This window comes from Phascolarctos cinereus, unplaced genomic scaffold, assembly GCF_003287225.1.
Source record: "Phascolarctos cinereus isolate Bilbo 61053 unplaced genomic scaffold, phaCin_HiC Scaffold_2;HRSCAF=192, whole genome shotgun sequence".
In the NCBI taxonomy this organism is placed as follows: Eukaryota; Metazoa; Chordata; class Mammalia; order Diprotodontia; family Phascolarctidae; genus Phascolarctos; species Phascolarctos cinereus.
This window is the reverse complement of record NW_027555625.1, coordinates 201,962,625-202,106,803: the sequence shown is the minus strand read 5'-3', so window position 1 is coordinate 202,106,803 and position 144,179 is coordinate 201,962,625. Positions and strand designations below refer to the sequence as shown.

At 40.7% G+C, this 144,179-nt stretch overlaps 2 protein-coding genes across 2 annotated transcripts; one reads left to right on the top strand and one right to left on the bottom strand.

Moving 5' to 3' along the window:
- Positions 1–57,356: 57,356 nt before the first annotated feature.
- Positions 57,357–92,522, top strand: CYS1 (cystin 1). The gene is made up of 3 exons (XM_020992682.2): positions 57,357–57,878; positions 82,070–82,119; positions 85,670–92,522. Exons 1-3 carry the CDS (start codon positions 57,477–57,479, stop codon positions 85,773–85,775), a joined length of 558 nt encoding a protein of 185 aa, XP_020848341.2. The 5' UTR covers positions 57,357–57,476; the 3' UTR covers positions 85,776–92,522.
- Positions 92,523–113,400: 20,878 nt separating this feature from the next.
- On the bottom strand, positions 113,401–129,466 carry KLF11 (KLF transcription factor 11). Its single transcript, XM_020992703.2, is given in 5 exon segments — positions 113,401–116,037; positions 116,040–116,104; positions 119,805–120,786; positions 123,979–124,245; positions 129,239–129,466. Coding segments are annotated over 4 exon segments (1,542 nt in total). The 5' UTR covers positions 124,237–124,245; positions 129,239–129,466; the 3' UTR covers positions 113,401–115,800.
- Positions 129,467–144,179: the final 14,713 nt, after the last annotated feature.

The window sequence follows — 144,179 nt, the reverse complement described above, 5'->3', positions numbered from 1 at the left end:
CATGACATAAGGGGGACCCCTGCATACCAATATAGCACAAGAAGGTCCTACCAAAATGGAAGGGCTTTCAGAATGGGCCTAGCAACAGACTGTGTCCCTGTCATCAAAGGACTACCTTAAATCTCTAGAGAGATTCATCACCAGAAGGCTGGCTGGTACAGGTTGAACTGATTTTAACCACAGTAACTCATTAAGTCATTTTTCTAAACATGATGTTTTTAACCTGGGGTCTATGAACTTTTTTTTTAAGTATCTTTATAATTCTATTTCAACATAACTGGTTTCTTTTGTGATTTTACATGTTTCATTATTTAAAAACAATATTCTAAGAAAGGTTTTACCGGACTGCCCAAGGGTTCCATGACACAGCCAAGGTGAAGAACCCCTCTTCCAAAGTGTAGAAGAACTGTGGCCTGCTATGCTACCCACATGGGTGAAACCGTGCGTCTTTAAGCTAGAGCTAAAGGTTAAAGATGGATGAGGAAACTGAAGCTCAGAAAGATAAACTGATCTTCCCATAGTTATCCAGGTCATTAGCGGCAGGATAGGAATCTGAATCTGGTCTTCCAACTCATCTAGTTTGTATTGCTTGTCCTTCAGAGCTGGATAGCTTCCAGAGTCTAGATCTCCAAGGCATAGCACCATCGGTACTCCCATATCTACTTCAGGATGATTATAGATTACTTGTTTTTAAAAAATCAGGTAGGGCTGCAGCTGGGGCAATAATCTTCCTGCCCAGAGTCATTTCTTCATACTACCATACTCTGGCTAGAGATCTGCTACAATGGAGAGCATAAAATAGAGGGTTAGAAGGAAGAAAGTTCCCTAGGTAAATTAAGGGATGATTAAATAGCTTGGTTCAATAAGGCCTCTGATACTTTTCTGCTTAATTACATGTGGTGCTGAAGCTTCTTCTTGTCTGACAGTTGTATTTTGGGTTGATCTAAAGCCTTAACTAATGAGACTAATTTGAAATCAATTTTTTTCCTCCTGATTTGATGACTACCAAGCACCCCATGGTGAAAATGACTTACTAAAGAACATAATCTTATAGAAAAGTGAGGATTCACATTTGCCCAGAAGACACTAGCAAGCCAAATAAAAACCTGTCTGGGAGATTTATATCTTCCTCACTTCTATGCCGTAATAACTTAAAGCTAGATATATTGGCTTGTTCATCAAGATTAGCAGGGTAGCTTCATTACACGAGATGAAGTATCTCACATCTATATGAATATAGCCATCATAGTTTTCCCTTGAAAATCAGGACTAGAAAAAAAGATTTTTTTTAAATAAAAAACAAAAAAAGAAAAAAGAAAAGCAGGACCAGCACCAAGAATAAGAAGGGCATATAGTACTATAAGTGCTCAAAGTTTAGTATTTGCTGTTGTTCAGTTGTTTCCGTTGCATCTGACTCTGTGACCCCATTTGGGGTTTTCTTAGCAAAGATACTGGAGTGGTTTGCCATTTCCTCTTCCAGCCCATTTTACAGAAGAGGAAAATAAAGCAAATAGGGTAAAGTAAGTTGTCAACAGTCACATAACAAGTAAGCGTCAGGGCAAGTAAGTGAGGGTAGCTTAGAGAAGAGTATTAGAGTATTAAACCCAGGTCTTCTGAAATTCAATGATTCAGGGTCTCGCATCTGGCTTATACTTACTGTATGATCTGGAACAGATCACTTAAACCCACTAAGTCTTTGTTCCTTATCTACAAAATGGGGGTGAGAAGGTGAAGAGGTGTTTATGTTTCATTTTTTTAACTTTTTAACTTAATGCATCTCTAATTCCATTGCTGTGGATACTCTCGCAGCTGATGCAGATGGCAACTGCTCCCCATCTTAGCAGATAGTTTAATGAGTTGCCATGATCCCCAAATTCAGCAACCAACCCTGATAAACCTTTCCAAACTTAGTTAGACTGGTCCTGGGATAATGGACACATTTTGTTCACATGTGATCATGGTCCAAGGGCTCCCTTTCCTCAAGGATCTCTAGATTCATCCTAGGGAGGCTTGATCCCAAAGAAGAAGTGGTCAGGCTTTTCTCTCTTAGCCTTATTGAATCCCCCATGGAGTAAAAGTCTGGGGAGAGAAATACCTATTGGAAGTTTCTCTCATCCCAGCAAACACATGTCCCTCAGCTCAAAGAGAGTGTGAATATCCATCTCTGCAAGAAATGTCCCTTTCTGACAAAGGTCCAACCCTATGATTTTATCAAGTGGACTGTGGAACTCACTTGATTAAGAGTCCTCATAACCAACCCACCTCTACCCAGGAACTTGAGGGCAATTAGGGGTAGTCCAGGTGCTGGTCTTAGAATCAGGAAGACCTAAGTTCAAATTCTGACTCAGACACTTACTAACTGTGTGACCCTGAGCAATCGCTTAACCTCTCTCGGCCTTAGTTCCTCACCTGTGAAATGGGGATAATGATGGTACCTAATTCACAGGGATCTTGGGAGGATCAAATGAGATAACATGTAAAGTGTTGCATAAATCTTAAAGCTCAATATAAATATTAACCATAATCATCTCTTAGTGCCTAGCATAGTGCTTTACAAAGAGTAGAATCAGAATAAAATAGTAACCTGGGAGAAACCTTAGAGATTATATAACCCAGTCCTCTCATTTTACAGAAGAAGAAATGTAGGGAAAAAAGAAGTGAAGTAATTTGCCAAGGTTTCCCAGCTAGTTAGGGCCAGATCCAGAGCTAGAACCTTATCCAACTGACTCTCTGGTCATGCTTCCTCTTGACAAATGTTTGCTTAAAGAAAAAATTTTGTTGACTGACTAAATGACTGCATGGCAGTGAGGGATTTTTCTCACTGAGAGGGTGAGTAGATAGAGCACCATCTTTGGCATCAGAAAGACTTGGGTTCAGATTTTGCCTCTGACACTTAATAGCTGCGTGGAGTACAGGCTACTCAACTTTGATGAGCTTCAGTTTCTTCACCTGTAATGTGGGGATAATTATAAACTTACTTAACTGCTTAGCAGGCATGTCAAATGAGATTTAAAATGCTTTTTAAAAACTTAAAGACCGTATGTCATTGTGAGCTATTATTATCTTGCACCCCTCAAAGATTTCAGGGCACATCGCCTGGTTCTCTCTTCAGAACCTACTTCATGGTTGTTTGTAGACACACCATTTTTCCCACAATTTGTTTGTGAGCTCAGCGAGAATATTTAATAATAATAGCAACAACCATCATAAAACAGCCAGCATTATAGAGAACTTATTATATTCCTGGCAGTATGTTAAGGGATTTACAGATTTGTCTCATTTGAACCTCATAAAATACCTTGGGAGGTAGGTGTTTTTATTATCCTCATTTTATAGATGAGGAAACTGAGGCAAACAGAGGTTAAGTGAATTGCCCAGAATCACAGAGCTAGGAAGTGTCTGAGGCCAGATTTGAACTCAGGGCTTCCTAACTCCAGGCCCAGTACTCTATCCACTACATTGCTACTACTACTACTACTACTACTACTAATAATAATAATAATAATAATAATAATAATATTTATATAATTCTTTAAGGTTTGTAGAACACTCTAAATGTATTATCATTTGTTGCTGAATCAAAGAATGAATGAATAAATATGGTATAAAAAAATGATCTCAGGACAGTTCATCTTTTTTGGGTGTCTCCATCCAACATTGATGGTCCATTTTTAAATATTTGTTTCCATATGTATATAAATGAAATTAAGTACTTCAGCTCATGGCTGAACATTTGCTGAGAATACTGCCCAACATTCCTATTCCAACACGACCGAAGGTCTGGGTCCATGATTTTTATTTGTTTGTTTGTTTTTTCGCTAGGCAATGGTGTTAAGTGACTTGCCCAGGGTCACACAGCTAGTGAGTGTTATGTGTTTGAGGCTGGATTTGAACTCAGGTCCTCCTGACTCCAGGGTTGGTGTTCTATCCACTGCACCACCTAGATGCCCCTGGGTACATGCTTTTTAAACCCTCATTGCCAGACCACATCATAGGAATTCTCCTAAATCGGCCCTGCCACTGTTACTTTAAAAAGCTGGTTTTGGAGAGACTCCAGCATGAAAATGACTCAGGCCGATGAGAGCACAATCATGTTCACTAACAGACCTCCTAGTCCAGCTGGGAGCAAGAGAAAGATCACAGGCCTAATTGGGAGGTCTAGGTTCGAGTCCCAGCTCTGCTGAGTGTCCTTGGGTGAGTCACTAAACTCTATGAGACTCAGTTTCCTTAACCAAAATGGGTGGGGGTGAGGGAGATAGGACTGGATGGTATATAAAGTTCTAGAAATCCAAGAATCTTTCTCCCATGTAATGAAGAGAGAAAAATTCTTTGACAGTATTTGTTCTTTGACACATTCATTGTTCTACAAGTATTATTAAGCTTCTTGAGAACTTTTTTTTCTCTTAATACGTTAAACATGTGCCTTAAACATTGTTACCCTAATAAGAGCAAAATAGATCAGGCCTGAAGGAACATTTCAAAAGATGAAAACAGGTAACTCCTTGTAACTGGACAGAGAAGAGGATTGCAGCCTTGATGCACTCTCTGATCAACATAAGGACCCAGATATGAACAAAGGAACAGAAAGATTTTTTGTTTGTTTGTGAGGTGATCAGGGTTAAGTGACTTGCCCAGGGTCATACAGCTAATAAGTGTCAAGTGTCTGAGTCTGGATTTGAGCTCAGGTCCTCCTGACTCCAAGGCTGGAGCTCTATCCACTGTGCCACCTAGCTGCCCCAAAAGAACAAAACATTTGAGGGAATGTGGTAGAGGGATGACTATGCATGAGGGAAGAAGAATGAGGCTTAATGAAATAAAGTTCTAGATCAGGGATGGAGTCAACCTCTTCTGTGTCATGGACCCCTTTGGCAGTCTGAGGAAGCCTATGGATACCTTCTCAGAATAGAATTTTAAATGCATAAATTAAATACATAGGATGACAAGGGAAATCAATTATTGAAATATATATAAAAACATAATTGTTTTTAATCAAACTATATGTGTGTATGAGTAGTTGTTGTTGTTCAGTTGTTCAGTCACGTCTAGTTTTTCATGACCCTATAGAGCATATTGTCTGTGGGGTTTTCCTGGCAAAGGTACTGGAGTGGTTTGCCATTTCCTTCTCCAGAAGATTAAGGCCAACAGAGGTTAAGTGACTTGCCCAGGGTCACACAGCTAGTAAGTGTCTGAGGCTAGATTTGAATTCAGGTCTTCCTGACTCCAGGCCACTGAGGCACCTAACTGCCATCTATATTTATATCTATATCTATATATTATGTGTATGTGTATTACACATACATATATATCTTTAACATTCACAAAGCACTTTCTTTATGACCTTTCCATGAGGTAGGTAGTTTGAGTATTCTAATCCCTATTTTATGGATGAGAAAGCTGAGATTCAGAGACACTAAGTGACTTACCCATTGTCACACAGTCAGCAAGTAGTATAGTCTGGACACAAATCTTGGCTTTTAGCCCAGTGCCCTTACCAATATGCCCAACCATACTTACCCATGATTGATCCCTCACTCAAGGCTTATTCATTAAAATTACCAGCCAGCCAATCTGTCAATAAATATGATTAAATGTCTTATATGTGTCAGGCACTGTGCTAGGTAGTCACCAGGGATGCAAATATAAAAGTGAGACAGTCCCTGCCCACCAGAAGCATGTCTTCTACTAGGACTTGAACAAGAAGACCAATCAGAGCATTTAGAGTTATATAACTTCTTGTACCTGGTTGGCAGTAGTATTTTACTGTCAAGGAGTTATCAGTATGCTAGGAATGAACAGAGGATTTGTAGGGATGGGGACCCAAAGAGCCTGTAGAAGCCACAGATCTTGGAGGAGTCCAAAAGAAATAGCAATAACCCACATCGATGTAACTCTATAGTGACAAAATGCTTTCTCCCCATTATTTCTTTTGATTTTTACAATTCCATGAGGTAGGTAGCAAAAGTATTATTATTTATATTTTACAGATGAGAAAACTGAGGCACAGAAAGGTGAAGTGATTCATACAGAGTCACACAGGCAATAACTCTCAGTGTCTGAACTCAAACCCAGGCTTGGGTGGTATCTTCTGATACCACGTCTAGTAGGCGCTTTCCACTACACCAAGCCTTGACTTCTGGGCCATGAAATTGCTGCAAACACCATGGTTAATCTGAGAAATCTGAAAGTTTACGAATGACCCACTTGTACCAAATGACCTGCTTCATCATTGTGCTTGACAATTATCACTTTGGCTGTAATATATGAACCTCAAAAAATGTTTTACAAAGTTCCTGATCGTTACCTGACATATGTAATATATATGTATGTATGTATGTATGTATGTATGTATGTATGTATGTATGTGTGCATGTATACACACATGTGTATACATATATACATGTAATTTCTACTCTCCTTCAAGGATATTGTAAGTTCTCTGAGGGTTGAAACTATGTCTAATTTTTGTGTGTATCTAACACTGGGCTTTCTACCAAGAAGATATTTAGTAAAAGTTCATTGAATGAATAAGCCAGTTGCTCTTTACTTAAGTACAGCACCATACCATGATGCTTCCCTTACTCTATCCTCCATGATGTGATATTTCCCCAAATAAATAGAGAATGAGTATCCTGGACAAGCAAACAAAAGTTTCATGTGTTCTTCCATATCTACAGCCTGAGAAGCGAGTTTCTGAGAGAGGACTTTTCTAATTCATGAGAAAATAACAATTGGGATGATGGTGGAATAATCCTGGAAAAGCACATATGACTACCTACATGATGAATGGGGAGCTCATGGGCAATGTTCCTGGGGCCCAATCTTCTTTAGAGGAGAGGATACCTTGAAGAGGCAGTATGACATAGCTGATAGATTGCTAGATGAATACAGCAGTATACCTGGAACATCAGGTAGTGACTGATGGCAGCGTCTATATGTGGAGTGAAAGAAAAGTAGCTTCAGGACAACACAAGCAGCCCAGCAGAATATCTAAGGGGTGCTTCATGAAGACCATTTGAAGGGGAAAAACAGACTTAAAACAATCAGAAGTTGGGAATAAGATTTTTGCCATGTGATTTCTAAGCTAAGCCCACTATTTCCTGAACTCCATATATACTTATAAGAGAGATGTCTCCCCAGTTTGGAAGGATAACTTGTGCTAACTATTCTTAGTATACCATCTAAGTAAATACCAGTTTCTAAGGACTAATTCATGCTGGCTAGCTAATTGATATCAACTAATAATTAAAGGGAGAAGCACATTGGTGGGGATTTATGAGCTATAGTGCTAGAGAAGCCACTGCCAAGTCCCTCAAGGTTACCCCTAGAGGTAGAGGAGAAGTAACTACCCATTCTAAGGAACTATAGTGGTAGTCCAGAGTAAAAGGGGTTTGGGGATAGTAACCCCAGAGAAAGAAAGAGAGAAAGGGAGGAAGGAAGGAAGGAAGGATTTATTAAGCCATTACCATATGCTAAGTACTGGAGGATACAACAACAAAAAAAAATGATACAGTTCCAGCTCTGAAGAAGCTCATCCTGTGACTGGGGGAGACAACACATAAAAAGAGTGTGACTGAAATGCAGATAAAAAGGCCCAGAAGTCCTATGGTGCATGGACAGGGCAAAGGGTGAGGTCCTTTGGGTAAATCAACAGGCCAGATGACTGCTCAGTGGGTCTTGAGGGTGTAGAGAGAGGTCAAGTGGTAAAGCTTGGTAGTCCTCCATTTCACCAGAAGCATTAGAGTTGGGGACTTCCAGTTCATCCAAGCAGTGTGAGCAGCTATTTTGCTCTTCCCAACTGGCCTCAGGTGGGCCAGGAGGGAAGGCAGGGAGACTAAGGGAAAACAAAAGGGAAAAGCAGCCCCGGTGTCCATCTCTTTGTGGAGTCAACAGGTAACTAGAAGTGTGATACATTTTTATTTTTATTCAACAATAAATTTTCTCTTGTTAACATCTTGGGAACAAAAAAAGTTTGTTTGTTAAATTTTAAAAAAAAAGGATCTGGATCCATTTATGCTTACCCCTAAGAGTCTGAAAGGCCATGATTTCAAAGCCATCATCTTTTCACCTAGTAGTGCCCCAAGGAAATGTTACTGGTTAGAGTGGTCCTAGATAGACGCTTCCCAAAAGGCCTATCTCAGCTCCTCTGAACACTGGTGGCAGAAGGGGCTAGAGAGATTAGCCACTTTTGGAAGAGTTCCAACGATACTCATCTTAGTCACTCAATACTTTTTTAAATTAAAGAATCCAGCTCCTTAGACCACACCTACAAGAACCAAAGAGGATCATAGGGCCATAGGATTTAGAGACCACATTTTATAGAGAAGGAAGTTGAAAGAAAATGAATTGTCCAAGGTCACACAACTAAGTAGTAGCAGACCTGGGACTAGAACCCTTAACTCCCTAACTCCCAATTTAACCCACTTTTCTCTACTCAGGGGTGGAGAACCTGTGACCTTGGGGCCACATGTGGCCCAAACTTCACAGAACAGATACCCTTATTTCTTCAGTAAAGTTTAAATTCAGTCAAAGGGCCACACTTGAGGACCTAGAGGGCCACACGTGGCCTTGAGGCCACAGGTTCCCCACCTCTGCAAGTCTATACCATGACTTGTTCAAGGTCACACAAGTAGTAAGTGGAAATGTCAGAACACAAACTCAGGTCTTCAGATTTCATGTTTGGTGCTTTTTGCAACTGTAATTTTCCAGTAAATAAGGGGTCAGTGTAATATAGTAGAAAAAGCCCAAGTGCTATGAACTTGCTATGTGGACTTAGGAAATGTCACTAAGCCTCTGGGCCTCAGTTTCCTTATCTCAAGAATGAGTAAGATGGGCTACCTAATCTATAAGGCCAATTCCCATTCTATATATTATTATAGGTAGCTATATTGGATAAATAAAGCCCCAAAATAAAAAAATGGGGAAGGAAAGAGGAGTTCCATGGAATATAGCTTATTGGGATCTTGAACCTTGGGCCTGGATACAGGTTTTCAATGCCTCCTTCAAATTCACAAAAATGTTCAGCTATAGGATCTTTGTAATGATGAATATAGACCAAATATAGCAGTCTCCTTCCCAGCTGGGTTCACTCCAAATTTATGTCATCTAATGGCAGCTGGGTGGCACAGTAGGTAGAGCACCAGGCCTGAAGTCAGGAAGACTCATCAGTTCAAATCTGAGCTCAAACACTTATTAGCTGTGTGATCCTGGGTAAGTCACTTCACCCTGTTTGCCTCAGTTTCTTCATCTGTAAAATGAGCTGGAGAAGGAAATTGTAAACCACTCCAGTATCTCTGCCAAAAAAATTCCAAATGGGGTCACAAAGAGTCAGACACAAAAAAAAATCAGTTTTTTTAGTCCAATTAGTCCAATTTAGTCCAAAATAGTTGGACTAAAAAAAAAATCTCCACTGAACCTTCATTTGGCAATACCTCCCCCCACCCTTTCACTGACCACCCTGCTCCAATCAATAACCATTTCAAATCTCTTCTCTCCTCCTTAAGTCCCCAGTGTTCCCCACCCCCATACTGTATTCACCCTTTTTCTTACCAAAAAAAAAATGGCCTTCCATTATGAGCTCCATCTTCCCTCCTACATGAAAACTTAAAACCCCACTATATCTTTGCCCAATTTCTCCTCCTTTACTGTCCTATCTGTGTTCTCTCTCTTTCTCTCTCTGCTCACTCTCATTGTCTACCTTTCATTTTTAGTCTCTCCCTCTCACTATCCAACTCCTATTTTTTAAAAGTCTCCAATTCCTGACTCCGCCTCCTCCCCATTCACTTATTTCTTAACCCTTACAATCTCCCTCCATTTTACTGAAATGGCTCTAACATTGCCAGATGACCTTTTCTTAGTCCTCAATCCCTTCACCCTTTCTGTTACTTCTGATATTGATCATCCCTGTATTGGGGCCTATTCTAACACCCCAATCATTTATTAAATGCTGGCCCATTTTATAGATATAAAACAGCCCAAAATGTTAAATTTTGAATAATGGGCCCTGGATGAATGGATGGTCGTTGTCTCTATAGCCTACTTTAGAGAGTAGTTCAGGAGAGTTGAGTTAAATCACATCAGACCATGAACACACTGCACCTTTGTTCTGTTTTACCATTGCCTCCCCCACTGCACTCCCCACACCTTATGAGCTCATGAGTACCTGTGTGAAGGACAAGCTCCTGGCCACTGAGAAAGGTTTTTAGAGCTGAGCCAAACCATAATGAACAGGCTCCTATCTCTATGAGAAAAGGCCCAAAGGCAGCTATGGGATGAGTAAGATAGGTAGGGGTAGACCCAAAAGGGAACAACAGCTACATAAAATATGAGGGATTCACTCCTCCCTTTTCTCTGTCAATTAATTATAATGCCCAAAGAATCAAAAGCCTAGATCTGGGAGTACAGACAATAGATAACATGAAGCTTCCCCAGAAGTCAATTCCCTGGGATGCCAGGAAAGCTCACCAGAGTATGTTAGTGATGGGAATCTTTCCTGTGCAAAACAGGAAAGCTGGAAAGACATGTCTGTGAACTGCTGTCCTGATCAACACTCTCCCCCACAATAATTACACTGGAGATTAGCAGCACTCCTATCTCTAGCCATTAGAGACTTCAATTAGCTATAAAATACATCCTTCAATAAATCTTATTTGGATTTATAAGTTTAGTTAGATGAGTTCCCTCCCAAGTGTGAATGCCAATTTATCATAGAATCATTCATTTGGACAGACATTTATCAGCAAATGTAGGGTATGAGAGCTAAATCAATTCTCCATCTCATTTTAAGGAAGCATCCTACAAACCTAGAGAAATAGCACTAACTCAGATTGGTGTCATGAGTGGCACTAATTCAACCCCACACCCTTCTCCTATACACTCACTTACCCCCTTAGTTTCCATGACATTATTCTTTCTTGATTCTCTATTTTCCTATCTTTCTGACTGATTTTTTTTTTTGGCTAGGCAATGGGGTTAAATGACTTGTCCAGGGTCACACAGCTAGTAAGTGTTATATGTCTGAGGCCTGATTTGAACTCAGGTTCTCCTGAATCCAGGGCTGGTACTCTATCTACTGCACCACCTAGCTGCCCCTGACTGCTCCTTCTCAATCTTTGCCATTAGTGTGAGTCTCCCCAGCCTTAATCCTAGGCCTTCTTTCTTGACACTTCTCCTCAAGTCTCTGTACAAATGACTCCTAAATCTATATCCAGCCATTATCTTTTTCTTGAACTGAATCTGTTGTTATTTAGTCATGTCTGACTCTGTGACCCCATTTGGGGTTTTCTTGGCAAAAAATACTGGAGTAATTTGTCATTTCCTTCTTTAGTTAATTTTACAGATGAGAAAACTGAGGCAAATTGGGTGAAATGACTTGCCCAGAGTCACATAGCTAGTAAGTTTCTGAAGCCAGATTTGAACATAGAAAGATGAGTCTTCCTGACTTCAGACCCAGCACTCTGTCCACTGCATCACTTAGCCATCCCTGTACTCAGTCACCCACCATCAATTTCATGATGGATATTTCTTCCTTGACTATAAAACACTCATCATTGTCATCTTCCCTCTAATTCTACTCCTCCTCCACACTTCCCTTCTTCTGTTGAGGGTATCACCATCCACATATATATTCACATTCACATCCTAGGTGTCATTTTCTCCCCCACATTATCTTTTCTGTCTGTGCTCTTTTCTCTCAAACAGCCATTACCCATGTTCAAATACTATCATTTCTTACCTAGATGGTAATAGCCTCCTAATCTGTCTCTCTGTTTCCAGTCTCTCTCCTCTCCAATCAATCTTTCATTTCAGCACTTCTTAAACTGTGGGTAGCAACCCCACACTGAATGTGGAGGTCAAAAAGAATTTGGCAACACTAAAAGTTTTCTGAATACACAACGACAAAAGATTAGTTACAAATCAAACACATCATGAATACAAGGTGTTTCTGGCAGCACTTGCCCATGTTGCATCACACGACTTCACTGCAGCTTTGGTTTTGAACACACAACACGCTCACTTTGCTGTGCATGCCGTCACACCTGCAAATGCTGCCAGAAACACCTCAGCTCTGATTCCACACTCTTGTCTTTAATAAATGATAAAATTATATGTACACCAAAGAATTGTTTTCAAATAAATTTCTTTATGATTTGTTATCAGTAAATGTTCGGTTTATATACCTGTTTTATATACCTATATATCTGGGGCTGCATAAAAATTTCTCAGGCAAAAAGGAAGTGGAAAAAAGTTTAAGAAGCACTGTTCTACACAACTACCAAGATAATCTTAAGATGTAGGTCTATGTAACGTCCTCTGCTCAAAAAACTTGCAGTGCCTATGCAATAAAACAGACTCAATAAAATAAAATAAGTAGATAGATAGATAAATAAAACAAATCAATAAAATAGTTCTCAGCTTTGCATTTAAGGCCTTCAGTCTCCCCCCTATCTTTCCAGCATTATTTCAGACCCATTCCCTTCATGAGCTCTACAATTCTACCAAAATCGAGTACTAACCACTTCTTGAACTTGATGGCCCATCTCTGGCCTCCACATGTACACCCCGGGTGTTGATCCCTCATGCCTCAAATTCACTTGTTCCTCATCTCTGTCTGTCTGAATCTATGCCTTCCTTCAAAATTAAGCTCAAGTGCCCACACCTACAGGAAACTTTCCCTAATTCCTTCCATTTGTTAGTATCCTCATCCTTCTCAATTTTCCTCGTACTAAATACAAATGGTCCTATTCTGATGTCTTATTATAATGTAAAGGGAACCCAAGGATCTCAAAGGTTATAACCGCTAAGCACAAGCTCTACCAGATTCTACTGGAAATGTCTTGAATGTGATCTCAGCAATAGATCTAAGAACCTAAATACATGGAGGCTCACTGCCAGACAGGATAAATGTATAGGTTAGCTTCATAAAACTGTTTTTCCTCCTTTTTCTGTCTTCTTTTTTTAAAGGATGGCTTGATGGGGAATGGAGGAAGAAAGGAGATATTTAGAAATAAAAGTGATGCAAACAAAAGATATCCATAAAGATATTTTTAAAAGACGAAATACTGAATTCGATTAAATTGAGATGGGTTCAAGTCCCAGCTCTGACACTTACTCTTGACACTTACCTCTTGAGTTCCTACCTTTCTGAGCCTCAGTTTCCTCATCTGTACCATAAGAATAATACTACTGACACTACCTACCTTATAGGTAGCACTTTGTAAATCTTATAGAAAGTGAGCCATTATGATTTCAGTTATGTTTCAAATACAGGATAAATAGACCTATATTCCTAACATTTGTATGCCCTCTACACCATAAATGGATAGCTCAAAAGATAACATTTTCTTTTGCATCTATATTCATTAGGGAAATTGGTCTGTAATTTTCTTTTTCTGTTTTGACTCTTCCCAGTTTAGGTGTCAGTACCACATTTGTATCATAAAAAGAATTTGGTAAGACTCCTTCTTTACCTATTTTCTCAAATGGTCTGTATATTATTGGAATTAATTGTTCTTTAAATGTTTGATAGAATTCACTTGTTAATCCATCTGGCCCTGGAGATTTTTTCTTAGGGAGTTCATCAATGGCTTATTCAATTTCTTTTTCTGAGATGGGGTTATTTAAGTATTTTACTTCTTCTGTTAATCTGGGCAATTTATATTTTTGTAAATATTTATCCATTTCACTAAGATTGTTAAATTTAATATAACATTTTCTTACAAGTTATTTAGGTACTGAGAGGAAAGATGATATAATGTCTAAAGACTAGTCTTGCAGCTAAGAAGACCTGGGTTCATTTTGCCTAGCCAGAGAGTTCCTTAAAACCAAAAGTGAACTAATAAATGTTTAACAACTGTCCCCCCCAAAAAAATTTCTTTGTGTCATACTTTTAAGTTTAATCTACATGATTAACTTTGCTCCATCACCTTCTTAAGTTTAAATAATCAACAAAACACTAAATCATTGTTTACTGATTTCCATTTAAATATTCACATTGAAAATTTAACAGTCAGGGGCAGCTAGGTGGTGCAGTGGATAGAGCACCAGCCCTGAAGTCAGGAGGAGCTGAGTTCAAATCCAGCCTCAGACCAAACACTTGAAACTTACTAGCTGTGTGACCCTGGGCAAGTCACTTAACCCCAATTACCTAAAAGCAAACAAAAAGAAAGAAAATTTAAGAGTCAATTCTCAGGAGGCCCAAGGAGCTTGCTCTATCATACCCCAGATTAACACCAATGAAATCACAAATTCAGTGCCTATTCTCCATATTCAGATCTTTTTTTCCAGTGAAGAATGGTAGGGTGTAATGGAAAACATACAGGGATTGGAGCTGGGTTCAAATCCTAGCTTTCCTAACTTTTCTATCTGTGTAACCTTGAGCAATTAAGTCCTTTCCCAATGCTGAGCCTGTTTCCTCATCTATCAAAAGAAGGGGCTGGACTAAAATGATTTCTAAAGTCACTCTGAGAGGCTGTTGTGATTGTGCATTGCTAGTGCCATTGCCACTGAGATCAAGCTTTCAGCTCTTGTCCCAGGTATTTCTGAGCTAGAGCTACTGAGGCTACATTTAGCAGGAAACTAACATTCTGCATCCTTTGTGAAAACTGAAAATTGTTCAAAATCTCTTTTTCTGCAGAAATAGAAGAAGAAGAAGAAGAAGAAGAAGAAGAAGAAGAAGAAGAAGAAGAAGAAGAAGAAGAAGAAGAAGAAGAAGAAGAAGAAGAAGAAGAAGAAGAAGGCAGCTAGGTGGCACAGTGGATAGAGTACTGGCTCTGGAGTCAGGAGGACCTGAGTTCAAATCCAGTCTTAAACCAGACACTTGACAGTTACTAGCTGTGTGACTCCGGGCACTTTGCCCCAGTCTCGCAAAAAAAAAAAAAAAGCAAAAAAGAAGAGAGAAGGAGGAGGATCTGAGCCCATCCAAAATTATTTTATCTTAACCCCGTGTTTCTTTTAAAGGCCATGATTTGAAAGTTATTACCCTATCACATAGTGTTACCTCAAGTCAAGGTTACTAGCCACAATTTCAGGGTGACCCAGATAGACTGTCTCCTAGAAAAGCTTATCTTACCTCTTCCCCAACACTGCTGGTATAAGGGTTAGAGAGATTAGGTACATTTAATAAGAGTTACATTAATATTTATCTTAGTCACCTTTTAAAAACTGAAGAATCATGTTCCCCGGTCTGCGTTCACAAGATACACAGTGGAACTTATGAGTCACAGAACTTGGAGTTGGGAGGACCTAGGAGATTATCTTATTCCACTGCTACATTTCACAGAGGGGGAAAATTAAAACTAAGGGGAAGAAAGTGATTTGTCCAAGATCACACATTTAGGAAATGGAAGACCCAGGACTAGAACTTTAATATCTTGACTACTTAGTAGATAGTCTCCTCTGTCCACTTCTAATAGATAGAGCGCCAGGCCTAGAATCAGGAAGGCCTGAGTTCAAATATGGCCTCAAATGCTTATTAGCTGTGTGACCCTAGGCAAGTGACTCATCCTCTGTTTGCCTCAGTTTTTTGATTTGTAAAAAAAAAAAATGAGGATAATTAATAGCACCTAACTTACAAGGCTTATAAGGATCAAATGAGATAATAATTATAAAGCACTTAGCATAGTGCCTGGCACATAGTAAGTGCTATATAAATGTTAGATAGCTAGCTAGCTACCTAGCCAGGTGCTTCTCTATCTACTTCTAGCAAATAAAGTCTTCTCTATCTACTGCTGATAGATAGTCTTCTTTTATAACATGATTTGTTCCAAGTCCCACTAGTAAGTGGCAGAGTCAGAGATTCCATCTCAGATCCCCTGACACAAAGTTCAGTGTTCTTTGAATTCAGGTTAATTCAACAAGCATTTATAAAACACCTTATTGTGTGTCAAAAATTGTGGTAGCTAGATATTGGGGATACAGAGACAAAAACCAAACAGCCCCTACCCACAGGGAGCTTACAATCTACTGTGAGATTACCATACCTTGAGAGATAGAGACAAAATATGCGTAAAGTAATACAAAGTAATCTCAAGAGAGAGAAAATGCTAACAGCTAAGGAGATCACAAAAGGCCTCACAAATGAGGTGGTATTTGAACTGCGCTTTGAAGAAAGCCAAGAATTGCAAAAGGCAGATATGGGGAGAGAGTACCTTCTGGACACGGGAGCAGGAAGTAGAATGAGTACAGACCACAACCCCCAGTACAGTTTGTCTGGACACGGGAGCAGGAAGTAGAATGAGTACAGACCACAACCCCCAGTACAGTTTGACTGAAACAGACAGTGCTTGAAGGAGAATAATAAAAAACAAGCCTTGAAGGGAACATGGGAACCTAATCTGCAGAGCTTTAAGTGTCAGGCTGAGGACTTTTCTTTTTATCCTAGAGGCAATAAAAAGATTTTTGAGTAGATTGGAAGCATGGTTAGACTTATGTTTTAGAAATGTCACCTTAGCCGCTCTATGAAGGATAGAGTGGAGAGGAGATAAGCTGGAAGCAGGTGAACTATTTAAGAGTCTCTTACAGGTCCAGGTAAAAAGCCAGATGGCTAGACATTGAGAAACGTGTGGGAAAGTGAGACTATGGAGCCAACACATGTTGTAGTCGTTGTTCAGTTGTTTTCGGTCGTTTCCAACTCTTCGTGACCCCATTTGGAGTTTTCTTGGCAAAGATACTGGAGTGGTTTGCCATTTCCTTCTCCAGCTCATTTTACAGATGAGGAAACTGAGGCAAACAAGATCCTTGCATTGCTGAGAAGAGCTAAGGCTATCAAACTAAGTGACTTGCCCAGGGTCCCACAACTGGTAAGTGTCTCAGGCCAGATTCAAATTCAGGAAGATGAGTCTTCTTGACTTCAGGCCTGGTACTCTATCCACTGTGCTGCCTAGCTGCGCTTCAATGAATGTAGATGACCCTTTCTAAGATCATGGTTATAAAAGGGAGCAGAGCTATAGGGCAGTAGCCTTAGGGGATTGCAGGGTCAGGTAAAGGGTTTTGTTTGTTTGTTTGTTTTGTCACAATGGTCAGGGTTTATTGATATTGAACACTGCATTATCAGTCAAACACTGAACATGTCAAAATTCTTCAATACAGACAGTTCTTGCTAATTTTTTTCCTTTTCAATAGTTTTTTTAATTCTTTATTTAATTTATTTTTAGTTTTCAACATTCACTTTCATAAGCTTTTGAGTTTTAAATTTTCTCCTCCCTCCCCATGACAGTATGCAATTTGATATAGGCTCTATATATACATTCCTATTAAACATATTTTCACATTAGTCATATTGTAAAGAAGAATTGGAACCAATAGGAGGAACCACAAGAAAGAAGAAACAAAACAAAACGGAAAAAAAAAGAGCAAATAGTATGCTTCAATCTGCATTCAGACTCTACAATTCTTTCTCTGGATGTGGATAGCATTTTCTATCTTGAGACTTTTGGAGATGTCTTAGATCCTTGCATTGATGAGAAGAGCTAAGTCTATCAAAGTTAGTCTTCGCACAATGCGGCTGTTACTGTGTACAACGTTCTCCTGGTTCTGCTCACTTCGCTCAGCATCAGTCCATACTTTTGTTCGTTTTTTAAAGGATATAAAAGATCTGGTCTTATTTGTAGGGAGGTGGGACGAAGCCAGTGGATAAGAAGAGACTGAAGATGAAAAGAAAGAAAATTATATAAGGGACAAGCCTTCCCTTGGAAAGGGAGGGGATCAAGAACACAAATGGGGGAGTTGTTCTAGAAGATCCACTTCTTCATGAGAGACTACAGGGAAAGAAGAAAGAATGAGGGCTAATGAATGAAGGCCTTTGAGGTGTATATAGGTGTACATAGAAGGCCTTTGAGATGTACATGGAAGAGGGAGCTCTAGGTGAGTGGCCTAGGTTTTCTCAGTAAACTGGGAAGAGATGTTCTCTGCATAGGGAATGGAGAGTATTTACTGTAGGGAAATGGAGAAGAAAGCAGAAGGTTTGTAATAGCTATGGTACAGTGTGTGATAAGACACACTCAAGAAAAAATAAAAGGCAGTGATGGTCTAGTTTGGCTTAGATAAATTAGTGACAAACTTGGCTTAATTAAATAAATTGACAGACAATGGGATATTATGGAAAGAATGATGAGTATAATTTATTTGCTGTATGATTTTAGGAGTCTTTAAGTCCTCAGTTTCTTTATCTGTAAAATAAACAGACTTGGCTAGCTGATCCCTAAGGATCTTTCCCATTCTCCAGATTGCTATAGAAAGCTTTATCGAGTAAATAAAGTTCCCCATCTCCACTTCAAAATAAAGAGAACGGGTTGGATTTGGAAGGTGTTCAATGCTTTTAATGAACCCAAACTCAATTTTTTTTAATATTGCTATCACTCCCTGCCTACGCCCCCCCATCCTACTCTCATACCCCAACCACCAATAGAACCGTTCCTTGTCACAAAATTTTGTTAGGTAAAACAAAACAATACATTGGTCACATATGATAGCATATAACTCATTCCACAACTATACTCCACCACCTCTCTGCCAAGAGGAGGAAGTCCTCCAGAATCAAGATAGGCCAGTAGTATTCTGATGTGTTTCAGTTTTTCTTTCCTTAACATCACTGTGGTTATTGAAAGATTAATAATATTCTTATAGTGATATCATATGGAGAGAAACCATGAAACACCAGAACCACTAACATTGAAGGCAATGGAGAGCTGTATGGTGAGCACAATATAGTGCAGCTTGTTGGCCACAAGGACTTATGTGTGCCAAGAGCAACATCAAAGACATCACCCAGTCCATACATAACACAATATTTCCTGGTAGTACTTTATGTGGCAGCAAAGAGCTAGAAACAATGTGGGTGCCCACCAGCTGGTAAATGGCTGAACAAGCTGTGGCACATGAATGTAATGGAATATCATTGTGCTGTAAAAATAAAAGAAAATGAAGAATTCAGAGAAACATGGGCAGATTTGTATGAATTGATGTAAAATAAATAGAACCAGGAAAACAATATAGACAATGACTACAACAATCTAAACAAAAAGACCAATAGAATGAAGCTGAATTCTGTTAATTGCATTGACCAATTTAGACTCCAGAGAAGAGATGAGGAAATGTACTTCCTTCCTTTTGTTAGAAAGGTGGAAGACTATGGGTGTGGAATAGTGTTCTCATTGTCAGATGTAGTCAATAAGTCAATATGTCCATTGGTTTTACATAACTTTCTTTGTGCAGAAGGGGGAAGGGGCATAGAGAGCGGGGTGGGGAGGGGAGAGCGGGGAGGTTAAGAGCATGTACAGTGTACATCAATGATATAATCTCCACAAGGAAACTGGAGAGCCTACTTCCAGAAAGTCTTGATGATATGTAATGGAAGGGCCCTGCTCCCTAATCTCAAGTGTGGGCAAGGCATTCTGTAACTGGTTCTGATCTATTCACTACATACACAGTAAGTAGGAGTCTTTTGGATTGGCTGTGGAGCCAGAATTGGGGTACATTCCAAAGGTACTAACCCGTCAAAGTGAATTCTTGGTCTTCATTTTCTACCAACTGCTATTCCTATGAGAGAGACATTCCATAAGCCCTCAGTGGGAAAAGAAACTGTAGGCCCTTATCTCCCCACTAGGACCCTGCTGTTGCTATCTCTGTTATATCTAGTCTTTCCTGTTTTTGCATGAAGAAACACTGAAAATTACTATAACCCAGTTAACTTTGAAACACCAGAAGAGGGAGTCACCAGTAGCATGGAAGCTGGTGTCCCTGCTAGGACTGGCCAGACTGTGAGCAACAACCTGTTCCACCCAACGTAAATTGAAAGCAGCCAAAAGGGAGAGTTACTGCTGTTCATCCATCCACTGACAATGGCAAATTTGTACGTGAATCTAGTGGGGTAAATGCTATGTAGAAACTGCTTTAAGTTTGAGGCCATTCTCCCCAGGGACCAAGATGGTATAGAGAAGAGTGTGCCCCAGATGTTGGGGAGAAATACTTAGTAATTTCTATTCTGGTTATATCATCAATCAACAAATAAACATTTATTCAGTACCTACTATGTGCCAGGCACAGTGAGCAGCCCTTTATAAAAGCTCATTTATGTTAATTGGTTAGAACACACCAGAATGTGGCCTAGAAAGGACAGCATTAGAAAATTATCCTAACCCCTAAAAACCCTCGGGAGGAGTCTCTCTCTCTCTGGAAAAGTGAGTTCAGAGTCTAGCTATGTTTGTTTGTTTTCAAACAAGTTTTTTGATATCTTCTGTTTCTTACATTGTCTTCATTATCCCCAGCATCTCTCCCTGTCCCCTCCCAGACAGGCATCCCATATAACAAGTAGTATTTTTTAAAGAAGAAAAAAGTCGGTATTCTTGATTGCTACATTTAAAAAGTTGGAAAACATGTGCAATATGTAACACTTGTGGACTTCCCACCTTAACAAAGAGGTGGGTTGGGGGTGTCTTCTCATATCTCTTCATTAAAGTCATGCTTGATCTATAATTTATTTATAATTTTGACCATAATTATAATAGTCATTAATTATAACATAACTATATTAATTATAATTCATAATTATACTTTTATTTATAATCTTGATATATCATTTTGGTATATCATTGGTTTTTTCCTTTTACGTTGTAGTTACTGTGTACTTCATTTTCTTGTCTCTGCTTACTTCACTCTGTGTCGGTTCCCATGGAGCTTTCCATGCTTCTCTGCATTTGGCACATATACTATTTCTTACAGCACAATAACATTCCATTACATTCATATATTACAATTTACTCAGCCATTTCCCAATTGATGGGCATCTACTTGGTTTGCAATTCTTTGCTATCACAAAAAGTGCTGCTATAAATATTTTGGTGGGTATGGAGATTTTCTTCTTATTCTTGGCTTCCTCAGAGTAGCTTTCTTTATGTTTGTTACAAAGATGTGCTCACTTCAGGGGAAGGTGAACAGAAGAAGGCATGTATTCAGAAATGACTGTGATGTAAAAACAAAGGCATCAATAAAACTTCAAAAAGAAAAGAAAACTACCACCTAGAAAACGTATGATCAGAAAAACACATGGAGGAGCACACAGAGGGTGAGTGATTAGAAGGTCGTCTTTAGAAAAGGAAACTCTCCCCACAAACTTCCTGTGGTCTGCCTCTAAAATTTACGACCCAAAGTATTGTTTTAAATCATCTTTAAGATGTATTTACCACTAATGGTCACTAGAGAGAGCTGTTGAACCTTTAAATACACATGTCACTGAGAAAGTCTAAAAGTACTTTCCCAGAACGTGAAGCCAAAAATGAAAACAAAAAAAAAAAAAAGGAAAAGGAAAATAAATATCTCAGCTTGTTTTGTGGAAACTGGGAAAGAATGAAACTAGGAAAGAATCAATATTCTTTGAAAATTGAAAAGTATAGGGGCAGCTAGGTGGCGCAGTGGATAGAGCGCCAGCCCTGGAGTCAGGAGGACCTAAATTCAAATCTGGCCTCAGACCAAACACTTAACACATACTAGCTGTGTGACCTTGGGCAAGTCACTTAATCCCGATTGCCTCACTAAAAGAAAAAAAGGTATCAATAAAATAAAGAAAAATTCCAAAGAAGACTTTTCTGTTGTTGTTCAGTCATTTTAGTCATGTTTGACTCCTCCTGACCTTATTTGGAGTCTTCTAACAAAGATACTGGAGTGGTTTGCCATTTCCTTCTCCAGCTCTTTTTACAGATGAGGAAAATGAGGCACACAGGGTTAAGTGACTTACCCAGGATTACATTGCTAGTATGCATCTGATGCTGGATTTCAACTCAAGTCCTTCTGACTCAAGTTGGCACTCTAACCTAGCTGCCCCACAAAGAACGCTAGAAACTATATTCTCAGAGATCACAAACCATGACCTTTTTGATTTATAAAAACTCCTCATGCTTTTTCTCCACCCTTTCACAAGCAGAAGACTACTTCTAGAGTCAGAAGGACTTAGGTTCAAATCCTTATTATGTTCCTTGTTGCCTATATGACCCTACACAAGTTATATCATCTCTCTGGGCATCTGCAAAAGAGATAATAATATTCATGCTGTTTACTTCAAGAAATTGTTGGGAGTGAAGTGTTTCATAAATCTTAAAATGCTATAAAAATGAAAGTTGACAAAGATAATAGAGAAAAAGTGACCTCCCTCTTTCCACACCCTGACCAGGCGAGCCTTTTGTGGATTTTTCCCTCTTCACCCTCCTTGATCTCTCTGCAGTATGAGACAGAGATAGAAACAGAGGAACAGAGACAGAGACAAAAAGAGGAGAAAAAGAAGGGGAGGGGAGGGGAGAGAGACAGAGACAGAGAGACAGAGAACTTATTAAGAGCTTACTATGTGCTAGGCCCTGAACTAAGGGCAGGAAATACAAATACAAACAAGTAAGATAGTCCCTGCCCTCAAAGACCTTCCATCCTAATGGTGGAAGACGACAAAGGAGAGGAGATGGAAAGGCACATGAGAATGTGGAAAGGTTACGGTGAGACTAACGCCATTAATATCCACTTTTGAATGGTCCCTCCTCTTGTGGCTTCAAAAATAGGACATTCTCCTAGTTTTCTCTCTCTCTGTCTCCAAGTACAAGTCAAATCCCTTGGCCCTGCCCACCATCTGGTGTCACCCTACCTAATGGTTTAATCACATGTTTTTCTTTTCTATTCACCATATTCCGGCCAACGACTACTCTCTGACTCCTAGGCATGTCCTCAAAACCAGGTGGTAGCAGATGTCTACAACAGGCTTCTTTACCTTCTTCAACTGTTGGATTTCTTCCTATTCCATTATCTTCCAGCCTAACTCAAATACCACATGCTCCAGGAAGGTCAATAGTGACCTTTTGTTTTTTCATTTGGCATAACTACTTTATTCAACTCCTAATAAGCTACTTTTTTTATACATTGTTATCAATTATTTTTTGTTTTTACAACACCTAGACTTCTCCCTTCATCCTTCTTCCCTTTCAGAGTGCTGTCTTGTATAATAAAGAACTATTTTTAAAAAGAAAAAAGGAAGAAGAGTTTAAAAAATCAGCAAAAATCATCCATATTTTTTTTTTTGAAAAAGACATCATAAGCAATGCTCCACAAACATGGACCTCTTCCCCATCACTTCTGCAAAGGAGTGGGAGGGGGAAATCTTCTTATATCTCTTCTTTGGGACCATCTTATTCATTGTCATTTTACAACATTCCTTTTTTGTTTGTTTTGTTTGGGGTTGTTCTTTCCACCCACATTATTGGATTCACATTGTTTTCTAAGTCCTGTTTACTTTTTATCAGTTCATGAAAGAATGACTTTTTTTCAGCTTCAACTTCATATAGCATTTTATTTGCATCTCCCACTTACCATGCAATATTTCATATTATAGTTACGGGTGTTGATGTTTCTTTCCCCTCCACTGGACCTATGAGGGTGGGGGCTGGGTTTTACCTAAACTTTGTACCTCTCCCCTAGTGATATAGCACATAGCATAGTGCCCTGCATACAACAAGGTACAGAGGAAACCATGCTGGTTTGGGAGTCAGAGGACCCAGGTTTGAATCCCATCTGTGACACTACCTATGTGACTGACTTAGTGACTTTGTTACCTTGTAAAGTGATGCGGTTGGAAGAGATGGTCTCTGAGAGCCTTTCAGGTCTAGTGCTATGATCCTATAATAAATGATTGAGTTGGGAAGCATGGTAGGGAAAGATAGATAGATAGATTAATTGATAAGTAAATAAATATTTGTTGAGCTGGGAGGAGAGGGGCAGGAAGTATCTCTCTTTTCTTTCCAAGTATGCTATGTTACTATGAAAGATCACAGTAATCTCACCAGTGCAGCCATTTTCTTGCTGGATGCAAATCTACATTTCATGCATTGTCCATTGACCAGAAATTCGTCACTAAGTGGTCAGTTTCTGGTGATGAACCCTTCTGTGTTTGTCTAGGCTGGGCCTTGACTGGTTCCATCTATACAGCCTTTTCATATTGATCAGATGTCCCAGAACTTGCCCTCTTCTATATTGGCATAACCTTTTAGAAACTAGGAAGGACTCTACTCCCACTCCCGAAACACACGCGCATGTGCACATGCACACACACAAACACATCTTCAAGAGAAAACTTTTGGCAGAGGATTTTATATCAGAAATGGTGAGAAATGTAATTACCAGAATGGTGAGAGATCTGGGAAATATATGTTAAAGAAACTAGTGGGTAGATGGTACAATGAAGAAAGCATTGGACTTGGAGTCAGGAAGAGCTGAGTCCAAATCTTGCATCAAACACTTAATAGAGCTGTGACCCTGGGCAAGTCACCTAACCTTTATTGGTCTCAATTGCATCTGTAAAATAATAGCACCTACATCCCAGTGTTCCTCACATATTTTACATATGTAAAATGCTTTGCAAACCTTAAAACACTATATAAATGCTAGCTATTATTATTATTAATTGATAAAGTTTAGCCTGGAGAAGGCCTATCACTGCTTTCAAATATCTGCAGCCCTATAATATAGAAGAGGGATTAGGTTTATTTCTTTGAGAACAGAACTAAAACTGAAGTATGAAGTTTTAGGGGATGGTGGGTTAGCAGGAGATTTCAGTTCAATACAAGTGCAGGGGATTGGTCAGATGATAGTGACCCTCTGGGATTTTGATTCTATGGAAGGTGTGTGTACAGAGGATTAGACATCTCCTCAGGCATGCCCACAACATCTCACTGAAGAGAAAGCAATCTCTTAAGTCTCATGAATTTCAGATAAATTGAGAGGCTCATACTCTTGTGTTAGAACCACTCCTTTGCACTGGACCTATAAAAAAAAAAGGTGGAGGGAAGGTGTAGTGGCAGAGTTGGCATTTTTGCAGGGATCCTGAGAGAGGTAAGCATAAATCAGGAAGCAGCATAGAGAAGAGAGGGCCTGAGTTATATAGGCAAAGGAGGGAGGGTCTGCCTATGCACGTAACTGTTAGTGGTTGCCTTGGGGGAGAAGAACATCAAAGTTGCATGGGCTCTCACCTATGTGTCAGGAGAAGATGGCACATGGTCCCAGATGTGGAGAGGTAGGGGTATAACCTCCAGCTGCAGAAATACATAAAGAGACCATATAGCAAATGGTGGAAGTTTTGGGTGACTTATGTAGAGGAAATGGGACTTCCTGGACAGCATGGGGTCCCAGACTTCTAGAGAAAGGAGAAGCACCTGGACAGTGTTGACCTCTTAGAGAAAAGCAAATGCCAGAATCAAGCCTTTTTAGCAAGAGAAGTTTTTGAGTAGTGACAGTCTTGGCGAGAGGGCTATCATGGATGTAGCCCCTTGCAACTGCAGAACCTGAAAGATTTCTAAGCTATGATATGGGGGAGTAAAAGACCTGGACTTTGCCCATCACATTGCAGTGAGGTATTTGGGTAATGCAGGTATAATGGGAAAGGTGGGTTACTGAAGATGGTAGTGATATAAATTGGGTGGGTACATGAGGAAGGGTCATTCATGGGGTTAGGAGAGGGGCTTAGAGTCAGAAGGGAAGGATATCAAGAGTTAAACTTTGAAATGTTGCTAAGGACTAGCTTTTTTTTTCTAAATCTTAACTCCCCAAAGGTCTACAATGAATCTTCTACTTTTTCTGTACTTTCTTTGTACCTGATGTAATATTGCAACCTCAGGTTTATTTTCCTTCTGCCCCATGGTAGGAAGTAGGAGAGGGGAGAGGAGTTAAATTCTTAGTGTAATGCCAAAGGTCTGTGCAGATCCCTGAATAGTTGAAGAGACTCACCAGAATATGGGGGGGGGGAGGATGGAGAGGGTGGGTATCTCACTAGCAACTGAAGTTTGTCTTCCAGATAAAGTGCAAGCCCTCAGGGCAGTATCATGAGAATAAAGACCTTTATTGCTTCTGAGTGAAAATGAGACTCACTGAAATCTCAGGAGATTTCTTTCTAGATTTTACCTTTTATTGGGTATCCAAACCACACAATGGTAATATGAGTGAGGGATAATGCAAGGCATTGGGGGTCATTTCATTATAAAATACTGTGAGCTCTGTGTGTGTGTGTGTGTGTGTGTGTGTGTGTGTGTGTGTGTGGACAGAAAGAGAGAGAGAGAGAGAGAGAGAGAGAGAGAGAGAGAGGAGAGAGAGAGAGATTTGAAGAGATGTTTTATTTTTGGGGGGTGGGGAGATTTCCGTGGGGTGAAACAATGACTTCTCTGTATCCAGTAAACATTGTTATATTGTTACTTTGAGCTGGGTGCCATTTTACCTGTATCTATAGAGATTTAGACATGAATTATATTCAATCAATATCTTGAAGTTTCCAGAGAAAACTTTGGACAACAACAGAATAAGCCAAGATATGATTTGAGAAAGTCCAAGGAGGGGCTGCTACCAAAACTGAACCTGGTCCATGTCAGCCAAGAGCTTGGGTCATGAGTTACACAAGAATAAATTTTATAACTCCTGGAGATATCCAGCAATGGGATGGGCTGCCCCCATGAAATAAAAGCTGCCTTTTAATATTAGAACAGTACAGGGGCAATTATGGGGGGCAGTAGATAAAGCACCAGCCCTAAAGTCAGGAGGACTCAAAATCTGACCTCAGACACTTACTAGCTGTGTGACCCTGGGCAAGTCATTTAATCACTTAACCCCAATTGACTCCATACATACATACATACACACACACACACACACACACACACACACACACACACACACACACACACACGGGCACATGCATATGTATATTTGTGTATACGTATATATAAATATACATATACATATATACATATATGTATACATATATGTATATTTGTGTATACGTATATATAAATATATACATATATGTATACATACATATATTGCAACAGTAGAGAAATTTGAGCTGAGATTGGTATGACCATCTATCTGGAATGTTGTAGAGGAAACTACTGAAATGAAGTGAGAGGTTAGGATAGATGAGTGCTAAGGTCCCTTTTACCTTATAGAGTTGTTGTACACAAAGCACTCTGTAAAGTGTGATATAAATATAAAATGATGAGGATGACCATCATCTCTATTGATCAGGTCCCTGGAAATCAAAAGCACCAATGACCATTATTTCCTTTGTTATGTATAACATGAAGATTCAGGCTCTCATCCCTCATGGTTGGAATGTGTTCCATCTCTGTCTCCCCCTTCTGAAATCCTTTTCTTCTTTCAAGGCCCAGCTAGCTACCACCTCTTTTCTGAAACCTCCCTGTATTCCTCTAGTTAAAAATGAGCTCTCCCTCACATTTTCCTAGAACACTTTGCCTAACTCATGTTTGCCCTATCATGTTCAGTCTTACATCATCCATATTTGTGTATATATGAACTTTCCCCCACTATAATGCAAGTCCTTTAAAAGCAAGGACTGTTTCATTTTACATCTTTATAACTCCTCTCCTCCCTCTCCTAGCAATGAGCGAAGTTGTTTGGTCTTTTTTTTTAAACGAAGTAGGTGCTTAGTAAATGTTTGTTGAATGGAATTCCACTTTAAAAATGACTACATACTTTAAAAACTCAACCAAGAAAGAAAAGAGCTATTTATTATTCAGTAATGAACTTTTGACCTCGGATCATGTTTGAGATATTCCCCTGGAACTTTTTCCCAACATTAAGCCGGAAATAGTCTATTTTGCCACCAAATAATAATTAATAAATCTTAGGAAGAGGCAGATCACAGTCCTTTTATCCCTGGTGTTACTATTACTAACAATGTAGGAAGCCTGATATGGAGAATGGGGTTATAGATGTAAAGCTAAAAGGGATCTTAGAGGTCATGGGGTCCAATGAGAGAGTTCAAATAATCATAGAGTCATTTTATAACAGAAGCCCAGTGAAGTGAAAAGACTTGCCCCCAAATCACACAGGTATGGTGTCAGAATCAGGATTTGAACAGAAATCCTCTGAAACAAAATGCCTTACTCCCTCTCACAGAACCATGTTGTGAAGACAAGGCAACAAGCATTTATTAAGCACTTATTTTGTGCCAGGAACTGTGCTAAGTGCTGGGGACTCTAATACCAGCAACAAGACATTTCCTGCCTTCAAGGAGCTTACATTTTAACACACAAAAATAAAAAGAGCTAAAAAGGATGGGGGTGAAGGGAAGGTGTGAGGACATAGTGGCGAAATCTGGAAAGTCAGAAGCAGAGTACAGAGAGGAATGAAGGTGGGCCAGCCTGGGCTACTCTCCCAAATAGAGACCCTAGGAGGAAGTCACTAATAGAAGAAGGGGGTTGGAATGACAGAGGAATGTTCCAAAGTGAGAAAGCTGCAGAAGAAGACAGATATTACTGGATGAAGAGACAGGCCTTAGGCTCTCAGGGAAGATCCAGCGTAAGACGGCAGCTGAGGCATAGAGAGGCCACTGGACTTAGAGTCAGGAAGACCTGAGTTCAAATCCCACCTCAAATACTCACTAGCTATGAGATCATGGATGAGTCTCCTCAGTTTTCTCATCTGTAAAATGAGAGGGTTAGACAGGCTCAGGGTTCCTCTTGCCTCTAAATCTACAATGATCCTATGATCATTAGTCTTGCTTTGTTAGAACACTATAGACACTTTCAACAAATCCCTTCATTCTTCTGGGCCTCAGCTGTCTCATCTGTAAAGTGGAACAATAATGCTAGCAATAACAGTCTCACAGGGTTATTGGCAGGAAATCCCTTTGTAGACTGTAAAAACCGCTAGAAATGTAAGCAATTATTTCTCTCTGCTCCAAAATCTTCCTCGGATGTTAGTTCTTTCTTCCCAGAGAAAATCACAGCTAATATTTACATAATGTTTGAAAGTCCACAGAATGCTTTATGTCCATTAACTCCTTCAGTCCTCACAGTAACCCTTTGAAGTAAGTGTTAGTATCTCCATGTCACAGATGAAGAAACTGAGGGTCAGAGAAGTTGAGAGACACAGCTAGTGTCAGAGGCAGATTTTGAATCCAGTTCTTTTCTGACTGTAAAATAAAACACTTTCCTCTAAACTGGCCTTCCTCCCTTTAAAATTAGGCTAATGTAGAGGCCCAGGAAAGGCTTTTAGAGTCAGTCTAGATTCTAAGTGTTGGGTGAGTAGGAGGTCAAGAAAAGGGGGAGTATCCAACACTGGGCAGGAAAGGTTTGTTCTCCCGTCAGCTGTGGTCAGAGATCTCCAGGAGATCAAACTCAACTTTCTCATGAACTGAAAAGCTGGAACCTCTGGAGTCTCAGGTCCTGGCTCTTTCACTTAGTAACTAGGGTCAAGTTGCTTCAATTCTCTCAGTCTGTTTCCTCATCTGTAAAATGAAGGTAATAATACCTGCCCTTCTTACCTTAAAGGGTTGTTATAACAACAAGACAAGTGGGTGAAAGCTTTTGTAAATCATAAATAGCCATGCAAATACCAGTGATTGTTTAGTACAGGTAATGGAAAGGTGTCCCTCTGACGAACTCAGCATTACTCCAGGTAAAAAGTGGGTATAGAAGAAGAAGGCTTGGTCCAGACCTTTGAGCAGTTTATACAGCAAGTGAGGAGTTCACTTATAGGCACATCAACATGGCCAGTACTCAGCAACATTTCAAAGATGATCTCTTGCTCTCCTATGTTTCCTACTCTGAGCCCCTCTCCCAACTCACATGAAAGACTCCCTCCCCTATTCACCCACCCGATATCACCATCATCTTCAACATGCTGCCTTCTGGTAGACCCAGGATCTCACTGTGATTCTTCATCTTCCAAGACTCTCTACCCAATCAAAACTCCTATTCCCTCTTACTCCCTGAGCAGCCAGACCTCAGGGGTTAGGAGGAAAATAATTGATTCAACTAATTCATGCTAAGATGAGATGACTTGCTTAAGAGAGCCTTGATACATCCAAGGGTCAATTGTCTTTTTTAAAAGTTTCCTATTTGGTAGGATTTCAGTCATGATAGGAGTGTTATTGGAGGCAGAGAGAGGAGGACAATGAGACTTTCTCTGTAATTTGATCTTAGATCTTAGTACTAGTCAGCACCCAGTTAGTTTTAAGTTTCATGAGACAACCCTGGAGTATGGCAAATAGGGGTGACTGCCCTGAGTCCCGTGTTTTAGTCTGTTGGATTTGTCTAGAGGCTGGCAGTGACCCAGGGAATAGTGTGTGTCTGAGGAGAAGGTAACTGTAAAATAGACCTGAGCTTCATATACATACATACATTCAGGACAGAAACTGTACCTGTGCTTTCATGTGTGCTTAGCGCAATGCCTAGCACATAGCAGGCACCTAGCAAGTGCTTTTTGACTGACAGATTGATAGAAGGACATTACAGAAAAGCTAACTCCTTCTACCCATACAAGTTGGCATCTTCTGAAACTTATAGTCCTAGAGAGCTGCCCAGAGCAGTGACAGTTAAGTGACTTTTCCATGATCATAGAATCAGTGTGTATCAGAGGCAGGACCTGAATCCAAGTCTTCCTGGTTTTGAGACCCAGTTTTCTATCCACTATACTAGAGTATCTGCATACACGCATATAGTAATAATTCCCACTTCTATAGTACTTTAAGATTTACAAAGCACTTTCATAATACTCCTATAGGGTAAGTACACAGTTATGTTATCCCAATTTTATAGATGAGAAAACTGAGGCTCAGAAATGTCTAAGGAATTGCCCATGGTGATACAGCTAATATGCATTAGAATCAGAATTGGAGCCTACATCTCCCCAGGTCTGCATTCTTTCTACTGGACCAATCTGCTATCTATTTATTCACTGGAGTTGGGGTCAGAACGCCTGGATTCAAATCCTGATTTTTCTGCTTGTCACCTATGTGCTATAGATCAAATCACAACCTCTTGTGCTCCAGTTTCCTTATCTGTAAGAGAATTGGACTTGATTTTAAAAGTCTCCTTCAGTAATCAACCCTGTAATACCAGTCATGGGATCCTTGCTTCAGGTCCTGTGTCTAGTATTAGAACCAGAGCTTGACTCTGAATCTTCTGCCTCTAAGGCCAGTGAACATTCTATTTGTCCATACTGCAGTGGCAGCATTGCTAAACAGAACTACCCAGCCAGTCAGTTCCCTAGGCTTCAAGCCAGCTTGGCCTTGTCCCTAAGCAATAACTCTACCCCCTTCTTCCACTGTCCTCCATGCTCCCTGCCCTGCTGACTCTCTCTGAGACAACTCAAGTTTCTGCCAATGCCAGCTGCCTTCTCTTTGTCTGGGAGGGGGATGGGAATCTGGCTTTCAGACTGTCTGGTGGAGACCCTGCCAAATCATAGCCTTTGATCTCTAACCAGACTTTGGCCTCAGTATGCCCAGCCTACTCTAGTTCTCCTGCTAGGGGTAAGTCCATCCCACTGACCTGGATTTCTGATCTCTTAGGACCAACTAGCTTTAGAGGAAAGAAAAGTAATAGGGCTTCCTAGGTAAAGACCTGACTTCCCTCCTCCTCTCCCCATCCCCGCACATCTAGAAGAAGCTGCCCATATGAAATTGGTCCCCAGCCCTGGTCTTCTTAATCGTCTGTCCCAACCCCCATAAGCAAGCGATACCTCAAGGGACATCTGGGAGTTTCCTGGAGGGACTCTGGACCTCTTTCTCCATCTTTTCAATGCAGACTCCAGAACAGATCTGTGGTATGCAATCAGTGACTGTAAATTAGCTGTAGGCAAGGCTGTCTCTTATCAACAGAATGTGAACATCGCAACCTCCACAACCTTTCTGGCTGTTTTGTTCATCCAAGAGAACTCTGACCACTTATTAGAAGGAGAATCAAAGGGCAGGAGGAGAGAGACTTAGAGCTGGAAGGACCTGAAAGGGTTCTAACTAATCCAATGTTCATATTTTGTAGGTAACATGGATTCAGTGTTAAACAGTACCTTTGGTCTTAGGGAAAGCATGTAGAAGAGGGATTTACAGATAGGTCTAGAATGTCTCTCTCTATGTCTTGGGGAGGCTGGAGTTCTATCATTGGTAAGATTAGGAGGATGGCTATGATAGTGTGATCATGCTCCTGATCACCTATCTTTAAAGAAGATATAGGAAGGGATGAAAGAAGCATTTAGTTAGTGCCTATGTGCCAGGTACTATGCTGAACACTTTACCAATCTCTCATTTGATCCTCAAATGGGATAGGTGGTATTATTTATCCTCATTTTACAGATGAGGAAACTGAGGGTGAGAAAGGTTAAGTGACTTGCCCAGGGTCACCCAGTTGAGGTAAAATTTGATCCTAGGTCTTCCCGACTCTAGGTACAGTGTTCTATCCGCTGTACCAGCCAGCTGTTTCTAAGGTTTAGAATTGTTTACAGTATAGGGATATGATTCTTTTTGTGTGTGTCATTCATTTTCCCTGGCTGTTCAGAGAGAAAATAGTTTGAGTCTGAGCAAAAAGGTAACCATTAACTTAATCTTGATCAATTTGATTTCTCCACTTCACTACACACTTATTACACAAGTTTAGGTAATAGAATATACAGTATTAAAGTAGGCTCTGCAACCTGGAGATGAGATAAAATCTCAGCTCAAACAAGGAGAAAGTCATCTCACCCAACAAGTCTGCCCTCACCAGTCACTAGAGAAGTAGATACTGGGAATATAGGAGCACATTGGGCTGTTGACTTTCCTCACATGGCTGAGGCTATAAGACAGTCTTCCTTGAAAGTTCTTGCTTCCTCTCCTCTTCTTGCCAGATCTCTCCCTCCTCAGCCTCTCCCTTCTATCTCAGAAGTCTCTCAGATAATCTAGAGCAGGGGCAGGAACCTGCAGCCCCAAGGCCATATGTGGTCTTCTAGGTCCTTGGGTACAGCCTTTTGACTGAATCCAAGTTTTACAGAACAAATCCTTTCATTAAGAGGATTTGTTCTGTGAAGTTTGGATTCAGCCAAAGGGGTGTACCTGAGGACGTAGAGGGCTGCACTTGAGGACCTAGAGGGCCACGTGTCCTTGGGGCCACAGCTTTCCCACCCCTGATCTAGAGTCACATCTCCCTGCAGGTATGAAGCATCACAGAACTGTCCTTCTGGGACCCATCAAACCCACCTAAGGGTAAGGCTACATTTAGATGCAGAAACTGAGGCTAAGAGAGCAGAAGAGACACTTGCCTTGCCAAAAGTAACACAGTAATTGGTAGAGCCTAAGCTTTGTTCCTATGGTAGAAGAATAAAGAAAATTAAAAGTGACACCCACAAGTCTACGAGCTCTTTGGAGGCTCATCTCTTCCCAAACATCATTCCCACTCAGTGACTAACTCAGGACTCTGTGTTTGGTTGATGCTAAATAAATATTTGCTGATAGATTGATGTGATAAGGTTGTTGTATGTCCTTTGTTTTCAAGGAGGACCAGTGACATTTTGGGGTGATGTCGTGACTTGCTTCTGATTTGGATTTCAGTGAAGCAGAGCTGCACGGTCTTGCGCTTCACTGTCTCTTCCAGAGTCATTGAAGTCCAGCGGCAAGATATGAGTCAAGACAACTGGTGATGGCTGGGAGTGGAGTGGATGACCTCGGCATCTTGGATGTTTGACCAAGAGCTGAGTGCTCCACAGTGCCTGCTTAGCCACCTTCAAGGCTTTTTGGAACAAATTGCTCTCGGTTGCCAGGGAAAGTCTTCACATGCTTAGGGTAGACATCCCCCTAACTCATGAGGCTTGTCAGTTACCTTGTCTACAATGACGGTTTTACCAGGGTGTGGCCACTGTGCATGCTATAGCTTCTTGGAGCCAAAGTGAGAGCTGTTGATGTAATATTACTATTATAACATAAAGAGAGAGTTAGATCAAAAATTAAGTCAGAAGAAATGTGAGTTCTAATTCTCCTGACACTTTCTATGTGACCATAGACATTGAACTTTGTAAACCTTAAGGTACTATATAAACATTTGATTCATTTGTTTCAGTTATGTCTGACTCTTTGTGACCACAGTTGGGGTTTTCTTGGCAAAGATATGGGAGTGGTTTACCATTTCCTTCTCCAGCTCATTTTACAGATGAGGAAACTGAGGCAAATAGGGTGAAGTCATTTGCCCAGGGTCACACAGCTAATAAGGTATCTGAGGTCAGATTTGAATTCAGGTCCTCCTGACTCCAGGCCCAGTGCTCTATCCATTGAGCCATCTAGCCATTAGCTTTTGTTATTGTTATGGTGCCTTACTCAGCCAAGTTCCACTTGATGTAATAGGAAGAGCACTGGATTTAGAATTTGTGATCATAAGAAAATCATTTCGCCTCTCTCTGTCTCAGTTTCCTCTCCTTTAAAATGAGAATAAAAACAATGACAACCAGTGATGATAGTGGTAGGTAACATTTATATAAGTCTTTACTTATCTCATCTGATTTCCACACCATCCCTGTAAGGTAGGTAGAGTATTATTTCCGTTTTTCAGATTTAGAACCTGAGTCAAAAGAGGCATGAGATTCCTAGCCTAAAGTCACAAAGCTTATTAATGACAAAGTCAGAATTCAGAACCAGATCTTCAAACTCCAGGAGTCTACCACCATTGCCTGTACACTTGTAGTAAGTGCCCTCACATAGGTGCTATAAGGAAAGCATTCTGTGGATGTAACCTGTGGCCTAGCACAAACCACACCCCCAGGACTCCAGACTCACATGGATTAGACCAAATATCCCAGGAGCTAATCCCAAAGGGGCTATTTCCTATCTTTGACCTATTATACCCATCTGGAGTTATTCCTGGAAATTTCCAAATACAACTTTAGGTATAGCTTGTGTTTAGGTTTCCTCAAACATGAGAAATAGGGTTCACAGTTTCCATTTAAGCACTCAATATTGGGAATCAAAATTGAATGTTGGACCACCTTTATTTCTCCCCACAGAAATTTCAGAAAGTGTAAAAACCTGATAAGAGCCCATGAACACATACAAAAACATATAAATACTTCACATTGCAGGCAGATAGACAATACAGTAGATAGAATGTTAGACCCATAGTCAGGAAGATCTGGGATCAAATCCCTGCCTCAGATATTAGCTGTGTGACTCTGGGTAAGTCACTTAACTTCTCTCAGCCTCAGTTTCCTCATTTGTGAAATGGGAACAATCATCTACCTCCCAAGGTTGTTTTGAAGATAAAATAATATTTGTAAGGAGCTTTTTTAAAAATTTAAAGCACAATATAAATGCCAGCAATTATTATTATTTATTTCATAAGCTCCCCTCAAGGAAACTAAACTTGAGATTGCCATCTGATCAACCCTTTGACATTTTAATGAATCCCTCTTTCCCACAGAGGTCTTCATAGTCCTTCCACAACTCATAGCCTTGCCTTGTGGTTTAGACTACTCTCCACTGAAGTAAATAGGAAAAACTAAAGAAAGCAATCACCTTCACATGGGAGCTGCACTGTCCAAATAACTCCCTTTAACTGTGGGGGGTGGCAAGATCTATACAGATTACAAGAATGATGTTGCTCAAGAACTATGTGAGCAACTAATCCCCTTCTTCCTCTAAAAGATCTAATGTCCTAACTATTTTTTTTAAAAAATTTATTTCATTAAATATTTTCTAATTACATGTAAAAAAATCTTTTTTTAACTTTGACTTCCAAAATCTCTCCATCCCTTTCACCCTTCGAGAAGGCAAGCAGTATGATATTGATTATACATATATATATGCAAAATGTATTTCCATATTAGCCATGCTGCAAAAGAAAACATACCAAAAAAATCCCAAGAAAAATAAAGCAAAAAAGTATGCTTCAATCTGTATTCAGAGTTCATCAGTTCTCTCTCTGGAGGTGGATAGCATTTTTCATTATAGGTCCTTTGGAATTGTCTTAGATCATTGAATTGATCAGAATAGCTAAGTCTTTCACATCTGATCATCATTACCATGTTACTGTGTACAATCTTCTCCTTGTTCTGTTCTTTTCACTGTACATCCATTCATATAGGTCTTCCCACATTTTTCTGGAACCATCTTGCTCATCATTTCTTATAGCACAATAGCATTCCATCACAATCATACACCATAACTTGTTCAGCCATTTTTCAATTGATGCAATGCCCTAATTCTTGAACTTGAGAACTCCCAAACTTGGGGTGCCCCTGAGGCAAATCCCATGGCTGTCACTGCCTGGGAAATCTACTGTCTGAAGAATCAGAGCACTTGGATTCAAATCCTACCACTGATATCAAGGTCATTATGTGACCTTGGGCAAGTCACTTAATTTTCCTGGGACTAGGTTTCCTCCTCTACAAAGTTAAGGAGACTAAGATAGATAGACTTTGAGGTATCTTCTAACTTTATATCTGTGATCCTATGATCTCTTCTCTTACTAGAAGGCTCAGTTCTAGGATCACATTACTTCGGGTGTCAAAATCTTGCCCCACCCCTGCCTAGTTCCCTATCTAGGAGGCTAAGGTTCGTGAACATTGTTCACGCACTACCTTGTTGAGCCAAATGGGTGAACGCATATTGACTCTTGTCATGTGCTTCTGTATCAATACCCTGGCTGTGCCATCTCTTCAGTTGGGAAAGTTGAATCTCAGGAACATAGTCTCAGACTCATGCTGACACATATAACTCCCAAGTGCCCCTGAATTATAATTTTCTCAGAGGAGGACACAGTATAAACATACTCACCTCTTTCCCTACCCCGCCTCCTTGTAGAAGACAGGTCTGCTCTGCTGCTGGTATGACTTCTAGGTGGGAAAAAAAATGACCATACTAGCCTAAGAGATCATTTCTTGAGTGCCAGCCAGCCAAGCATGCTGGAGGCATTTCTGGTCCAGAGAAACCAATGAAGAATTGTCGATTGTCTTCTTAGCAAGGCACCAATTCATGTCCATTCTCCACAGAAGAAAATTGTGCTGAAAGCAATCAGTTCCCTTCTCTAAACCACTGTGATTGTGGCCATTTAAAAATAGTCTCTGATTTTGAAGGTTTAGGCTTTCTTGCCACCAGCTACTTTCTACACTAAAGATGCCTCTTCCTCCTGTCCCACCCCTTTTCTGAAGCCCAATGGCACCATGGAGCTAAAGGACCTGAATTCTATTCCTGACTCAGCCTGCCAATTGCTACCTGTGTGATCTTGGACAAATCATTTAACTGCTCTGGGCCTTGGCTTCCTCATCTCTAAAATAAAGGGGCTGGCGTAGGTGACCTCTAGTTTCTCCTCCAGCTCTAAATCTATGCTCCTATTATACTATGACCCATGGGACAGGAGGGACCATGCAAGCCAATCTCTAGAACAAACTTGCCTGTGACATCAAAGGTGGGAAATAAAATCAGGGAGATCATCCCTATAAAATCCTTGTTGTTCCCCCTTATTGTTGAACTTGAGTTCAAATCCAGCCTCAGACACTAGCTATGTGATACTGTGCAAGTCACTTAATCTCTGTCTTTCTCAATTTCTCCATCTGTAAAATGAAGATAATAATAGCACTTGCCTCCTATGGTTGTTGTGAAGATAAAACAAGATAATATTTTTAAAGTAAAATATTTTGTTAAATTTCATATTAAAGTAAAATTAATATTTTTAATAAATGCTTAATTTAAGTGCTAGCTATCATCACTCTCGCTGCTCAGTCATATCAGTCGCGTCCAGCTCTTTGTGACTTCGGATTTTCTCGGCAAAGATACTGGAGTGGTTTGTCATTTCCTTCTGCAGCTCATTTTACAGATGAAGAAACTGAGGCAGACAGGGTTAGGTGACTTGCCTAGGGTCATACAGCTGGAAAGTGTCTGAGGCCAGATTTGACCGCAGGAATATGAGGCTTCCTGACTCTGTGCCATCTAGCTGCATCATCATCATCATCATCATCAAGCTTTATCTTCATTTATAAAGTCATAGTGAACTGAGGTATTCACCTGTGAAGACTGAGAGTACAATGTAACCTTGATATTCCAAGGTCAGAGGGTGACCTCTAACAGCACCCTTATGGATTCGATCCTTTTTCCTTGAGTGAGTTAAAAAGTTCCCCAATAAAATTTTCTTGCTTTTTTTTTTCTTTAGCCAATCTGATTCATTTGCGAAGTCCCCTTTGAGTGCCAGAACAGCTCCAAGGACCGATATGATTATATAGCCCCACAGAAATGTGGGCTGTTGGGCTGTCCAGTTGTAATGTCTGCAGCAAAACAAGCAGCCCTTTCTTCCAGAATCTTAGAGTACTGAGCTTGATGTTGTTATTGTAACATTGCAAGTGGGATCAGTCACCATGGCAACCAAAACTCGGTCTTCTGGCCAGAGAGGTTTAGCAGCTGCTGGAAATGCATGGAGCTTTTCTGAACTCAGAGGAGGAGGTCAGCAATTGCTGGACCTAGGAGAAAGTGTTCCAGTCAAGGAAGCAACTGAGGTAGCCAGGGTTTAAAACCAGACCTTTGCCTGACTCCAGAGCCCCTCCCCTCGCGAAAAGACTGGAAGTGCCGAAGAGGGTTCGGTTCTGGGAATGCGCCATGAGGAAGCATTGGGTTTGTTTTGTTTATCTGCAGTTCTTCAATAGGTAACTCAGGTAACCACGTACTTCATGAATTCCACAGGGTTCATTCACTCGTTTATGCACACAAATATTTATTGAACACCAGTCAACGTCGTGTGGCAGAAAGCACCCTGCTCTGGGGGTCAGGAGGCCTGAGTTCTCTAGTCTTGTTTCTGTCACCAACTTGCTGTATAACCTTGGACAAGTCACTTCCTCTCTCTGGGTCTGTTTTCTTTTTCAGTGGAAGAGCAAGGGCACTAGACTAGTCTCAGAATCATAGAATTTTAATGCTAGAAGTTATGTTAGAGAAAATCAAATAAGTTCCCTTATTTGTAAGAAGAGAAACTAAAGCCAGATCATAGAAATGCATAATCCTAGAACTATAGATGGTTAAAGCTGTAAAGGATCTTGGAACATAGAACAGAAGACATGAAAGAAGGGATTTTATTTTAATATTTGCTTATTTGTTTAACTAGTATTTATTTTGTCTCCCTCCCGCTTCCCATCAACCAAATAAGAAAGAAACAAAAACAAAAATTTAGTCCTCATTTTTGCATAGTCCAACAAAATGAATTCCCATCTGAGCCACATCAAAAATATATGCCTTACTCTACATTTTAAGTCCATCACCTCTCTGGAAGGAAGGGAGTGGAATTATTCATCTTCAGTCCTCTGGAATCAGACTTTATCATTGTATTAATTAGAATTCTAAAGTTAGAAATGACTTTAGCACACAGACTGTGAAAGCTAGAAAGACTTACAGTGTAGAATGTTGATGCGGGAAGAAACTTCGACTGTAGAATACCAGAGCTTTAAGGGGAGTTAGGAATCTCCTCCAACCTTCTCATTAAACAAGAGGAGGGATTTTAGTTGAATAAAGACATACAACTATCTTCACCCTCCCATCCTTTGCCCTCTCCACTTCCCTTCAGCTATAGGGCCTTCATTTACTTTTTGGTTTATTTCATTTTTTTATGTACTTAATAAGACACGCTGGAATTTCCTTTTTGAACATTTTTTGTAACACCTTTATTTCTCAGCATATTCCTCTACCTTCCCTTTCTGAGAGAGCCAGAGGATTTTTGGTTTTGTTCCTTTCTTATATGTGTTGTGTTGTTTCATGTAGCAATGCAGATAATAAGCTGAATCCCCGGAGACTGGAGATATCCTTCTCCTCCCTGACAGAAAGGCAAATATGGCCAAAACATCATGAACAATGCCTTTTCTCCTCTGCTGGCAAATCTTCTATTTTTAGTTGTCTGGCTCACTCAACTGCTCAGTATGAATGAACACAGGTGAGATAATATTCCTCTGTGAGATTAACTGAAAATAGGATACACTGAAGGCTGAAATTAGTACAAGTAATTTCCAAGTTTTAGGAGGTTGTTTTTTTAAATTGACCTATCTACTAAAATGTAAATATAGATACATACATTTCCTCCACAAAAGTTCTCTGGTGCCAGTGTAGTCCCATACTGGCCAACAGAATAAAGGAAAGTGTAATTTTCGCAGCTGGAAGGAAAGACTTAAGGACAAGAGGAGAGAATGAAAGACTTAAGGAGGGGAGGGGTGGAGTGGAAGCCTAGCTGAACTGGGGAAGCCTGGGAACTTTGGAGCCCTGGGGGCCGACTGCAAGGGAAAGGCTACTCCTAACTGAATAGAATCATGGGCATCTGGAATCTTGTCTGACTCACTCAAAGCACCTTTCTGGACAGAATTTGCTATAGCACTTGTCCCCTCTTCACTTCCTCCCTATCCTCTGCCTTACTGCTACAAGGTAAACTGGTATCACTTACCCTTAAGTCTTTAATTATTTACAGTATATAATTACAATGAATTTTTTGTTTCCAGATAAACCGATGTTCATTGCATTCCAAGCTTATGTTTAATATATAGGAGTTAACCAAATAATTTTGGAAAAACAAAAGAAAATTGGCAGACTCACAGTCCTAGATCTATGAACCTACACTGAAACTGTCTCTCTCTCTCTCTCTCTCTCTCTCTCTCTCTCTCTCTCTCTCTCTCTCTCTCTCTCTCTCTCTCTCTCTCTCTCCCCCCCCCTCAATAAACAGGGGGACTCCATTACAGAATGGAAGTGACTTGGTTTGCTGGAAGCTATTAATGTCAATAGCCCTATCTGGTCCCACCAAGGTGGAAGGGCTGTGGTAGGACCTAATGATACCCAGGACTAGTTGAGCTAAGTTTGGACAGGTTCAACACAAGAAAGTTGGCCACAAGGTTATGATTTTTTTTACTATTTAAATTCATGAAGACCATTTTATTAAGGCAAAGAGTTATGTCTTTTTAATGTAATTTTATTTTACCTTTTTCAATTAATAAACATCTGTTTCTCACTCTTACCACCCTACATTGAAGAAAAAAAAGAAAACCCTTGTAATGAATATGAATACTCAAGCAAAACAAATTCCCACTTTGGCCATATTTTTTAAAAATGTATGCTTAATTCTTTTAAAAATTTTTTTCAATAATATGTAAAAAATTTTTAACATTCTTTTTTTACAATTTTGAGTTCCAAATTTTCTCCTTCACTTTCTCCCCTCCACCCTCCTTGAGAAGACAAGCAATTTAATATAAATTCTGAATGTTCAGTCATACAAAACATTTCCATACTGGCCATGTTGCAAAAGAAAATACAGACAAAAAAAAAACCAAGAAAAAGGAACTTTTAAAAATATGTTTCAGGGGGCAGCTAGGTGGCACAGTGGATAGAACACTGGTCCTGGATTCAAGAGGACCTGAGTTCAAATCCAGCTTCAGATACATCACACTTACTAGCTGTGTGACCCCGGGCAAATCACTTAACCCCATTGCCTAGCAAAAAAAAAAAATATTTTTTTAAAAAAAAAGTATACTTCAATCTGCATTCAGACTCTATCAGTTCTTTCTCTAGATGTGGATAGCATTTTTCGTCATGACCACTTTGGAATTATCTAGGATCAATGCATTGCTGAGAATAGCTAATTTATTCACAATTAATCATTGTACAATATTGCTGGTACTGTGTACAATCTTCTCCTGGTTCTGCTCATTTCAATTTGTATCAGTTCATGTAAGTTTTCCCAGGTTTTTTCTGAAAGCATCCTGCTCATGATTTCTTATAGCACAATAGTATTCCATCACAATCATATACCACAACTTGTTCAGCCATTCCCCAATTGACGAGCATTCCCTCAATTTCCAATTCTTTGCTACCACAAAAAATAGTGGCTATAATTTTTTTTTCCTTTTTCTTTAATTTCTTTGGGATAAAGACCTAGTAACAATATTGCTGCGTCAAAGGGTATACATAAATTTATAGTCCTTTGGGCATAGCTCCAAATTGCTCTCCAGAATGCTTGGATCAGTTCACAATTGTACCAACAGTGCATTAGTATCCCAATTTTTCCACTTCCCCTCCAACCTTTATCATTTTCCTTTTCTGTCATATTAGCCAACCTGATAGGTATGGGCTAATACCTCAGAGTTGTTTTAATTTGCATTTCTCTAACCAAAAGTGATTTTTTAAAAAATTTATTAATTTATTTTGATTTATCAACAATCACTTCCATATGCTTTTGAGTTGAAAATTTTTCTCCCCCTTCCTCCCCCCCACCCTCCCCAAGACAGCGCACAATCTGATATAGGCTTTACATTTACATACCCATGAAACATTTTCACATTAGTGAAGTTGTAATGAAAAATTAAAACCAGTAGGAGGAACCATCAGAAAGACGAAACAAAACTCCACAGAAGGTAAAAATAAGTGATAGTGATTCGACTTCCATAGTTTTTTTTGGATGTGGACAGCATTTTCCATTCCAAGGCCTCTGGAGATGTCTTAGATCCTCGTAATGCTGAGAAGGGTTCCGTTTAACAATATTAGTCATTGTATAACATGGCTGTTATTGTGTACAAAGTCCTCTTGGTTCTGGTCACTTCACTCAGCATCAGACCATACAAGTCTTTCCAGGTTTTCCTGAAGTCAGCCTGTTCATCATTTCTTATAGCACAATAGTATTCCATTACATTCATATACCACAACTTGCTCAGCCATTCACCAATTGATGGGCATCCTCTCAATTTCCAATTCTTTGCCACCACAAAAAGAGCTGCTATGAATATTTTTGTACATGTGGGTCCTTTTCCCATTTGTTTGATCTCTTTGGGATATAGCCCTAGAAGTGCTATTGCTGGATCAAAGGGTATGCACATTTTTGTAGCCCTTTGGGCATAGTTCCAAATTGTTCTCCAAAATGGTTGGATCATTTCGCAACTCCACCAACAATGTATTAGTGTAATTTTCCCACATCTTCTCCACACATTTCATTTTCCTGTTTTGTCATGTTGGCCAATCTGATAGGTGTGATGTGGTACCTCAGAGTTGTTTTGATTTGCATTTCTCTAATCAATAACGATTTAGAGCATTTTTTCATATGACTATAGATGGCTTTAATTTCTTCATCTGAGAACTGTCTGTTCATATCCTTTGACCATTTATCAATTGGGGAATGGCTTGTGTTCTTATAAATTTGTCTTAATTCTCTATATATTTTAGAAATGAGGCCTTTATCAGAGAGACTGGTTGTAAAAATTCTTTCCCAGTTTTCTACCTTCCTTCTAATCTTAGTTGCATTGGCTTTGTTTGTGCAAAAACTTTTCAATTTAATGTAATCAAAATTATCCATTTTGCTTTTCACAATATTCTCTGTCTCCTGTTTGGTCATGAATTCTTCTGTTCTCCATAGATCCGATAGGTAAACTATTCCTTGTTCTCCCAGTTTACTTATGGTATCAGCCTTTATATCTAAGTCATGAACCCATTTTGACTTTATTTTGGTATATGGTGTGAGATTTGGGTCTATGCCTAGTTTCTGCCATACTCTTTTTCCAGTTTTCCCAGCAGTTTTTTTCAAAGAGTGGGTTCTTATCCCAGTAGCTGGGGTCTTTGGGTTTATCAAATAATAAATTACTATAGTCATTGACTACTGTGTCTTGCATATTTAACTTATTCCACTGATCCACCTCCCTATTTCTTATCCAGTACCAAGCAGTTTTCATGAATGCTGCTTTATGATTTAGAGCATTTCTTCATGTGACTGTACATAGAAACCAGATGATTTCTTCACCTGAAAATCATATCCCTTTACCATCTATTAACTGGGGAATGACTCATATTCTTACAAATTTGACTCAGTTCTCTATATATTTGACAAATGAGGCCTTTATCAGAGAAACAATGTAAAATTTTCTTCCAGTTTTCTGCTTTCCTTCTAATCCTGGCAGCATTCATTTTGTCTGTGCAAAACCTTTTTAATTTAATGTAATCAAAATTATTCATTTTATATCCTGTAATGCTCTCCATCTCTTGTTTGGTCATAAATTTTTCCCTTATCCAGAGATCTGACAGGCACATTTTTCTGTGCTCCCCTGATTTGCTTATGATACCATCCTTCATATCTAAATCATGTATTCATTTTGGAGGTGGAGCCAAGATTTCAGAGTGAAAGCAGGGACTCTCCTGAGCTGTCCCCCAAACCTCTCAAATGCCTCTAAAACGTGACTCTGAACAAATTCTAGACTGGCAGAACACACAAAGACACAGAGTGAGGCAGATTTCCAGCCCAAGACACTCTGGAGGGTCAACAGAAAAGTCTGTTGCTCAGGCTTAAGAGAGGAGCATCTGGCCGAAGGGTGCAGGCACAGACCCTGGACTGAATCAGGGGCAGCAGTGGCATGCTGCAGTCTTCTCAGCCCACAGAAGCCAGAGACAACTTAGAAGGTCAAGGAGAGGCATCTGTTGGAACTCGGTGAGATAGAAGTACAATCCAGGGCCAGGCTGCAGAGCATGCAACACAGCCCCTGCACCAGCAAACCTGGACCAGTCTTTGGAAGTGGCTGAATCAGCAGGAGTACACTGCTCCTGGAGCTATTAGCCCACAGACTGAATGTTTGAAAGTCACCTATTTAAACTTCCAAGAGCCAACATGGCCGAGTGAGCAGTAAGTTGCTCTTAACCTCCCTTATTGACCTTGGAAAAACCCAGAGAATATTGCCCCAGGAAAAATCCTGAGGATTTTTAATATGTCAATGGAAGAGTCAGCAGAAAGACTAGATACAGCAGTCTTTTAGCTTGTGAGGGATTAACGGGGAAAGACCCCTCTTGCTGTGGCTGAAGGGGACCAGTACAGGAAAGAAGGCTTCCCAGCAAGCCAGTGGCAAGCCCCGCTCAGCAAACCAGTAACCAGGCCCCTAGCCTCCAGTACAAGAAGCCTGGGACAGCGCCCCCTGTGCCCCAGAAGCAGAGATCAACTTTAAAAGCCAGAAAAAAGGCAAACAACATGAACAAGAAGCAACATAGAAAAACAATGACCACAGAAAAGCATCTTAGTGACAGGGAAGATCAAAACACAAATTCAGGAGAGGATAGCATTGTCAATATAACCACACCTGAAGCCTCAATGGGGGAATATGAACTGGTCTTGAGATCAAAAAGCCTTCTTGGAAGAGCTCAAGAAGGATTTTAAAGATCAAACAAGAGAGGTAGAAGAAAAATTGTGAGAAGAAATGAGAGGTATGCAGGAGAGATTCAATAGCTTGGAAAAGGAAGGACAAAAATTAACTGTAAAAAACAAGTCCTTAAAAAGTAGAATTGGCCAAATGGAAAAGGAGGCACAAAAACTAACTGAAGAAAACAACTCATTAAAAATTAAAATTGGAGGGATCACTAGGTGGTGCAGTGGGTAAAGCACTCACCCTGAAGTCAGAAGGACCTGAGTTCAAATCCAGCCTCAGACCAACCACTTGACACTTACTAGCTGTGTGATCCTGGGTGAGTCACTTAACCCCAGTTGCCTACAAATTTAAAAAAAAAAAAAAGAATATAAAAAAAAATTTAAATTGGGCAATCAGAAGCTAATGACTCTATGCATTCATTTTGACCTTAGCTTGGTATATGGTATGAGATGTTTCTGCCAAACTGCTTTCTCGTTTTCCCAGCAATTTTTGTTAGATGGTGAGTTTTGTTCCTTCATCCTAAGTTGATCATCTGTGTCAGGAGATGGGTAACATGCTTCATCATTAGTCCTCTGGAATCATGCTTAGTTCACTGCATTGACCACAATTCTTAAATCTTCAAAGTTGTTTGTCTTTGCAATGTTAACATTAGTGCTAAATCCTCCTGTTTATGTTCACTTCACTCTGAATCAGTTAATGTAAGTCTTCCTAGGTGGGTGTTTCTTTTTTAAAAGGGACACTGACGAGCTTGAGCATGTCCAAAGCAGGGCAACCAGGATGGGAAAGGTCGAGAGCCAATGCCACAAGGATCAAAGCCAGGAGTCTGATGGGACCCCAACAACAATACCTGGAAAAAGGAGATTATGCTGGAATCTGAACATGGTGCTGGGATGAGGGGGAAGGGTCCCTGGGCAATGCCTCTGCTCTCTGTTAGACAGGTGAATGAAGGCATCCTGTACCAGAATGATCTCCATTCTCCAGTGCCAGTGGAAAGAAGCTGGGTGGGCAGGGGCTCACCTGGAGTTCTCGATGGCATATTTCCTATATGGTTCTCACCCTATGTGTTACTTGGTCATCCATGTTTTCAGTATGTGTGCATTTTCTGAGGAGATTTAAGTGGAACAGCAGATAGAGAACCTGCCCCAGTCAGGGGGACCTGAGTTCAAATCTGCCCTCAGACACCTGCTAGCTGGGTAACTCTGGGCAAATCACTTAACCCTGTTTGCCTCAGTTTCCTCATCTGTAAAATGAGCTGGAGAAGGAAATGGCAAACCACTCCAATATCTTTGCCAAGAAGACCCCAAATGGATTCATGAACAGTTAGGTGCAACTGAAATGACTCAACAAAAGCATTTTCTGAATGGTGCTGTGGTGCTGTGGGAATAGGAGAACTATTTCTTTTAACTTAGCTTACTATGTTCTTGATACTGTACTTTATTGTGAATTAATGTGGCCTATCTGGTTGCGTAATAAAAGTCAATATGTCAATGGAAGCTTTCACACTATGGTTTTGAGAGGATGCTGACCCACAGAATGCCTTGAATCTGGTTAGGCTCTTTCATTCTGAAGCCCATATGCCAGGGGCAAAGGGAGGGGGCAGGGTGTTATGAACAATAAGGATTTATATTTGTGTTTACTATATTTGGCTTATTATTTTACTTCATAATTTTTTGCTTCAATGAATTTCTGTAGTTATTATGAATCAGAAAATCATCAACAAACATGAACATTTCTCTATGCAAAGAAGGCAAAATGGAATTTCAAATCTATTATATATAGTTTTTCTTTTTTATACATTAAATTTAGTGTGGTAGTACCAATATGACCCTGCTTATTTGTGTTACTCTCTGAGCTCCCCTTTTGTTTCTCTATTTTTTTTAAACATCATTGGCATTCTTTTCTTCTTTTTTTAAATCATTACTGATACTATCTCATTATTCCCTCCTTCCCCCAAATATATTATCCTTTAATGAAAGGATAATCAAGAAAAACAAATTTATGTTGTAATAGTCATGTCTAGAAATGCTCATGCTACTCCTATAGTCCATCACCTCTGCTGTACAAGGTAGGGAGCATGCTTCATTGGCAGTCTTCCAAGTTGTGATTGGTTATTTCATTAATGAGAGTTCTGAAGTCTTTCAATTGTTTCCCCCTTTATAATGTTATACTCATTATACATAGTTTTCCCAGTTCTGTTCACTTCACTCTGCTCCAACTTATATGTCTTTCCAGGTTTCTCTGAATCTGCCCATTACATTCATATATTATAATTTATTGAGGCATTCTCTAGTCAATGTGTGCTCACTTTGTAGTTCTTTGCTATAACAAAAAGTATGTTTTGAACTTTTTGTCTTTATGAGTTTTTATTTCCTCTTTCTCGAATCTCTTTGGGATATATACCTAGTAGTGGTTTCACTGGGTCGAAGGGTAAATCGAGTTTAGTGACTTTGGGGAAATAGTCCCAAATTTTTTTCCAGAATGATTGAACCATTTCTTAATTCCACCAATGTGCATAGACCCTTCAAAATTGTCTTTTTCCTTATTTGTCACCTTTTCCAATCTATTGGGTGTAAGGTAGAATCCCAGAGATGTTTTAATTTGCATTCTCTTGCTATTACTGATTTGAAACATTTTTAAAATGTTGATGGCTTGGATTTCTTCTCTTGAAAACAGCCTGTTGTTATCCTTTCAACATTTATATAGTGGGGAATTGTTTATGTTTTCATATATTTATATTGATTCCCTGTATGCCTTAGATATCAAACCTCTGTCAAAGAAATTTGCTGCAAATGCTTTTCCTATTTAAATGTTTCCCTTCTAATTTTAACCATATTGCTTTTGTTTGTACAAAACTTTTTGAATTTTATTTAATCAAGATCATCCATTTTATCTCCTGTGATCCTATTTATCCTTTGATCAAGAACTCTTCCCCTCTGTGATTGTAGAAGGTACTTCCTCCAGTTTCAGCAAATTCTTCTAGGCCAATGACGAGCTGGGGGCAATAAGGTGGCACAGTGGATAGAGTGCAAGCCTTGGAGTCAGGAAGCCTTGAGTTCCAGCCTTAGACCCTGGCTATGTGACCCTGAGCAAGCCATTTAACCTTGTTTGCCTCAGTTTCCTCATCTGCAAAATGAGCTGGAAAAGGAATTGGCAAACCACTCCAGAATCTTTGCCAAAAAAACCTCAGAATGGGGGTCACAGTCAGACACAACTGAAACAATTAAACAACAATGGCATGCTCCTGGTTAATTATTCAAAGTATAGAATCATAGCATTTCAGAGTTGGAAGGAACCTCAAAAGTCTAACCTTTTCCCACTCCACTTTTACAGATGAGAAAATTAAGGCTGAATAGAAAAGGCAGCTGCTTAAATTCACACAAAGCAAATCAGTGGCAAAATAATCATTATAACCCAGGCCTCCTGACTGACTATTGATCCAGGTTTTTTCCATTGTTCTGTTTCACCTTCTATCAAAATATTATACATACAGCACATATGCACACATATATGTACACACCTGTGTCATCTATACATGCATATACATATATACATTAATGTTATATAATTACTATTTAGTTCCATCAAAAGAGGGATTCTGAAAACTTTTTTGATACTTTGTCCCAAAGACCTTAAAATTGAAAATTTTCCCATTTTCAAGTATTATTTAAAGTATTTAAAAGTATCATAAGGAGCAACACGCAATAGATATGCCAGGAAATAATATTTTTTGTTACTTTTTTTTTTAGTTCTTTCTTTCCGTCTCCACATAAACAGGAATTTTAAAAAGCCAGGGTATTGAATTATGCATTAGAACCCTTTCACCTTGGGATTCACAATCTCTCCTGGGGTCCCTCTTGGGAAAATACTTCATGTGTGGTAGAGGCTAAGAATAAGTTACTGAAAAACTTGGATGGTTAATATTAACTGACATTTCTTTCATGAATAAACAGCATTTAACCAATTCCTTGAATGTATCTCACAAGACCATCAGCTAAACAGGCCATTCTGGGAGACATCTGCTAGGCATATGCATTCCATTTCCCTAATAATGAGGTGAATCATAAAATTTCAGAGTTGGGTGGGACCTTAGATCTTCTAATACAAGCCCTTAAGTTTATGGAAGAATTAACTGAGTCCCAGAGAAGTGATTTGCCAGGATCTCATAATGTCAAGATTCCCTGGTATAGACATGGCTTAATGAATGAATGAGCATTGATTAAGTGCCTACTGTATGGCAGATAGTATGTTAGGAACTGGAGATTGAAGTACAAAAGTGCAAAGTCCCTGGCCTAAGGGAGTTTACATTCTAATAGGGGGAAGCAACATGTAGAGGGCAGTGGAGACTAGAGAAGGAAGATTTTGTCTGGGGAATCACAGGGCTTGTAAGCAGAACCATGAGGCAGTCAATTCCCTAGCTTCCTTCAAGTCCCAGGTAAAATTCCACCTTCTACAAAAAGCCTTACCTAATCTTCCTTAATGCTGATGCCTTCTCTTTGTTGATTATTTCCAATTGTCCTGTGTTTAGCTTGTATATATTGTATATATTTGCATGTTGTCTCCCCCATTAGATTGTAAGCTCCTCAAGGGCAGGGATTGTCTTTTGCCTTTCTCTGTAGCTCCAGAACTCAGCACGGTGTCCGGCTAATAGTCAGCACTTAATAAACACTTATGGATTGACTGACTGAATTGTTGCATCCTATTAAATAGCAATGATGAGACTGACTTGAATACTGTCCTGGGAGGAAGATAGAAAGTCTGAGCAGGGAGCAAGGGGGTAAGAGGTATCCACAGTGGCAAAGGATATAGCAAGATGCCTAGATTTCCTGATCGATAACTGACTGAACAGAAGGTGAATGATGGTTTGGAGACTTCTAATTATAGTGGGTTTGCACTCATTCATGAATCAGGACAGCTCAATCCACAACTGAGTGGATCAACTTCCCCAGGGAGTGGAGATATGGTCTTTGGAGGTGTGGAGAACAAACAATAATGTCAGGACAGATTGCAAAATGCCCAGCTAGGCAAATGTTTGCTAGCGGATACCTAGATGGGATGACATACCTGTTAGAATAGGGAAAGGCTCAGAAAGTATTACCAAGGAAGCAGCTTTCTCTGACCTTTAGGTCATTATGACCCAAAAGTTTTCATTATTTTCTCTATCCAAAACCTTAAGCAGCTCACAGCACAGCCCACTACACGACATCCCCAGGGAAACATGTGACATAGGAAAATACACACGCACAAAGGGAAAGCCACCCATCTGTTTTATGTCTTTTGTACCCATACATGCACATCTTTGTATCCCTTGCATGTTAAGCATTTTCTGTGGTGGAGAAAATAAAAAGGTGTCCCTTACAGATAACTAGACTGATATTGTACATGGAAGGGACCTTATTACCCACTTTTGAGGAAACCCAACACATGAGCCATACCTAAGTTTTATTCTAGAGATTTCTCTGGGATTAGGAGAATAATAAAAAAGAACTTGATTCTCCTTTGGTAGTGGGGTCCTTGGGCCATGGCTAATACATGGATGAATCATGAGTTCAAGACCACACATTTCAAACTAACAATCTTCTACGAGTACTAAGGACCTACTACGCACTGAGTGATGGATGAATAAGACATAATCCTTGAAGAACTTATAGTTTCGGAGGAGAGAAAAGAAATGAAGCCAAGAGAGGCAGCATGGTATAGCAGAACACCTTAGTACTTCAATAACTTTGAGTGAGTTCCTTCACTTTCCTTGGCCAAAGTTTTCCTGTAAAATGAAGAGTTATACTAGGTAATATTTCAGTTCCTTTCCAAGCCTAAAACTATGAGCTTTTAATTCCATGAACAAATATGGTATCTAGAGCTAGAGGTACCTGGGTGTGAGAATATGTGTGTGACCTCAGGGTTTTCATGTCACCTCTCTAAGCCTCAGTTTACTCATCTGAAAAATGGGGCAATAATACCAGCGTTACCTACCTTATAGTAAGGACAGACTTAAATAATGCATTTAAAGAAAGGATTTTATGATATGTCCATATATGATCCAACATTATTATAATGCAAGGCAGAATATAAGTGGTTTTAGAAATTATACAAAAATTTATGGGGGTACAGAGAAGAGAGAGAGAGCTCACTTCCAGTTGAGTGAAGCAGAGAAGGCTTTATGGAAGAGATGGCATTTCAAACTGGTCTTTGAAGGACAGATGGATGAGGATAAGCAGTAGTAGTGGTGAGGGGCAGACAGGGGGAGGTAAGAAGAAAGGCTGAAGGATAACATTACAGAAGTAGGAAATAGCTTGATCAAAGTATAGAGGAAGGAAAGCAAGGAGTGGGTCTGTTAGGAAGATGGACTGTATAGCTGCAGCAAGAGCTGAAAAGGATGAATAACCCACAGTAGTGGAGAGAGAGAGAGAGAGAGAGAGAGAGAGAGAGAGAGAGAGAGAGAGAGAGAGAGATAGATCAACTTTCACTTCCACATGGATAGGGTGAGCGCCAGCTGCCAAGAAAAATACTTCTCTCCAGACTTTGGGTTGGAAAATTGTTTAGGAGTACGTCTCAAGAATCTCAGGCAACTGCAAAAATTCACCAACTTCTTAGGCCTGGATGCTATTGTATTTCAAATTTTAATTTGCTTGTTGAAAAATCAGTTCTGATTTTCCAAGTTTCAGGTGGACAGTTTTCTAGTTGTGCCTTGACAACAAAAAGTCTCACTCACCCTTTACTCATTACAAATGCATGATGATATTTTTCAAGTAATGTTGTAGTTATGTAAGGCAACATGGGGTAGTGGTAAGAATACTGCCCTTGGAGTAGGTGGTGCAATGGATAGAGTGCTGGGCCTGAAGCCAGGAAGACTCATCTTCTTTAGCTTGAATCTGGCCTCAGACACTTCCTAGCTGTGACCCTGGGCAAGTCACTTAATCCTGTTTGCCTCAGTTCCTCATCTGTAAAATGAGCTGAAAAAGGAAATGACAAACTACTCTGGTATTTTTACCAAGAAAACCCCAAATGGGGTCACAAAGAACTGGACACAACTGGAATGACTGAACAATAAGCCACAACAAGCCAGAACACCTGGGTTCTAGTCCCTTTTGTGCAACCCACTAGATAGGTAACCTTCAGCAATTTACTCTATCTCTTTGAGCCTCAGTTTCCTCCTCTGTAAAATAATTCAGCAGATCAGGCTGGATTATATTTAGGAAATTACATGGTACTTTCACTGTTCCCTGCTGCAAAAGCTCATCTTTCACTTTTAACAAATTATGATATTTTTTCCATCATTTACATTTCAACCATGTAATTATTTGTTTAAGTCTTCACACGCTTTTCTTTATTCATCATAGTTATCATTTCCTGAAGTTCAGCAATATCTCACCACATCCAACTTGCTTAGTCATTTCTTAATCGATAAAAAAACCCATTTTTTAACACCAGTATGGTGATGCTATACACCACAGAAACATGGAAAACCACAAGATTTCAGGTGGTGACCCATAGGGCCGTGGAAAGATGAATGGCAGGTATAAATGAGCTGAATAACGTTAGCATTGATAACTTGTGTGAAAGAAGTGGAGTAAAAACACTGCCAAGTAAATTCATGATCAGAAAAGGAGGTTGGCCAGTCATTCAGCAAGAATGAAGAACAGATGACGGTAAGAGGGTTGTATTGCTACCCAAAAAACGTTAAAAGAGCCAGAGGAAAATTTCCAGCCCATTGGGTGGACCCCCTATGGAAACCCACAGCAAGAATGGCGCAGGATGAAAAGAAATGGATGGTATGCAATCTGCACAGGTGAAGGGAGGACCCACCTTAAGAAGATCATATTCATAATACCAACACAAAATGAGGCAATAATACTTGTGCTAACATCCTCACAGGATTGGTGTTGCTGTGAAGGGATGGGCTTTTGTTATATATGGCAGGCAGCATAGCACGGTAGAAAGAGAACTGGATTTGTAGTAGGAAGAGCTGGGTGAGAATCCCAGCTTTGCCACTGACTAAAGGCAGCTAGGTGGCATAGTAGGTGGTGCTGGACCCTGGAGGCGGGGAACCGAATTCAAATTCTGCCTCAGACACTTCCTAGCTTTGTGACGCTAGGCAAAACAAACTGTCTCATCCTCAGCTTCCTCAACTATAAAATGGAAATAACAATAGCATCTACCTCCCAGAGTTGTTGTGAAAATCAAATAACATGACATATGTCTTATGTAAAATATTCTGTAAACCTTAGGCTACTATGAAAATGCTAGCTGCTATTCTTGTTGTTATGTAGGTGACTCCAACCAAATCTCTTCACTTCTCTTCCTCATCTATAAAATGAGAAGAACTGGATTAGATGAACTCCAAGGGCCCCTACAGCTCTTAATCTATGATCCTATGATATTTGTGTTATTATTATTTTCATGAGAAGGGGTTTGGTTCCTATTTCCAAATGCCAAACATTTCTAGGCCTCAGCTAATACTCTTGGATCAGTCAACTTGCTTATCTCCAGAGAGGCAACCAGTAGATATTAGTCATATTGAAAAAGCTTAGATCATTTGTCCATTATGGAAAATTTCTAATGAAATTAAATTTGGAGCTACAGCATGTCTCCATCCTTTCCCAATATTACAAAGGTAGCTCATTTTAAAAGCAAGCTTATGTCCAGAAGGAACATAGACTTCTGGGTCTTATTCCCATTGGCACACAGGAGAAAATAGTTTCCCCCTCAGTCTTCTAGGCTTGTGATAGAAGAAAAGGCATCAGACCAGAGGTAACAATGAGGTGATCTTGAAGGCTTTTCCCTTCCATAAATCTTATAAACTGTGAAACCACACAGCAATATAATCATGCTCAAACAATCAGTCAACAAGCATTTTAATTAGGTGCCTACTATGTGTCGGGTGCTTGATGTGAAAACACAAAAAGTAAGACAGTTCTTGCCCTCATGTATCTTCCATTCTACTGGGGGATCTGATGTTTATATAGAAGTAAATAGAGGATAAATATAAAACAAATGCTCAGTGGTTGGGGGTGGGAAGTTCACTAATAATTGAGGGGAATTCTTTGTGAAGGAATTGACCCTTCAGCTAAGCCTTGAAGGGAGTTAGGGGTTCCCTTAGGCAGAGGGAAAGCATTCTAGGTATGGCAGACAACAACCTATGTGAAGGCTCAGAGAGGCAAAAGATGGGGCTATAAGTAGGCCAGTTTGTCTGGAATGTGAGAGTGCATGAAGGAGTTGTGTGGGAAAAGTAGGCTAGAACCTGTATTAAGATCACATGCCAAAAAAGAAGAGTTAAGGTTTTATCCTAATGTCAATAGTAACCAATGAAATTTCATTACCATGAAATAATATGGTCATATCTGTATTTCAGGAAAAGCAATTAGGTAATTATGGGGAGGGGAGAGAAATTGGATATAGGGAGATCAGTTAGAAAACTTTTAATAATTGGATTGAGATATGATGAGGTCTGGACTAAGGTGGTAGTCATATGAGTAGAAAAAAGGAGATGAATTTGAGAGATATTAAGGAGGTAGAATTGACAATTCTTGGCAGCAAACTGTCTATGGGAAGCAAAGGAGAGTAAAGAATTTGGAGGGATTCCTAGGCTTCGAAACTACTTGAATGAAAAAAATGATGATGCCCTTAACAGAAATAGGGGAGTTTTTAAAAAGGGATCGATTTAGGGGAAATGCTAAGATCCATTTTGAACATGTTGAATTTGAGATACCTATGGGACCTCCAAATGTAGAGATTTAGTACACAGCTAGTAATGTGGGACTAGCACTCAGGAGAGAAATGAGAGGATAAAGGAGATTTAGGAAGTATCCGCATGGATGATGGTTGGATCCTTGGATCCTTGGAGCTGGTGCTATCAAGAGAGAGAATATATATAACTTTGGTTTTCTTTGATGATTCACAAGGCATTCAGGGCCTAAATTCTAGTTGGGGGCAACTAGGAGGCACAATGGAAAGTATGAGACCTGAGTTCCAATCTGACCTCAGACACTTACTAGCTGTGTGCTACTGGACAAGACACTTAGACTATGTCTACCTTGGTTTCCTCATCTGTAAAATAGGAATGATAAAAATACCTCTCAGGGTTGTTGTGAAGATCAAATAAAATCATAATTGTAAAGTGCTTAGCATAGTGCCTGGCACATAGTAGGTGCTATGTAAATGTTAGCTATTATTATTAATTCAAACTCTGCCACTAACCAGCTAAATGACTTTGAGCAAGTCACTTTTTTCTCTCTGAGACTCAGTTTTCCAATCTGTAGAATGAAGGGGTTTGGATGAATAAATGAGTGAAAAACCATTTATTAATCACTTACTATGTGGCAAGCAACATGCTAAGCCCTGGGAATAGAAATACAAAAGCAAAGACAATTCCTGCCTTTGCACACAACACAGACAGGGAAATGGTGGCCAGAGAGAGGTACTATGGTCCAGAAAAGTGGGGGGGGGGGAAACAGAGGCAGAAACATGGGGGAAGAGAGATAGAGTGTAAGATATATATACAGAGAGAGAGAGAGAGAGAGAGAGAGAGAGAGAGAGAGAGAGAGAGAGAGAGAGAGAGAGAGAGAGAGAGAGAGAGAGAGAGAGAGAGAGAGAGAGAGAGAGAGAGAGAGAGAGAGAGAGAGAGAGAGAGAGAGATGGGTGTGGGTAAGGCTTTCCTGAAATAGTAATGTGAGAGAGGAAGTCACTAATCAAAAGAGGAGGGCCCCAGGGCAGACCATGAGAAGGCTTAGTCTATGGGAAATTTGGTTATGTGAGTTTGGGAGGGAGATGCAAGTTACTGAGGATATTTTTAAACTCCAAATCACATGACTAGATATTCTTTGGGCAAGACTAAAAACATGTTTTAAATGATTAACAGGTTGATCTCAGTTCAAGAATGATTTCCCCCTTTTTTTTGATAAGTTTTTTTTCTCCCTCAGTCTTAAAAAGTTTCAAGATGATGATTTTCCCTAAGAGAACTAACAAAACCTACACCAGTATCACCCAAATGAGATACATCTGTAGACTTAGTTTGCCCAAATGAGGCCAAAGTATGCATTTCTTTGGCCCCATCTCATCCATCTGGCTGGTTAACCACAGTACACCATAAGAAGGGCGGAAAGGATGTAATTAAGTAATGCCTTGTTCCCTTGACAATTAAACACAAATGCATTTTAATCATAACATTATACTGCATCCTGAGTCTCTGATTTTCCTACCTTACCTAGTGGGTTAACATGGTAAATATTCAATTCACTCCCAGGCCAGGAAAGTCCACAAACATTAGCTATTCTGCAGTCTAATCTGGACCAAAGTCAATGCCAACTCAAAATGTGTCAGTTACAGCTGCAGGCATCTGAGTTGTCCTGCCCTGAAAAGGCTGAATTTGAAAGGGAGTGGGGAAAGGAAACACATATACACATACACACATGCACACCCCAAAACCCACTAAGTAAAATATAGAAGCTGTGTTTCTTGAATCCCAGCTTGATTCTGAGACAAATAGTTACAGATCTATCTTCTCTTGTTTCACTTATTTGGGCATTTGTCTGATTTTTTTAATTGAATGTTTATTTTCATTCTAGTCCAATGTCCAGAACCAAGAGCATATTTGTGATCACTACATATTGGTATTTCCTTTCTTCATTTTTGTTCTCTCCCACTCTCCCTCTCTCCATTCTTTCTTCTTTTTAAAAAGTCATTATGTACTATTTTTGAACTGGGCCCACTTTCACACACTAAAATTCAGATGAAGGGGGGGAAAGAGGGGAGGAAATCCAGGGAAGTCCTGCCAACTGAAAGCTGCTCTGCTTTGGGAAGGAGAGAGGCACAGAGGAAAACACAGGCTGGGTTCTGATGGAGTGAAAACTTCTCTTCTCTCTCCCTTTCCTTAGACATCCCTGAGACTTCATACAGCCCAGGTTGAAGACTGGTTTTTTAAGTTAAAGTTAAATATTGAAGTTAAAATGAAAGAGGATATAGAGAGAAAAGAAGGGGAGAGGGAAAGAAAACAAAGGGAAGGGGAAGGAGGAATGATGGAGATGAAGGAAAAAGCCAGGAGGGAATTGGGAGAGGACAAATAAAGGAAAGAAAGAGAAAAAGGAAAGGAGAGGATGATGTTGGGGGGGGAACAGGGGAATGAGGAAGATGAAGGAAAAGGAAGGGAGGAAATGAAAGAAATGGAGTGGGAAAGAAGAGTAAGGAGAGAGGAAATAATAATGATCGAAGGTAAAGAGTGGGAAGGACTAAAAGAAGGAGATGAGTGAGGGAAAGAGAGGAGGGGATGAGGAGAAAGAAAGAGAAGGGAAAGAAGGACGGATGGGAAGGGACAAGAGAAGGGGAAAGAAAGTAGAGAAAACAAGAAGAGGGAGGTAATGAGTGAATACATAAGGGTGGAAATAGGGAGGGCCAGAGACTGAGGGAATGGAGAGCAGGGAGGGCCTGAGAATGGGCTCATCGCCCGCCAGCCCGCCCTCCCAGTCCCACCCTCTCTCTCCCTCCCTCTCTCCCTTCCTCGTCCCCTCCCTCCCTTGCCGGGATGCCCGGAGCCCTCGATTGAGGCGGGAGGTTCGGTAGCCCTCTCCCACCAGTGCAGCCAAGGCAGGGTCATGGGCAGCGGGAGCAGCAGGAGCAGGAGAGTGCGGAGGCAGTTGTGCAGCCCTGCTAAGAACCCAGGGGTCCCTGGTGTCCAGGAGTTGAGCGATGGGCAGCAGGGCACTGAGGCCTGCCAGGAGGAGAAGGACGCGAAGGATGGACAGGAGGAAGGCTCAAAGAAAGGGGCCCAAGGAGACTGCGCTGTCCAAGACTCTGAGTCTCCCCGAAAGGGGGAGGAGAATGAGTCGGAGTCAGAATCACTGCTACTGGACCAGGTATTGGCCGAGTCGGAAGCCTGGGACCCAGCATTCAAACCCTGGCCAAGTCGGGCCTCCAGCTCTCGGCCGGGGCCGAATCCACACCTGGGTGGGGCTCCCCACTCCCAGGCGAACCTCAGCAGCAGCGGAGAGCGCAAGGTGAGTGATGAGAGTCCGCCCCGTCCAGCCCCCATCCTGTCCAGTCCCCGGCCTCAGCCTGCGCCTCCCTTCTTAGTCTCTCTCCGCCTTCTGTAGACACTGCCCGGCTCCCCGCAACCTCCTTTCCGCTGACCTGCCAGCCAGTGCCTGGCTTATCCTTGCCGGGGCTTCTCCCTCACTCTACCTGGGCTTCCGATCTCTCTGATTCCCTTATGTCGCAAAACAGACCCTCCCACGCCTTGGACTCAAACATCTTCCCCAGAGGGAGGAGGGGGTCGGGGACAAGCTGAAGATTTCCCTTCCTGGGAACTTTCCTCAGAGCCTCTTCTCCCACCTCCGCCCCCGCCCCCGTCCCACTTCTCTTTCTCCTCCCTGAAATTTCACTCACTCCCCTCTCCCTCTCTTCCTTCCTTTCTTCCTCTCCCTCGTCTTCTCTATCTTTTCTCCCTCCACTTCGCCCCTGCATTTTTCTCTTCCTCCCTTTCTTCTTCCCTCTAAATCTCCCCCACCTCTCTCCATGGCTTCTCTTCTGACACAGAGTCATAGTTAGAATCCTAAATGATCTTGGCAGACTAGAACATTAGGCTGAAGCTAATAAAAGGAAATTTAATAAGAATGCATAGAAACTCTTACACTTCGGTTCAAAAAATTGATTTCAAGAATACAGAGGAGGCAACAGTTAGATAGCAGTTCATCCTGAAAAAAGATCTGAGGTGGACTGCAATCTTTTTTTTTTTAAGGCAGTTGGGGTTAAGTGACTTGCCCAGGGTCACGCAGCTGGCAAGTATAAGTGTTTGGTCTGAAGTCGGTTTGAACTCAGATCCTCCTAATTTCAGTGCCAGTGCTCTCTCCACTGCGCCACCTAGCTGCCCCGGACTGCAATCTTAATAAGTCAACCCTGGTATATGACAGCCAAAACCAAAGCAAAACAAACAAACAAAAAATGTTAATGCTTAAGACAATAGGGGGCTTATGGGAACTGATAGCCCCATTGTATTCTGTCCTGATTGGCCCACATTTGGAAGTGTATGTTCATTTCTTGGCATCACCTTTTAGAAAGGACATGGATAACTTAGATAGCTACCCAAGATAGGTGGCACAGTAGATCAAAAGGCTTCCTGCTTCAAAAAGCTGTGTGTCCCTGAACAAGTCACTTAACCTCTCTCAGCCTCAGTTTCCTCATCTGTAATATGGAAATAATTAATAATAGTACCTTCCCTCCAGAGGATAAAATGAAATAATATTTATAAAGTTCATTGCTATATAAATGCTAGTTATTATCATTGTTATCAAAAGAAGAGCAATCCAAATTGTAGAGGATTTTAGTTTAATGTCAAATGAGAATCCATTGAAGGAATTAGAGTGGAGAAGAAGGGAGGTGCGTAGTAGTGATGATAATTGCCCACTATCTTCAGGCATTTGAAAGGCTGTCATATGGTATGGAGATTAGATTTGTTCTGTTTGGCCTCAGAGGGCAGAACCAGGTGCCATGTATGGATGGTGCAAAGAGGCAATTTTGGGCTTGCTATCAGGAAAACTTCCCAAACTTCCCAAAAAATCCCAAAAATGAATGGGATCACTAGTTGTGTGACTCTGGGCAAGTCACAACCCCAATTGCCTCATGTTAAAAAAAATGAATAGGATGTCATGGGAGGTGTAGTGGGTCCCCCCCTTTGGAGGATATCAAGTGAAATCTGGATGAATACCTGTTAAGGAGGCTGTAGAAGGAATGCTTTGGGGTATAGGTTGGACTGGATTGCTGCTGACATCCCTTCCAACTCAGAAATTCTGTGATTCTATCTTCTCATTGTTCTGTGTGTGTGTGTCTCTGTCTCTGTCTCTCTGTCTCTCTCAATCTCTATCTCTTTCTGGCTTTGTCTATATCCCTGTCTGTGTGTCTCTGTCCCTATCTCTCTGTCTTTGTCTCTGTCTTTAGCACTGTTTCTCTCTCTGAATCTCTGCCTCTGTCTCCCTCCCTCTCTCTGCCTCTCTTCCATTCCCTATCTTCCTTTTCCTCTCTCTCTCTCCCTTTCTCTTTCCTTTCTAATAAACAGTTTAGGAGCTAAATGGTAGCAAGGACTTCAGTATACTAAAGTCAAAAGGGGTTTTCCTGTACAGTGAAGTTCTAGGCTGAGGCCAAAAGGCAAAGGAAGTTGGAATATTATGGTGCAATCTTAGAATCCACTACAGAACCTCAGAGGTGAAAGAAACCTTAGAGAACATCTAGGCTTTACAAGAAGAGAAGAAAACTGAGGCTTTCGACTAATCCAAGGAAGGTCACAAAGCAAATTAGTGGCAGAACTGGGTTTGGAACCTTCCTTTCCTTCTAAAGTAGCTACAATATTCCTTTATTTTGTTTTTCTTAAAAAAATGCTGTGAAGCCTATCTTTATGTTCCTTATTTCCTTTCCCAGCCACAATGATAATTCTAAAATAAAATGAAATAACACTTGGATTTGACAGTCTTTGCTTCCCTTTCCGTCTGAATGAACAGGGAATTAAGGTCTTTAACACTGTGGAGACTCACTTGATCTGGGAGTGTTGTCAAATGTAGCTAACATCTTCCCTCCAGAAGCATCAGCAGTGGGGTCTAGGGACAGAGGGAAAGTGAGCCATAAATATTTATTTGTAACTCAAAAGTTTTTCTCCACAATTATTTTTAAATGAAGTCAACTAAATCAGGACTATAAGGAGCTAGGTATCGCAATGAATAAAGTGCTGGATCTGGAATCAGGAAGACTTTAGTTCAAATCCAGACTCCAACACATAGAAGCTGTGTGACCCTGGGCAAACCACCTAACTCTGGCTCAGTTCCTTCAGCTGTATATGTGGTAGTAGTAATAATAATAATAATAATATTATCATTTAACTCCTTGGGTTATTGGGATGAATAAATGAGAATATTTGTAAAGCACTTTCTAAATCTTGAAGCATTATATAAATGATTATATTAATTATTCATCATTATAACAATGAACCTTTAAGACTGCATCAATATTCAATTACATAAAGTTTTTTTTAAGGGGTAACAGTTGTGGGAGGGAGAAAAAAGAAACCTCTCTCCTGAAGTGAATTTGATCTCCAAGTGGGGAGCCAGGTTTTAATGTTCTTTTGTTTCCTAAGGCCTCTGGACAACTCAGATGGTAACTGAGGGAAGACAAAAGAGAGAATGGTGCGTGTGTGTGTGTGTGTGTGTGTGTGTGTGTGTGTGTGTGTGTGTGTATTTTTCTGCAGTCTGATTAGATAAAGAGGATTAAGTATTGAAATTTGTTCTTGAAGTCCCTGGTGGAAGGACAGGGGAGAGACACTTAAAGAAAGATAATGCTCTCCTGAGGAAATGATGAATCTTTACAGACTACACCTTTAAACAGTGTATCCTTAGCAACAGCAGCCCCATCCACATGACACAATGTTCACCCTGGAAAAGACCTTAGAGATAACCTAAGTCTGAGCTGCTCATTTTACAGGTAAAGAAGCCATGATCCCTAGAGAGGTAAAGCAACTTACCTGAGATTACACAGGTAGTGAGTGATGGAGGCGAGGCTCAAACTCAGGTGTCTGGTCAGGGTTCTTTCCAGGGCATCATATGTCTCCCAGGACAGGATGATAATTATAACGATAACAGTAATAACACCAAAGTCTTAGATCTATAACTGGAAAAGACCTTAGAGGGCATCTAGTCCAACACCCTCATTCTATAGATGAAGAAACAGGTCCAGAAAAGTGGAAACTTGCCCACTTGGGTAAGTGACTTACCCAGGGTCACCCAGGTGGTAAAGATTTGAACTCAGTTCCTCTGACTGCTAAAGTCAGACCTCTTTTCACTGTAACACACTTGCCAAATCAACAAGCATTTATTGAATACCTACTATATACCAGGTGCTGTACTAAGCACTGGGGATATAAAAGAGAGGCAAAAGACAGTCCCTGCTCTCACAGTCTACTGGGGGAGATGCATACAAGTAGGTTTGTTATTGTTCAATCATGTCCAATTCTTTGTGACCGAATTTGGGGTTTTCTTGGCAAAGGTACTGGAATGGTTTGCCATTCCCTCCTCCAGATCATTTTACAGATGAGGAAACTGAGGCAAACAGAGTTAAGTGACTTACCCAGAGTCACATAGCTATGAAGTATCTTAAGCAGGATTTGAACTTAGTTCTTCCTAACTCCAGGCAGGGCACTCTATCTACTACACCATAGCATACAAGTAGGTACAAATATAAATACAGGATAAAATAGAGAAAATTACCAGAGGGAAGGCAATAAGATTGAAGAGGACCAAGAAAGGCTTCTTACAGAAGGTGATACTTTAGCTGATATTTGAAGGAAGCTGCTGACTCAATAATAGTAGTAATACTAATGATGCATTTATTTAGTATTTTCATTTACAGAGAACCTCTCAGCAGCCCTCTGAGGCAGGTGTTACAGGTGTTACAGGTGTTAGCATCCCCATTGTATAGTTAAGTGGTCACACAGTGCTTCAGTGTCCAAGGTTATACGTGGATGACTGGAACACAAAGATATGTGCTAATATGGCCCATGAGTGGAAACTGGTCTGTCTATAGTAGCCAAGACTTATCAATGCACGGAGAAAACTTGCTGTAGGTCTCATATGGTAATGACCAATATTTTAAAATCTACTTATAATGATACTTCATTTATCCATCATCATTGGAGAATTTGCTGTGCTTTATAGGTAAATTTTGCAAATGACTGAAACTGCTCACTTTAAATGTCCAACCTGTTATTTTCATGGAAATCTTTAAAATATATCATTGGCCTCCTTTCATTCTTCAACAGCCTGTACTTCCACCTCTTGATTCCAAGGATGGGGAGTGTTTCATCTGTGTGGGCATTTCCACAGGCCTAGATCTCACTTGCCCCTTACCCCCACCCCACCACACACACACACACACACACACACACACACACACACACACCCCTTAGTTGTGGCCAGAAATACTCCCATCCCTTTGGCCAGGCTTCTCCAAAGTTAACCATACCGGCCCTCTGATAATAGTCACATCATCTATTTCTGAACCTGAATCTGAAACCTTTCCACCTTAATAGAGCCAGAGACAGCTTGAGCTTCACTGGGACAGGCTTGGAGAAGAAGGGTCACTTGCATTTTCTTATGTATCCTAGGACTTTGAATAGTACCTGACATATAGTCAGTGCTAAAAAAAAAAAAGTTTGTTGATTAAGAGGATTTTTGTGGAAGAAAAAACCTATACTGAATACAATTCAATCTTATTTTTTGGTTTGCTCAGTATCACCCTTACGAACATCTGTTATTATGATCTGTTGTAACACAGAGATAGCTAAAAGTGCAACTATTGTGTGGGGACAATTTGCCCTTAACACAAGACCCAATCTTTTGTGGACTTTGAATTCTGGTGTCAGCTTTTTATAGTTTTTCTGTCTCTTCATCACTGTCCAGGTATCAGCTTTCGCTTTTGACTGCTTTAGTACATTAGAATCCAGCTACCCTTTTCTACTTCATTCCCAAACATCTTATCTAACTTGCTTTTTCTAAGCTGCTACAAAGAAACATGATAGCCAAGCTTATTAGAAGTATATGTTAACTGAGAGTAAAAAGACTCTGAGTGGGGCAGCTAAGTGGCACAGTGGATAGAGCACCAGTCATGGAGTCAGGAGGACCTGAATTCAAATCTAGCCTCAGACACTTGACACTAGCTGTGTGACACAGTCACTTAACCTTTTTATCAGTTGTCTTAACTGCAAAATGGGAACAATAACACTACCTATTTCTCAGGGTTGTTGGGAGGCTCAAATAAGTTATATTTTTAAAACTTCAAAACTATACTCATGACACCTTCAACATGAAGCTTTTCCTAGTTACTCCCCTCCCCCAATTGTGAGTTCCTCCCAATTTATCAGGATAAATGTATTTTGTACATTCATATATATGTATATGTATACATTATAAGTATATGTGTATAAATATGTATATTTGTATGTGTGTATGTGTGTGTGTGTATAAAATTGTCCCTAGTAGAATGTAAGGAACTTGCCAGAGTACTCAGCACATAGTTGGTGCTTAATAAATGCTTGTCAGGGGCAGCTAGCTGGCACAGTGGATAGAGCACTGGTCCTGAAGTCAGGAGGACCTGAGTTCAAATCTAGCCTTGGACCAATCACTTGACACTTACTAGCTGTGTGACCCTGGGCAAGTCACTTAACCCCAATTGCCTAAAAAAAAAAGAAAAAATTAATAAATGCTTCTCGTCTTCCTTTTCTTTTGCTTCCTTCCTGGTTTTTGACTATGTCTCAGATATCTAAGGCTTCTACCTCTGGATTAATGATTTTAAAATTCAATCAATTTTGTCCTAGAAAACATTTTTCTTTATTTCCAGGCTTAAAATTCTACTGATATATTTTGTCTTCAGGTATAACAAACACTTCTTGGCAAACAAGCAAAGTGCATTCCTTAAAATACAGTTTCTTTATTGAAAATTAATAGAAAGAATGGGTAGGTCATTTAACCTGACAGTTTGATACCAGCATTTTATTTGCGCAGAGTTTTGGCTACCTTTCATATTGATTTCATGTGTTGTAGTCATTGTGTATATGTATAAATATGTGTGTGCACAAATACATATATACATATACATACATATACAAACATACATATATGGTTTTCTTGGTTTGCTTTCTCCCTTTCAATTCACACAAATGTTTCCAAATTCATTTCCCATGTCTCTCTGAATTCTTTATAGTCATCATTTCTTACTGTGCAATACCATTCCATTGTGTTCACTTCCACAGTGTGTTAGGCCATTCATTCCTTTATTGTCTGACGTAGATCTGAAAATGCATTTTTATGAATGCTTTTTGTCTTTACTAATCAACTAAACTCATTATCTCTTTCCCCATCCCCAACCCACCTTCTTCCTAAAAGTCTCTAGTGGAAAAAGTTTAAGAAGCCCTGGATAGAACCAAATTGAGACCCCTCCAAATCATGATCTGGAGGATACTAGTCTTGGAGGCCAAATACCCAAGCTCTGCTCCAGGCTTTGCCACCGATTAGGTGTGGCCCTGGAAAAGTCTGCCTCTCACACTGGGCCTCAGCTTCCTTATCCATAAAGCTAGAAGGAATGTAATTATAATCTGATCTCTTTTATATGGCGTCTATGGGCTTTTTCTGTGACTGTGAGAAGAAGCAGAAACAGGATGGTTGCCAACAAGAGGATGGACCTTAGACACCATGTTAACTCAGACTCTTCAAAGGCTCAGCTCTACAAGGCAGAATTCCTTCACCAAATTTGGTTATGCTACTAGGTAATTCATTAGGATCTTCTGGGAGATTTGCGCTGGAGATGTGTTTAGGACAGAAAAACATATAAGATAGGCTAAAGATCCTGGAGTTGGGCTTCTTAAAATGCTCAGGCCTGTTGTGTTTGGTTGGTTTTGTTTCGTTTTGTTTTAATTTAAGAAAAGCCTTTGTTCTCTGGCTATTCATGTCCCTGGAAATCTCTTTCGATCAACACTTTAGCAATTGCCTGGTATAATAATTCTAACAGATTAGATTTAAAGTTGGAAATAAACCCTAAAAATACCTGGTCACCTCCCCCATTTTACAGAGAAGGAAACTGAGGCCTCTTCATAATGATGACTCTATTGAGCAGAAAGTCTGAGGTTACCTGAGGACAGAGGAAAGAACCCTGGACTTGGGGCTAGTTGGAGTTCCAACTCTTATTTTTCATGTTGTGACATGGTGAGTCACTTCTCACCAATTAAACAACAATGAAACAGCAGATGCATGAAGTGCCTACTACATGCCAGGCATTAGAGTAGAATCTCAGGATACAAAGATGGCAAAAAGAAGCTGCCCCAGCCTTCAAAGAGCTTACATTGTATTGGGAGAATGTAGATACTTGCATCACTAAGTAAATACAAAATGCACAAAGCAATTTTAGGAAAAGGGCAGCTAGATGGCACTGTGGATAGAGAATTGAGCCTGGAGTCAGGAAGACCAGAGTTCAAATCCAGTCTCAAATATTTATTAGGTCTATGACCCTAGACAAGTCACTTAACCCTGTTTGCCTCAATTTCCTTCTGTCAAATGAGCCAGAGAAGGAAATGGCAAACCACTCCAGTACCTTTGCCAAGAAAACCCCGAATAAAGTCACAAAGAGTCAGCCGTGACTGAAAACGACTGAACAAACAACAACAATAAATTTTGGAAGGAGAAAAAGCATTAACATTTTGAAATTCAGGCAATGCTCCATGTAGAAGGTGGTACCTGAGGAGCAAATGGATTAATGGTATGAAGCACTTTCCATTAAGGTATTTTACAGGGTGTCCCAAAAGTCTGAGTGTTGTTTTAGGCTTTAACAGCTCAAAACTACACTCAGACTTTTGGGACCCCTTGTATAAAATCATTGGAAACTCAAAAAGCTTTCTGGGTGTGAGAACCACCTCCATTTATAGATCAGCACCAGACTAAAACTTACTAAGTGAGTTCTGGAGACACAAAAGGCTATGCAACTTAGCCACGTTCACAGAGCTAGCGTCAGAGGTAGGATTTGAACTCAGGCCTTTTTGACTTCAGGCCTAGCACTACATCTGCTGGGTCAGGCAGAAGACCTGAGATCAAATCCCTCCTTTGATACTCACTAGCTATGTGGCCTTAAGAAAATCAGTCAGTCAGTTAATAAACATATATTAAGTGCCTACTGTGTTGCAGGCACCGTGCTGAGCACTGGGGATACAAAGAAAGACAAAAAATAGTCCTTGCCCTCAAGGGGCTCACAGTCTGGTGGGGAAGATGACACACATGTAAACAGCTATGTACAAACAAGTTCTACACAAGGTAAATGGGATATAATCAACAGAGGGAAAAGACCAGCATTAAAGGGGAGTCAGGGAGGAAGAGCTCTCCAGGCATGGAGAAAATGCCAGGAGTCAAGTGAACAGAAACAGCAAGGAATCCAGGGTCACCGGATCAAAGAGAACACAGTGTGGTATAAGATATAAGAAGGCTAGAAGGGGGTGGGGGAGGGGAAATCAGGTTGTAAAGGACTTTGACCATCAGAGAAAGGATTTCATATTTCATCCTGGAGATGATAAGGAGCCACGACGGAGTTTACTGAGTAAGGGGTGAGAGTGGAGGGGTTAGACTTATGCCTTAGCAAGATCATTTTGACAGCTGAATAGAAGATGGAGGTTACCTGAGGACAGAAGATGGACTGGAGCGGTGATATAGATAAAAAAAAAAAAGCCAGCATTTATATGGCATTTTAAGGTTTGCAAAGCACTTTACAAATTTTGTTCTTGTCTTTCAGTCATGTCCAACTCTTCATGACCTCATTTGGGGTTTTCTTGACAAAGATACTGCAGTAGTTTGCCATTTCCTTCTCCGGCTCACTTTACAGATGAGGAAACTGAGGCAAACAGGATTAAGTGACTTACCCAAAGTCACACAGTATCTTAAGCAGTATTTGAACTCAGGTCTTCCTGAATCCAGGCCCAGTGCTGTATCCACTGTGCCACCTAACTCATTTTATCTTCACAATAACCCTAAGATGTAGGTGCTATTATTATCCCCATTTTATGGGTGGAGAAACTGAGGCACAGGTCAAGTGACTTAGGGTCACACAACTAATAAGTGTCTAAAGCAGGATTTGAACTCAGGTCTTCCTGACTCCAGATCCAATACTGTAACTACTTGGCTACCAGCTGCCTGTTTTCATGCCCTTAGTGGCATGTGATACATTTATGGGTTCCATCAAAATACTTAAATCCCCAAAGCTAGGACTAGGTTGGCTCACTGGGAAGCCCACTGGACTTGGCATCAGAAGAGTCCTAACCCTTCCATTTACTATGTGACTTTGGGAAAGACACTTCATTACTCTAGATCTCAGTTTCCTCATCTGCACAATGGGGACAACTATACCTTGTATTACCCATCCCAGAATTGCTGTGAGGAAAGCCAATGTGAGTTGTTGTTACTCCCTCATCTACAAATTGGAGATAACAGTAATTAAACTATCTGCCTTTCAAAGTGGTTGTGAGGAAAGCACTTTGCAAACTCTAAAGCTTAAAATAGAAATGGAAATTCTTTTTAATCTCCCAGGGCCTCAGTTTAGTAATCTGTAAAACCAAAGGGCTAATGAAAGACCTTTTTCAAGGATGAATTTCCATGACTAATCTGCTTATTAAGATGCAGTGTAATATAGTGGAAAGTGACCTGGCCATAGAGTTAGGAAGACCTGGGTTCAAGTCCCATCCATGACATATACTAGCTGTGTGACGCTGGACAAGTCACTTACCCTCAGTACCCTGGGCAGTTGTTTAAGATTCTACAAGAGTGAAGATCTGCTTTGGCAGGGAAAGTTCTTCACCCAGAGATCCATAGGCCACTTAAATCACAGATCCAGTAAAAGGGGGGAAAAAAAATCCAAAACATTAAATCTGTGACCTGATTAGTGTGGGAAGCTCCTAGGGAACCTGCTGCTTCCCCTTAGGTAAAGCAGACCCTTCTCCAACATTTTGAAGAAGATTAAATTGTGCTCTGGCAGATGATATTGGGACCTCCAATAGGAAGTAACCTTACCTTTATATTCTTTAAAGGGTAGGATTTTATTCCTTTCCTCCCTCCCTTGGTGGCCCCATTTCTAAACTGGAATGTGGAGAATCTGAAGATGGCCCAGCAATGAGGATGATTACATGTCTAGAAAGTCAACTCTACAAAGCCAAGCTAAAGTCCTAAGGTAATTTAATAGAAGGCTTTCAGTCTACAAGGTCACTCCAAGGAAACTAGTTACCAACACTTGCATAGAGAGGCAGCATAGGCTGTAGTGGAAAGACCTTAGGGCCAACAAGAAGGCAGCTAATGAAGTAACTGGCAAGCAATGTGAATGTGATGGTTTGGACTCAGCTAAGATCTATCCATCCTTTATAAATGCCATGCTTCTTCTCAAGAGCCCAAACTTGGTTTCTGATTTTCCTTTTGCCTTCTCCACTAGGGAGGAAATATCTGTGGCTTTGAAAATATTCTCCTCATGGGAAGGATGAGTGGACAGTTGGCATGGCAACAGGGGGGGCTTTGGCTGGGTCAATCCCCCTATTTTCCTTATGTAAGGCTGCCTTTCTGATGGGCGAGAAGGTGTATTTGCTGAACAGCTCCTAAGAGGTTCTACTTTTACTCAGAAGAGGAATCGAACCATAAAATATCAGAGCTGGAGGAGACCTCAGAATATAGACTGTCAGGTCTAGAAGGAACCTTAAACTGTAGAAGGTTAGAGCTGGATGTTAAAGACCATTCAGGTTTTACAGAGAGCTGGGACCCCGAAAGGGGAATCAGCTTGACCAAAGATACAAGGTAAGCTTAATATCAGAGTCAGCACGAGAAAGAATGTGTGCTGATTCTAAGCTCGGTGTTCTTTCAACTATTCTGTGAGTCATGGACTTGTAGAGGTCAAATAAACTCCATGAAATTCTTGTCAGTCTCAGCAGCAAATCAGCCTGCAGACCCTATAGCTCTAGGGGCACACCCACAGTCTGGGGAGTTTTAGTTCCTGATGATTACCTATTGTGAAATATTGCCCTCTTGTGGCAGAGACAGATTATGGTAGAATCAGAGAGAGCAGAAATAAAATTTATATCTGAAAGGGGACCTTTGGCAACATATCTAAACATCTCTTTTTCCAGATAAACTTGGACTCACAGTAGGAGAAAGTATTTGCCCAAGGTCATGCAACAAATAAGTGACTGAGCATCCACATCCAGGTCCTTTGATTCTGATTCAGTGTCTGGTCTTTCCACTACATACACTAAGCTGATGGATAGGATTTTTTTTTTCCCTTGTCTTTTCCAGTTCTTTACTACAAGTGAAATTCATTAGACTTGGATTAATGGCAATTTTGCATGTAGAATGGATACCCCCTAAACTCCAGAATTACATTAGTTCTTGAGTTCAGGAAGGGAAGGAAGACAACATTCATCTAGTGCCCTCACCCAGTACATTCTCTACCAACAGGCCAGGAACCATAAATTAAAGCAAAGTATTTAACTGGACAGGATAGCGGAGTAAATAGGGCAAATCAAGCAACATATCTGCATCGATTCTCCACCCCACTCCCAGACATGCAAACAGATATAATCTCCCACATACTCATGCTTCATGGGAAAGGGAATAAATCTCCTGACCTCAAAAGGGAACAGAGGTTTGGACCAAAGTGCTTTGCATTGCACCCAGGAAATTCCTCCTATGTGCATCTGTTCAGTTTTGCCTTCAGCTACTTGGTGTGGTCCAGGGACTCCTCTGCAGGCTGGGGAACTCCCTACCATACTATTGCAGCTAAGATCTGCTGAGTTCACCCTTTGCTATACCTCTCTACTTGTTGGCTTCTCCACTGCCACCCTGTTTTCTTCTCTGTAGCTTCAGGACCCACCCCGATCCAGTTTCCTATTGCCCCTATTGGGAGCACTTATCTCTGTTTCAGAGTAAGCTTCCTGGGCCACATGCCTCAGTCTAGTCAACATACCTTCAGTTTTATTGTTAAATAGTCTCTGGTCAACTGATGCCCAAAAGGGCCACTAAGGCCAACTGTCAGATTACAGAAACTCGTTCTTCTCACGGAAGGTCTCCAGCTCTTAAGAGTTAGGGTGACTGAATTGTACTTAGTCAGTCAGTAAGCATTTATTAAGTGCCAACTCAGGCACTGTGCAAAGTGCCAGGGATGCAAAGAAAGGCAAAAACATGGTTCCTGCCCTCAGAGTGCCAATGGATGAGACAACAGCAAGCAACTCTGCATGTATGAGATATACAGAGCAAATGAAAGGGAATGCCAGAAGGAAGGCACTCTAGCAGAAAATGGGATTTAAGCTGAGTCTTAAAGGAAGGGTGGAGGGTGGAAGTGAGGAGGAAGAACATTCCAAACCAGGAGGACATGCAGTGAAAAGGCACTGAATGGAGAGAAAAAATGTTGAATATGAGGAACAGCAAGAAGGCCTGCATTGCTGGACTGTAGATTATGTGAAAGAGGATAAAGTGTAAAAGACTAGAAAAATAGAAAAGGGCCAGGCCGTGAGGAGCTTTAAAAGCCAAAACGGAGGATTTTCTATTTCATCCGGGAGATAATAAGGAATGATGGAGTTTATTGAGTAATGGGTTGACATCAGGAGACCGCTGCTTTAGAAAAATCACCTTGACAGCTTAGTGGATGATTTGGAGTGGGTGGGGAGAAATTTGAGGTAGGGGGACCAAAGAGGAAGCTATTGCAATTGTCCAGGTGAAAGGTGATAATAGCCTGAACTAGAGTGGTATGCTATAAAAGTAGAAAAGGGAAGAGAGAGAGAAAGGGAGAGAGAGAGAGACAGAGAGAGAAGAAGAAGAAGAGAAGAAGAAGAGAGAAAGAGGAGGCTAACATTTATAGAGTACCAGGAACTGTGCTAAGTGCTTTTTATAATTATCTAATTTGATCTTCACAACAAGATGGGAAATAGGTGCTATTATTATCTCCATTTTACAGTTGAGGAAGCTGAGGCAAACAGAAGTTAGGTGACTTGCCCAGGGTCACACAGCTAGTAAATGTGATTTGAACCCAGGTCTTGCTGACTCCAGGTCCAACTTTCTATCTACTGTGTCACCTAGCTGCCCCAAGTTGTCAACAAATTGGATATGTGGGGTGAGTACAAGTGAGGAGTTGAGGATGAAACCAGGATTGTCATTTAAAGCCTAATGGCAGGCAGTACCCACACCAACATAAACATGGCTCTTTTGAAATATTAAATGAAGTCACTTTGTTACATAGGTTATGGCCCATATATAGAAACCACAGATCAATTGATTGGACCAACCTCATGCTTAAAAAAAAAAGCTCTGTATTTTAACAACAGTCACAAACAGCAACAGTTTTTAGGGGTTTTTAGCTTAAAAACTTCTGAACTGAATCCCCAATTTCTTGAAGTGAATAAAAGTTTTCAATCTTGATTTAATAAATATTTGTTTAATTTAGCTCATTTTTCCTAAATACAAATATTCCCTTGTCTAAAAGAATCCATTTATGCTGTTGTTTTTGTTGTTTTGGGTTTGTTTGTTTGTTTGTTTTTTAAGTCTTAAATGAAGCTTTTCTCTGGGCTTGGGCAGAATCTATTTGAGAGTTTGACGATGGGTCTGTGTGTGTGTGTGTGTGTGTGTGTGTGTGTGTGTGTGTGTGTTTCCTCGGTCTGAGGAACCTAAACATACCTGATCAGAGATCTTTTCCACATCATTGTCTACATCATTACCTGCTCAGTACACTCAGGCAGGTAAGCATTTGGTCCCTGCAGATTTTCTCACACAATCCAGTACATGCCCCAGTGACAACACACATCCTGAGCCTTGCTGTATCAAGAACAGGTCCAGCCAAGTTCCAGACAATCTCTGCCATCTTGACTCTGACTCAGGATCACCCTCTCTGAAACTGGCAACCACCAGCTCAGAGGGGAAGAGCTGTGGCCACAAGGGGGAGACATTGTCCACAGGTCCACTACCCACTTCTGTTAGCCAAGGGCATAATAATGCTGGAAGAAACTTCAGCAGCTATGTAGACCAAACCCCTCTTTTTACAAAGAAGGAAACTGAGGTCCTCAGAATTGAAGCAATTCACTCAAGATTATACAGGTACTACATACACATCAGAGGTGCTGTCTTCTCATACCACTGCCAGGACTTTTCCCACTATGCCATATGGAATTTAACATGCATGCAGACCAGATATCTTAAGAATATCAGCTCCTATTTCTGTGTGTCAGGAAGACCTGAGTTCAGATCTGGTCTCAGACATTACTAGCTGCATGACCCCAGGCAAGTCACTTGATTCTGTTTACCTCATCTGTAAAATGAGTTGGAGAAGGAAATGGCAAACCACTCCATTATCTTTGCCAAGAAAACCTCATGGACAGTATGGTCCACTGGGTCATAAAGAGTCAGATATGACTAAATCAACTGAACAATAACAAAAGCCCCATCTTAAAGATAGCAAAATAGTCTCTTAAGTGGAGAAGGAGATGTGAAGGGACACATGGTTAGTGAGCATAGGAGCATAGGTTTTAGGCTGAAAGGGACTTTAGAGACCATTTAGTTAGCAAGATTAATTCTTTAAAATAGGAAACTACCAGGTGGTGGGCTAAGGTGGGCTTCTTCCTACTCCTCTCTCCCTTCAATTTGCAGATCAAGAAAATGATGCACAGAAATAAGGAAGGGACAATTAGCAAACAGTAAAGGCAAGATCTGAGCCCAGGTCACTGAGTTGCAGAATTGCAAAGAACTTCAGAGTAAAACCTCTAAAATACATTCAATAGGTGACCATCCAGCCTCCACTTGAGCACCTATAGCAGTTGGAAAGCCACTACTTTCCACCAGGAAGACAAGAAAAAAAGAATGACCAAAGGCTGCCCATTAAAAAGTATCAGAAAGAAATATAGATTTACATACTCTGCCACCAAATGATGAATTTTTTGGACATAACAACTCATGAAGATCTGTCTAATAACAGATAATAATAATAATAATAATAATAGCTATTCTTAGCTAGTATTTACATACTACTTTAAGGAATACAAAGCACTTTATGCATATCACCTCATTTTAACCTCACCCTAACCCAGAGAGGTAGGGGATATTATCAACCCAATTTTACAGATGAGGAAACTGAGATAGACAAGGTTAAGTGACTTGCCCAGTGTCACAAAGTAAAAGTCTGAAGGCAGATTTTAGCTCAGGTCTTCCTGACAACAGGTCCAGTGAGTGCCCTATTCACTTCCCTAACTAGCTGCTACTAAGGCGTGGGGTTGTTATGGCCTGGTGCCCTAGAAGGAAAACACACACAGAAGAAATTAGAGGACCTGCGGACCTGACCTTGAAACAACCATGAGCCCTGAGAAGTTACCTGAAGGGTGTGCATGGCTTTTGGAGGCAAGGATGTAATTGAATAAAACACCTCTTCAGGTGGGAAAGCAACAACTTCCAAGTGTTTTAACTGGACTTGTTTGAGGTTCCTCAAAGTCCAGGCCTTTGTTTGCATAAAACTTCCTCTAAACTTTTCCTGTGCATCTGAAGAGTCCTTTGTTGCAAGATATACATTTGCCATGTTCTTATCACTCAGCTGTAAATATGCTTTAAACAAAAACCTCTCATCTTTTTCCTGCTCTCAACACAAGGAAATGCAGCCCATTTAGGACTCAGCCTCTGGAGGCAGAATTTGCACAAGATCCTGTTTCAATAAGTCAATTGATCTAACATTTATCAAACACTTGCTATTTGCAGGGTCCCTGACTTCATGGAGTTCATTGTCCAATAAGGGAATCAGACACCAACACAAATAACTATAATAAAACAAAATATTTTGTGAGCAAACTGGGGTGTTGGAGGGGATGACAACTGGGTCTTTGTCCCAGGGCCGTGACTGTAAAACAGAACAGCACTGGCAGTCTTCAAGCAGGGTAGAAACCATACAGTTTAGCATCTGGTTAGCAAGAATAATTAGTTAAAATGGGGAGCTACCAAACAGTGGGCTGGGGTGAGCTCCTCACTACTCTCCTGAATGTCCCCCTTCTCTCCCACCCCATAGACATGTGCAGTAGCGTCCTCTAGCAGTAGTCTACTACTGACAGTGCCCAAGACCTCCATTTACCCATTGTGGGGCAGTGTCCCATCCATCCCCCGCCCCCAGCACATAACAGAGGGTCTATGCCATGCTCTAAATCCATGGTCTTATGAATGCAAGAAGATAAGATGACATAATCTTATTGCATTTATATCCAACATCATGGAATGTCAGGGTTGGAAGGTTCCTTAGCAGTAATCTAGTCCTGCCCCTCATTTTACATTTCATCATATTATTCTATACTATCTGGTTTGTAATATTCACTAATTGTCTCATGTCTTATCTCTACAACTAGATTGTAAAGTGTCCTGATGCTATGGTCTGTGGTCACCTCTTTCCCCAACAGTACTGGGTACGTCATAGGTAAGACAGGGAAAAGAATCCTGGTTCCAGAATCAGGAAACCTACATTTGAATCCTGGCTCTGACAGTTACTAACCTAGTGACTTTGGGCAAATTACTTCATCTCTCTGAGACTCAGTCTCCACATCTGAAAAAGGAGGACAATAATCCCTGTGCTCTCCTTTCATGAGGTAGTTGTGAGAAAAGTCCTTTGTAAACCTTAAAGTCCCAATGGAAAGAAATGTGAGGTATTATTAAAGCTGCTGAATAAATAGAACGTAAGCTCCTTGAAGGCAGGAACTGTTTCATTTTTTTATCTTGGTGTCCCTAGTGCCTAGCACAGAGTAGATGCCTAATAAATGCTTGTTGATTGATTGAATGAGTTGATGAATGTTAGAATCAGTGTGATATAGACAATAAAGACTAAAGGATGAAGTGATAAGGGGGCAGCTAGGTGGTGCAGTGGATAGCACACCAGCCCTGAAGTCAGGAGGACCTGAGTTCAAAGCCGGCCTCAGACCAAACACTTGACACTAGCTGTGTGACCCTAGACAAGTCACTTAATCCCAACTGCCTAAAAAAAAAACAAAAAAACAATTTCACAGTTGAGGAAACAGGCAGACAGGTTAAGTGTCTTGCTCAAGGTCTCACAGCTAGTTAATATCAGAGGGTGGATTTGAACTCAGGTCGTCCTAACTCTAGGCCCAGTGTTCTACTCACTTCACTACCTAGCTGCCTCACCACAAGCTCTGCCTTAGAGCATGTGGTTGTTTTAGATCACAGCTATATGGTATCATCAGGAGAATACTTTGAGACTTTAAATATTGGTGTTAGAAAGAAAAGGCTTTTTATTTCAGGGTTCACTGAAAGTGATACATAATTTCCCAAAGACATACAAAATACAAAGTTTCCCATTTTATTCTCTTTCTCCTGTTCAGTTGTGGGCTTTGTTCACTGTCTATTCACCCTCAGGGTCTGTCCAATATATACAATGGTCTGTCCATTTCGTTTTTGATTCATTTATGTGGATTATTAAGTTGACTTTTTTATTTTAATGCTTGTGAATTTCATTTCAAGACCTTTACATTGTTTTGGGGCTTGATGCAATCAGAGCAATGTCATCATCAGAAAAGAATATCTGCAAGACCTCACCATCTGCAGGGAACCCATTTTTCCATTTTAATTCACGACAGGTCATCTTCCATTACAGTATCAAACACCTTACGTGAGAATAAGGTGATGGTTCACTATATCTAGCCCAAACCATCCCACCATGCTGTTACCTAGCCATCTTTATGCCATACTTTCTTTCACCCTTCTCATTCCCCCAACCCCATTTTCTGCCTTTTGCTCTGGGAAGAGTAATTGAATAAGTACTACCTTTCCTGGAAATGACATGTCAATCAATTGTCCTATACCTCCAGTCATCATCCTTGTGATTTCCCTGACCAAAACATTCCTCTCTGACCAATATTCTTCATGTGTTATCTCCTATTAGAATATAAGTTCTTCAAGGGCAGAGATTGAGTGTTTAGCACAATTCTAGGTATATAGAGTTTAACAAATGCTTTTTCATTAAATCCATTCATTCACTCACTCATCCATCCACTCATTTATTGATTCATTCAAATGTGTCCTTGAAGGAATTTAAACCTAGATCCCTAATTCCACGTTACTTCCACCTAAACCCTACTAATCCCCCTGTCCAACACACATTTCATAGCTATTGTGAGAATCAAATTAAATAAATCTAATGAATCTATTATGTGCAAAACCCTATGGTAAGTGTTGGGCAAAATGAAGAAAAACAAGACATGGTTCCTTTCCCCAAGGAATTTATAACCTAGTCAGGAATATGAGATACACACACATACGCACACACACACACACACACACACACAAATATAAGTGCAGAAGTGTTATATAAGAGCTGAAGAAAGAAAGATCACTTTTGCTGGGGAGGATATAATCAGGGAAGGCTTCAGGAAGGGGGTGGCCATTTGGATTTTGACCTTGAAGGATGTATAGAAATTCAAATAAGATAATGGGTATGAGATGCTTTATATTCCATTGAAGCTTGCTTGTACAGAATGTTTTTATTAGTTTAATTTGCAGCTCTAACAGACTTTAGTTGAAAACCTCATAGCTCAGCTAAGACGCATGTTCCAAAACAGTATAGCCAACAGATATATTTTTTTCCCAGGTCTGCTGACAACCTTTAGGCCTACTATTGTTTGGCCTTATGAAGAGTGGTGATGGCATGCACTGTGCCATCCACACACCCTTGCTTGGGGCTTGTTGATCCGGCAGTCCCTAAGGCATGTTGCTGATGGCCTATGATGATTAACATCCCTTATTTGGCAAGAGCCAGCCCCAGATAGCCAATACACATTCTGTCCCTTGGCCTGTATTTGAAGCCTTTTCAATTTGGTAGGGTTTACCAGAACATTCTCCAGCTACTCTTTGTAAGAGAAATAAACAGCTATTGGGTGCATCAATGAGTTGCTAGAGAGAAACAGTCACACAGCCAGTGTTCAACATTTCTCTACTAACCTACTAGACCCTTAGGTATGGCTACTGACTAATCTGAGTAACAAGGAAGTCACAAGTCATCTTATCCAAAAGGCAATAGGAAGTTCAAAGGCTCAGACAGATTCCAAGATTACAGGATTATAGAATGGAACTTAAGAGGTAGAAGAGACTTTGAAGGCCATCTACTCCAATCCCTTCATTTTTCAGTGAGGGAAATGAAGATCTAAAGATTTCAAGTGACTTGCCCTAGATAACCCAGGTAATAAGAGGCAGAGATGGGATTTCAACCCAAGTCTTCTGACTTCAAAACCATTGAGTATCAGGGGAAGTATGCAACCCTGTGAATTTATAGACAAAGAAATTGAGAATCAAGGAGGTTAAGGAACTTGCCCTAGATCACACAGGTATTAAGAGTCAAGGGTAGGATTTGAACCCAAGTCCCCTTGCTTGGAGCCACTGCTCTTTGCATTGAATTTCAAGACAGAAGAGGTTGAAGTGAGGTTTAGTGGAAGTACCACTGTATTTGGAGTCAGAGGACCTGGTTTGAATCCCAGCTTTGTGGCTTACTAGCCACGTGACCATGGACAAATCAATCCACCTCTAGGGATCTCACTTTCTTTAAAATGATGGCGTTGGACTCCAAGGTGCCTTCCACTTCTAGGGCTATAGCTTCTTATAGATTCTGAGGACTCTAAAGGACTTTAGGGATCGGTAGAAAGAGCCTTAGTTCTAAAAGCAAAGGAACTGGTTTCAAATCCCACCACTGACTCCTACTACCTGTATGACCTCGGAAAATCACCTGACCTACCTAGGCCTCACTTTTCTCATCTATAAAATAAGGTGCCTGGACTAGATTGTTTTTGAGGCCCCGTGCAGCTCTTTATCTATGATCCTATGGTATAATATCTAGGAAAAGAAACTAAGGGTCAGTGGAAGGGAAATGACTAGCCCAAGATCTCATGGATAGTCATCCACAGAGTTGGGATTCAAATGATTCCCAGCTTTTTCCAAAGCCCCACAGTCATGTTTGTTAGTCTCCAGATTTCCTAAGCAGATTCATGGATCAAAATATTGTAATAATGAAGGAGGAAACAGACCTGAGAGTCAGTTGGGGAATAGTGGGAGGAAGAGATTTAGAGAACATGAGGTGGATTGAAGATGCTTCAAGGATCAATGATTTCATCAGTGCGGGCACCTCCTTCATTGACTTGGCTCACCATCCACACTTTAGTAGATGGTTTTCATAAATGACCCTCCCCTCCCCAAATTCACCACCTATATAGAATAGCATCCCAGTAATGAGACTCTATGAAATAAGTTAGACTGTTCCTCAGAAAATAGACATACAGTCAACTACCAAGTCCATATGTGAAGTCCTCCCAGCTTGGTAGGAACTGGCAGAATTTATCCTCTGCCATCCAAACCTTCGGGAGCCCAAGATGATCTCTAAGCCACGCTGAACCATCAGAAGACTTTGGTAAATGGAATTGAGGTAAGATAAGCAAAAGGGCAGGTATGTTCAATTGGTTGCCCTCTTCCATGACCCAGTTGGCAATCAATCCTTCTTGGTCCTAGTAGAAAACCAGATGGTACCCAACCAAGTTCAACATTTCAACAGCCAAAGGAAAATAACTCTGAGCCTTTTGCTCTCCATCTGCTGCGGCTGCAGGTGTCAGTGGGCAGGGCTTCTGAGAAGAGCTGCTCAGAATTGCTGAATTGACAGAAGCTGTTGTGTTCTCTGAACTTTCAGACAAGAGAAGGCAGTGAGCTGGTTGGAACAGTCACATGAGTTTCTATTTTAAGTGTAGTTAAGGTCCTAGGTTATGAAGCAAGAAGGGACCTTAGAGATCATCTAGCCGAAGCTCCTCATTTTAACAATGGTAAAATTTAGGCCCAGAGAAGTGAAATGATTTGTACAAGGTCACAAAGGTAGTAAATAGCAGGACTAGAATTTGAACCTGAAATTAGAGGTAACTAGAAGGTTCAGTGCATGGAGTGCCAGGCTTGGAACCAGGAAGATATGAGTTCAAATCCTGCCTCAGACATTTAGTACCTGTGTGACCCTGGGCAAGTCATTTAACCTCTCAGCCTCAGTATCTTCATCTGAAAATGGGGATAATAGTAGCACCCACCTCACTAGATTATGGTGAAGATCTAATTAGTGAACACATAAAAAGCACTTTGTAAACCTTTAACTACTATATAAATTCCGGTTGTTATTATTATTGTTATTGTTTATTTGACCCCAAATTCAACCTTATTTTCATTACCACTTCTCCACTGGGCTTCACTTAGAGCCTGAAGACTACCCTTCAAGGAGGAATCCCTAACATAGGCATGGATATCGTCACCATGCCTAAGAACTACACATTGTAATGTCACAGCCTAGAAGGTTCACCAACTGGACTTACAAGAAGGATAGAGAGAGGTTTATTTTCAAATTGTCATTAACACTTCACTCCTGTTAATACCACCACCTCCACTTAGAAACTCCTCTAGTTCCCCCTTTCCCACAGGACAAGGCACAAACTTATTAGCCTGATATTCAAGGAGCTAAAGCCATTAACTAGCAATTTTTGTGCCCCGGTACAAACAGCATAGAACATGACTTCCAATAAATTTTTAAAAACAAATGCAGTTGGAGGAGGAGAGAGGGACCTCTTGGAGAGACTTTGGACTGTTTCTCAGACATGTTTCTATCCTCAGAAACACCTATAGCAGTGTACAAATTACTTGGAACAAGTAATTTTTTTGAGAGATGCCAAGCTTATTGGCACTTCTATTTTAATAAATGCAAATAGTTAAATCTCCTTCTGAATGTCCAGGGATCCCATATGCACACCACCAGGTCACTCCTTCCAATCTATTGTAGGGAGGCTTGATGTCTGGACTAGATTGAAAGTAAGATCTTTGACACTTACTAGCTGTGTGACCCTGGGCAAGTCACTCAACCCCAATTGCCCCACCAACAAAAGCAAAAAAAAAAAAAGTAAGATCCTTGAGGTGGACATTGCCTAAAGGGACAGAAAGAAGACTGTGTTATGGAAGTCCTAACAGCGCTTTTTTCCACCCAGTAACTGTATAGACACTTCTCTTGGGGAGAGCATGGAACTAAAAAGATCATTGACCTTTAACTAGAAACAAAACATTTCATTTCTAACTGAAAGTAGCCATGCACTGATAAAACATATCTTCAGTCCATCACTAGTAAAGGAGGGAAACAACTGTCTCCGAAGAGCTGTATCATGGGGAGGATGCACTGGCAGTCTGCAAACGTTGGTACTATATAATAAGCATGCACAGTCTTTATATTCATCAGCATCACAGAGATAGGCAATTTTGACAATTTTCTGCATTTGTGTATTCAAAAATAGTCTGAATTTCCTTCTCTAAAGGCTCAATGCTTTAGTGGCTTCATATAGGAGACTTTAACATATTAGTCCATTCTGACCACTTGACCTTCCCAGAAGCAGCATTACCACCTGTCGAAGACTGTGCCAGACTGTCCCAGAGTCCCAGACATTCTTGTGGTTACAAGTAATAATTTTGATATGCTTGCATCTTGCGACAGCAGTGATCATGGTGGAATGAATCTACTGACACTAGGCTGATTCTGAAGTCTGACCTTGACCAAGGGAAACTGGTTTGAGCTGGTTTCCCTAATTTTAGTTAATCACCTGCCAGTGGAGTGCTAGATTTCATGCCACAGATGTTGGCTTCATTGGTTTCTTTTGTTGCACTTTAAATTCAGTGGTTTGAAAGACTGGATGTTACTTTAGAGAAATGTGTAAAATTTGTAGCACACGTTTCAAGATGCTGCGATAACTGTTGGGTTGGTAAAGTCAAGGGTTTCAAAGATCATTAAAGCCCACAATGAAACAGGATCAGCTGCAAGGAAGCACAAAAGAAAATGTAGTCAAAAATGAAAAACAATGCCAAGAAATAGCACCAACTAAATGCAAGGGTCTATACCAGGCACTGGAGATAGAAAAAACAACATAGTTCCTAACATCAAAGACCTTAACCTTGAGTATTAGCATTCAAAGCACTCCACAATCTAGTACACCTTCCCTTTCCAAATTTACATCATAAAATTTTCCCTCTGTATACTCTGTACTGTAGCCAAATGACCATGCTCTAATTCCTAAACTTGCCTTTTGCTTTTCCACTTCTGTGTTTGCTTATACTGTTCTTTCTATATGCTTAAAATGACCCCCCCAATTCTACATATATTGAATTTTTAATTATTCTTTAAAGCCCAGTCCAAATGCCACCTCTTCCATGAAGCCTCCCTGATCCCCAATTCCCCAAGGTATTAATGATCTTCATCCATAGACCTCAGCATGGTTTTTGTTTTTGTATCCCTCTAATGTAGTTATCATGTAATACACAATATCGATATCTGTTTGTATTTCATCCCTTTGGTAAGCTATGAATTGTATGAGGGAAGGCACTAAATCCTATCCAAACTTTGGGTCTCTTCCTGTACCTAGCATTCAAGGCTTTGTATACATCAGGTTCTTAATAAATAATTTTGCTGAATAAATGAATAGAAAAAATGAGGTGCTAATCTCAGTTGTTAAATGTTATATTGTATGATTGATGATGGAAGGTGTCACCATCTCACAGCAAGTATTTGACTTGGATATTTCATCGATCATTCTGATAGTTCTCTGATGCTCCTTCATTTTATTATTCCCAAGGTATCTCCTGTGCAGAGCACTCAGGATATAGAGAACAATAACACCTTTGAGTAAGTATCATGGAAATCCTGTTTTTACCAGTATAATGGGGATATTAGCCAATGAGGGCCCAGCCCTTAGAACATGATTGTTCTGCAGACAATTAGTAGACTTTTAATCATCATATCAGTACCAGCCCCTCAAATCACTCCTATCCCTCCCAAACCCACCTGGAGTCACTTTCCTAGTCCTTGACCTTATATTTATATCCATTTAGTGATTTCATCAGTTCCCACGAGTTGAATTATCATCTCTATTCAGATGACTGCAAAATGTATGTATCTAGACCTATGAGTCTGAATTTCTTATCACCAACAACCAGCTGGATATCTTCATCCAGATATTCCACTTACATCTCAAACTTAATACATACAAAATAGAACTCATTATCTCTCCCATCCCCCAAACTTACCTGTTATTAAGCTTTTCTTATTTCTGTTGAGGGTAACACCCAGCAGTTTGCTGGGGCCAGCTCTAACCAGCTTGAAAGATTATTAGATTTCAAGTGTGAGTATTTATACCTTAGAAATCACCAACCTCTACAAATCAGGGCTTGGTTTATTGTTTTGTTGATTATCTAGACTTAAGAAAATGTTAATGATATAGATTCAACTTAGAAATATATGTGCATTTTTTCCAGATAGCCCAGTGGTTATACATTTTACCAGCACACTCCCGATACTACCACCCTTCTAGTCATCCAGATTTCCAACTGTGAAGTCATCCTCTTCCTTATACTACATATCCAGGCAGTTTCCAAGTCTTTATCCATTCTACTTCCATAATATATCCATCTTTTCTCTCTAGTCCTTGTTGGCCTGAATTCAGGCCCTTATTATCTCAGATCTAGACTATTATTAGAAAGCTAGCCTCCTAATTATTCTTCCTGCTTCTGGTCTCTCCTTTTTCCTATCCATCCTTTATGCAACTGCCAAAATATTCTTCCTAAAGTATAGGTCTGACCATGCCACCATAGTCACCACCCCACCCACACACCCTCCAGTCAAACAAGTCTCTTTGATGCTGCCCAAACACAACATTCCCTTTTCTGCTTCCATGTCTGTTCTCCCATGCCTGGAATACATACTCTTCTTACCTCTGCTACTTAGAATCCTCAGCTTTCTTCAAAACGCAGGCTCAGGTTTCACCTCCTATACAAAGCTTTTCTGGACCCCACTCACTGTTAGTATTGTCTCCATCCTCAGATATTACTTATCTGTCTCTATGTTATATTTCTTAGTAGAAAGTAACCTCCATGAAGGTAGGGAACAGTTTGGCAGAGACAGGCCCTTTCCATTCTACCATGCTGCTTCCTTTATCCTGTCATTCACCAACCATCAGTCGTCACCCAGCACTGCTGAAAGGCATCAGGTTCCTGGATCTACTACAAATTCACCGCATCTGAACTTCCTCCATTAGACTGAAGCGCCTTAGAACTCTCTTTTTCCTTTCTTTGTGTCACCAGCACTTAGCATAGTGTCTGATGCATAGTAGGTGCTTGATAAATGCTAGTTGACTAACCAGCTGCATACCCAACATCTAACACAGTACCTTGTGTATAGTAGATGTTTAATACATTCTCGTTGAATTGGACTCAGTACAGCATGTTAGAGACAGAAATGCTAGAGTCCTAATATAATGGTCTCACTGTCATTGATCACAAGGATAAATTGCTATGAAAACATAGTAAAACATCTCCCATTTCTCACCTATTTGTTGTGCTTTTCCCGGTCAGCTATAAATACTGCCGGAGGTCATAAGGCACAGCAGGCATTTAGTGACCAGGCAGCAATAACTCTTTGTCCTTCCAAGGACCTTAGTCACACACTACAGCCAAATAGTGTCTGTGCAGTTATTAGAAACCACTATGGTGATAATGGGTACAAGCCAACATCTTTCCCCCGTCTAAGCCCACTCTCAATCTCTAACATTCAACTCCCACACACACACACCAAACCCTAATCCCCACCCCTGCCAGAGGAAATCTAAGAACCTCTCTCCACTCTAACTCATGGGCCCACTCCTCTCTTCCCAATGGTGGTGGGTTCAGACACCCAGGCCTTGCTATCCACCCTGTAGTTGTACCCTTATGACCCATACCTTTTCATAGACTTAGAAGCTAAACTTTCCTAAATCTTTTATCTTCCCCATTAGGAAAAAAAAAATATATATATATATATATATATAGCTAGTATTTATACAGCCCTGTAAGGTTTGCAGAGCATATCACATATCTCATCTCATTTGAACTTTATGAGCAACACTGTGAGGTAGGTGCTATTATTATCATCCCTATTTTTCCGATGAGGAAGCTGAGGCTGAGAGAGGTTATGTGACTTCCCCAAGGTCACATAGCTAGTAAGCATCTGAGTCAGGATTTGAAATCCTGTCTCCCTCCTGATTCCAGGTCCAATGCCCTATCTACTGTATCACCTGGCTACCTCCTTGACAACAGGGACTCTCTTCTTTCTGTTTGCATAACCAGCGCTTAGCACAGTGCTTGACACATATTAAGTGCTTAATAAATACTTCTCATTCATTCATTCTAGGAAACCAAAGACAAAAGGGCTATTTCCCTTGCATCCTATGAGCTTCCATCTTTCACCAAGATGGGCAAAGAGGCCTAAGTGAACCATTAGACAACTTAATTTAGTGGAAAGAGTACCTAACTGAGCCTGAGGGGACCTCACATCCTACCTTAGTTAGAAGAAAGGAAGCAAGCATTTAGTAAGTGCCTACTATGTTCCAGGCACTGTGCTAAGCACTTTATAAATATCTCCCTTGATCTTCACAACAACCCTGAGAGGTAAGTGCTGTAAGTATCCCCATTTTACATTTGAGGAAGCTGAGGCAAACAAGTTAAGTGACTTGCCCAGGGTCACATTGCTGGTGCCTGAGGCCAGATGTGAACTACCAAAAAAAAAAAACCACCTCAAAACTAACAATGTAACCTTGAATAAATTAACTCTTCCTTTGACCTCAGTTTCCCCACTCCTAATAATAACAGCTCACATTGATACAGCACTTTAAGGGTTGAGGTGGGCAGCATAAGTATGATTGATTATCCTTATTTTGCAGATGAGGAAATCAAGGTTCAGTGACATTAAATGAATTGCCCAGAGTCACATCTATAAAATGAAGGGAATGACTCAGATGACCTCTAAGGTCCCTTCCAGCTTTATCACTGTTTTATTCTCTGGGAAGGTAGCATGTAACTAGAGTGGTGAATTAGGAATCTAAAGACCTGTTTTCAAATCCTGGCTATGACACTTACAAGTTCTCTGTGCCTCACCTGTAAGTGAGGAGATTAGACTAGGTAATCTCTGTTTCTTGGATCCTGTGATGTATAGCATTTGTGCTTTGGGCCAGACTTATTTTTATTTAAAGTTTTCTTAATCAGCTGGCCCTAGAGCCTCTGGACATGCATTCGGGATGTGTGCCTGAGCCCATCCCATGGGACCAAATTGAGATTTCTACCCTCTAAGACTAGTCTCCCCCTAACAGTGCTCTACCTGACAGGCCTTGCTCTTAAACATCCCTGCTATGTCTTTTTACCCACAGGACTTCTACCACAAGCAGCAAGAGGCCTGAAAGACAAACTCCCATCTTGTACGACTGCTCAGAAGAGGAGCTGATGGCGAGCATTGAGCGAGAATATGGCCGCTGAGAGTTGGCACAAGCCAGGGAAGACTTGTGATTTTGTAATGACAGCCCCTGAGCAGTGAAAAAGGCACATCTTCCATGGAGATGAGAGGCAATGTCAGCTTCTGTCTCTGCCCCTTCTCCCCATCAGCCAGGAGCTCGCACAATACATAACCCAGTGGGGTCAAGTTATTCCTCCACTAAGGGAATCATCTCTAGTAGGCAATTGGTCAGTGTGGAGGAAGGTGTAGAGCCTTCCAGTAAGACAACAATCATTTCTGAAGTGTATTTATAGATCCTTAGACTATTATGTCTTTTTTTTCTTTCTTTCTTTTTTCTTTTTAGGCAATTGGGGTTAAGTGACTTGCCCAGGGTCACACAGCTAATAAGTGTCAAATGTTTGGTCTGAGGCCGGATTTGAACTCAGGTACTCCTGACTTCAGGGCCGGTGCTCTATCCACTATGCCCCTAGCTGCCCCCGACTATTATGTCTTGATGGGACCTTGGAGATCATCTGGTCCGACATTAGTATTTTGCAGGTGAGGGAGCTGAGGTCCAGAGAATTGTAAAGATAACTTCCTTAGATCATAAAAGGTGCTAATTGCAGACCAGGACTTGAAACTGGGTCTCTTGACTATTCAGCCAGTACTCTTTCCACTATACTATCCTATATTCCACTTGATAGCTAGCTTTGAAAAATGTGACCTTTCAGAAGTCAGCCCCAAAAGGTGGTCTTTAGCATGGCTGGCCATCCAGTATTGTTGTCTGAAGTGTCTGGCCAAGGACTGACTGTACTGAGAACCATTCTTACATGGTACAGTGGAAAGAACACTGCCTCTGAGGAATCAGAGGACCTGAGTTCAAATCTCAACTCTGATATTTAGTAGCTGTGTGACCCTTGGCCAAGTTACTTGTCCAGTCATTTTCAGTCCTTCCCTCCAGCTCTAGAACATGATCTATAATGATCCAGACTGGATATTTGGCAAACTGAGGGGAAACTAAACTAGGGTGCTCTGTAAGTAACCTGTTCCTCTGTCTATTCTTTTAAGTAGGGGGGAAAGGAAAACACTACATATTTAAATTCAAGGGACCAATTGACCCTTCTTGGGGTCCCAGTTCTCTTATCTATAAAATGAAGGGATTGGACTGGTCCCTTCCACCACTGGCATTCCTGTGAATCTAAATATTTCCCTGGTGTCGAAAGACATCTCTGGCCTGGGCATAGAAACTGAGAGGCAGCTCAGTACTACTTTAATTGAATGTGACCTTGGTTCAACACTTCCCTTCACTGGGCCTCAGTTTCCTTATCTGTAAAATGAAAGTGTTAGAGTAGATGACCTCAAAGGTCCCTCCTAGCTCCCACACCAGCCAGCCCTTGTAGCCTATGTGATTGTGTCATTTCACTTATCTGGGTCTCAGTTTCCTCATCTGTAAAATAAGGGTAATAATATAACTACCACCCATCCCATTATGGGAAAGTGCTTTGTTAATCTTAAAGAGATGTGCAAATATCAGTCATATACTATTAGTCCCATGGTCCAAATCACTACTTATTGACAGAGATGAGACAAGGAGTCTGAATTCTAAATTCTAATTAAAAAATTAGTTTGTACTTTTAGACATTGGAGCATAAACCGTCGGTTGTGCCTGGAAAATTGGTGTCACATTGTCTACCACAAGGGAGAATGAATTCCAGCAACAATTTATTTTAACAAACTCTGTTACCAAAAGCAGAGATAAGGTAAAAGACATGGAAATGAGTTTGAGGTTAAGTGTTTTCCTTCTCCTTGTAGTTGCTGTCCAGCTTTCAGGATCTCACTGTCACTGAATCTCAGAGCAGGAATGGATCTAACCTGCCATCTAGCCCACTCATACTGGAAAAAAAAATTCCCCACCACAACATATCTGGTACAGGATAGTCTTTGAAGACTCCAGTGATAAGGAACCCACTATTACCCAAGGCAGCTGCTTCTACTTTGGAAAAGCTCTAATATTAGGAAGTTCAGGGTTTCCCCCCTGGTTTTAAGCCAAATTTACTTCTTTGTAAATTCTAGTCATCATTGGTTCTACTCTCTGAGGGGGCCAAATAGAACAATCTAATCCCTCTTCTACAGGAAAGCCTTTCAAATAATTGAAGACACCGCTTTTGTTCCCCCCAATACACACACACACACACACACACACACACACACATACACACACACCCCTTTTTCCCCAGCCTTTTCTTCCCCAGGATAAACTTTCCCAGTTCCTTCAACTGATCTTCATGTGGCATGGATTTGAGGCCCTTCACATTCCTGGCTATCTTCCTCTGGATGCCCTCCAATTTTTTGATTCCTTTCCTAAACTCTGGCACCCAGAACTGAATACAGTATTCCAGCTATTGTCTGCTTCTCCATTCTACCACTCCAGATGAGGCAGGATTTAGCCTCCTTGGCCCCTACACGAGGGTATCCTCCTGACTCTTTGGAGATGGTTCCAAACTCAGTAAACTTGAAATTGCCAACTCAAAAAAAAAAAAAAAAGGAAGAAAGAAATTGCCTACATCAACAGACCAAGTAGGTCCTCCCTGGTGACTAGGCCTTACGAGGCTTCCAGTGCCTGAGATAGAGTCTTTGTCTCCTCTTCCTAGCCACAGCTACATCTAAGGTCATGGACTCTAGAACTGGGAGAGACCTTAGAGAATGTCTAATTCAAGGCTTCCTAACCTGTTTTGTGCCATGGACCTTTGGCAGCCTGGTAAAGCCTATGAGCCCCTTCTCAGAACATACACATACACATACACATACATAGACACAGACACACACATGTGTCTGTGTGTGTGTGTAAATGCTAACTTTGAGTTATAAGTTATTGAAAATAAATATGATAAAACATAAAATAAAATAAATTAAAATATTGAAAATATATAAAATAGAAGTTATTGAAATAAAGATATAATTTTTTTCCATCCAAGCTCACAAACTCATGGACCTCAGGTTACCAACTGCTAGTCAAGTCCAACCCCCCTCATTTGACTAAGGAGAAACCCATGGCCCAAAGAAATGAAATAACTTGCACAAAGTTGAATATATCGTAAGTAGCGGAACTGTGCTTATTGAACCCAGGTCCTTTGATTCCAAATTCAGTGTTCTCTTTCTGTTCCCCCACACTGACTCACCACTGGGTGATTCATTGCCCACCACTGACCCATGGCAAAGGTGATGATCAGAGCTTTTCCCACTCCCACCCTCAGGTTCAGACCAACTTTGTTGAAAGAGCCTTTGTCTTCAGACATTTTCCCACCTGCTCACATATAGTATAAATTCACTATCCATAATCAGGGCCAAAACCAGGATTCCTTTGAAAGGATCTTTTTAGTCTTCACGGGGACAGCCAGATAACTAATAATTAGCAAGGCTCTTTCATGTGAAGGCTTATGACATCCACATAGATAGCGAGCTTAGTGGGTGTCCTCCCCCAAGGCTCTCCCAAGCCAGCCTTTACTTCTCATCTCAAAGATACTTGCCAACCCTCCCTTGCTCCCTGTATCTACAATGGCTCACCCATTGCTTACACATTTAGTAATTACTGTAGCTATGACACAAACCCCATTCTTACCAACTCTTCTAAGAGTACCATACTGCCCCCAAGGAGACTGAAAAAAAGTGAGGAGGCATTGCTGGACTGGAAATTACAAACGACAAGTCCAAACAAGAACAATCACCTGAAAATTATTAACAGGTATTTCACAAAAGTGGCAAGGCCTAAGGGTCTGTGATTATCCAGTGCTGGTCAGAGCTGTGTTGGGCAAATCAACTTATTATTATTACTTTTCTTGGGCAATTCTGATTTAGGATCTTAGCCTCTGTGCTGGATAAGACCATAGAGATCAAAGTCCAACCCCCTCATTTGACAGCTGGAGAAATAGGCTGAGAGAGGGGAAGAGACTTATCCAAGGCAACACAGTCATTCATAGAGACAAGATTTAAGCCCGGTGCCCTGGCTCCAAATCCATTCAACCTACCTGCAGCAGCCAGCAGTTTTTTCCTAAGGAGCTGGTGGATGGGAAAAAATACACACATGCCACCCAAACCTCTCAAGAGGTCAGCTCAAACATCCTCAGAGCTGAGGGACAACTTTCCTTTTTGAAAGAAAGCATAAGCCCAGTTTTACTTTGGTTAGAGCTATTTCAGGAAGCTACAAGATGCAAAGACATGCAGGTTTTTCTCAGCACAATGATTCTGATGATCCCTGGCTTTTGCTGTGCCCTCTCTGAAAAGCCAACGTTCCAGCCATGGAGCCGATTTGCATGAGAATATCATCTGTCTATACATATCTAGGTCATGTAACACATGTAGAAGGAAGGGGAACAGGACTATTTTTAATCAGAGAATATTCACCTTGGAGGAAAAAAAAGCAAAACCCTGCTATCCTCAATGGATAAAATAACCACAGAAAACCAAGTTGTACTAAGTATAACTGAAATATTTTCATTACTATCTTAGTAGTAAAAATCTTCCTTGTGAAAAGAGGTGTTTTGTTTCAGCTTTTACAGCCCTGTCTCAGATTTCACAGGTATTTTCTAATTTGACACTTGGGTATTTTGCACAAACAGGATAAATTAGCAAGGTTTTTTGTGTATTTTTTATTTTGTTTTGTTTTGTTTTTAGCAAAAGATGATCCCCTACCCTTTCCCAATTTAAGCTTTTTAAAGCCACAAGTCAGGAAATACTTGACCTAACAAAAAATATCTCTGCTGTAGCAGATAGAGAATCAGCCTTGACATCAGGAAGACCTGGGTTCCAGTTCTGTCTTTTACACGAATTGGTGGTGTCACTAGGTAAAGTCACTTAATGTCTTAGTGTCCGGTTGTACAGTTGCAGATTTGCATAGGTTTCCTTACTAGGAGTGAGGAAATATACCCATGAATCACATGCCTAGAAGAAAAAAAAACCTTCCTGGAAAGAGGTAAGAAATATAAGAATATATAAGAAATTAGAAAAAAAAATACTAACTTGTATTGTTGGGCCAGGCAATAAAATGGAGCTGACATGGCTTCAGAAGAGCTGAGCATCCACTCTTGTCCCGCCCAGGTCACACAGGGAAATCTGCTCTCAACCAAAACATGTATTAGCTTGCTGTGCTCAACAACAAGGAGAATAAAATAATGTCAGACGGCATGGTCCCTGCCTGGAGGAGTTTATGATCTCCTGGGGGTTGGATTGTTTTTGTTCATCCTTTGTTTTTGAAGAGGACCAATGACATCACTGAGCGATGTGTCAAATTGCACTGAATTGGATTTAAGTGAGACAGAGTTGCACAAAGTCCTCGGCCTCTCTCCGTTTCAGAGTCATCACAATCCAGTAGCAAGACAAAAGTCAAGAGCGCTGGCAATGGCCCCGGGATGCAGTGGATGACCTTGGCATCTCTGGTGTCTGAACAAGTTCTGAGTGCCCCACAGCACCTGCTTTAGCTGCCTTTGTGGGCATTGGAATGAACTGTTCCCATCTGTTCACTATACAAGGGGAAATCTTCACATGCTTAAGGGAGACATCCCCCTAACTCAGTGACTGGTTTGAAGCCTGTCAGTTATCCTCAGCCTGGTTTAGCCTGTCCACTGAGATGGTTTTACCAGCAAATGGCCATCGCACAGGCTGCAGCTTCTTGAGTTGGATTGGAAGGCTAGTGAAAGAGAATGAAGGAAGAGCTTAAGACCAGACACAAAAGGCTTTAATGCAATTTTTAAAACCATTAAGTCAAGCAGCAGGATATTCATTCTCCAACATCTGTCAATCACCTTTGGTGTCTGAGGTCCTATGCTCAAGTTGGAAGAGATGCGCAGATGAGGACATGATTTCTGCCTTCAAAGACCTTTTTTTTTTAATATGCCCTTCTGTAGTCTCCTCAGAAGGGAGCAGGGATCCCCAACCAGTCCTCAGGGTCTGAGGATTTAGGACTAGAAGAGATCTTGGACATCATCTAGTCCAGGAGTTCTCTGCATTTTTTGTGCCACGGACTCCCTTTTGTAGTCTGATGGAGCCTATGCACTTCTTAGGATAATGTTTATAATGCATGAATAAAATGCATAGGCTTACAAAGGAAACCAATTGAAGCAAAGATATTTTTTCCCATCCAAGTTCATGGATACCCTGAAATTTTCCCCAATAACAAGCCCCTCATTTTACAAATGTAGGGAGACTCGAGTTTTTCTGCTGGCGAAATGATAGAAGCAAAACTTGCTCCTTAGTTTAACTTTAGTCGTGGCCCAAATCCATTTGTACACTAATCTGAAGAGGCTCTCAGGAGTATCTAAGAGTCTCTAACCTTAAGTAAGAAAGTAATGTGTAATAGAAGTCTTTGATCTCCACTCAAACAAAGGGGCCTGGATGGAAAAGAAAGACCTAAGCTTAGACAGGAGATAATCTGCCTGCCTTTTGTTTGGTGGGTACATCATGGCCAAGAGGACATAAAGTCAGCATAACATCTCTGCCTGCATGACAGCTCCCACAGAACCAGCCCAGTGCAGACTATTTAATTAGCCACCACAGGGGTCCAATGGGGACCATCAGAGTGAGAGCAGCTTGATGATGTCAGCTATGGAGGCCTGAAAGGCCCCTTCACAGTTATTTCCATTCACTTCATATTTCTGTGTGATCACTCTCATTACTAATGATGTGTATATTTGTGGGTGAGTATACCCTAGATTTATAGGGGGAAAGTTTGCAAACTTTCTTACTATACTATTCCTTTAAATCAATTTACTCAATCAATAAACATTGACTAAATGTTATGCACTTTGCTAAGAGCTCTCTTTTTGTTATTTTTCCAGTTGTGTTTGACTCATCATGACTCCATTTGGGGTTTTCTTGCCAAAGATCCTAGAGTGGTTTGCCATTTCCTTCTCCAACTCATTTTATAGATGAGGACACTGAGGCAAACAGGGTGAAGTGACTTGCCCAAGGTCGCATAGCTAATAAGTGTCTGAGGGCAGATTTGAACTCAGGTCTTTCTGACTCCAGGGCCAGCATTCTATCCACTGCACCACCTAGCTACCCAGAGCTGTCTTTGCTTTGAACTAATTGTGTCCTTTGGCTGGACAGAGAAAAACATTATCAGTAGTACCTTGAATTCAGGGCAGATATTTTGGGGATCTCACATGAGAGAAGGGAATATCAAGCAGCATGGTATAGTAGCATAGCTAGAGCACTGGACTTGGAAGAGTCAAAAAGGCTTGAGATCAAATCCCTCCTCGGGTACCTAGTAGCTGTGACCCTGGACAAGTCACTTAGCCTCAGTTTCCTCATCTGTAAAATAGGATAATACCATACCTACCTTTATATGATTGCCGTAAGAATCCATTGAGAATATGTAAAGTACTTTGAAAACCCTGCAGCACTGTATAAATGTTAGCTATTATCATCTATTACTTAGAAGAGGAAACTAAGGCCAAGCCAGGGGAAATGACTTACTCAAGATCACAAAGGCAGAAAAGGAAAGGCAAGATTCAAACCAGTTTCCTCTGACTCAAAAACCATTGCTCTTGCCAGATGTTCCACCTCTATTCATTCTACGGCATCTATCATCAGGTGCTTAACTTCTCTATCCCCCAGGCAACTCTCTTAAGATTCTAAATTGCAAAAACGGTTGCTGGTCTGCAGAGACCAACCTCCTTGCTGTTCTACAAATGGAACCTTCTCTCTGTCTCTCAGCCAGGGCTTTTTCTCTGGCCTTCCCTAATTTTAATGCCTTCCCTCAGCTATTTCCTATTTATGCAATACATAGAGGGCAGAGACTTTCTTTTGCCTCTTTTTGCATCCTCAGGGCTTAGTACAGTGCTTGACACACAGTAGGTGCTCAATAAATGCTAAGGATTGACTGGTTAGATAGAGTGAATTTCCCCACTGGGAGTTCGCTCTACCAATGAAATCACTGGTCTGGAGGACCAAAAGCAAAGTTCTAGACAAAACACTCCTTACCTTCAAGGGGTGTATATTCAATTGAGGGGTGGGGTGGGGTACTCCTTGTACACAGATAGCAAAGATAAAATAAACACTAAGTGCGAACAAAATAACTTGGAGAATGAGATGAAGTCAGTAGTAACTAGAAGGGGCCAGGAGGATCAGAGTAGGTCTCTAACTGCTGTTGTTCAGTCTTTTCAGTGGTGTCTGACTCTTCCTGACCCCATTTGGGGTTTTCTTGGCAAGATAGTGGAGTGGTTTGCCATTTCCTTCTCCAGCTCATTTTACAGAGAGGAACTGGGGCAAACGGGGTTAAGTGACTTGCCCAGGGTCACACATCTAATAAGTATCTGAGACCATATTTGAACTCAGGTCTTCCTGCTGGCACTCTATCCACTGCACCACCTAGCTGCCCCTAGGTCTTCAATAGGAGGCGACATTTAAGCTGAGTCTGAAGGAAGCTGGGGATTCTGAGAGGCCAGCAGAGGTAAGGACAGAAAGCATTCCCAGCAAGGTTCCTTCTCTCTTTCTCATGACCTGTATGACTTTGGATAAGTTGTTTCTCTTCCTCTGGGTCCACTTTCAAGAAAAAGGTGGCATTGGAGCTAGGCCTTGAGAATGGTTTCAACCCCACAGATGGGAAGGAGAGGTTTCTCAGCCATGAGGAGCAGCTTGGATAACGCCCAGAGGGGAGAGAGGACAGTACTAGACAACCAATCAGTGTCCAGAAACTGCCCCAAAATTCAGAAGCCCTTGCTAACTGTAAGGCAGGGTATCTCCAGAACAAACACTTAATCACATCCTCCAGCTGGGGAGATGGGAGTTAATCAAAGGCTGCATTAAACATTTACCAAAGTGTCAGTGAGTCAGGCTGAGTAATACATATTTCCTGGCACTCAGTCACTGACTTAAGAGTTCATCTTCTCTGGGAACCAACCTGAACCTTCTGCAGAATATTGTGGTAGAAAGTCTGACGCCCATAGAGTTAATTTTACCTTTTGCTAAGGTGGTTGTTGAGTGAGGGTTATTATTTTTTATTTTAATGTGTGTAAGCACTTAATTCTCCTTCTTCATTCCAAGTATTTCTTCTGTGGACTTGGGCAGTCATTTCTTTCTTGGCCTTAGTTTTCTCACCTGTAGAATGGGGGAATAAAACTGGCAAAGCAGCATGCTGTTGTGATAGGAACACTGGATTTGGAATCAGAGGACCTCAGTTCTGAATACCATCTCTGTTACCTGTGTGACTCTTTTTGAGGCAAATCACTTCCTCCAAGCAAGGCCATGGACCTAGATAATGTCTGAGATCCTTCCCATGCAGCTCTAAATCTCATGATACTGGGTTGTGGTTCAGTTTCAAATGAATCAACATATGCAAAAGTTTTTTTTTTTAACCACAAAGCCTTACACAAAACAATTTATGAAGCATTGTACAATAGAAGCTATCCTTGTAATAATTGTTATTATTAGTAGTGTGATTTAAGCTCTATCACCATTCTTAGGCTATGCTTCCCTAGGTTCGAAGCTTATTGGCTTAAGGAATTGTTATCAGTTTGGGGCTAATTCTTAAAACCTCCTTACTTTTCTGCTAAAAACTCTTACTCTGAGCTTTACCTCCTTTCCACTCCTAAACCCTACCTTCTTCCATTCTTCTCCCACTATTTGACATCAACCCACTGACCTATTTCCCTCTGTTCAATCTCAGCCAAAGTCGAGCTCAATGAAAAGCCAACCAAAGAGTCCCTTTTTATTTGTTTTGGGTTTGTTTGTTTGTTTGTTTTGAGACTGGGTCTCTCTATCTCAACCAGAGGGGATGTTTATCATATTATAAGCACTCCAACCCACTGGTGATCTGCAAAGAAACTTTGACCTGCTCTGCTTCTGACCTCGGCCAGGTTCACCCTTTCTTAGGGAGCCCTCTCCCCCTCACCATATTGGTTCTGGACTTAGTACAGATGCCCACAAGGCTTTGGCCTTACTGTTCAGCTCAGCACTCCTGAACTCAAGCGATCAATCAGCCTCTGCCTCACCCTCCCCAGTAACAGGGACTACAAGGATGATCCCCTCACTCGCAGTTTTCATTGGAAAGGGCTTCGGGCCACCCCCACCCCACCCTTTCACCACGGATGCAGAGAAGGCTCCTAGCCAAGGAGAAGCCTGACCCCAGCCCAGTCCAGGATCCTGCCACAGCCTGACTCCAGGCCTAGCAAACTGCAGAAGCCAGATGGATGCTGTATATGAGGCCCTTTGCTGGTCAGCAGCCAGCCTATAAACAACATTTGCCTAGAAGGTAAACATGAATAAAAATGAGATGGAAAACCACATGTTATTGAGGTGAAGCAAGCATCTCTTAAGAAGAGGTAGTATGCTATGCTGAAAAGACCTCTGGACAGAAAGTCCAGGCCTAAGTTCTTGTTCATGTCCTATCCCCTACTGTATACATTTTTATTCATTTGTTTCAGTCATGTCTGACCCTTCATGACCCCATTTGGGGTTTTCTTGGCAAAAATACCAGAGTGGTTTGCCATTTCCTTCTCCCTCTCATTTTACAGATGAGGAAACTATGGCAAAGAGGGTCAAGTGACTTGCCCAGGGTCACACAGCTAGTAAATGTCTGAGGCCTAATTTGAACCTAGGTCTTTCTGACTCCAGGACCCAGGACTCTATCCACTGCACCACCTAGCTGTCCCTACTATGTACATAGTAGGTGCTTATAAATGCTTGGTACCTTCCCCTACTGTGTGACCTTGGATAAACCTCAGTCTTTCTGGAACCCCAATTCCTCCTCTTGGAAATGATGAGGTTGCACTGGGTATTCTCTAAGATGTCTACCAACTGTAAGGTTCATAGAAGCACAGAATGTCAAAGCTAGAGGGGACCTTGGAACACAGAATTTTAGGACTCAAAAGAATCTTTAAAATCATCTTATTTCAATCCCTCTGCTTTAGAGAAGAAGAATAAAGCCCAGAGAAATTACCTGCCCAATACCACACAGCTAGTTAGTGACATTGCCATCACTAAATACCAACTTCTGGCATTTTTCTGTACTCCTTAGAAGAACCATGATGGGGTTGGAAAGTGTACCAGCTCTGAAGTCTTAGCAAATCACTATCCTCTGGACATCAGTCACTTATCTCCCTCCACTGCAACGTCCTCATTTACAAAATGGGCCTGATAATAATATGTGCATTGCCTAATTTACAGGGCTATTATTAAGGACCACATAAGGGAATATATGTGAAAGGTTTTGTAAATTATCCCGTACTTCAATTTTGTCATGTTGATACTCCTTTCACCAGTGTAGAATGCTGTGGTTACTGTGATTAACAAATTCATCACCCCTCAGCCAACCTGGTGGTAAGACTCTACGTACTTAGGAAGGCTAGTCCAAGAACAGCACATTCACAATCCAAGGGCAGACTTTCCAGATTGATTAGAATACTAGAAATGTCACCTATCATTATTATGCAGTGATTTTTCCCCCGAAAATATATTTATTATGGCATCATGTGGGTCAGTGGGGTATAATAAGAAAGGGTCTTGGAGTCAGGAAGACCTGAGTTCAAATCTGACCTGCGACAGGAAAAGAAGAAAAGAAGTGGGGTGAAGGCTGGAAAGGGAAATCCATGGAAAGGGAAGAGGTGAAGGGGATGGGAAAGGGGCAGTGCCCACAATGGGGGCCAGGACATGGGGAAGGGAGTGGCCAGTAACTTATTATGGACTGTTTTGGGGAGTTCTGCCAGGGCGCTCTTCGCTTTCCTGGCTTCCACTGAGAGGAAGGGAAGAGGGAAATAAATATGGGAGGGGAGGAGGATGGGGAAGTTTGGGAAAAAGAGACTTCCTAGGGAACTGTCACATAGTAGGCTTACCTTCTCATTTTCTTGAAGTCTGAAGGAGTGTCAAAGGAGATTTGCATGGAGTTTGCACCTGTGCCCAAGGTCCCCAAATGCTAAGGCCTTTCTAGTTGTTTCTTGGGCTCTAGGAATGAAGTATTTGAGGCAGCTAGGTGGAGCAGTGGATACAGCACGGGCCCTGGAGTCAGGAGGACCTGAGTTCAAATTGGGTCTCAGATTAGACATTTGATACTTACTAGCTGTGTGACCCTGGGCAAGTCACTTAATGCCAATTGCCTCGCAAAAAAAAAAAAGAAAGAAAGAAAAATAGGACTGAAGCATTTATTAAGAACTTTCTATATACAAAGCACTGGGGATAAAAATGAAAAGCAGGACAGACAATCCATGTTCTAAAGGATTCTGATGGAGAAGACGACACATATGGAAGGCTTTAGCTGCAAGGTCCATGGAGAGGTCCCATGGGGCTTAACGTACAGTAGCAAAGCAGAAAGTAATGCCTCTTTTTTATTGTTATTTCCATCAATAAAATCGCATTCATTTCTGACGTTGGGTCATTTGACAATGCCAAGGACAGTGGTGGCAAGTCCTTCCTTTTCTGAGTCTTTAATATCTGTGACTAGAGCACCTGTGGGAGTACTTGCAGCTTGCATCTCCATAGAGGTTTATTCCCAGGATAATGGTTGTAGGCTCTGGGCTCTTGGGTGGTCCCAATGGACCTCCATCAGGGTCTGAGGGGACATAGTGGTCCAAGGTGATGGTAGTGGTGCTGTCTGTCTCTCCCTCAGAATGCCTTGATATTTCAGCTAGGCTATCCTGACCCTGGCCCCACTATAAATTAGTCCTAGGTAAATGTTGTCAAATGGAAGGTGTTCCTTATACCCATAACATCTAAAAACAAAATCAAATTGGTGGCACAATTGTATGACACTCAAATTCACAAAGACAGGATCGTGTATTTTGTCAACTAGGGACACTAGTAATATCTAGAGGATGGTAAAACCACAATTATTATTCAACCCATTTAATAATGATACAGACATTGAGGCTTTGTGGCACAGTAGAAAGGGCACTGGATATAGAATCAGATGTCCTAGATTCAAATGCTGACCCTTCCATTAATCTTGTGTAAATTACTTTGCTTCTCTAGACCTCAGTTTCCTCATCTAGCAAACAAGGAGACTGGACTAGATAACTTCAAAAATTCCTGTCAATTCTAAACCCCACAAAGATTGGCAAAGATAGTGGATTGGTTTGCCAATTCCTTCTCTAGCACATTTTACAGATGAGGAAACTGAGGCAAACAGGTTAAGTGACTTGGCCAGGGTCACCCAGCTAGTAAAAGTGTCTGAGGCCAGATTTGAACTAACAGTGGTGAATCTTCCTAACTGCAGGTCCAGCTCTCTATCCACTGCCCCACCTGGCTGCCCTTCCTGATGGATAGTGTTTGCCAGTTTCCAAGGTTTGCAAATGCTCACACTCAAAATTTAACAATCAGCTCTCAAAAACAGGTGCCCACTAACTCCAATATGCTCCTAGTTGTATATTACATCAGGGAAACCGTGGATACTTTAAGTATTCTCATTAACAATGTTATTGTTTTCAAGGAGATGTGGTATACTTGAGGACACCTGAGTGAAGAGCAAATTAAAAGAACGCTTCTTTTATGTGAAAGGAGTTAGTCTGAATCACAAATTTTGGGTCATGCGGTGTAATTGTTGAGGATATTAGGGTAGCTATGGATGAGGGATGATGATAGGATCACAGATTTAGAGCTAAGAGAGTCCCTAGACATCATCTAGCCCAACCCTTTGTTTTTCAGATAGGAAAGCTGAGGACCACCTGTTAGAAAATAAACTCATTGGGAGCAGGCATTGTTTCATTCTTTGGATTTTCATCTCTAAGCAGAGCGCCTGGCACACAGCAGGCACTTAATAAATACTTGCTGTTTAGCTGGCTGAACAATGAGACTTGACCAAAGTCACCTAGAAAGTAGGTAGCAGAGCCAGGGTTCAAATCGTTTTTCACACTGGATAGAGGAAGATTTAAGTTCAAATCCGGCTACAGGCACAACAGAGAAAGAAGGAAGGAGTTGAGTGGAAGCCTGATAAATGGATAACACCAAGACCTCCTGTGTAAATAATGATTTTCTACCTGTTTCTTGAAATCTATGTATGTGATCACTGCCAAGCTGGTAAACCAATCAGTTTAACCTAGCAAACCAGTTTTTATCACATCATTACACATCTTTCATAAAGCATAAAATATTTGATTTGGAGATAGCTAGTCCAATCCCCTTACTTTACAGATGAGGAAACTGAGGCCAAGAGAAGAAGTGACTTGCCCCAGGTCATATCAGATGGAAGATAGCAGAAACAAGATTTGAACCCAGGTTCTCCTGACTCCAAAGCCAGAATTCTTTCCACTGTGGCATGAAGCTGTCACACACCAAAATAAGACATTGAGGTATAACTGATTAAAATCCAAGGAAAACAATGAAGAAAGAAAATGTAAGTAGATGCAACCATAGTTTTTTTGAAGCAAAGATTACCTGAAGCCTATCCCTTCAAAGATCCACTCAAGTCTCCCCTCCTCCATGAAGCCCTCTTTGACTAATCTCAACCCACAGAGAGTTCTTCCTGCAATCATTCCACCAGCCCTTATTTTATAGACCACTTGTTGGGCATCCCTGCCTGCCTGGTATTGTGAGGCATCTTTTCATCTATATGTCTTTCTATAATAAGACAATATGTGTACATTATTTTGCAAGATGTAAAGCACTATATAAATGTCAGCTACTATTATTATTATTATTGTCATTACTCTTTCTAGGCCTCAGTTATTCGTTTTTTTCATCTGTGCAATGAAGTTCATATACTAGATGCCTCCTGGAGTACCTTTTCGCTCTAATTCTACGACACCTCATGGTGTTGTGGAAAGAACATTGGATTGAGAGTCAGATGATTTGGGTTCAAATCCTAGCTCTGCCATTCACTACCTGTTTGACATTAGGAAAGTCACTTTACTCTTTGAAGGTCTTATTTCCTTTATCAATATGCAGAACCCTCCCCACAGTACTAATCCAAATTGCATTCTCACTGAAGGGTTCAGTCCCCTGGAGGAAGGCAGTACTTTGGGCTCTGAGGTAGCCTGAGGGTCAAGAATCCTACAAGTATATCTCAGAAGCCCCACTAATATTTCCTGTTAACAATCAGCTAGTAAACAAAGTTCTTAGCAAAGGCATTTACCAAAATGGTGCAACATAAATAGCTACAAAACATTCTCTTCATCATACACATAGGGTCAATGGGAAAAGTGGGTTCAAACTACAATGTACAATGGTAGTTTTACACATGTTGGGAGAGGAAGTAGACACACAAGGCTGTGGCTATTGTACTTAACCAAGCCTAGACATCCTTCCTTTCCTGTGGAATCCTCACAAAATTTCTCCCTGAATAAATCACCTCTGGTGCACAGATCGCCCACCTGTGCTTCCAGCATCTTCTTTTAATTCACAGAAATATTCTTGATGCTGGAGCTGGCTTTCTTTCAAGTCCACAGCCAGCTCAATTCTGCCACCTGAGGTCCTGATCCACAAAGCTGCCTCTGGCCTCAAGTGACTAAAGCCGCTTATGGCCTTGAGTCCATATCCATGAATATATTTCTTTTCTCTCAACTATTCCTCAAACTCTCTGGAAATGACTCTCCAGCTGCTGTTTAGGTCATCTCCTGCTGGGTGTGTATCCCAAGAGGCTTTTCTGTGTGCTTTAGGGGCTAGGGTACAGAACCTTTTTAAAAGAAAAGGAAATATTTCCTGATTGTATTTTCTCTGAAATAATACTACAATTTCTACATTGCCTGAAAGGGTCTCTAGGATTTAGAGCTGGAAGGGAGCTCAATTTACAGTTTATCATTGGGGAAACTGAAGCCCAGAAAAGGACAGTGTCTTGTCCGAGGTCACACAGGAACTAAGTAATGGAGCTGAAATTTAAGTTCATATTCTTTGGCTCCAAATCCATGGGTTTAGGGGGCAGCTAGGTGGTGCAGTAGATAGAGCACCAGCCCTGGATTCTGGAGGACCTGAGTTCAAATCCGACCTCAGACACATAACACTTACTAGCTGTGTGACCTTGGGCAAGTCACTTGACCCCATTGCCTGGGCCCCCCCCCCAAAAAAAAGCCATGGGTTAATTAGTACCTAAAACTCTGTTTCATAGTCCCAGATTATAAGGAAAGGAATCAAAGGGTGGGAGGTCAGGAAGAAAAAGAAAGTTAAGTCTTCTGTGGCACTTAGCACATGCCTCAAACCTAATAGATGATTAGTAGGTGGAACAGTGGATAGAGCACTGGGCCTGGAGTCAGGAAGACCTGAGTTCAAATCCAGCCTAAGTCATTTATTGCCTGTGTGAGGCTGACGACTTTGCACAGCCCTCCATCGCTTAAATCCAATTCACTTGTACGTCATGGCATCACCTCCCTGATATCACAGTCCTCTTCTTGAATGAAGGACAAACAACAACGACCCTGGGCGAGTCACTTACCGTCTGTCTGCCTCAGTTTCCTCAACTATAAAATGAGAATCAAAATACTGCCTACCTCACAAGCTTGTTGTGAGGAATAAATATTAGCAAAGAGCTTGACACAGTGTCCGGCACGTAGCAGGCAATCAATCAGCATAGCAACTATTACATGCCAGCCACTGTGCTAAGTGGTGGGGATACAAAAAGAGATATAAGAGCACATTCCCCTCAAGGAGCTTTCAATCTAATCAGCAGACAACATGAAAACAAATACACGCAAAGTAAACTTTATAAAAGACAAATGGGAAATAATCAGCAGAGGGAAGGCACTGGAATTAAGAAGGATCAGGAAAGGCTCCCATAGAAGATGGGGTTTTTGTTGGGAATTAAAGGAAGACAGGGAGGTCAGTAGTTAGACTGGAGGAGGTAGGGCACTCCAGGTATGAGGGACAGCCAGAGAAAATGCTCGGAGCCAAGAGATGGAGTGTCTTGTTTGTGGGACAGCCTGGAAGCCAGCATCACTAGATCAAAGAGTATGTGTCAGGAAATAAGGTGCAAGAAGACTGGAAAAGTGGGAGGGGGCTAGGTTATGATGGGCTTTGGATGCCACACAGAGCATTTTCGATTTTATCCTGGAGGTGATAGGGAGCTACTAGAGTTTATTGAGTTAGGAGAGTGACATGATTGGACCTGCCCCGTAGGAAAATCACATTAGTGACTGAATGGAGGATGGACTGGAGTAGGGAGAGACTTGAGGCAGACAGACCTACCAGCATACTATTGCAGTACTCTAGGGATGTGATGTCGAGAGCCTGCATCAGAGGGACGGCAGTGTCAAAGAAGAGAAGGGGGCTTATTCAAGAGATGTTGCAAAGATAAAATCGACAGGCCTTGGCAATAGCTTGCATATGGGGGTGAGAGAGAGTGAGGAGTCCAGGATGACTCCCAGGTCCTGAGCCTGAAGGACTGGTAGGACGGTGTTATCCCTCTACAGCAACAGGGAAGGCAAGATGGGGGAGGGTTTGGAGGAAAGATAATGAGCTCCATTTTGGATGTACTGAGTTTAAAATGTCTACTGGACATCTGATGTGAGATATCTGAAAGGCTATTGGAGATTCATGGTTGGAGGTCAGCAGAGAGACTGGGGCAGAATAGGTAGATATAAGCATAGAGATGGTAATTAAATCCTTGGGAGCTGATAAGATCACCAAAGGTAGCAGTATGGAGATAAGAGAAGTGGGCCCGGCACCAAACCTTGAGGGACACTTATGGTTAGAAGGGCTGATCTGGGGGAGGATTCAGAAAATAAATGCTTATTCCCTTCCCTCCTCTGATCTAGCTGAATTCTCTTATTTTGCAGATAAAGAAACTCAGATCTAGAAAGGGAAAAGGACTTGCCTAACATTGTAGAAGTAGTAAGTAGTAGAGTCAGGTTTTGAATCCAGGTCTTCTGACTCCAAAATTTGGGCTCTTTCTGGGGAACCTCAGGGACAAATTGTTCCTGCCAGAAATGAACGGGGCTCCTGTTGCCAGGATTCAAGCTAAAAAGGAAAAACAGGGCTGTTGGATCTTCCAAAGCAGATCAAATTTCCGGAGAGGCTTAGGAACAGGAAGCCATCCTTCAGGCTGCTAGTGGTGGAGACATTTCCAGCTGGAATATCTTCTCTGGGTAGCTAAACCTTAAGCAACAAGCAGAGTTGATCAGACAGATGGAGTGAGCAGGCCAGCAGTAAGGAGGCCCTCAGGAGGTGGGTCAAAGGAGAACAAGAGATGAGAAGAATCTAAACAAATGTCAAAAAAGGAACACAGAGTTCGAGACCTGATGAAGATCACAGAGTGAGATAGTTTTCTTTTTGGGATTTGGGAATATGGTGCTCAGGACTCCCAATTTTCTCATAAGCATAATGAGGGCAGTTAGGTGGATAGAATGCTGGTCCTGGACTCAGGAAGACCTAAATTCAAATCTGGCCTCAGATACTAGCTGTGTGACCCTTAACCCTGTTTGCCTCATTTCCTCATCTGTAAAATGAGCCAGAGAAGCAAATGGCAAACCACTCTAGTACCTTTACCAAGTAAACCCCAGAAAAGGGATCACAAAGAGTCAGACATCACCGAAAATGAGTAAACAACAACAACAACATAATAAGGATAATAATTACATTTATCTCACAGGGTTGTTATGGGGATGAAAGTAGACAATGTATACATAGCACTTTGCAAACTTTAAAGTGTATAAATGTGAGCAAATTTATTATTACTTCTGCTTAAGATTTTCATTACGGTATTGTTAATTATAATAGCTGACACGCACATAATGCTTCAAGGTTTACAAAGTACTTTGCTTATATCACAAAACAAAGAAGCAATGCAGCAAAAAGAGCACTGGGCCAGAAGTCAGGAAGACCTGAGTTCAAATCCCACTTCAGACACTTAGAATCTATGTGACCCTGGGTAAGTGTCGTAACATTTGTCTGTCTCAGTTTCCTCATCAATAAAATGAGGATAATAATAGCACCTATCTACCAATGTTATTGTAAGGATCAAATGAAATAATATGTGTAAAATATTTTTCAAACCTTAAAGCATCATGTAAATGTTAGCTCTTATTATTAAACATGACTAAAGATATTCTTCATAAAGGAGGAGTTAATATTGGAATCATTTATATTCACATATTAAGAATAAGGAAAGTAAAGCACAGAGAGGTAGGGACTAATAAGATTGATAACCTTTTAGTCAATTTTATTAAAAAAAAAGAGGGCAGAAAAGGAAATAGAACTAACTGCTGTTCTTGAGAGATTCAGAGGAGAAATTCTATGAAGCTTTTAAATAACAATTATACTACTACCACTACTATTACTACTACACAAATAATTCTCAAAAATTGAGAAAGAAAACACCCTACCATTCCTTTTATGAGATGATTACAGCCCTACTATCTAAACCAGGGAAAGATAAAGCACAGAACAACTACAGATCAATATCATTTATGGATATTGACTCAGAAATTTTAAATAAGATCCTGAAAGACTACAGCAATTCATCCAGGAAATCATTCAGCATGATCAAGTTGGATTTATACCAAGGATGTAAGGATGATTCAACAGTAGGAAAGCAAGCAATATAATCATATTTAAAACAAAAACATTCAAAACTATATGACTCTCTCACTAGATACAGAAAAGGCCTTTGAGAAAATATAGCATGCATTTATGCTTTAAAAAAAACCCCTACAAAGTATGGGGACAGAGAGACCTTTTTCCAATACTATAAAAAGTATCTAATTAAACCAAAAGCAAGCATTGTGTGTAATGGGAATACACTAGAGCCTTCCCCAATAAATGTAGAATAAAGCAATAAATTTACTTTCCCCATTATTATCTGATACAGTCCTGAAATGCTAGTGATAGCAAAAAGACAAGAGAAAATAAATTAAAGATAAGTACCTAAAGATAAGTACAGAAGAAAGAGAACTACCCATCCCTATTTACTGATAATATAATGATTTACTTAAAAAATCCTAGGGAATCAGCAAAGATGCTATTTCAGACAATTTATAACTTTCACAAAGTTGTAGGCTACAAAACAAACCCTAAAAAATCAATAGCATTTCTGTAGTTTTATAACAAAACCCAAGAAAGAGAAATCCTATTCTAAATAACAACAAAATGTGTAAAATATCTAGGGATACATCAATCTTCCAAAGCATTCAAAATATTACCATACAAAGTGCTGGTTAAAGAAAATAATAAAAATCATTTAGAAAAATAAAGGATGTAGAATATTAAATAAAATAATGGAAAATGGTAGGAACAAGAGGGGAATAGTACTTCCACTCCTCAAATTATATTATGAAGCAGTAAACATCAAAACCATCTGGTACTGGTTAAACAATAGAGAGGTAGATCAATGGAACAGATTAGACAAGGGAGAACCAGAAACAGGAGGTCAATAACCCAGGGTCTCTAAACAAGAAAACACAAATAACTTAGGAAAGAATTCTCTATTTGATAAAAATTGCTAGGAAATTTTTACAACCAGTCTCTTGATAAAGGCCTCATTTCTGAAACATATAGAGAATTAAGACAAATTTATAAGAACACAAGCCATTCCCTAATTGATAAATGGTGAAAGGATATGAACAGACAGTTCTCAGATGAAGAAATTAAAGCCATCTATAGTCATATGAAAAAATGCTCTAAATCTTTATTGATTAGAGAAATGCAAATCAAAACAACTCTGAGGTACCACATCACACCTATCAGATTGGCCAACATGAAAAAAACAGGAAAATGATAAATGTTGGAGAAGATGTGGGAAAATTGGAACACTAATACGTTGTTGGTGGAGTTGTGAAATGATCCAACCATTTTGGAGAATAATTTGGAACTATGCCCAAAGGGCTACAAAAATGTGCATACCACTTCTAGGGCTATATCCCAAAGAGATCATACAAATGGGAAAAGGACCCACATGTACAAAAATATTCATAGCAGCTCTTTTTGTGGTGGCAAAGAATTGGAAACTAAAAGGATGCCCATCAATTGGGGAATGACTGAGCAAGTTGTGGTATATGAATGTAATAGAATACTATTGTGCTATAAGAAATGATGAACAGGCTGACTTCAGAAAAACCTGGAAAGATTTATATGGTCTGATGCTGAGTGAAGTGAGCAGAACCAAGAGGACTTTGTACACAATAACAGTCACGTTATGCAATGATTAATATTGTTAAACTGAACCCTTCTCAGCATTACAGGGATCTAAGACATCTCCAGAGGCCTCGGGATGGAAAATGCTGTCCACACCCAAAGAAAGAACTATGGAAGTCGAATCTCTATCACTCATTTTTACCTTCTGTGGAGTTCTGTTTCATCTTTCTGATGGTTCCTCCTATTGGTTTTAATTTTTACTTACAACTTCACTAATGTGAAAATATGTTTACTAGGAATGTAAATGTAAAGCCTATATCAGATTGTGCGCTGTCTTGGGGAGGGTGGGGGAGAAAAGTTTCAACTCAAAAGCATATGGAAGTGATTGTTGATAAATCAAAATAAATTAATAAAATTTTTAAAAAATTGCTAGGAAAGAGACTACACAGCAGTCTGGCAGAAATTAGGTTTAGACTTATTCCGCAATACATCCTAAATTGATATGGAACCTTAATATTAAAGATCATACTACAAAAAAATCTGAAGAGAAGCAGATCACATACCTCTCACAGCCATGGGTAGGACATGTGTTCTCCACCGAGGCAATTACAAAAGATAAAATAGATAATTTTCATTTCATGAAAGTAAAAAGCTTCTGCAAAAACAATATATACACACATATATATATATATATATATATGTTAGACATAAAATCAAAAGCCATCTCCCAATAGTAAGTTGTTGTCAAAGGATACGCACAATCAGTTCTACAAACTGAATTGTAAACTATTAACCATATGAAGGAATGTTCCTAATCACTAATAATATGAGAAATACAAATCAAACAACCCTAAGGTTTTATCTCATACCCTGTAAATAATTGGCAAAGGTGACAAAAATTTTATTGGAGAGGTTGTAAGAAGACAGACACACTAAGGAATTGCTGGTGAAGCTATGAATAAGTACAACAATTTTGGAAAGCAACTTGGAATTATGCAAACAAAATGACTGAAGTGTCCATCAGCAAGTATGTGAAGTCAACAAACATTCTGGAAAGCAATTTTGGAACTAATTGGGCATAACCTTTGTCTCAGTAATACCAGTACTAAGCCTATCTCTCAAAGAGATCTAAGAGAGAGGAAAGTGACCTATATGCTTAAAAATGTTCATAGCAGCTCTTTTTGTTATAGTAAAGACCTGGAAACTAAGGAAGAACCTACCAATTGGGCAATGTAGTGGTGATATATGAATGTAATATTCTATTATTGTGCCATAGGAAATTATGAAAGTGACAGTTTCAAGGAAACCTAGAAAGACAGATGCAGAGAGAAGTGAGCATAATCCAGAGAACAACTGATATAATAACAGCATTATAAAGGAAACCAATTTTGAAAGACTTGAAAACTATGTTCAGTGCAATGACCAATGAGCATTCCAGAGGACTGATGAGGAAGTGTATTACCTGTCTCCTGACAGAGGGATAATGGACTCAAGTTGAAGAATGAGACATATTTTGGGATGTAAATCTGGGAAGTTGTTTTTCTTGACTATGCATATTTGTTCCAAGGGTTTTTGATTTCTTTTCAATTGAGGAGGGGAGGTGGGAGGAAAAGGGGAACTAGTGCTAGAATTGAAGAAAGAAAGAAAGAAAGAAAGAAAGAAAGAAAGAAAAGAAAGAAAGAAAGAAAGAAAGAAAGAAAGAAAGAAAGAAAGGGAAGGAAGAAAGGAAGAAAGAAAAGAAGGTAATTTTGCACAAAAGAGAATAGAAAGACCAAAAAAAAAAAACCAGACAAGCTGGACAGTTTTGAAACTTAATATATAGAATTTATTATAATATTTAAACAGACAAAGCAAGCTGTACATAATAGATATTCCGAGTTTAATGTACAATCCCCTTTTTCCATTTTATTATACATACATATATATATATATATATGCACATATATATATATATATATACACACACTAATTTTATTTAGCATATGTTAATTAAAAAATAAACATTGGAATAAGAATCCTTCATGAGGAAGACCGTGAGAGTACTGTTCTGAGAAGGGAATGCTTCACTTCAGTAAAGCTGCATCAGCCAAGTGGAACACATTAAAGACTAGGGACAACTTGTTTTTGCCACTGACATATCCCTTGATGTTCACATTGCTCCAGACAAATACAACATATTCATAAAATCCCTGGAATCCGTGCTCACAGGGAAGACATGACAGGTGTCCGACAGATCAAATCAAGCCCCCAGGTAGCCACAAAGCACTCACTTGTGAGGATGAGAAGTCAGGACTCTGATATTACTATGACCTCATCTGCACATCTGTCTTAACACACAAAGCCTGCTCTGCTTTATATGCTGCTTCTCCAAATTAACAATTAACCTTATTTTAAGAAAAATTTACTGGTATCTTTTTTTTTTACATCACCTTCATTTCCAAATATATTCCTCCTCCCTGTCAAATTTATAACAAAAAAAATGTAAAAGGCAGGGTGGGAGAAGCCCCACAAAACCAACACATTACTGAGTCTGACAGCATATGCAATGTTCCACACTCACAGTCACCCCCATCTCTGTAGAGAGGGAGGTGCATTTTTTTCAGGTCTTCCTGGGGCTAAGAGTGTTCAGGTTCTTTTTCTGTTACATTGATATTGTAGTCATTGTGCACACTGTTATCCTGATTCAGCTTCAGTCAAAGGACTAGTTTCAAATTAGTGGCAGCCTCCTGCTGCTTGGGTCCAGGTGCTATGCTCTATGGGTAATTGTTGAAACTCATGAAGCAGAATTCCTGACAGGTGTTCCCATCAGGTGACAACACCAGCATACTGCTCCCTCCGTCCCTTTCCTCAACCAGTACTGTGGGGAATTGCCTCTCCCCACCTGGCCATTCCTGAGTGCTGACGATTGGCTCCTGCATCCACCCCTATAAAAAAGGGTTGTTACAAATCATAAAATATTGTTTTCCCCCCAGATCAACACAAATAAATCTATAGGTACAAGCTTACATTTCACTAACTGCTATTTTTATTGAGTGCTCAACTGATAATTTCCAACTGTATGCTGAAGACATCAGGACCACCTTGAATCCTTGCAAATTGACTCTCATCCCCAAGCAAATCTCTATACCCAAGAGTTTCTTGGATTTAGGAGGGGTTGGGAGTATGGAAGAATACGTAAGTGAGTCAGGGATTTCTACAGCCCCTCCCCTGGTCCAGGCCCTTAGCACCTCACAAATGAATGAAAAGCAACAATTTGTTATCTGGTCCCCCGGCTCTAGGCCAACACGCACACAGCTGCCAAAGTAATTATTAATCAAACACATTTTATTGACTTAACAGAAAGGCGGAGGGGAGAGGGTAGTGGTGAGGGGGAAGGAACATTCTGGACCTGATTTCATCCATGTCAGAAGTTCCTGATAAGAAAATTCCTTCTTCCAAAGCAGATCTGCAACAATTATGCAATTTACCGTTCCGAAGAGTCTTTTAACCTCTTAGTACAACTCCTTCAAATATTAGTTTCATTACATCATTCTCCTGCTCTAGAACACAAAGTGGTTCATCTCTGCCTGCGGGATCAAACCTAAGGTACTTAACGTGATATTCAAAGGTATTTAACATTAGTATTCAGAGCCCTTCCTCAGCTCTTGCTGTCATGCATCCTTTCCTCTGGCTAGTCCCATCTTTGTACGTTATCTTTGCTTACCCTATTTCCAGCCCCCACAGAATTCCAGGTCTCTGCCAATCTACTTCTCTTCTTTCCACACGACTAAGGGTTCATTCAGCTCCTCTGTGAAACTCTCCTTTGATTAATATAACTCCACTGTTTTGCCTTCTTTCAGCACCTATCCAGTTATACCTCGAATTGGACTTGATTTTGCTATTTCACACAGAATATTTTCTTCGCAGGTCCATTATATGCTTTTTCTGTGCAGAAACCGTGCATTCTTTTCTTTTCATCCTCCATCAAGACTCCAACAGTACTCCAAGAAGCTGTAGCAAGCATGACAGCCACACCCCGATAAAACTGGGCACAAATAGCCCATCTGAAGATTTGGGATGCAGATACCTACATCTGAGCATCTCACAGGCTTTTCTGTGCTACGACCATATTGGGGTGTCTGGGGTGTTCAGGGAGAACTAGCACCTCTGGTATGAGTGCCCGCCAAGCCCTTCTGGGGCTTCTCATCCACCTTAGGTGTCCACCTGATTCATGAAACTCTTTACCTGTGGCTACAAAAAGCTGTAGCATGTGCAGCAGCCACAGCCCATAATACCGTTTCAGTGGATGGCCTAAATCAGATTGAGGGTAACCAAAAGGCCTCAAACCTGTCAGTGAGTTAGGGGGTATCTACCCCAAGCATGTGAAGACTTCCCCCGGCAGAAGGGGTGGATGAGAGCAATTTGTTCCAAGGGCCATGAAGGTGGCTGAAGCGGGTACTTCCGAGTGCTTAGAGCTTGGTCAGACATCCTGAGGTCACCCACTGCATCATCCTGACCCTTGTCTTGCCACTGGACTTCATAACTCTGAAGAATAAAGCTGATGATTTTGTGCAATTCTGCCTCATTTAAGTTCAATTAACAAGCAAATCACCCTGTGATATCATTGGTCCTCTTCAAAAATGAAAGACACGGGGGCAGCTAGGTGGCGCAGTGGATAGAGCACCTGCTCTGGATTCAGGAGGACCTGAGTTCAAATCCAGCCTCAGACACATAACACTTACTAGCTGTGTGACCCTGGGCAAGTCACTTAACCCCATTGCCTAATACCTCCCCCCAAAAATGAAGGACACACAACACACAGAACAGGACAGTACTGAGCCACCAGAGGTTCCCCAATACAATGCTCCTTGAATAAAACATCTGCATAATCAATGGGGTCACAAAGAGTTGGACATAACTGAAAAATGACTGAACAATAGTCCTAAGAGGCAATGAGTGTTGCAACTCACTTAAGGCAAAGGATTCACAGTGCAAGGCAGTGTGTCCAAGACAGCATGGAGTCACATAAAGAATGCTGGATTTAGTCAGGGGAGATTGGGTTGTGATCAGTTCTCTCCTCTGTAAGGTGAAGGAGTAGAACAAGGTGGCCTTTAGTAACACCTTCCAGCTTCAGGTCCCAGGTTGGATTTGAATCTCATCTGTCTTCTAGCCTCCTTCAACTCTTAGTTAAATTTTACCTTCTAGGGATGGATGGTTTTGGAGAAATCTAGGAAGATGAACATGAACTGATGTAGAATGAAGTAAACAGAACCAGGAGAACAATTTACAGAACAGAACACTAACAATTTTCAAAGACTTAGGACTCTGATCTGTGTAATGATCAACCATGATACAAGAGGATTAATAATGAAACTTGTTACCCAACTCCTGATAGAAACATGGAGGGCCTCAGAGTCCTTCAGGAGACATTTTTTGGATGTGGTCAAAGTGAAATTTTGTTTTGCTTGACTATGTTTATAACAGATGTTTTATTTTTCTTTCATTTTCAATGTAGTTGGGAGAAGGTAGAAAGGATTTTGCTGATTGAAAAAAATTTATAAAAAATATTGCAACCTCTACAAGGGTTCCTGGTTTTCCTTAATGCTAGTGCCTTTTCTCTGCTGTTTTATCCCCAATTTATACTCTAAATCTTATTTGTCCATAGTTGTTTACATGTTGTCTCCCCCACTACACTGAGCTCCTTGAGAGGAGAGACTTGTCATTTGGCTTTCTTTGCATACCTGGCATTCAGCACAGTACCTGGCATGTACTAGGTACAAAATAAATGCTTGTTAGCTTACTAAATGGAAAACCTTATACTTGTAACACTCCTGGCCTTAATATTTTCATCTCTCATCTGCAAAATGAAGAGATAGGATTAGATTACCTTTGTGGTCCTTTCCAGCTCCATCAAATTCTACAATCCTGGTACTTTTCATCCTTATAAAAGTTGTTCATCGAAACCTATTGCTTTATTTAAGCACTCAGCTGGCAGGAGAGAATGTCTAACCCATTCTGTCCTATCAGAGCCAAGAAAAAGCAACTGAATAGGAATATGGGGTTTTCAGAGAAAATTAGCTTCACATTCTCCAAAAATCTCAGCAACTATCCTTGAGTAGAATTCAAGAGGAGATACCATCAGAACTAATCTCTAAACAGCCCTATTCTCCCAACCAACTGCATCCAGTATTGCTTTTTTCCCTCACTTCACTTTCATTTGTTTCAGTAGCTATCTGGGTGAAAAAGAAAGTGCACTAATTCTTGCCCCTCCTCCCTACAATATTGTAATACTGTACTACCAGGCGAAATTCTCCTAATTCTTCATTCCTCAGCCATCAGAAAATTAATCCACTGGCAAGGTAAGACATGAAGGCAGGATGGCACAGTAGCCAACCTGGAGATTCAGAGAACCTTAGTCAATCTCACTTCTGAATTTTCTCCCCCAAGTTCCCATCCCACTTTCAAGTCAGGAAGATTGTTGGGTTTCCATTTCCCAACATAGAAACAATTTGGCCCGTGTATTTTTTCCATCAGGATGAAGCTTACAGAGATGCTAACGGACACTAAGCAGTGGAAGACTACAAAACCTTTTGTGTTTTTGTGAAAGGCCTAAATTGGGATTCAAAGTCACAAAGGACTTTGAAGATTTTTCTTATGACAGGTACTGAATGTAAAATATTGGTGCTACACAATTAAAAGAAAACACACAACTTGCAATTCAAAAGTTTTATGTGATTCAAAGAAAAAAGTTACATTACAGTTTCATTAAATAAGAGGCTGAAAAAGTCTGTTATAAAAACAATTATGAAACATTTTAAATTTTATTCTTGGAACTTAAAAAAAGGCTCAAAAAAATCAAGAGAAATTACTCAGGCAATAAAGTGCACAGGGAAAATTTGCCTCATCATTCTCAATCCATAATAGCCCGAGATTTCAGAGGAAGGCCTCTGAACCTAGGCAAAAAAATAACAACAACAAAGTTCTGGTTCATGAGTTAACTTCTCTTCATAAGGGACTTGCTTCCCAACCCTATATCCTCAAAAAGGGACAAAAGAAATAAGAGAACCAAAAAGAATTTTACTAAGGATATTTCTATAGCTTTTCTAGCCTAATTCAAGAATGGAAGCATAAATAAAAACCATTTTCAGTACAAATAAAATTTGTGTGTATGTTTTAAAGAATCAACCAGTTAAGTCCTCTTTCTCAGGGGAATGAAACAATCTGAAAATCCCAACCAAACACTCAAAGACTAATTCCCTTAAATCCATCCATATTCCAGAGTACTAATAGTAGGACTCATAATTTTGTATGTCCTAATTAGGAAAAATACACAAACTGGGGGCCCTACAGAATATATACAATCATAAAATTCTGGATGCTGACTTAGTAGCTAGCGCTACTTATAGTAGATTTGGGATTGAAGGGTTGGGGGAAGAAAAGTAAAAAACCATAAAATATACATATGAAATTATGTTACTTTTACAACTGTATCAAAACCTCTACAGTCTAATAGGTGAATTCCAAACACATCACTTACATATAGGTTAAATAACATAGTGACGTTAGGTAGCATAAAGATCACTAAAGATAGTGAAGGGGGTGAGTGGGTGGGGTTGGAATAGTTTAATATCTTTGAATAAGGGCCTCAACAAATAAGCTAGGCACAAAACTTTGTAACACCAAATTCAACATTTCAATTTACCATAAGTTTTATAAAGGTAAACTGCCAATAACTATGTTCATATGTAAAAATCTAAGTACATAAACTTTCTAAATTATAGTAGTAGTGCAACATACAATGCAATCCCTACTGTCTAACTGTCTAGAACTACAGTGCAATGCTTAACAAAAAAGAATTTTTGTGCCTTGATGGACAAAACAGAAGAATTCCTCCAGGGTCTGGGAAACAAATAAACAAAAAAAACCTTAACAAATGGTAGCAGTGGATTGCAAAGGAAAGCGTCAACTAACTTCTGCCTTCTCCTTCATGTCTTCCCATTTATAAACATTCTTCTCTGCTGCTTCCAAAAATCACTTTCATTCTCCAGTTACAAAAGCTATTGAGCGGTTAAGTTATTTTTCTAAAATGGACACTTGCAACGTTATTTTCTGTTCTTGATGTGAGGGAATTAAAGACCAGAGTTGGCCAGTCAACACATATTTCACTTTAAAAGTAAAGTACTTTGGTGAACAGAAAGGAAAAAAAAACCATTCAATGGGTCACTTCCATTTACCTGAAAAGGTCAATTTACACACACAACATACCATAAATCCTAAGGTCACCATTTGTGAGATAAGAGAATGGGAATGGTTTGCAAGAGTGAACACAAACATCCAAATTACAACATAAAAGTAATTGTCTTAAATGAAGAACATTTAAATCACGAGGCAGTTTCTTACTCAACAGCATACAAGCCACTCTATATGCAATTGGCAGGTCTTGGTCCTCTTAACATTTTGGATCCCTAGGTCATAAGTATGGCTTAGGGTATCTACTTTAAATGACTAGACAAACTTTTGAAATGTTTTGAGAAGGTGACAGCATTTTTTTTTCTTTAAAAGGCCCTTAGTCAATCATTTATGGGTCTTAAAAATTCTTATGCTGACCATGACTAATGATTTCTTTTGCCTGGATGATGTTCCAAGTTTACCAAGCTGGATAATTATAAAAAATGTTTTTCATTATTAATAAAAAACAGCTTGCAAAGTAATTACGATATAAATACCTTTATAGAAAATACTAGTATAAAAATTAGTACCCTGTAACATTTTGTAAAAAAAAAAAAATTCTGACTACAAAGGTTAAGTGAATCAAGATTCTGTAAACTTCATGGCTAAGATGTTTTCTTTCAATGCTGGTGATTCAGATTTATCAATTTTTGGAACACTTTCCTTTTAAAAAAAAACCCAAGAGTTTCTTAAACTTCAAAACTGTAATTGTGAACAGGGCCTCAAAGAAAAAAAAAGTGTTAACAACATGCTTTCACCAGGAACTGCTCAAAAAACCCTGAAAAAAAATTATGTCCATTCTGTGTTTCAGCCCTTACGGTAAGTGTTCTGAATAAAGGCTTTTAAAAAACATCAGACGCAGATCATGTCCTGAATGATTCCTTAGGCAGAGCATGGTGGCATGGGGACTAGTGGGCTCAAAGCCACCCCGGTGCTTCCCGGCTTCTCTGATGAAGCAATTCTGTTTAATTTGCCTACTTCGGCCTGCCAGTTTGGGATCTTCTTGGCCGCCATGTGACGCCGGGCGTGCTTTGTCAAGTGGTCACTCCGCATGAAGCGCCGAGCACACACGGGGCACACAAATTTCTTTTCTCCTGTATGAGTTCTGCGGTGTCTCGAGAAAGTTCATCTGAACGAGCAAATTTTTTATCACAACCTGCCCAGCTGCAGTTGAAAGGCTTCTCTCCTACGAGCGGGAAGGAAGGAAGGGAGACACAAGTTTAAAAAAAGAGAAAACATTAACCATCTAAACAGGGCAATTTCTGGCCTTTTCTTTTATATCACACTGCCTCTCTCTCTTTTTCTTCAACAATGCAACAAAAATGGAGACGATAAACAACAAAAATAGCTAGCATTTAAACAGCACTTTGAGTTTTGAAAAGCACCTTAAACACATTATCTCAGGGCAGCTAGGTGGTGCAGGGGACAGAGCATCAGCCCTGAAGTCAGGAGGACCTCAGTTCAAATCCAGTCTCAGACACTTGACACTAGCTGTGTGACCCTGGGCAACTCACTTAACCCCAACTGCCAAAAAAACAAACAAAAAAAACCACATGATCTCATCTGATACTCACAACAACCCTGTAAGGCTAAGCACTTAGTATTATCTCTCTTTCACAGCTGAGGAAACTGAGGTTGAGAGGTTAAGCAACTTGCCCACTTAGGTAATGGGTCACATAGCTAGTCAATGTCCCAGGCAGGACTGAAACTCCAAGTCTAGCACTCTATCCACTGTACCACTGAGCTGCCTAACCCTAGTACTAGCCTTTTTGTTCTAGGGTTGTTTTACTTATATCCTACTCCTCATGACTCCATTCGGGGTTTTCTTGGCAAAGATATTAGGAATGGTTTACCATTTTAGCTCATTTTACAGGTGAGGAAATTGACATAAACAAGGTTAAATGACTTGCCCAGGGTCACCCAGCTAGTAAATGTCTGAGGCTGTGGATTTGAACTCAGGAGGATGAGTCTTTTCCTGACTCCAGGCCTGGCACTCTATGAACTGAGCCACCTAGCTGCCACACTATCCTCTCTTGCAGGGTTGCTGGAACATCAGTGCTTGCATCGCTTCTTATATGTATCTGTTATCTTTTATACTGCTACTGTATCTTATGTCTTGAAATGTACTAGAAACTCCTTGAGAGTAAGAATCTATTTAGGCCTCTGCTTCATACCTTAAACATAAATGCTCAATAAATGCTTGCTGAGAGTATTGCCTGAACACAAAAAGCAAGGCATTTATATTACTGAGCCTCCAAAATTTCAAATTTTGGTGAAACTGATACTGAGGTCAGTAAAACTACACTTAAAATGGCCCTTTAACTGAATCCAAACTTCTCAGAACAAATCCTTTTGGGATTCAGATTTGGATTCAAAGGGCCGCACTTGAGGACCTCGAGGCCTCAGGTTCCCCACCCCTGGACTAAAGTCTCTTATGCGACAGCCAGGTGGTGAAGCGGAATGCCTGGAGTCAGGAAGACCCATCTCCCCGAGTTCAAATCTAGCCTCAAGACACAACCTGTGTGACCCTGGACAAGTCCCTTGATCCTGTCTGCCTCAGTTTCCTTGTCTGTCAAATGAGATGGAGAAGGAAATGGCAAACCACTCCAATACCTTTGCCAAGAAAACCCCAAATGAGGTCATGAAGAGTCAGACAAGACTGAAACTGAGCAACAACAACAAAAAAGGTCTCTTGTGGAACTTTTCAAAGAACAAAGGTCTGTAATTTCCTCGGGTCTTCAACACCTAGCTAAGGGCAGGAGACCGTAAACAGGCAAAGTTTAGCCTAAATGCCCTCAGGAAAATTCCCATCCTCCACTGCTAGGCAGCCTGTCTTTAGTGATGTATCTGCAGACACAGGGCAGAGGAAACGTCCAGAGGATTGAGAGACCAGGTCCTGACATTCCAGGCTAATAACTGTGGAGTTAGAATGGACATTAGAGGCTACCTAGCCCACCAACCTCATTTTACAGCGGAAGAAACTGAGGCCAGAGGAAATCACAAAGAAGTTAACAACAAAACCAAGTTCTCCGACTCTAAATCCAAGGCTCTGTTACAGCAGGCTCATCCATACAGAAAACGAATAAATTTACTAATTCTGTTTTAAGCATCTGGACCTGTTGTCTGATTATTATGAGCAGTCCCTTTTCTTGCTTTATTATTTTTATGTTAGGTGGGCTAGGACAATAATGAGCATGCTGGAAGAGATCGATCCCATCAGGAAAATGAAGAACCAGAGTGGATCATCTCTAAAGTGTATTTCTGTTGTAAATCCTATAATTCTTTAAATGCTATATATAAAATATTTATTCTTGTCCAAAGTTTTAGCTTCTTATGAAAAACCCAGCACTCAATACAATTATCAAACTGAACACAATATGCTTTTAAAATGATTTAACTGAAAAATGGATCAATGTAGTATTATGAGATTTAGTGCCTTGCACAGATAAACCATTAATTAGGATGTGGAACTTTCCTATCTTAGAACACCTCCAAAGGAGAGGTTTTAAATTAAGTTGAGGGTAGCAAGAAGAGGGCCTGTTTTTACTTCCTTCCTACCCTATGCCATTTTCTTGCTGCCACTGATGGATGCTGGCTTCATGTATAACAAAACCCCATTATCACAAATGCCACATTCAGCAGTTCAGACAGACAGTACCTTGGTACTAGCATAGACAGGATTTACTGGCACAAACAAAATTTTCTAGAGGAATTACCACCTAAATATTTTAGCTGTCTCTGTTCTTAAAAATCAATCTGTGGGCTTAGGTTGGTATTTTCATAATGTTAATCACCAATAATTCTGATCTATGAAAGTAGAATTAAAATACACATGTTGACATTACCAAATTGCATTGCCCTTTAAAAAGACTCTTAATTCAGACTGATCCTCCCACTCATATGTCCAATCAATGATATTTTACCATATTTTTGCTATTTTTTTTTGTACTTGGGCACTGAGACTGCTTTTGCAAAAGGTACACTTTCTAAAATGCAAAATATTCATAAGGGGAAAGAAATGGATAGTGTTGTATATGCCATAGTACCAAATGTCTTATATGGTATAGTACCAAGTACAGTTAAAAAAAAGAAGTTTGTTCACTATTCCTATCAACTGGAACTACTCTGGTACTAAAACTAATGCTCATAATGAGCACTGTGAAGACCTGAAACATCCTGAAGTGTCTTCAGAATCATCAATTATCATAAGCTCCATGAAGAGTAAGTACTCATTTCTTTTATAACTTTCCTATCATTTCCAACACCAAGCACAGTGCTATACTCAAAGTATGCATTTAATATATGTTGAATCTGAATTAAAAAAAAATTTTAAATGATGCTTGGTAAATGAAAACTGCTGTTTCCTAGGAATATTAATAAAATCTGAGTTGGAAGGAACTTCAGACATCACTCAAACTAACCCATGCTTGTAGTTTCTAACCGTTTTTGTATCGTGGATCCCTTTGGTCACCTGGAGAAGCCAACGGACCTGGTTACAGAACAATGTTTTTAAATAACTGAACAAAATGCTAAGTTTCAGTCAGAGGTTAGTGAAAACGAAGATGTAATTTTTCTCCCATCCAAGTTCACAGACTCCCTGAAACCTTTCCATGGTCCCCTCAGGGATCTATGGATCCCAGGTTAAGAACTCCTGACCCACACTCCAAGTGTTTATCCAGCCTCTCGTGGTTAACAACCAGTTAAATCAGAATGTCCTACTGCTTCCATATCACTATTCTATCAGTGGAAGAATAAGACCCATAAATCAGTCACATCATTGTTCCCCTATATGTTCACATTTTCCCATCAAAAAAGATGTAGGGCAATTTCTTAACCACTTGGCCTGAAATTCTGGGAATATCTGATTTTCCTAAATACATACTCACCAGTGTGAGTACGAAGATGGGCCTTGAGGTGGGAACTTTTGAAATAAGTTTTCCGGCATCCTGGAAAGTTACAAACATAATTTCTTCTTCGGGAAAAGTCTACTGAAGGGACACAATTTTGACTGGGTGTAATGAAGACCGGAGCCGGGGCAAGAGGGAGTAACTTGGTGTTCCCCAGAGTCATGACATTTGGTTGGCAAGTTGCCGGCTGGGGGAAGACCAACATAACAGCTCCTTGAGGCACTGACGTTCCCATAAGCACAGGCTGAGAGATCGAAGCAGTCTGGGGTAAAATGGGCTTGATGGGGGCTGGGTTTGCTGGGGAAGGCTTCAAGAAAGCTGAAACCATTCCACCACTCTGACCAGTCACAGGAATCATTTGGCAAAGGACGGGGGGAGGGTGGACGGGAACAGGGACAGAAATATAAGAGGCAGCTTTCCTTGGGGCATCACCGTCACAATTCTTTGGTGAGCATGTCTGTGTTGTGATGGGCCACACCCCCTGTTGTCCTTTATCAGGAAGAAAAGAACCAGAACTTTGTAAGCGAGGCGGACAGGGGACCAGATTAGCATGGTTTAAACCACTCTCAAGGTGCAAGGCCTGAAAAGCTTCAGAAATTCCTGAGTGGTGAGTTTCCTTCAGGCCTATGGAATTTCTGTTGCCTGAACCACCTTCCATTTCTCCTTGGGGTGCAGGAATGTGAGAGGAAGCAGAACTGTCCCCAGTGTGGCGGATCACACTGGTTACCATGGCTTTGTAGGGCTGAAGAGAAGCTGGCTCTGGCACCTCTGGCTTCTGCCTGGACAGCCCTGACTCCATCTTCATTCTTGACAATTTGGCTACCAAAACAGAGGTCATATTTGCAGAGGTAGCCGGATAGACTGCTTGGCCTGTTCCTGTTTGGGAAGCAGTGACTTGGGAGGGAAGAAGCAATGAAGTAGACGGTTCAAGAAGATCGGGACTGTGAGGGGGAGTCATGCACTGAAAAGAAAGAACAAGGTCTGAAGGCAAGGTATGAAAAAGTTATCACAGAGGCTTAAGGTTGCTTTTACAGTTTTGTGTTTTTTTTTAGGCAACTGGGGTTAAGTGACTTGCCGAGGGTCACACAGCTAGTAAGTGTCAAGTGTTTGGTCTGAAGCCATATTTGAACTCAGGTCCTCCTGACTTCAGGGCCGGTGCTCTATCCACTGCGCCACCTAGTGGCTCCCTTCAGGTTGCTTTTAAAGGATATACCTTTAGAATATGATTCGTCTATAGTGAAGACATAAACAAAATAATTTAAATATTCTAAGAAACAAATGGCTTAAGAAACCAGAATGACCAAGTTTACAGATTCCAGTAAAAAGAAATCTCAATGTATAATATCTTATAGCAGCCCTGATGGGCAGAACCTGTTAAAAAAGCCCCTTCATTCTCCAAGCTTTTTCCACTTTTTCTATGTAAGCATCCATTCTCTCTTCCCACACACTTCAAACAGTGCACATACTAACGCACAGAAGTGCAGGAAATGCCATTCCCCTCGTTCTTTCCTTTTTCTTAGATCATGCAACTTCAGATGTACACAGTGAAACAATGTAATTTCTGCAATTAGACATAATTTAGAATTCTTTAAAAACAAAATTTCAATTGGAGCCTCAATCCATTAGACATCACTATTCTGAGACACGTATGATTATGCCTCAGGTACTAAATTCTCCAGAAAACTGCCTCCTCCCTGTATTATTTTTTCAATCCCTGTTTTCTATCCATTCCCTGTTGTTCTGCACCCAGTACAAGTTTAAAGGGTCTCTGAAACACTGTCATCATTTTCACAGTCTTACTTCATCAAACACTGACCCATCACACTTCTACACTACAGTCCTTTCAGCACTTCTCTCCAAATCATGGGCTTGAGGCCAATCTCACTTCTGGTGGCCACCTCGAGGATCTGAACTTCTGCCCCATATTTCACCCTTGCTGACAAAGTTCACTAACAAATACATCTTCAGGTAAAGATAGAAGTAGGGGAATCATCTAGAGAACAAAACCCAGGAAACAATTTCAAATATTCTTTCTATAAATGTATATATTTTAGTCATCTAGTCCTACCCATACATTAATGAGAGTCCCTTCGGCAATATCCAACAAGTAGTCATTGACCCTTATTTGAAGACCTCCATTGAGTGGGAGTCCACAACCTCCTCAGGCAGAATACTCCACTTACGGAGAGTCGTAATTTTTAGGTAACGTTTCAATTAAATTTCCATCATCACAATCACTAATACAGTTAAAAAAGAGGAGTATTAAGTCCAGAAAGTCCCAGTTAAAATACATATTACCTAGAAAGAAAAGGATAACCCTAATTCTGCTCTAGCCCCTACTCATTAACACAAGCTGATCTGCTAAGTCATCAAGTAGTTAAGTAGTTATTTCAGAAGGCACAGAAATGACATCCCTGTAAGATTGAATCTAGGACAAGAAAATTTCACTGGATACCTTAGGTAAGAGGGAGCAGCATGGAGAGTGGGGCCGTGGCAGCAAGGGCTTGGTGTGAGGCATCTGAGATGGGCACTTGTGCCAGGGAATACCTTAAAAAACACATTTCGTGCAAATCAAAACAACTCTGAGGTATCACATCACACCTATCAGGTTGGCCAAAATGACAAAACAGGAAAATGATAAATGTTGAAGCAGATGTGGGAAAATTGGAACACTAATACATTGTTGGTGGAGTTGTGAAATGATCCAACCATTGTGGAGAACAATTTGGAACTATGCCCAAAGGGCTACAAAAATGTGCATACCCTTTGATCCAGCAATAGCACTTCTAGGGCTAGATCCCAAAGAGATCATACAAATGGGAAAATGACCCACATGTGCAAAAATATTCGTAGCAGCTCTTTTTATGGTGGCAAAGAATTGGAAATTGAGAGGATGTCCATCAATTGGGGAATGGCTGAGCAAGTTGTGGTATATGAATGTAATGGAATACTATTGTGCTATGAGAAATGATGAACAGGCTGACTTCAGAAAAATCTGGAAAGACTTATATGGTCTGATGCTGAGTGAAGTGAGCAGAACCAAGAGGACTTTGTACACAATAACAGCCATGTTATGCAATGACTAAGATTGTTAAACTGAACCTTTCTCAGCATTATGAGGATCTAAGACATTTCCAGAGGCCTCGGGATGGATAATGCTGTCCACATCCAAAGAAAGAACTATGGAAGTCGAATCGCTATCACTTATTTTTACCTTCTGTGGAGTTTTGTTTCATCTTTCTGATGGTTCCTCCTATTGGTTTTAATTTTTACTTACAACTTCACTAACGTGAAAGTATGTTTAATGGGTATGTAAATGTAAAGTCTATATCAGACTGCGTGCTGTCTTGAGGAGGGTGGGGGTGAGGAAAAGGGAGAAAAATTTTCAACTCAAAAGCATATGGAAAAAATTAAAAAAATTAAATTAAAAAAAAAACACACTTAGCAATTTTGCCTGAGGAAGTAGTCCTGCTTGGACTAATCAAAATGATGATGACAAAGAGAAATAAGGCAGAGGCGTATGTCCAAATTTTAGCACCCCATTTAATCTACTGGATGCTCCAAGGGATAAATGCTTTAGCATCACCCAAAATACTAAGGGGCACACTGCTACCATTTCACAGTGTATTTTCCTCACCTGAGCTGCTGGGATACCATTGACCTTGGAAAGACCCATGTAAGCAGGCAAATTTTGTTCCCTGACCGTTTGAGGACTAACTGTGATGTGTAAAAGGAAAGATGCATTAGATGGTAAGATGGCCTCCTCTGCAGGGAGGCCAAATAACACTTTTCACAGAAACTCACTGTACTTACCCAAGACAAATACTTTCATAGAAAAACCAAGCTAAAACTAATGTCCTGTTCTAGTGCCTCACTGTGGTGTGGGCTTTCAAAGGCTATGCCCAGTGAGCTTTCTGAAGACCAGCCCAACTAAGGTAGAAGAGCTCATCATCAAGGCTGCCCCCTTCTTCCACGTTGCAGAGGAGTTACAATCTCAATCAGTGGAAGTTCCCACAGTGGGTAGTGAAGTACTAAAGCCCAGCAATAATAATCTAATAGACAAGGGGCTGAATTATATATACACACAGCCATTTCAAAAACACTCCCCACCCCACCCTCCTATCTGCCCCCACTTAAACCCTCCCTTTCTTACCAGAGTAGAAAGAGAATGGAAGTCCTTTGCTAACTCAGACAGGACAGCTTCACCATGCAAGGCAGTGAAGTCTCCTGAATCCGAGACTGGAGTAAGTGGTCTTATTTTTAAGAGGTCACTTTTCTGGGATCTTTGACCCCAGGAACTCATGCAAACAAGAGCTTCAACAGCTTCCATGTCTGTGTGCTCCAAAACACTACATGTAGACCTCTCACTGTCATGTCGCTTCCTTTCCAGGATAGATTCACATATGTCCATGATGTCAGCCTGAAGAGAAACAAATCACAATCAATTTTCTTGTAGTTGAATAATTTTGTGAAGCATTATGGTGGAGGAGGAACACGGTCCTAGGTTGAAATTTCGGCTTTGCTACCTACTATTAGATTTCCTCTCTTGAAAAATAGGAGTAAGGGGCTATAACTGTATGGTCTCTATGGTCCATTCAGTTCTATATCTGCTACTGTACAATCATTATCATATACCAACACCAGAACCCTTTGTCTATTACAAGGGCTAAGACAGACTCCTACTAATTCCATTTTCTATTAAATTTCTTTTCTTTTAAACCACATTTCCTAAGTGGAATTTCACTTTCTCTTTTTAAAACCATACCTGGGAAAGAAAAAAACGTACTTAACAGAAAGGCATTCTCATATGAAGCACACTGATTTCTAGAAAAGATTTTTTAAAAAATATATGTTTTTCAGAATAAATGATTAAAACCTGAACCACAGAAGTAAAAGCCAGAGCAGAGCCTCAACTGGAACAACTATGCTCGGTGCAGATCCACCTCCCCCCCCCAATGGTGAATTCCAGCACACCCATCACCTTCACCAATGGACTCCAGGACTAAGTGGCACCTGTCTAGACCAAGCAACCGCCTCCAAGGGAGCTTAGGAAGAGCCCTGACCCTCTGAAGAGTTCACAAAGCCCCTTTAGAGGATTAGGAAAAACCTGCTTTCAGCAGCATGTCTAGAAAAAAAAAACCTGTAACCTGACTAAAGTTACAGTATTACCTCAGGGGAGGTTCTTCCTGGTTATCAAACTATAAGCTCAAGAGCAAAGTCAAGTCTTCCAGTTTCCTGGATCCCTAACAAAGCAGAACCAACTATACTGGATATAACAGGCATTCAATAAATATCTGGTGGAGAAATACCCACTAATATAATAATACCAACTAACATGGGAGGTGCTTTATATCATAGGGTTTTTTAAAAATTTAATAGCATTTTATTTTTCCAATTACATGTAAAGATAATTTTCATCATTCATTTTTTGAAAGATTTTGAGTTCCAAAATTTTGAGTTCCATTTTTCTCCCTCCCTCCCCTCCCCAAGAGGGCAAGTAATCGGATATAAGTTATACATATCATAGAGTTTTAAGATTTAAAGATGGAAGGAACTATAGAAGCCATGTAATGCAACCTCCCCTCATTTTATCAAAGAGGAAGCTGAAGCCCAGAGAAGTTTTGACTTTCCTAAGACTGTATATGCAGTAAGCAACAAAGGTGAGATTTGAACCTGGGTCCTTTGGACTCCAAATCCCTCACTCCACCACACCATCAAATTTGATCCTTACAACAACCCTGTGAGCATGAAGTAGGTATCACAGATATTATTAGACCCATTTTATAAATAGAGAAACTGAAGGTCGGGGAAAAAAGTTTTAAGTAGCCCAAAATCATCTTGTTAGTAAAGGTTATGGGGCAGGATTTGAACCCAGGTTTCTTCTAAGTTGAAGTACCATACCATGTTGCCCACCCACAGAGTTAACTAAGACCTATGCCAGTTAAACGATCTATACCTAACCATATAGCTAATAAGTGACAGAGCCAGGGAAGGGGCGAGGGAACTGGAACCCAGATTTCCTACATTACAGTGTCATATTCTTCTCATTCTATCAGGCCACCTTTCCTCCTGAATCAGTCAACAGCCTTCTCCTCCCCATCCTCCCAATTCTCAATATCTGTATTAAGAATCAGATGGTAAGAGCTAGTTAAAAAAAGAAAAAAGAATGAGATGGAACCATAGAGACCCTGGAGTCAAATCCCCTCACTTTATCACAGAGGAACTGTGAGACACCTTTCAAACAAACCCATGAAATCAAAGTAGGCCTTGTCTCCAACACTGGCTTGTGATAACACCATTAATCAAAAATTCTTTTGGAGGTTTCTGAAATTGAAAGGACTGAAGAGATCATCTAGTCCAAACCCCTTCCTTCCATTTTATGAAGAAACTGTAACCCATTGAGGGGATGTGGCATACTCAGGGCAGGAATTAATAAAATCTAAATTATCTAACTGCAAATCCAGGGCTCTTTCCTAAGCAACTATTCACAACCTCAGGCAAAGACTTCAAGACCTCACTGCTTTCCCCAAAGGGGCTCCTTTTCCAAACTGTACTTATAACAGCAATAACCATGCTAACCCAGGCACCCCATTAACAGGAATAGCAACCTAGAAGCAAAGGAAAGCAATCTGTGAACACATTCATTCTGCCCCCACACCACACAACCCTCCCCAAGAAAAACCCCAACACTACTTTAAATGATCTTAGCAGTGTGGGTTGAAGTTTATAAAGCCCAAAAGCATCCCCAATCCTAAATATAAATCCATATATTTCAGAACCACTACCCCCTTCTATTAGCCAAGAGGATGAAGCTGGTGAAAATAGCGACCTGCTAAGGAACTCTAATAGCCCCTTGGGAGACCTGTTGGAGAAGAAAACGGAGTAAGATTAAATGCCAGGTTTTCTAGAAACCCCTCATGGTATGTAAATACCTTTCTGAATCTGAGTTTTCTTACTATCTCTGGCTATAGTGAGTACCCCAGCTGTATGCAGCCTGGGAGAGGTAAAGCTGGAAAGGTGGGTGGGAATCAGACTTCCGGAGTTTTGAAAGCAGACTAAAGAATTTGGACTTCATTTGGTAGAAGACCACTATTCAAAAGCATTTTTACAGTACCAAGACACTGTGTTAAGCTTAAACTTAACTTAAAAACTTTTAAAAAAAAAGAGTCCCTGCCCACAAGTAGCTTTTATTCATATTAAGAGGCTGGACCTAAGGTCAGAAGACACGGGTTTGAGATCTCATTCCACAGGTCCTCATCCAGGCCACAGCACTGAATGGACTATGTGACCTGAGATCTTTTTTCCAGCTCTGAGATTCTACAACTCAAAACAGCAAAACTAGAAGAAACAAGAGACAGAAGCTGCTGAGGCAGATTCTGAATAAGGAATAACTTATTAACAATGAGAGCTGTCCAAAAGAGGAATGGCTTCCTGGAAAGGCAATGAATTTCCTCCCCCCTCTCCCCTATTGGAGGAACTTGAATCAAAGGCTGGATCACTACTTTTTAAGGACAGGTACTGTAGACAGATGCTGGGTTAAGAACTCAGGTTAAGGAGTTCCTAACTTGTGGTCCTTGGGAATTGTGGGTAGATTTCAACGGATCCAGAAATTTGGCTGGGGAAAAAAATTACATCTTGATTTTCACTAACCTCTAACCAAAATTTAACATTTCCTTTAACTCTGAATTAAAACAAAACAAAACAAAACATTATTGCTTTGAGAAGGGGTCCATTGGCTTCACCAGAGTGCCAAAGAAGAAGACCATTAAAAAAAAAAGCCAAGAACCTCTATAGCAGAGCATCCATCCTGTACTGGCTGTGCTGGACAGCTGCTGAAGTAGGGGCAGTTTAATACAGCGTAATGAAAACAGAGACGGATTCATAGCTCCTGGTTTCATTCCCCAATTCTACTTATTATCTGTTTTCTTCAGTATGTCCTCTGCTTTTTTCCTCATCTACAAAATAAGGGGGTTGGACTAGATGACCTCTAAGATCCCTTCTGGCTCTAAATCTGTAATCTCTTAAATTCCTTCCAGCTCTAAGATTATGTGATTTTAAGAACTGCAGTCTTTGCTCTTCCAAAAACTAACTGTATGAACTTAGAAAAATCACTGGGTCTCTAGGGGTCACAGTTCCTCCATTTGCAGAATTCGGGGGTTAGGAAACACCAAGGCCCAGTTTTAAACCCTTCACCTTCCACCTAAGCCAGCCCAAAGGTTCTTAACTTCTTGGTGCCATGGGCCTTTTGGTAAAGCCCATGGACCCCTTCACATAATGTTTTTAAAATGCATCAAACACCTCCGGGATTACAAATGAAACAAATTCTACTGAAATAGTTATAAAAATACTAAAAAACCAAAGCCAAAGGTTTTTATCCCAAGGATAAGGGACCCTGACTTAGACTTTTTTTGGGGGGGAGGGGGGAAGGTAGATGTGTGTAAATTTCTAGCCCTTCCTGGGCAAAAGGAGACATCCAAGGAAAGAAAAAGTGACATCTCTTTTTTCCAAGTTCATTTTTCCCTCAAGAAGAGTGGTGTAGGTCTTCCCTCTCCCCAGCTGGGTTAAGTCCCACATGTCTTTCCAACATAAAAATCTAACTCCCCCTGCCCACCAACCTCCACCCCAAACCCCTGTAGTGAGGAAGTAGCGATCTGGCTGGGAGGCGGGGCCCCCTGAGCCCCACCTTCCCTGCCCCGCCCCAGCCACCACCCACTCCCTACAAGGGCACGGTGACGTCATGGGTGGGCTACCCTGTGGGGCCCCGCAGGCAGACCCTTCGACTCAGGGGGAGGGGCGGAGGCTGTGGGGGGGAAAAAAGAAAGGGAGACTGAGTCCAGCATCCAGGACTGCCCCCCACCCGCCAGTCTGGGCCGGAAGCCCTGAGCTCTCCCCACTCCAATTCTGAAACCCAGTAGGGCGCGACCCCGAATGAGTTATCCACACCCCGAGGCCAGAGGCCTCCCCTGGGCGCCCTCTCGGAGGCTGCACTGGGACGGCCAGCGCGCCACGCCGCCCTGCCCCGCCCCGGACACCTAACGGGACTAGGGTGGCAGCGGGATCTCACCCATTCACACGTCCTTGCCTTGCAAGCCTGGGGCTATCTCTCCCCCCCCAACACGCACACCCACCCACTCCCAGGCGGAAAGGGGGTGTGAGCCTCAGGAGCGAATGAAAGCGGCTGCACCAGCACAGCCCCCTCCCAAAGCAAAGCACCGGCCTTCCCGCCCCCCCCCCGCTCCTGCACGCCCAGGATGCCCCCGCCCCCAGGGTGGGAGGCAAGAGAGTGAACGAGTATCCTCTCCTCCGCCCCCCCAAAAAAGCAAGAAAATAAAGAGGCCCATGATCCCCACCACCCAACTTGATCAGCCCAGCATGGAAACTCACAGCGGACGCATCTCCCGGGTTGGCCGTACCGGCGGTGTGCATGGCGAGAGAGATCGGGAAGCAGCGAAACAGGCGCTAGCTGAGAACCTCCTGCCGGGCGGCTGCGGCACATGGGGAAAGCAAGCGGCGGCTCTCCGAAACCTTGCACGGACTTCGGGGAGAGCAGCCGGCGTAGATCCCCGGGCAGGGCGCGCGCGCCTCCGCCAGTCCGCCCGCCAGCGCACACCGCTCCGCCCAGGCCACTGCCCTCGACGTGCAGGGAGGGGAGGAGAAGGGGTAAGGCAGGGGAGGGGAAGGAGGAGGGCGCGAAGAGGCCCGGGAGGGAGGGCGGGGCTCAGAGGCGAACCAAAATACGGCGCGCCCCGCCGCGGAGTATACGGAGGACGGCTAGACCAATCCCGTGCGACTTCATAGCCGCCGGGCCAATGAAGGCGGTAGGGCGACGCGTGATCGGAGCCTGGTCCGGGCGTGATCAGGGGGCGGGGTGCGGGCACGTGTTTGTGTCGAGGAGGGCGGGGCTGGGAGGGCGAGTCCTGGAGAAGAGGGGGAGGCAGGAGAACTGAACTGCTAAAGAGTGGGCGGGGCTTGGAGGGGGAAACCTAGGGGAGGGGGGGAGGAGGGCGGGAGAACTAAATCGCTGGGTGGAAAGTAGGGGAAAGGTCTCGGCGGCGGGAGCGGCGGCGGCGGCCTGGGCGGTGGCGGAGGCGGGCGGGGATGTCCCTGCGGTGCGCTGAGGGGAGGGCTGGAGGCGGGGCAGCGCCGTATTTTAAAGGGCCACCTCGGCCTTTACCCTCTCTTTTCTGGCCGCTGTCTCCTGCTGGGATTGGGTTCAATTTGAACGGCGCAGACTGCCAACGTGGGGTATTTTGGGATACACAGTATAAAAATAGATCAGTAACCTACATTCTTTGTCCTAAAGTGAAATTAATCCTGCACAACTACGATTCACAAAACTTTCAAAACAGACCAGTTGGACATCAGTTGCATTTGTGGTGCAGTCGTTTCATAAACATTTATGAAGCGCCTATGTACCAGTCTCTGTGCTGAGTGCTGAGGATACAAATAGGAGGTCACAATCTAATGAGGCAGCCAACGAGCAAACATCTACAAAGTAACATACAAGATAAAAAGGGAGTAATTAAAAGAGGAAAGGCACTGGAAAAATTAAGAGGGGTTTGTGCAGAGGGGAAAGTCCCAGATTTGGAGGCAGAGAGCTATCTCTGCATCTTGACTCTGCCCCGGTGATCCCTGTAATCAGGCCACTCATTTGCCCTCTCTCCCAGCCTCAGTTTCTCCCTTTCTAATATGTCCTAAATCCGTGCTCTTTGGACTTCTATCATCCCCATTTTACAGAGGGAGGAAACTGATATACAGAGGGAAAAGGATTCACCCTTAACCTTGAGACTCTTGACTTCTAGTCCAAGGCTCCTTGCCTTCTCATTCTGAAACTTCCTCCTCAACCCAAAAAGGAATTTAAATGCTGAGGGTCTAGGATCAGGGGTGAGGAACCTGTGGCCTTCTAGATACTTAAGTTCGGCCTTTTGACTAAATCCATTTGGATTCAGGATCAAGAATTCCCCACCCTGATGTAGGAGATCCAGATTGGTGAGTGCCTCATGTCTTGTCCACCATATCGGGCCAGAAGCTCCATCCATGCTCCCCCACAATTCATTAGCCCTATATTATAGGTGACTAATAATAAATATTGACTGCCCTCCCGTGTATCTTAGGTACCCATGGGAGTGATCACCAGGGAGATCTCACCATCACTCACCATCACCCAAAACTAAGGCCCCTTCATGACCAAATTCTCCAATCCTTCCAGCTTTCTCTCCTACTCTAGCAAAGATAGGGTCACATGACTAATCCCTTTACAAAATTCAAAATACAAATTCCTCCTGGATTGAATAATCTGGGATATGCAGTGTGACCTTATCTTTACAATTAAACAACTCCTTATCTGCCTTTACTTTCTGTTTCTTTTTTTTTATTATTAATTTATTTCTTTTTAGTTTTCAACATTCACTTCCATAAGATTTTGAGTTTTAAATTTTCTCCACTCCCACTTTTTCCCCCTTTGGACATAGTTCCAAATTGCTCTCCAGAATGGTTGGATCATTTCACAACTCCACCAACAATGTATCAGTGTTCCAATTTTCCCACATCTTCAACATTTATCATTTTCCTGTTTTGTCATGTTAGCCAATCTGATAGGTATGATGTGGTACCTCAGAGTCATTTTGATTTGCATTTCTCTAATCAATAGTGATTTAGAACATTTTTTCATATGACTATAAATAGCTTTAGTTTCTTCCTCTGAGAACTGCCTGTTCATATCTTTTGACCATTTATCAATTGGGGAATGACTTGTATTCTTATAAATTTGACTCAGTTCTCTATATATTTTAGAAATGAGGCCTTTGTCAGAGACTCTGGTTGTAAAAATTCTTTCCCAGTTTTCCCTTTCCCTTCTAATCTTGGATACATTGGCTTTATTTGTGCAAAAACTTTTTCAATTCAATGTAATCAAAACTGTCCATTTTGCATTTCATAATGTTCTCTATCTCTTGTTTGGTCATAAATTCTTCCTTTCTCCATAAATTTGAAAGGTAATCTATTCCTTGCTCTTCTAGTTTGCTTATAGTATCAGTCTTTACATCTAAATTATGTACCCATTTTGAAGAGGAAATCAAAGCAATAATTAGGAGCTATTTTGCTCAATTGTATGCCAATAAATTTGACAATCTTAGTGGAAATGGATGGATATTTACAGAAATATAAATTGCTTAGAATAATGGAGGAGGAAATAAAATACTTAAACTAACCCTGTTTCAGAAAAAGAAATTGAACAAGCCATCAGTGAACTCCCTAAGAAAAACTCTCCAGGGCCAGATGTATTTACAAGTGAATTCAATCAAACATTTGAAGAACAACTAATTCCAATACCATATAAACTATTTGGGAAAATAGGTGGAGTCCTACCAAATTCTTTTTATGATACAAATGTGGTGCTGATACCTGAGCCAAAACAGAGAAAGAAAATTACAGACCAATTTCCCTAATGAATATAGATGCAAAAATTTTAATTAGCAAAGAGATTACAACAACTTGTCTCAAGGATAATATACTATGACCAGGTAGGATTTGTAATGAGAATGCAGGGCTGGTTCAATATTAGGAAAGCTATCGGCATAGTTGACCATATCAACAACAAAACTAAAAGAAATCATATGATTATCTCAATAGATGCAGAAAAAGGATTTGACAAAATGCAACACCCATTCCTATTAAAAACACTAGAGAGCATACGAATAAATGGAGTCTTCCTTAAAATGACAGCATCTATCAAAAACCATCAGCAAGCGTTATATGCAATGGGGATAAACTGGAAGCATTTCCAATAAGATCGAGGTGAAATAGAGGTATCCATTATCACCACTGTTATTCAATATTGTGCTAGAAATGTTAGCTGTAGCAATTAGAGAAGAAAAGGAAATTGAAGGAATTAGAATAGGCAAAGAAGAAACAAAGCTATCACTCTTTGCAGATGATATGATGGTTTAGGATTTAGAGAATACTAGAAAATCAAGTAAAAAACTACTTGAAATAATAAACAACTTTAGCAAAGTTACAGGCTATAAAATAAACCCCCATAAATCACCAGCATTTATATATATTACTAACAAAGCCCATCAGCAAAAGATAGCGAAATTCCATTTTATAGTATAGACACTATAAAATATGTGGGAGTCTACTTGCCAAACAAAACCCGGAACTATATGAACACAATTACAAAACACTTTTCACACAAAGTCAGATCTAGATAATTGGAAAAATATCAGTTGCTCATGGGTAGGCCAAGCTAATATAATAAAAATGAGAATTCTACCTAGATTAATTTACTTATTCAATGCCATACCAATCAAGCTACCAAAAAATTATTTTATAAAGATAGAAAAAACAATAACAAAATTCATCTGGAAGAACAAAAAGTCCAGAATATCAAAGGAACTAATGTAAAGAAATCCAAGGGAAGGTGAGCTAGCTGTACCTATCTTAAATTGGATTATAAAGCAGCGATCATCAAAACTCCTTGGTACTGGCTAAGAAATAGAGTGGTGGATCAGTGGAATAGGTTAGGTATGCAAAACACAACAGTCAATGACTATACTAATCTACTATTTGATAAATCCAAAGCTTCTGGGACAAGAAATCACTATTTAGCAAAAACTGCTGGGAAAACTGGAAAAATGTATAGCCGAAACTGGGCATAGACCAACACCTCATACCCTACACCAAGATAAAGTCAAAATGGGTACATGATTTAGATATAAAGACTGATACTACTTTCTGTTTCTGTGCATGGTTTGTCACTCCTAATAGAAGGTGAGCATTTTGAAATCAGGGATTACTTAGGTTTTGTCTTTGCATTGCTGGAGAAGAAGGCAAAGATTAAATGCTTCTAGAAACTGAAAGGAAAAGGGACTGGTTTAGGGTCAAAAGGTAAATTAAGGAATAGAACCCTGTCTCCCAGCTCTTATCCCCAGGCTCATTCTTTGATCAGAGGATATTTATTTGTTGGGCTATTCTTTTGGTTCCGAGGAGAAAGGCAATTCCACCTCTCTACTCACTCTTACTGGTTCTGAAGCTAAAATCAAATTAATGCTTGCCCACTAAGGAAAAGGTGTGTCCATAAGAAACCTTAACTTTCCAAACCAAAATATACCCTCTGGCTATTCCTCCCCAATATGAATTTTCTCCCCCTATTCTAATGTAAATCCTATAAAAGAAGAAACTGTCTAGCTTTTGATTTTGTATCCCCAGCACTTAGCATAAAGATCTGCACCTATTAAAGCTTAATAATTGCTTTTTTCATTCATTCATTCATTCATTCATTCATTCATTCATTCATAGATTTAGAGTTGGAATGAATTTGAAGGATCTTTTAATTTAACTCCCTTATTTTTAAGGTAAGCCCAGTGCCTTTCACATACTACCTCTCCCCACACTCATCCCTTTCCAGTTTAGCCCCATCCCTCTGCAACCCCGATCTTCCTCTACCTTCAACTTCAGTTGTAGCCTCTGGAATCCCTAGTTCATTACTAACAAACAGTCCTTCGTCTTAGACCTCTCCCTCTTTCCATCTTCTTGTGCTCACCTGCCTCTCACCAGAAGACGCTTTATCCTTGGCTACTGTCAAGGTTGCTCTTTCTCTCCAGCCTCCTGGGCCAATGAGTACTAGACCTCTGCTGTGAGATTCATTTCATTCACTACCTATGCCATTCCAGATCCTTGTTCCTTTCATCTACCAAGCCCCAGGTGACTCTGCCTTATTTCTCAAAGATTCTGCCTTCCTCACTAACTCTAATACTTGCCCTTATTATTGGTGACATCAGTATGCATGAAGAGAACACTGGATTCTCAGTTAATTTACCTCCTCAGTAACTAAAACTTAGCCTCACCTCTACCTTAGGTATATCTCACATTTCCTTAAGATCCTTTGCCCTTCTCATTGGACCCTTTGACTTCAAGGCAAGGCCATGGGATCCAGAGCCTTGATTTAAAGAGAGGCTCAGCACAGTTTTTCTCCCCATTTCCTGTGAGCTACACTGCTTTCATTATTCTTTAGAACTCTCCATCACGCCCCCAAGCTGGGTAGCCTGCCCCACCCATTTTTCATCTTTTGTGTGTTATCTGTCCCCTTTAGATTGTAAGCTTCTTGAGGGCAGGGACTGTATTTTTATTTGTTTTTGTATCCCCTGTGCTTACCTCAACTCCTGGCATATTCTAAGCACTTTATAAATGTTAATTGACTGGCCTCTGCTTCTTCCTGAGGTACCCATGGGAGTGATCACTGGGGAGACCTCACCATAACCCCAAACTGAGGCCCCTTCATGACCAAAATCTCCACTCCTTCTGGCTTTGTCTCTGATCCCTTTACAATGTTGAACAAGTTTCTCTTTGATTGGATTAGGCTGGCCTCCATCTTTACAGTTCAACAGCTCCTTATCTGCCTTTACTTTCTGTTTCCATCGTAGACCTTATGCACCCTGAGGTCAGAGATTATTTTTTGTCTTTGGATGAAGAGCAGCTGGCACAGTGGTCTACTAGCTCTGATGAAGTAAGCAGTTACTAAAGGCTTCCTAAATTGAAAGGAAAAGTGACCAGATTAAGGTCATAAAGTAAATTGTAGCCTAAAACCCAGCTCTCCCAAGTCAGCCCAGAAGTCTTTCTTCAATGCAAGGATGCTTGTGAACTGCTCTTTTAGCACCTAGAAACATTCATTTGGGGCAGCTAGTTGGTACAGTGGTTAGCACCAGGCCTGGAGTCAGGAATACTCATCTTTGTGAGTTCAAATATGGCCTGAGACACTTACTATCTGTGTGACCTTGGGCAAGTCACTTAACCCTGTTTGCCTCATTTCCACATCTGTAAAATGAGCCAAGGAAGGAAATGGCAAACCACTCCAGTATCTTTGCCAAGAAAACTCCAAATGAAGTCACAAACAGTGGGACATGACCAAACAACAACACACATTCATTTACCCAAATGCTTTTCATGCCAAGAAAAAGAACCCTGGGCTGGGAGTCAGGAGATTCCAGTTCTAGCCACTTGTTGTTTTGGACAGGTCAGTTACCCTCTTTTGGCCTCAGTTTACTCACTTATTAGATGGGGAAGAGGATGGAAAGAAGGGGTTGAACTAGATCTTCCTAGCAGCTTAGTGCACATTCTGTAATCAAAAATTTACTATATTTGCTCAAATCATGCCCCTCTTCTATTTCTTCCCCCCCCCCCGTTTTAAGGAAGAATTATGAAATTATTTCCCCTACAGATGCAGTTTTTTTCCTGTGGGAGCATATATAGGGTTGGCAGCATCAACCACAGTAGAAGACTTTCTGAACATTTGGTGAGAGCTATTAAAGAAATGCAAATAACCTCATAAGCTGAAAGCAAAAGGAAGATGATTTCAGTGTTCCTTACGCTAGCTTATTGCTCTGTACAAGCCTTCAGAGACTCTAAGAAGGGAGAAATTATAAGAGTCCACATCCAGCAATTTTGGATTTGGAATCACTTTTCTGGACCTAATCCTGACAAAATCAACCACATAAATTCTCTTTCTTCCTCTGGAGCATAGTTTTTAAAAACATCTGTAGAATAGGAGGTAGCAGAACTGGTGTGGACCCGAGTTTGGTACATTGGGTGCTCCCCATGTTAATAGGAGCAGACAGAAGACATCAACCCCCATTACCTAGATGCCCTCCCATCCAACCTTCCCCACACTCACCCTCCTTCACCCCCCCAGTCCCGTTATTGGTAATATTATCTGCCCAAAACAGAGAATTGTGTGGAATTGTATACACACACACACACACACACACACACACACACATATACATTCTTGTAATTTCATAATAATAATAATTTAGACCTGGAAGGAATCTTAGAAATCACCTAGTCCCACCCTTTAAATATACAGATGATGAAACTGAAGCTCAGAGTTGAGGTACCTTGCCCACAGTCACCACTGCCATCTTTGCTTTCTCTGGGGCCACGTGGTTCCCTCTTCTCCAAGGGCCATATGGTACCATTCTCTTGCAACTTCTTAGACATTTCTCCTATACACCTGTCATCTCAGATGCTAAGAGGTGCTGAGAGGGCAGCATAAATGTACATCTCTGCCCAGGGACCAGAGTCTGCTCTCCTTGTATGGTCCTTCTTTCATTTCCCTTAGTTCTGGTCTCTGGTGCAGCTCTGGTTGTCTGATTTCCTGCCAGATCTATCTTTCTGCTGTGCTTGTCTAAGATTAGTTTGCTATCATCTGGGCAACGTTGATTCTTTACTCACTTGGTTTTTCCTCTGATCTCTGGACACCACACCTCTCCCTTTCTGACTTCCCTTTGTGTGATATCCTTAATTAGATTGTAAGCTCCTTGAAAGCAAGAATTGTCTTTTTAAAAAAATTATTATTTGTAACCTTGGACTTAACATAGTGCCTGGCACATAGCAGGTGCTTAATAAACATTAAATGAATTAGATTTGTTGAATTGAATTAATAGGTTAATCAATCAATTAACAAGCATTCATGAAGTTCCAGGTACTATGTTAGGCACTGGAAATACAAAAGCACATGTAAAACTGTCCCTGCCATCAAGGAGAAAGACATGAGCTTATGTATTATTGTTGATCAGTCAGTTTCAGTCATTCTTCATAACTCCATTGTGGGGTTTTCTTGGAGTGGTTTGCCATTTCCTTCTCTAGCTCATTTTACAGATGAGGAGACTGAGGCAAACAGTGACTTGCCCAAGGTCACACAGCTAGTAAGTGTCTGAGGCCAGATTTGAACTCATGAAGATGAGTCTTACTGATTCCACGATCAGTCTATCCACTGTGCCACCCAGGGTGTGTGTGTGTGTGTGTGTGTGTGTGTGTGTGTGTGTGTGTGTGTGTAGGATTTTACAAAATATATGATCTTTAGCATGATATAATCAGACCTTTGTCACAGGCTGTAGAGAGCCTCACCCCATAACAGTGTTTCTTCCCTACAGTTCCCAAACTCAGGTCCAAGGGCAGGTTTCAGGGGGTCTATGAACTTAAATGGGAGTCACTAATCTCTAAATGAAACTTAGCATTTTCTTAAATTATGAATGTTTTAAAAAGATTATTCTGAGAAGGGTTTCACCAGACTGCCAAAGGTATACACAAAAAAATTAAGAACCCTGACCTATAGGGAATCCCTCTCCCTTTGGGCTTTTCACTGAGCCCGACTTTTTCACAGTGGTAAACCAAACACCTTTGGTGAGCATCAGTCTTCCTATTCTATGCCTTTATTGGTGCTGATAATCAAAAAATCTCTGTGCTCATATGTATTATAGTAATAAATGCAAGGAAGACACCTTGTTGGATAAGAGCCATTAAAGTTGTATTTTGTTCTACTAGATTTTTTAAATATTTATTTATTTATGTAATCAACAAAGAATAAACACAAGGGGATCTTGCTTATACCTCTTGGTCAGTCACTTATGACTATGCAGATGTATTCTTCTGTGCATAGAAAGTTGTCAGTGAAAGCCCACCCACTGCCTTCTCATATTTTTGTTAAACATGTTTTTAAACTACCTCTTTATAACACAGACACATGGAGAGTAGCAGCTACAACATAAGAATGGCAATAAAAACATTTGTTAATACACAACAGACAAAGCCCGAGAAAGGCAGTACTTGGAATAAAATCTATGACCTCATATATGCCATATTACAAATACACAAAATACAGATAAATAAGCAAAATATACTAGATATTTTAATGTTGGAGAGTAAATCTATGTCATAGATATCACTGAGATATAGTGAGCAAAGGCAGTGTGGTTCAATGGAAGGAGCACTGAATATGGCATTGTGGGAACTGAATTTGAATCCCTGAAGGCTCTTTGGAACAGTGGAAGGAACCATGAATTCAGAAGAGTGCCTGGTTTTGAATTCTGATTCTGACACTTACTACCTATGTGATTTGGAGTTTATGGGGTGTTCAGGGAGGACTAGCACCTCTTGTGTGAGGACTTGCCAAGTCATTGGTCCTCTTTGAATGTGAAGGGCAAACAACAACAGGTAATTTGGGCAAGTCATGTGGGTGCCGTGGGTTTCACTTGCATTATCTTAGACAATAAGGAGGCTGAACTAGCTGGCTTCTTAGGTCTCCTCCAGCCCTGTAAGATCTATGATCCTATGTGGCTTTACCACTTTTCACATGTGTCAGCTTGGGCAAATCACTGAACCTTTTCTGGGTCCCAGTTTCCTCATTTGCAAAATGAGAAGGTTGGACTAATAAATTATTATTTATAATTATAAGATTATAATTATATAATTGTAATTATAAGAGCTAACACATATAGTGCTTAACTATGTGCTGGGCACTGTGCTAAGCACTTTACAATTATCTTATCTGATGTTCACAATAATACCAGGAGTTAAGTGTTGTTATTATTACCCCCATTTTACAGATGAGGAAAGTGACTTGCCCAAGATCACAACTAGATGACATCCCAGGTCTGTTCCAGCTCTAGATTTATCATCCTAAGAATGTGACCCTGGAAAGGCATACCATATTCAAATGAAAGAGGGACAATGCTGCACTGCATACAGTGTTGATAAGATACTCATGGGGAAATTCAGGAGAACATTTGGGTAAAGATCAGCAGAGGGAGAAACAGAAGCAATGGTGTCATGAAGTATGCCACAGGTCACCCAGACAGAAAATAAATAAGGCATTCAAGAAATAGATCACAATTTTGGCAAGGAGGCATAGTATGATGAAGGTCTTTAACTATCAAGCCATCTGCTAGAGCTCTCTGTACCAAAAGCAGAACAGCTAATGATCTTGGATTGCCTTAAGGATAATTTCACCCTTCAAAAGATGAAACAACTAAACAAGGTTTGGTGCTAAATCAATTCTCACCAATGACTTAAGATTGATTGATGAAACAGAATCAATGAGAGTCTTACTGGGAAGTAACCACTACATTTTAGAATTCATGATGGAATAGGAAAGTTGGTATATGATTCTGACATATCACCTAGAGCTGGGGAGAGTAGATTTCAAAGGGTTCCTAGGAAGGCTAGGTACTATATCATAGCCCAAAATTCAAAAGGATAAATTAGTGTAAGAAGCATCATGAGAAGTTTTCAAAAATTATTATCTGAAGATGCACATAGAGGTACTTAAAATGAGTAAGAAAAAGGGGCTACTGTCTTATAGAGACTAATGTGGGTGTTTAGGGAAATCATCAATAAACTTAGATTTATTCCTATTTTTTGCCCCCCCAATAAAGAATAGATAAAATAAAACATAAAACAATCCCCAAACAACCCAAGCTCAACCCTTTACTCTGTAAACTATTAAGAAAAAGAACATTTTAAAAAAGTGGTTTCAAATGATTTTACCTGAAACTATATTAACCTTTTGTTATTTACTGATTGATTAAAGAATGGAAGACTATGTCCATTAATTTTAATATGATGGCACTAACATGATCCTGTTGTATTCCAGTGCAGAGTTTTGAAATATGTGTACAGATTCTTGAAGCAAGGTGGGGGCAGGAAGCCGGCTGTAATGTCGGAGGGGGTGAAAGGGTGGGGAGAGGGAGGTGTTTAACAGAAACCAGGCTAAAAATCATAGCATAGTCCTGTAAAAATAGTGTCCAGCATCCTAAAACTCAGAAAGAGCTGAGGCTGTTAAATATTATGTGCAATAAAAACCTTTTGGTTTTTTGTTTTTTGTCTTTTTAAAAGATATGATAGAGAAACAAGAAGGATCAAAGAAAGGAAGGAACCATTACTCAGGGTAAATGGAATAATTACGAATGATAGAGAAAAGGCAAGACTTTTCTAATCTGATTTCATTTGTTTTCTTTGCCAATGATCTTTGGACTGAAAATCGATCTCTCCACTTCCTTTCTTCTCATTCTCTTCTTAACTCTCTACAGTCTAGCTTCCCATACCTCAATATCCAAACTGCTTTCTCCAGAGTTACCAGTGATCTCTTAATTGACAAATCTAATGTCCTTTTATCTACCCTCATGCTTCTTGACCTCTATGCAACATTTGACACTAATCATCATTCTCATTCTTAATATCCCCCTTTCCCTAAGTCTCCATGTTACTACTCTATCCTGGTTCTCCTCAGCTTGTCTGGCCCTTCCTTCTCAGTCTCCTTTGCTAGATCTTCTTCCAGGTCATGCCTGCTAAAGGTGGTCACCCCACCCAAGGCTCTGTTCTGGGCCTCCTCTCCTATGTCTATTTAGAGGTGTCAAACACAAAGTCCCCTGGCCAGCAACACTCTGAAATTTGACCTGAACTAGACTAAAATGTAATTAGGAAAAGTTTAACAAAATAAATAGAACATAGATAATGTTAATATGTAGCTACCACAGGGATTTTTATGTATACTTTAGAAGTAATATCAGAGTTGATTCAATTATCATCTCTATTCTGATGGTTCTCAGATCTACTTATATAGCCCTAACCTCTCTCCTAATCTCTAGATTCAAACCTCCAAATGCCTATTAGATATTTCAAACTGGATGTCCTATAGATGTTGTAAACTCAGCATGTCCAAAACCCAACTCATCTTCCCCTCCAAATCTGCTCTCTTCCAGATTTCCCTGTTACTGTCCAGTCCCTCTTACTGTGCCATCACCCTCCCAGGCAGCCAGGCTTCCACTGTGGGTGTCATTCTCCAGTACTCACTCTCATCCCCAACATCCAATTTTTTGCCAAGTCCTGTGATTTGATTTTACCATAGTAATATCTCAGATACACACCCCCTTCTCTCCCCTGATATTGCCACCACCCTCCAACAGACCTTCATCACCCTACACCTATACCATTGCAATAGTTTGCTGGTTGGTCTTCCTGCCTCAAATCTTTCCCCTCTCTTGTCATTCTTCAATCAGCTGAAACATTAATATTTCTAAAGCACATGGCACCCCCTATCCTTCATTCAGTAAGTTCCAGTAACTTCCTATCACCTCTAGAATCAAATATAAACCCTCTATTTGGTATTCAAAACCGTTTACGTCCTCCCTTCCTTCCCTGCCACCCCTGACTTTTCCAGTCTTCTTAAATCTTGCCCCACCTACCCCCTCTGCTGTCTGATGATGGCCTCCTTCTTGTTCCTAATCCAAATCTTTTTCTTTTCTTTTTTTTTTGGGGGGTAGGCAATGGGGTTAAGTGACTTGCCCAAGGTCACACCGCTAGTAAGTGTCAAGTGTCTGAGGCCAGATTGGAACTCAGGTCCTCCTGACTCCAGGGCCCGTGCTCTATCCACTGCGCCACTTAGCTGCCTCCACATACTCCAAATCTTAACTCTAGCATTTTTACCCCATGCCTGGAATATTCTCCCATTTAATCTCTGCTTCTCATCTCATCTCTGCTTCCTGGCATCCCTGGCATCCTTTCAAATCTCAGCCAAAATTCCAACTTCTACAAGAAGCCTCTCCCTCCTGTTGATTACTTCCAGTTAATCCTGTATATTTCTTGTTTATATATAGCTATTTTCATGTTCTCTCCCCCTTTAGACTGTGAGCTCCTTGTGATCAGGGTCTTTTGCCTTTCTTTGTATCCTCAGTGCTTAGCACAGTGCCTGACACATAGTAGGCACTTAATAAATGCTTAGTGACTGACTGAAAAGGGCAGAACAAAAATTATTAATATTGAGATAAAGACAAAGATAACAAAGATCTATTAAAAGCCCACCTAACTACCCTTGATGAATACAAATCCCTAAGGAGAGATGAACTACTTCCATGGATGCTTAAAAAATGGATGGTTGGGATTCCTAAGCCACTGTCAGTGATCCAGGGAAGATAGAGGAGAATAGGAGAGATGGTATAGGAATGGAGAAAGGCAAATGTCCTGATTTCCTTTCCTCACCCCCTGCACCCTCCTCCAAAAAAGGTTCTATAAACCTTTGGTTGTTGAGGTTGCTTTTGAATCCTGGCAAAATTCTATGGCATCATTATCAAGGAAATGGTTATTGCACGTCTGGAAAAGGAAGCAATGAGCACAAAGAGCCAGTGTGGCTTCTTCCAAAGCAGTTTGTATCACACTAATCTCATTTCCTTTTTTTGGAAAAGGTTACTTGATGGGTGAATCAGGGGAATGCCATAGATAGAGTTTACCTAGATTTCAGTAAAGTCTAACAATGTCTCTCATTCTTTTTGTGGACAGAATGGAGAGATTCAAGCTAGGTGGTAATAGCTAGACAAATTTGAATTTGATACAATGTATAGTTCCTAATGGGTCAAATGTGAACAGATGTCACTAGTAGAGGGCTCCAAGGTTAAAGTTAGAGTTGGTATTGCACTTTTAATCGTTTTTAGAAAAAACTTGGTTAAAAGTTTAGATGACTTGTTGTGGAATTTGCAGATGATACAAAGCTGGGAGAGGTAACTAACAATTGGATGAGAGAATCAAGATTCAGAAAATTGAGCCAGGATAGAATTATGGGCTGAAGCTAATGAGATGAAATTTAATAGGGATAAATGAATAGGGATAAAGTTTAAAAATCAGATTTAAAAATTAACTTTACAACACAAGGAAAGCATGACTGGATAGCATTTGATCTGAGAAAGTTCTAATCATTTTAGCAGACAATAAACTTAATATATTGAGTCTGCATTGCTGTACCTGGAAGCATCACAGTGCTCATCTCATTAATAGAACAATTAAACAGTATTCAGTAATGTTAGCTTTGTTTAGCTACCATATCTGCCACATTGTTGACTTGTTTCAAGGTTTGTAGCTCATTAAAAACCCTACATCATTTTCCAGAACTACAGACTAACCATGGCTCTGCCATCTTGTACTTGGCAAGTTGATTATTTTGTACCTAAGCGCTAGGCTTTACGTTTATACCTATTGACTTGCATCATAATAGTAGGCAACCAGGTGACTTGGGAGTCTCTGAGTTTGAATCCCACCTCAGACACTTAGGCAAGTCACTTAATTTCCACTAAGTGCCTTTCTTTCCTCAAAAAGTAACATAGGGATAATAAGGTTCTGTTATTATCCATATTTGAATTAATATATGTGAAGCACTTTTCAAACCTTAAAGTACTATATAAATGCTAGCTATTACTATCATTGTATTAGATTCAGACCAATAATCTACCCTTTCAGGATTCTTTTGGGTCCTGACTGTGTCATCTAGTACCTTTGCTATCCCTCTCAGCTTTGTGGTATCTGAAAATTTGGGGCACATGCCACCTATGCCTTTATCTGAATCATTGATGAAAATGTTAAACAGCATAGAGTGGGGAATAGATCGTTGGGATACCACACTGAAGACTTCCTGCCTTAATGACAGTGAACCTTCTCTTTGAATCTGGCAATTGAACCAATTCTGAATCCATCTAATTTTATCATTTTCTAATCCATAGGTCCCCATCTTTTCCACAAAATAGTTTGAGATAT

Coding starts and splice junctions, on each gene's coding strand:
- CYS1 (XM_020992682.2), top strand. CDS start 57,477: ATGGGCAGCGGGAGCAGCAGGAGCAGGAGAGTGCGGAGGCAGTTGTGC. Junction 57,879..82,069: donor GCAGCAGCGGAGAGCGCAAG/GTGAGTGATGAG, acceptor ATTATTCCCAAG/GTATCTCCTGTGCAGAGCAC. Junction 82,120..85,669: donor GAGAACAATAACACCTTTGA/GTAAGTATCATG, acceptor TTTTACCCACAG/GACTTCTACCACAAGCAGCA.